At 56.3% G+C, this 139,157-nt stretch overlaps 4 protein-coding genes across 4 annotated transcripts; 2 read left to right on the top strand and 2 right to left on the bottom strand.

Annotated features, from left to right (window-relative positions):
• Positions 1–37,982: 37,982 nt before the first annotated feature.
• RHBDF2 (rhomboid 5 homolog 2) lies at positions 37,983–47,773 on the top strand (the record flags this gene model as incomplete). The annotated part of the gene is made up of 17 exons (XM_080712342.1): positions 37,983–38,126; positions 39,375–39,499; positions 40,079–40,274; positions 40,348–40,551; positions 41,336–41,464; positions 42,003–42,121; positions 42,201–42,395; positions 43,493–43,604; positions 44,388–44,462; positions 44,580–44,741; positions 44,923–45,032; positions 45,159–45,222; positions 45,310–45,404; positions 45,658–45,733; positions 45,847–45,947; positions 46,118–46,271; positions 47,354–47,773. The coding sequence occupies 17 exons, from the start codon at positions 37,983–37,985 to the stop codon at positions 47,771–47,773; spliced, it is 2,481 nt and encodes an 826-aa protein (XP_080568468.1).
• A 1,790-nt stretch (positions 47,774–49,563) lies between these two features.
• On the bottom strand, positions 49,564–50,970 carry AANAT (aralkylamine N-acetyltransferase; the record flags this gene model as incomplete). The annotated part of the gene is made up of 3 exons (XM_080712172.1): positions 49,564–49,869; positions 50,410–50,564; positions 50,808–50,970. The coding sequence occupies 3 exons, from the start codon at positions 50,968–50,970 to the stop codon at positions 49,564–49,566; spliced, it is 624 nt and encodes a 207-aa protein (XP_080568298.1).
• Positions 50,971–65,942: 14,972 nt separating this feature from the next.
• Positions 65,943–117,547, top strand: UBE2O (ubiquitin conjugating enzyme E2 O; the record flags this gene model as incomplete). Its single annotated transcript, XM_080714141.1, has 18 exons — positions 65,943–66,347; positions 105,495–105,554; positions 105,708–105,818; positions 108,761–108,858; positions 109,184–109,247; positions 109,754–109,897; positions 110,124–110,233; positions 110,357–110,507; positions 110,735–111,210; positions 111,324–111,478; positions 111,597–111,709; positions 111,795–111,923; positions 113,283–113,372; positions 114,053–114,728; positions 114,925–115,061; positions 116,434–116,637; positions 116,720–116,777; positions 116,874–117,547. The coding sequence occupies 18 exons, from the start codon at positions 65,943–65,945 to the stop codon at positions 117,545–117,547; spliced, it is 3,855 nt and encodes a 1,284-aa protein (XP_080570267.1).
• A 2,119-nt stretch (positions 117,548–119,666) lies between these two features.
• Positions 119,667–121,965, bottom strand: SPHK1 (sphingosine kinase 1; the record flags this gene model as incomplete). The annotated part of the gene is made up of 6 exons (XM_080714140.1): positions 119,667–120,447; positions 120,652–120,767; positions 120,838–120,932; positions 121,006–121,158; positions 121,466–121,651; positions 121,902–121,965. The coding sequence occupies 6 exons, from the start codon at positions 121,963–121,965 to the stop codon at positions 119,667–119,669; spliced, it is 1,395 nt and encodes a 464-aa protein (XP_080570266.1).
• Between the last annotated feature and the right edge of the window lie 17,192 nt (positions 121,966–139,157).

Genomic DNA, 139,157 nt, shown 5'->3' with positions numbered 1-139,157 from the left:
GTGCAGGCGACGTGGGCCCGGCTCTATGCCAACTGCGAAGACGTGGGGGTGGCCATCCTGGTGAGGTAGGTGGCCCCGGCCCCCGGGCTCCGCCGTCCGAGCCCCGCGCCTCCCCGGCCGCGATGCGGGGCCCTGGCCGGGGCGCCCTGGGGCGGTCGGCACCGCGGCTCCCGGGAACTAGAAACCAACCCCGACGCGGGCCCCCTCCCCTCTCAGTGGCCTCCGAAGTCCTCGACCACTGACCACTGCAGCACCGTGAACCTGACCCCTGCCAGAGACCCCAGCCGCCCGCCAAGCTCCTGCGGGCATCTAGCAGCCCCTCCAGGCGGCCCGGGGGCGCCTCGTTTGGAAAAGGGGTGCGCTGGGGATCAGCTAGGAAGGGGCTCTAAGAGCTCAGCCCCTTGGAAGGGCAGAACCAAGAGTAGAGGTCCGAAGGTGCAGAGGGTCCGAGGGCCAGCCCTGAGCTCCAGGAGCCTCTAGGGAGCCGGAAGCCAGGAGTCCCTACCACCCAGGGCTGGCTGAGTTTGGTGAGGTGAAAGGGGAGCCCCCGTCCCCCCAGCGGGAGAGGAAACCCTGTCCCTGGGCTCAGGATTCTCAGGTCCCAGTGCCCCCCCCCAGGGAGCGCCGTCCCAGAGTGCCGCCCCAGCACATGGGCGCGCAGTCACCAGTGTTTCCGAGCCGATGTCCCAAACCCCACGAGCTGAAAACTATGGCCACAAATCAAATCTGGGCTCGCTTCCTACATGCGCGGGTCCCCCGGGCGCAGGAGGAGAGACCGGATCACGCTGACCCCCGGCCCCTGCCCTTCCCAGCTGGAAGCCAGCCGGCAGACGTTGGACCAAGCAGGGCAGCCTTGCTGAGCCTCAGAGGGAGGGCCGGCTCTGGTGCACGCCGTCTGTCTCCCAGGCCAGGCTCCTTTCCCGTCTCTCCCTCCAGTCTAGGACCTACCCACATCCATACTGATTCCAACTTAGAAACCCATTTGGGAGGAGAAGCCGGAGAAGCACTTGGGAGGAGGAAGAGTTCGAAGGGGGCTTCCTGAGCAAGGGGTGGCCGTCCCTCGGTTCCCCGGGGAACCCTCCTGGGGTGGCGAGACGCTTCGAGGGGGCCCGGGATCCCGAGCCTCAGACAAGTCAGATTGGCGTGTGCCGGCACCCACACAAGCACGCGGTGGGGAGCGGAGTCGCAGGGTGCCAGACTGCCTCCGAGGGCCGCTCTCAGCATGTGTTGGCACACGCCGGCCTCCGACCCACCAGGGTGCGGGCACGGGTCACCAGAGGAAACACGGCAGGGCCCACAACACCTGGGAGGTTCTCTCTCCTGCCCCTGCCCTTTGCCAGCGAGGGACCTTCCCAGGAAGGGGGGAGCACAGGGTACGGACCGAGCCCCAAGAGAGGGCAGGCTGTTTCTGGTCCTGGGAGCTCTTGGGATGGCTTTTCTCGTCTATTTCCCTTCCAGTCAGTTGTTCCTGCCCCAAGCACAGGGTACCAGGCCTGGCTGAGGGAGGTACTTACCAGTACTCTCCAGGGTCCCAAAGGGGTCCCCGATTAACCCCAGAAGGCCACCCTTCACCTGACCCCGCCCCGTGTTGGCTGGAGCCAGGCAGGGCAACCTGGGTCAGCACTGTCTCAGCCACTCGCAGCCAACCCCGAGTCCCAGGGCCTCCTTCTTCTGCTGACTGTCCAGGGTCCTGGCCAGTGGGGAAAAGGGGAGCATCAGGAGAGGACGAGACCCACCCGCTCCCCAAGGCTGCCAGGGCCCTCCCCATCCAGGCCCACAGGCCTCGTCAGGACTACGGGCCCTCTGCCCCTCTGCCCCTCCGCAGCACGGGCCCAGACCCCAACAGACCTGAGAGGAGGCTGGGCTGCTCCCCACTGGCCTTACTTAGCTGCAGGGCCAGGAAGAGGCAGGGTGCCCCACACCCCCTTCTTGCCCGAGGCAGACCCCACACTTGCACTCCTGGCAGGAGAGGGAACACCCACCCTCCCCCCTGGTTGTAACGCCCCGCCGCCTTCTCTCACACTCGGGGGAGCCTATTTCAGGCTCTTGGAAGGCCAGATGCTTCTGGAGCTGAGAAACCCCCAAGGCTGGCTGCGAGGCTTCTCCCTGGCAGCGCAGGCCAGTCAGGAGGAAACGTGGGGCTGGGAGAGGAGCCAGCAGGAAAGGAGCAGAGCAGCGCCCCCGACTCCCCAGCCCTGAGGTGGGACCCTGTGCCGGGGACTGTCATTCCCAGGGCCGCGCTGGGTGTTGAGGCCGGAGGCTCACTCGGGTCCCAGGCCTGAGCCCCTGTTCACTGGTCTCTCCAGGCACTGTGGGGGACCCACCAAGCCTGGCTCCTTCCTGATGCTGCCGCCCACCCTATTGGACATCAATTCCGAGTCCATTAGGTGGGGATAGAAACAGTGCCAACCTCAGCAGGGTACAGAGAGGACCCGGGGACTCATACAGTTAGTGCTTAATAAACGTTCCCTGTTATTTTTCTGGCAGTAAAGTGGATAGAACACCTGCTTAGTGGTTGCCTTGCAAACCCTGACACTCTAGAAAAATAAAAACATCAGGATTTTTACTGCACTTGTAAAACCCCCACAGCCCGAGACACTCAATGAAGACCAGGTTTTTCACATCTATCCCTTGTTACGATGCTTCTCCGGAAAAATCCATGTATTTTCCGGCCTCACCCATGTTTGTCCTCACCGTGTATCTGAAGGAGCAGGCGGGAGGATCCTCTCCAATTCCTGCAGACACCGAGGTGGTGACATGGCTTGCCCAAGGTCACGCTCAGCCTGGAGAGGGCTCTCCGGGGCTGCCCCGGGACCGTGCCCCGGTCACCATCAGACACTTGGCTCTGTGTGGGTCCCAGCTCTCGTATCTGAGACTCGACCCCCAGCTGGAGGGCTGACTTGACAGATGATTAGCTCTCCCCGACACACGAAGAGGGTGACCACCTGAAAAAACAGATCCGAGACACTCCAAGGCTCGGCTAGGTCCTGTAAGTTCTGAGGGCGTCCCTGCGTGTGTGTCCCACCATGACCGACCTCGGTTGGGAGAAGAGGTCATCGTCATTCAGCACCCCCCCCCCGGTGAGGGGTCAGAGCAGGAGGGAGACCCTGCTTCTGCCTGTGGCTTGGACAGACAGCGGGCGACAGGGCAGGCCACCTGAGGGGCCCTGAGGCCTGCAGGGAAGGCGGTGGCCGCTTCCCACTGTGTGGAAGGAAAGCTGGCCCTCCCGAGGGGTGCCCGACCAGCTGCCAATGCGGCTCTCGGGTGGGAGCAGATGGCCGCAGGCTGGAGAGCTGTGTGGCGAGGGCAGTGGGTGTGGGAAAGTTCGTAAGGAGCCTGGAGCGTCCGGATAAGGAGTTGGGACTTTGGGAGACAAAAGGGAGCCATTGATGGTTTTTTGAGCATGAGAACTGCTTAATAAAAGCAACATGTTGGGGGAATTAGAGACTTTCAGATCAGCCAGAGAGAAGGGCTAGAGCCAGGAAGGCCTGGGGTCTGTTCCCTTCCAAGAAACTTAGAAGCATAGAATAAGATAGAATCATACCGGGCATGTAATAATCAATTGCCTTTTTTTTTTTTTTTTTTGGTGGTACTGGGCATGGAACCCAGGGGCATTCTACCTCCGAGCTACACCCCCAGCCCTATTTTTTATTCTTTATTTTGAAACAGGGTCTCCCACTGAGTTGTAAAGGGCCTCACTAAGTAGCTGAGGCTGTCCGCAAACCGCGATCCTCCTGGCTCAGCCTCCTGAATGCTGGGATTACAAGCATGTGCCATCATGCCCGGTTTTCTTTCTTTCTTTCTTTCTTTCTTTCTTTCTTTCTTTCTTTCTTTCTTTTTTTTTTTTGAAGGAAAGTAAATGTTTTATTAGAAGCAGCAGGGAATAAGGAAAGGTGGCTGAACACCCCCAAAGGGGCTGTCAGAACTCTGAGGTCCAGCAGTTGTCTTCAGGACAATAATACTTTGGGAGTAGCCCAAGCCGAATGCCTTCAATTACAGGCTGCTTTCTTCCAGAGTCTATGAGATCAGCCAGAAAGGAGGTGCAGGTCACCCCTAGGAGCCCTGGTCGGCCTTGATGTCCAGCAGAGGCCTTCAGGTCACTACCCGAGAGCAGCCCGGGCCACGTGCCCTCAATTGCACTCCTCCTTCTCTCAAGGCTAACACGACCTGCGAGAGAGAGAGAGAAGCTCCCCAAAGGGGAGGGGGTCCCCGAGAGGGAAAAACCCTCACGCCCGGTTTTCAATTGCCATTTTAATTAAATCATCCAATCAATAGTTACTGCAGGCTGGAGAGGGCTGCAGGTGGCAAGGAGGGACGGGGCTGAGCTGGAGTTCCCTTACTCCCCTCTTTCCTGGTTGAGTGGCCCGTTCTTAAAGAGCTCTAACTGGGAGGCTGAGACAGGAGGACCGCAGGTTCGTGGCTAGCTTCAGCAACTTAGTGAGACTGCTTCCAAATAAAAATAAAATAGAGCCGAACGTGTCAGTGCATACCCATAATCCTAGCACTTGGGAGTCCGAGGCAGTAGAATAGTAGGTTCGAAGCCAACCTCTGCAACTTAGTGAAGCTGTCAGCAATTTAGCAAGACCTTATTTCAAAATAAGAAATAAAATAGGACTGGGAGTGTAGCTTTGAAGTAGAATGCCCCTGGGTTTCATCCTCAGCACAAAAAAAAAAAAAAAGAAAGAAAGAAAGAAAAGAAAAGAAAAAAAGAGCTCCAGCCTGGCGTGGTGGCGCACGCTTGTCATCCCCGCGCTTGGGAGGCGGAAACAGGAGGATCGTGCAGGTTCGAAGCCAGCCACGCGTGCTGGCTTAGGAGACCCTGTTTCCAAATATAAATAAATAAATATATAAAATAGGTCTGGGAGTGTAGCCCAGAGGTAGAAGGGCTTCCAGGAACCCCCCCCCCAAAAAAAAAAAAGAAAGAAAGAAAGAAAGAGAAAGAAAGAAAGAGCTCCAACTTGTCAGGCATAGTGGTACATACCTGTACCTGGGAGGGTGAGACAGGAGGGTCGTAGGTTACAGGCCAGCCTCAGCAGCTTAGCAAGACCCTGTTTCAAAAAAAAAAAAAAAATGAACTGGGCATGGTGGCTCACACTTGAAATCCCAGTACTTGAGAGGCTGAGACAGAAGGACCGCAGGTTCTCAGCCAACCTTGGCTGCCTAGTGAGGTCCGCCACAACTTAGAGGACTCTGTTTTTTAATATAGAGAATAAAATTTAGGGCTGAGGCTGGGGCTTGGAGGTAGGATGCCCCTGGGCTCTATCCTCAGCACCAAAAAAAAAAAAAAAAAGAGCAAGAGAGGGCTCCAACTTGCCCACAGTTGTGTTCCCGATAAGGTGGCAGGACATACATTTCTCATTTCATCCTCCGGACAAGCCATGAGACAGGAGCAATGATGCCTATTTTGTAGATGCAGAATCTGGGGCTCAGAAGAGTTGAAAACCAAGCCAGGTAGGCTGCCCATGCCCACAGTCCCCGGAAGTCAGGAGGCTGAGGCAGAAAGACCTCTTAGGCCCAGGAGTTCAAAGCCAGCCTAGGTCACACAGAAGGTCTCTCCTCTCCTCCCCTCCTCCTCCTCCTCCTCCTCCTCCTCCTCCTCCTCCTCCTCCTCCTTCTTCTTCTTCTTCTTCTTCTTCTTTTCTCTCTCTCTCTCTCTCTCTCTCTCTCTCTCTCTTTCTCTGATTGAACCCAGGACATTCTACCTCTGAACTACACCCCCAGCCCCTCTTTTTTTTTTTTTTTTTTTTGTGGGTCTGGGGATTGAATTCAAGGGCATTCTACCTCCAAGTTACACTCCCTGCCCTAGTTTATATTCTGTGTGTGTGTGTGTGTGTGTGGTACTGGGGGTGGAACCCAGAGGCTTTCTACCTCCGGGCTATACTCCCAGACCTATTTTATATTTTATTTGGGAACAGGGTCTCACTAAGTTGCTGAGAGCCTCACCAAGTAGCTGAGGCTGGCTTCGAACCTGCGCGATCCTCCTGTCTCAGCCTCCCAAGTGCGGGGATTACAAGCGTGCGCCACCACTCCCGGCTCCTAGTTTATATTCTTGAAACAGGGTCTCACTGAGTTGCAAATGGGCCTCACTAAGTAGCTGAGGCTGTCCTCGAACTGTGATCTTCTTGTCTCAGCCTCCGGAATGCTGGGATTGCCAGCGTGCATCAACACGCCCGGCTTACTTTGGTATTTTGAAAGAGGAACTTGCTGAATTGCTGAGGGTTTTGCTAAGTTAATATTGGCCTCTGAACCTACTACTCCCATGTCTCTGCCTCTCAAGTACTGGAACTACAGGCCTGTGCCACCACGTGTGGCCAGGAACTTCTCTCTTAAAAATATGAAAAACAGCAGGGTGTGGTGGCACAGGCCTTAAGCCCAGTGACTCAGGAGGCTGAGGCGGAAGGATTGAAAGTTCAGGCCAGCCGGGTAATTTAGCAAGACCTTGCCTCAAAATAAAATATGGAGAGGGTTGGGATGTAGCTCAGTGCTAGAGAGCCCCTAGGTTCAATTTCCAGAATGAGGGAGGGAGGGAGGGAGGGAGAGAGAGGAAGAGAAGGAGAGAAACAAGCAAGAAGGGGTGAAGGGTGTGTGAGCCTGGCGTGGTAGCACACACCTATAATCCCAGTACTTGGGAGGCTGAGGCAGGAGGATTACAGGTTTGAGGCCAGCCCCAGCCACGTAGCAAGGCCCTCAGCAACCTAGCAAGACCCTGTTTCACCATAAAAAAAAATAAAAATAAAAAGGGCTGGGGGTGTAGCTCGGAGATGGAATGCCCCTGGGTTTTATCCTCAGCACCAAAAACAGAAAAAGAAAAGTTAAATAACCGACCCGTGATTCCAGAACACGAGCTTTTACTGCTCGGCTGTGAGGAGAGGGAGCCCCGAAGGGTTTGTGGGGTTGAGAAGGGGGAGCAGAGAAGTCAGAGGCCCGGGAAGGAAGGCTGCTGGCCGAGCACAGCCAGCACGGTAGACCCTGCCGACGACGGCAGGGCTGGCCAGAGGGAGGGTCTGCGCTCAGGGACAAGTACTGGGAACAACGACTGGGCTAGGTGTCTCCCCGTGGGGGCCCCTGCTGCAGCCCCCCGCCCGTCCCGCCTCCCCTGGCAGGTTCTTCGTGAATTTCCCCTCCGCCAAGCAGTACTTCAGCCAGTTCAAACACATGGAGGACCCCCTGGAGATGGAGCGGAGCCCCCAGCTGCGGAAGCACGCGTGTCGGGTCATGGGGGCCCTCAACACCGTCGTGGAGAACCTGCACGACCCGGACAAGGTATCCTCCGTGCTGGCCCTCGTGGGCAAAGCCCACGCCCTCAAGCACAAGGTGGAGCCCATGTACTTCAAGGTAGGCCCTGCGCAGGCACCGGCCTGGGAGAAGAGGGGTCCTGGGCGGCAGGAGGCAGGGCTCCTGGCCTTCACTCCCTCTCCCCTTTGCCCCCTAGATCCTCTCTGGGGTCATTCTGGAAGTGGTCGCAGAGGAGTTTGCCAGTGACTTCCCACCCGAGACGCAGAGAGCCTGGGCCAAGCTGCGTGGCCTCATCTACAGCCATGTGACCGCTGCCTACAAAGAAGTGGGCTGGGTACAGCAGGTCCCCAACGCCACCACGTGAGGAGCGGCTGAGGGTGGGCTGGGAGCCTCCCTGCCACGTCCTCTCCTGGCCCCGTCCCTCCTGGGGCCCGGGGCTGGCTGACCACCGGGGCAGGAATGCATTTCGAGTCAGCCTTTCGGGAATGTTGACTCGAGGGTCAGCCATGTTTAAGACCGGGCGCAGCAGTAGCCGGTGCAGTGGTAGCCGCCTGTAATCACAATCCAGAGGTTGAGATGGGAGGATGGCAGGTCTGAGCCCACCCTTGGCAACTTAGTGAGGCCCCCAGCAACTTAGTAAGACCTTGTTTCAAAATAAAAAATAAAAAGGGCTGGGGGCATAGTTTGGAGGATTCAATCCCCAGTACCAAAAAGAAGAGAAAAAGAAATGGGTCCAATAGAAAAAAGCCTACAAGATAGTTCCCCCTGGCTTCGGGCCTCTGCTCTTGGCTGCGCAGAGCTGTGAGCCCCCCAAATTCTCCTTGGGCAGAGCCTCTCTTCCTTAGAGCAAGAGTGGGCTTCTTAGAGCACCTGGGGCCATGGCTTGAGAGCAGAGAGATGCACAAGGCTCCTGCACTCCCAGGCTTGGAGGTAGCCCAGCCCTGGCCACTCCCTCTGGGTACCAGTCACATGGGCCTGTCTCTCCTCTAGCACTGACCACCATTCCCTTCCGCCCTCTGCCTCAAAAGGGCCAGAGCCAGGAACATCACAGGTCACGGGGATGTACACACACACACACACACACACACACACACACACACACACAGCCGGGCTCAGGCAGAACTGACACGGGTCACTCCTTGCCCTGGGAGATGTTTACCTCCAGGCTGACCGGGAGCCTGGCTTGTAACTCGGGCTCGAGGAGGGTGGCCCAGGAGCAAGCAAGATGGGGTGGGGGGGAGCTGGCCCCAGAAGTGGCGGCTGGGAACACTCTGGCCTCCCTGGGCCCCTGAGGGGCGGCCAGCTCTGGGAGCTGAATGGAAGGGCGGAGGCGGGCGGGAATGGGAACCGGGGTCAGCCAGCCCGCTCAGGACACGCGTTGTCGAGAAACATTCCCAGCAGTTTCCCAGGGAAAAGGCAGCATCCCCTCCCAAGCCCTGTGCGGGGGCCCCAAGCCAGCGGACCTTCTGCTCACAGGCCTTGGGCGGCCCCAGGAGGACGTCCCCGGGGGCAGCGGGGGAGGCCAGCCCACTGCCCTTCCTGCCTCTGACCAACAGGCCCAGCTTGTGCGGCTCCCGCCCCCGAAACACTGCAGCCCAGGAGAGGGGAGCTCCCGGAACTGTGGGCTGTGGCCAGGCCAACTCCAGATGTGCGCAGCTGCTTCCTGGCCTGCCCCAGACCCCGACGTGGCTGGCCAGGAAGCAAGTAGCTTTTTATCTGCCATAGGAGGGCGCTAGCAGAGCTGCCGAACTGGGCTGCCTACCACCCCTTGAACAGTCACCCGGAGGGAGAAGAGGGGAGCCCAGAGAGGGGCGCGCCCTCCCTCTGCTTCCCCCAAGTCCTCTCCCCCGGCAGGCTCTGCCCCCACCCCCAGACGAGAGTTTGTTTACAGCCAGAAGACTTCCTGCTTTTGGAGAAAAGGGCTTTTTTGCAGGGGCCTAGAGGGACCACAGAGAGAGCTGGCAGTTGAGCCCCAGTGAATCAGAAACACATGGCCTGCGCCCTCCTTCTCCCGGCCCAGCTAGACCCCAGGGACTTAGATCTCGCCAAACCCCAAACATTAGGAAACCGCCGCCAGCCGGCATCACCTCCTCTGCCCCCGCCCCTCTGGACGAGGGCCCAGTCGCTCCCAACCTGGGCCGGAGCAGCCCGCACTGGGCCTCCCTGCTCTGTCCTGTGACGTGGGATTGTCCCCTCAGCCCGACACCTCGCCCTCCACCCTGCTCTCCCGGGGCGCATGGGTACGGGTCCCAAGAAGGCCTGTCTCTGGTCCCCACCCGCAGACCCAGCCTACTGTCCAGGGTCCAGCTGGGCCCAGAGGATGGGAGGGAGCCCCAGGCTGACTTCTAGAAGGCCCTGTCCAACTTCTCTTATCAGGGAGCAGCGGTGGGGCCAGTCCACTGTTTACTGAACTGTCTCTGCTCTGGGGGGTGCGCGCCTCTGTGTGGGTGGAGGAGCGGGAGTGAGGATGTGGTAGTTGTTGGGGGGGGGGCACAAGGAATCTATGTGCAGATTAGGGGAGGCTGGCGGGGGGTCCGGGATGGACCCCACAGACTGCGTGGCGTTTCAAAGTGAATGTTTCACAGTGTGTGAAGCACGGATTTACACACTCGCTGTCACTGACAGTGTGTGAAACACGGATTTACACACTCGCTGTCACTGGGTTTTGCAGCCGGCCGGCCAGGCAGACAGCCACATTTTAGAGAAAACGATCTGGGGTTTCCAGGAGCCCCGGTCCTGCCTGAGGTCACACGACAGGTTCCTGGCAGAAGGGGGACTAGACTTTGGTCTAATGATTGATTTGAGCAGCACTGTGCGGGATCTCGGAAGAAAGTGCGGGATCTCGGTGGTGCAGGCCTGAGATCCCAGTACTTGGGAGGCTGAGATTGGAGGACCGCAGGCTCGAGGACAGCCTCAGCAAGTAGTGAGACTCTCTCATCAACCTAGCCAGACCCTGTTTCCAAAATAAGATAGGGATGAGGGTGTATCTCGAAGGTAGAATACCTCTGGGCTCAATCCCCCGTACCACACACACACACACACACACACAAACACACACACACAGTATCTTCCCTTGGCCTCCCAGACTCCCCCCAGGTGCCCCTGTCCCCCTCTCTGACCTCCGTAACCTGTTCCTCCATCTTGTATCTTCTCCACAGTCAACCCACCACGCTGCCCTCTTCGGGGCCATAGGACCCCCTCCCAGCACCCCTCCCTGGCAGCACCTCGAGCGGAAGCCTGAGTTCTGAAGATCCTCCTTGCGCCTCCATTTCTGGGTGCCAAGGAAGCTGGAGGGATTCCCGGCTCGTCTTCCTGGAAGGAGGTCTCCGCTTCGGCGGCAGTCCCGAGCTGCTGGGAGGCGGCAGCTGGCTGCCCGGGTGCTGACCCTGTGTGCGGGGCGGGCGGGGACCCTTCCGCCTGGCAGAGGAGGGGCCACTCCTCTTCGCTTTCCACTCACTGTTAGAGAGGGACCTAGCCGCGCGGCTGGTGGGAAGGGGGACAGGTCACGAGTCACCCCGAGAAGGAAGCAGCCCCGTTCGTTCTGCCGGCCAGCATGCAGGTCTCTGCTTCAACATCTAGAGTATCGCGTACACTTGTCTACCGTATATACAGATATATTCTCTATACAACCTCTCTATAAATATATATTCACATATACACACACGTACATATCTATCGTGTATCTGCGGCCCAGAAGCCTTGGTCCTGCCTACCTGTGTGTGTGTGGGTCCGGGAGGGGTCCTGGTTCCACTTCTGGGCAGACAGCAGAAGCTTTTGGCACAGGTGGCGCCCGCAGCTCAGAGGGCGCGGAGGATCGGCCTGGATGGGTGGGCTGGGGTGACCCAGCTTGCTGGCGAAGCCCAGCCTGCTGCCTCTAATCGGCTCCCCACACTCCTGCTCTCCACGTAGAAATGATTTTTCCAGGCAAAAAGGATTGGGCTCCCTGACTTGCTCAGGGGTGAGCTTGGACCAGGGCAGATCGAGGGGCCCCAAAGTCCCTCCCAGCAGGATGCTGGCTGGCGCTGGGGGAGAGACCTGGCATGCCTGGGCCGCGGGCTGAGGGCTGAGGCCCGAGCGCCTGGGTCTCCTCCCAGCTCTGAGGGTCCAGGTTCTTCCCGTCCTGCCCCCTCCTGGGTGCCAGTCGGTCCTGTCCCCCTGTGCCAGCCTCGCCGGGCATCCCCCGTGTGTGCCCCCTGGGTCTCATACATTGTCCCAAAGGATGTCTCGCTGCTGTGGCTTCTGTGCCTGGTCCCCCCATCCCCTCCTGATGCAGTCATCTGGGACTGCCTGTTCTCCTGTTGTAGTTCCTGATGTTTGTAGCCAGACTGGCTGTGTCATTAAACAGATCTGTTCTTCCCGTGTCCGTGCTCTCCTCCGTCCGTCCGTTCCGCCACTTGCCTCCGCCTCTGTCTCCTGCTTTAAGTTTTAGGTTCGGGCCTTTTTCTTGAAAGCCGCCCTCTCGCCCCACATGTGTTTCAGCATTAGCTGTTCCAGGCTCCTCGTCTGGTAAGCAGAAACACTGCACTGGAAACTACAGGCTGGGCCTTGTGGGAGCCGGGAGGGCATCTGTCTTTACTAAAAAGTCAGGGATGAAGCGGGGCGTGATGGCGCGCGCTTGTCATCCCAGCATTGGGGAGGTTGAGACAGGAGGATCGCAGTTCGCGGCCAGGCTTAGCTACTTAGTGAGGCCCTTTGTAACTTGGTGAGACCCTTTTTCAAAATAAAGAATAAAAAACAGGGCTGGGAGCCGGTCGTGGTGGCATATGCTTGTCATTCTAGCATTCAGAAGGCTGAGACTTGAGGGTTGCAATTCACGAACAGCCTCACTGAGACCCTATTTCAAAATAAAGAATAAAATGTAGGGCAGGGAGTGTAGCTCGGAGGTCAAATGCCCCTGGGTTCCATCCCCAGACCTGCAAAAAAAAAAAAAAAAAAAAAAAAGCTGGGCATGGTGGCGCGTGCTTGTAACCCCAGCATTTGGGAGGCTGAGACAGGAGGATTGCGCGGGTTCGAAGCCAGCCTCAGCTACTTAGTGAGGCCCTTTGCAACTCAGTAAGACCCTGTTTCAAAATAAAGAATAAAAATAGGGCTGGGGGTGTCGCTCAGAGGTAGAATGCCCCTGGGTTCCATCCCTGGTACTGCAAAAAAAGGGGGGCTCTGGGGGGTGTAGCTCGGAGGTAGAATGCCCCTGGGTTCTACCTCCAGTAATAAATAAATAAATAAATAAATAAATAAATAAATAAATAAATAAATATCAGTGAATAAAAAGTCAGGGATGCCCTGTGTGATGGCATATATCTATGATCCCAGTTCTTGGGAGGCCAGCCTTAGCAATTTAGCAAAACTGTTTCAAAATAAAAAATAAAAAAGGGCTGGAAGTGTGGTTTGGAGGCAGAGTACCTCCAGATTCAATCTTTAGTACCAAATAAAGAAAAAGGAAGCTTTTAAGATATTGTTCTAAGCCGGGCGTGGTGGCGCACGCTTGTAATCCCAGTACTTGGGAGGCTGAGACAGGAGGATCGCAGGTTCACGGCCAGCCGCAGCTACTTAGTGAGGCCCCCTGCAACTCAGTGAGACCCTGTTTCAAAATAAAGAATAAAGAATAGGCCGGGCGTGGTGGCACACACTTGTAATCCCCGCGCTTAGGAGGTGGAGACAGGAGGATTGCCCAGGTTCGAAGCCAGCCCCGCTAGCTTAAGAGACCCTGTTTCCAAAAATAAAAAAAATATAAAATAGGTCTGGGAGTGTAGCCCGGAGGTAGAAGGGCTTCCAAGAACCCCAGTAGCACCAAAAAGAAGAAGAAGAAGAAGAAGAAGAAGAAGAAGAAGAAGAAGAAGAAGAAGAAGAAGAAGAAGAAGAAGGAGAAGAAGAAGAAAAAATAGGGCTGAGGGTGTAGCTCAGAGATATAATGTCCCTGGGTTCCATCTCCAGTAACAACCACCACCACAACAACAACAAAAGAAAGATATTGTTCTGGAAATCTCCCCGTTGAAGGACAGGATAAACGGAGACGAATCAAGAGAGAGGTCCAACGCCGGGCGTGGTGGTGCGCGCTTGTAATCCCGGCGCTTGGGAGGCTGAGACAGGAGGATCACACAGGTTCAAAGCCAGCCTCAGCTACTTAGTGAGGCTCTCAGCAACTTAGTGAGACCCTGTTTCCAAATAAAATAGAAAATAGGCCTGGGAGTATAGCCCAGAGGTATAAAGCCCCTGGGTTCCACTCCAGTACCACCAAAAAAAAAAAAAAAAAAAAAGAAATCACGGTACTTGAGAAGCTGAGACAAGGAGGATGTGAGTTCACAAACAGCCTCAGCTATTTAGAGAGGTCCTTTGCAACTCATGAGACCCTGTTTCAAAATAAAAAATAAAAAATAGGCCTGGGGGTATAGTTTGGAGGTAGAATGCCCCTGGGTTCCATCCCCAGTACCAAAAAAAAAAAAAAAAAAAAAGGGAGGTCCAGACAGAGGCGCCCTGTTCTACCAAGGATCCAGCCTGGAGCCTCGACGCCTGAGCCCTGGGCTCCACCCAGAGAGAGCTGAGTGCAGACCCCGCGGCTTCCTTGACATGCAGTGGGCTCACCCTTGGGTGTTTGAGAATGGAATCCTGCTGGAACCAGCTCTAAACCCCTTCTCTGCTCGCAGACCCCCTTCCCAAGCCCTGCTGGGCGGGGCCTGCCTGGCTCCAGTGAGCAGCCTCAGGTCCCCCGAGGAAGGGCCAGGGGAAGGGCCAGGAAGCCACCCCCTGGGGGAGCAGGAGAAGCAGGAAGCAGCGGCTGCCCCTTGGGAAGGCTGGGCTGACACACAGGAAGTGTCCTCTCCCAGACTGAACTGACATGCAGGCCGCGCCTTTGTCTCCCCAGCCTGGCACAGAGGAAGGACGGACGGAAATCCAGAGAATAAATAAATATCACTCTTAGAAAGCAAGACAAGTTCATGGCCCGGGAGTGATCCGTGTGAACTGAGGGAGGGCGGCACAGGCCGCGTTTCCGTCGAGGCAGCGTGCGGGACGGGCGGGCAGGGCTCCAGGGTCACACTGGCCTCTCTGGGCTGTGTGATGGGCGGCAGGGCACTCAACCTTTCTGAACCACAGCCGCCTCCGATTTAAAACAGGGGTGAGTGTGAAGTTGGCCTCGCAGGGCAGGGCCAGGAGGAGTGACGCACACAATACAGTGCTGCTCATAGGCTGCGGACAAGGGAGAGGCTCTGGACAGCGGCAGCAGGCCTTCGGGAAGCCAGTGTGGGAGGAGAAAGAAAGAAAGAGAAGGGCAGAAGCCCGGCGTGGTGGGCACTCTTGTGATCCCAGCATTGGGGAGACTGAGGCAGGAGGATGGCGGTTCGCGGCCAGCCTCAGCTACTACTTGGTGAGGCCCTTTGCAACTCAGTGAGACCCTGCTTCAAAAATAAAGGGTAAAAGCCAGGCGTGGTGGTGTACGCTTGTGATCTCAGCGTGTGGGAGGCTGAGACAGGAGGCCCCTAGTTCGTGGACAGCCTCAGCTACTACTTATGAGGCCCTTTGCAACTCAGTGAGATCCTGCTTCAAAATAAAGAATAAAAATAGGGCTGGAGGTGTAGGTTGGAGGTAGAATGCCCCTGGGTTCCATTCCCAGTACAAAAAAAAAAAAAAAAAAAGAGAGAGAGAGAGAGAGAGAGAGAGAGAGAAAAGAAAGAAAGAAAGAAAAAATAAGAAAAGAGAAAGGTAGAGATTCGTTAGAGAAAGGAGGCAGGATGGGTTGTAGCAGACCTATTTTGGTACTAAAGGTTGAGGCCAGGGGCATTTTACCTCTGAGCTACACTGCCAGCCCTTTCTCTTATTTATTTATTTATTTATTTATTTATTTATTTATTTATTTATTTATTGGTGGTACTGGGGTGGAACCCAGACACTTTCTACCTCCGGGCTATACTCCCAGACCTTTTTAAAAATATTTTATTTGGAAACAGGGTCTCACTGAGTTGCTGAAAGCCTCACTCAGTAGCTGAGGCTGGCTTCGAACCTGTGCAATCCTCCTGTCTCAGCCTCCCAAATACTGGGATTACAAGCGTGCGCCACCACGCCCGGCTTTCTCTTTTTTATTTTATTTCATTTTTTTATTTATTTATTTTTTTGGCGGTACTGAGGTTCCTGGAAACCCTTTTCCCTCTGGGCTACACTCTCAGACATCTATTTTTTATATTTTTATTTGGAAACAGGGTCTCTTAAAGCCAGCGAGGCTGGCTTCCAACCTGGGCAATACTCCTGTCTCCGCCTCCCAAGAGCGGGGATTACAAGCGTTCGCCCCCACGCCCGGCTCTCTTTTTTATTTTGAAATGCCATCTTCCTAAGTTGTTCGGGGGGGGGGGGTCTCACTAAGTTGCTGAGGTTGGTCTTGAACCTGCGATCCTCCTGTCTCAGCCTCTCTAGTACTGGAATTACAAGCATGAGGCACCTCGCCCAGGTCACCTGGAAGACTTTTTTTTTTTTTTTTTTTTTTTTGCGGGTCTGAGGATGGAACCAAGGGCATTTAACCTCCGAGCTACACCCCCTGCCCTATTTTTTATTCTTTATTTTGAAACCGGGTCTCACTGAGTTGCAGAGAGGGCTTCACTAAGTAGCTGAGGCTGTCCGCGAACCGCGCTCCTACGGTCTCAGCCCCCCCCAAATGCTGGGATTACTAACGCGCGCCATCAGGCCGGGCTCCAGGGAGACTTTTGAAGTCCTGGACCAGATCAGGGTCGGTGGCCTGCCCCAACTGTCTTCCCTGGGGAGAAAGACCCCTCCCCATTTTACTGGGGTTGGCTTCTAACCGGTGGGAAGGGAACCCTCCTGGAATGCGCCCTCCTCCCCGCCCCCTCGAGGGAGGACAGGGAATCGCCACTGTTCGCATCCCCCAGACCTGGGGGTGCTGGCCAGCCTGGTGGGCTGCAGGCGGGGTGCAGGGGCGATGGCTGGGGTTTTGACCTGTGCTTCCTTGCCGGAGAGCTGAGCAACTGGGTCAGCTCCGGGTGGTGAGCTTGGGCTGTGGGATGGGTCCGCAGGACTCCGGGAGCACGGGGACTCCGGGGGCACCGGGACTCAGGATGCCCAGGGACCGCGGCGCCCCGGCGGCGCCACAGTGCCCCCTGCCGGCCGCGCAGGGAACCTCCCCGAGGAACCGAGTAGCCGACTGGCTCTCCTTGAGGGAGGTACAGCCTACGGCCCCCAGGGCGAGGGGGAAATGTGCAGCTCCCTACACACCTATGAAAATAGCCTCATATGAAACAGGCAGGGGCGTTAGTAGATCTTCTATCTCTCTATCTCTCTCTATATTTTTTATTTTTATTTTTTGTGATACTGGGGATGGAACCCAGGAGCATTGTACCTCCGAGCTACACTCCCAACCCAATTTTTTTATTCTTTGTTTTGAAATAGGGTCTCACTGAGTTGCAGAGGGCCTCACTAAGTAGCTGAGGCTGTCCTCAAACCGCGATCCTATCTCAGCCTCCCGAATGCTGGGATTATAAGCGTGCGCCACCACGGCCGGCTTATATCTGTAGTTATATAGAGAGCAAGCCTCAGCTACTTATGTACTTATATGTGTACATACTTATGTGTGTGTATATACACATATATAATATACATATATAAATATATATTAAATAAATATATTTTTGGTAGTGGGGATCGGATTGAACCCAGGAATATTATACTTCCAAGGTATACATCCCCCTTACCTTTTTTTTTTTTTTTTTTGCAGTACTGGGGATTGAACCCAGGGGCATTCTACCTCTGAAACAGGGTCTCACTGAGTTGCAGAGGACCTCACTAAGTAGCTGAGGCTGTCCGCAAACCGCTATCCTCCTGTCTCCGCCTTCCAAATGCTGGGATTACAAGCATGCGCCGCAAGCCTGGCTTCCCAACCTTCAATTATATGAAACAGGGTCTCACTAAATTGCTGAGGCTGCCCTCCAACGTGTAATCCACCTGTCTCAGCCTCCCAAGTAATGGGATTACAGGTGTGCACCACCACACCCAATGTATGTATGTATGTATGTATGTATGTATGTATGTATTTTGCGGGTCTGGGGATGGAACCCAGGGGCATTTTGACCTCTGAGCCACATCCCCTGCCCCATTTTTATTCTTTATTTTGAAACAGGGTCTCACTGAGTTGCGGAGGGCCTCACTAAGTAGCTGAGGCTGTCCGCAAACCGCGATCCTCCAGTTTCAGCCTCCCGAACGCTGGGAGTTCAAGCGAGGGCCACCACGCCTGGCTCACCACGCCCAATTTAAATGTTCTTTTTTTTTTTTTTAAACATCACCTGAGTGGTTAGCCCCCCTTGTCAACTCTTATAAAGCCAGGCTGGGCAGGGGACACCTGTCTGAAGTCTCAGATATTCAGGAAGCTGAGGAGGGAGGACTGAGTTCAGGAAATCCAGGAGGAGAAGGAGGAGGTGTTCCGGGAGGCTGTGGCCAGCTGTGTTGGCACGGCTGCGGGTCCAGATCGACAAGGACCGATGGCAAGCAGCGCCCGGGGACCTGACCCTGTCTGTTCAGAGTGGCTGGAGGGGAGGGAAGGCGGGGGAGGGCGGGCAGAGACAGGAGAAGGGCAGAGGGCATGGGGTCAGGAGAGAGGGGCAGCAGTCACGCATGGCCGGACCCCTGGCAGAGACAGATGCACTGGCAGGGTGGGGATTACGGAGGGGCTCCTCAAGAAGGGACAGAGGGGGCGTCTTCACCCATCTGGGCAGCTGGCACAATTTACCAAATACTGGGTGGCTTATGCATGATAGAAATTTATTCCGGTCAGGCGTGGTGGCACACACCTGGAATCCCAATACTTGGGAGGCTGAGACAGGAGGATTTCAGGTCCGAGGACGGCCTCAGCAAGTAGTGAGACTCTCATCAAACTGGCAGGATCCTGTTTCCAAATGGAAATAAAATAGGGTTGGGGGTGTAGCTCAGGGGTAGAATGCCGCTGGGTTCAATCTCCAGCACCACACACACACACACAAAATAAGTAATTTATCAGTGGATTCGTCCTCTGATGAGGTAAAAGCACCATTATTTTATTTATTTGTTTATTTGTTTGTTTTGCAGATCTGGGGTGGAATCCAGGGGCATTCTACCTCCGAGCTACACCCCTAGCCCTATTTTTCATTCTTGATTTTGAAACAGGGTCTCACTAAGCTGCAGAGAGCCTCACTAAGTAGCTGAGGCTGGCCCACACCTGTGATCCTCCTGTCTCAGCCTCCCGAGTACTGGGATTCAAGTAGTGCGCCACCAGGCCCAGCTCTAAGCAGCAGTTTAATTATTTCAACTTTGAACATTTCTGCATTGCTAACACACGAGCTTTTCGGGGGGACACTCTGCGTCCAAACCCAAAGAGATTAAACATAATATGCAGACCCCATCAGGGCGTGCTGTGCATGGGCACGTGGGCCTGCAGATACCTCTTAGTGACGTGTGTGTGTGTGTGTGTGTGTGTGTGTGTCGGGCTCATCCTGAGCAGCTAGGTGTGGGCTGCCTAGGGAGGGTCCAGAAAACCTCTGAGCCTGGAAAATGTATACACTAAGTGAAGTGTCGGATCATGTAGGGCATGTGACCACTGAGAGGTGTGTCATGACCTGAGGCTGGAGCAGCCATGCCGAGAGCTTTCTTCCAAGTGGCAGCACGTTTCTCAGGACCAGGGGCATCCTGGCTAACTGCAAATCATCTCTCTGCCCAGAGCGCTGTCCGTCCACAGTGAGCACCCCCTTGTTTAACCACAACACCCATGTTATATTATTCTACAGGGAAATAGACCCAAATCCTGGCCAGGCGTGGTGGCGCACGCTTGGAATCCCAGCATTCGGGAGGCTGAGACCCGGGAGGCTGAGACCCGAGGATCACGGTTTGGGAATATAGCCCGGAGGTAGAAAGCCTCTGGGTTCCACCCCAGTACCACCAAAAAAACAAAAGGAAAAAAAAAAAAAAAAAAAAACCAGCGAGCATGTCCCATTTCACCAAGTTGCCAAGGCTGGCCTTGAACCGGCAATCTTTCTGTCTCGGCCTTCTTAGTACCGGGATTACAGACGGGGCCACTGTGCCCGGCTCAGATGATGACTTTCTACTTTGATTACTCTTCCACCTACTAGGTGGGGCAGGCTTGTAAAGGGCTCCCAGGGACCCGCTCCTCCTAGAATACCCACATCAGCTTCCTTCCTCCCTCCCTCTCTCTCTTTCTTTTTTTTTTTTTTTTATTTTGTGGTCCTAGTTACAGGAGACTGAGACCGGAGGATGGCAAGGTTTGCTGCCAACCTCAGTTACTTAGTGAGGCCCTCTGCAACTTAGTGAGACCCTGTTTCAGAATAAAGAATGAAAAATAGGGCTGGGGGTATAGCTCAGAGGTAGAATGCCCCTGGGTTCCGCCCCCAATTTAGCAAAATAAAGAAAATAAGAAGTTAAATTATCGGGCTGGGTATTTAGTAGTTCAGTGGTAGAGTGTTTAGCATGAAGGAAGGAGTCAGGCGTGGCGGTTCTTTCCTGTAATCAATCCCAGGGCTTGGGAGGCTGAGACAGGAGGATCGCAGGTTTGAGGACAGCCTCAGCAAGTAATGGGACTCTCATTAACCAGTGAGACCTTATTTCAAAATAAAAATTAAATGCTGGGCGTGGTGGCGCACGCTTGTAATCCCCGCGCTTGGGAGGCTGAGACAGGAGGATCGCACGGGTTCGAAGCCAGCCTCAGCTACTTAGTGAGGCTCTCAGCAACTTAGTGAGACCCTGTTTCCAAATAAAATATAAAATAGGTCTGGGGGTATAGCCCGGAGGTAGAAAGCCTCTGGGTTCCACCCCAGTACCACCAAAAAATAAATTAATTAATTAAAATTAAAATTAAAATTAAAAAATTTGGCTGGGGGTGTAGCTTAGAGGTAGAATGCCCCTAGGTTCAATCCCCAGTAACACACCACAAATACACACACACACACACACACACACACACACACACACACACACACACACACAATGCACAAGGCCTCCATAACACACACAGTGAAAATATTAGCATGAATTTTGCAATTTTACTGTTGTTTTTATGTTGTGCAATGCCAGTTTTTTTCCCATGCAAATGTAAGAGCTCATAACAGGCATGATGGCACACGCCTGTCATCCCAGTACTTAGGAGGCTGAAACTGGAGGATCACAGATCACAGGTTTGAGGCTAGGGTGTGGTAACTTGGGGAGATCTTTTTTTGGGGGGGGCACCAGGCATGGAACCCAGGGGGCATTGTGCCTCTGAGCTACAACCCCACCCCTATTTTTTAGTCTTTTTTATTTTTGAAACAGGGTCTCACTGGGTTGCAAAGGACCTCACTAAGTAGCAGAGGCTGGCCGTGAACCTGCGATCCTCCTGCCTCAGCCTCCCAAATACTGAGATTACAAGCGTGTACTAGCATGCCTGGCTTTTTTTTTTTTTAACCAAGGATTGAACCACGGGGTGCTCTGTCACTGAGATATACCTCAAGACTTTTCTTTTCTTCTTCTTTTATTTTTTGTTTTTGATATAGAGTACTGCTAAGTGGCCCAGGCTAGCCTCGAACTTGGCGATCCTCCTACCTCAGCCTCTAGAGCATTAGGATTACAGGTGTGTGCAGGTTTCTTTTTGGGGGCACAGAAGTGTTTTGTCATATCTGTTGATCTTTTTGGCCTATGACTTCTGGGTGGCAGGCCTTTCCTAGGGAGGCCTTGATACCCCAAGGCTGGATAACTTGCTAACAACATCACAAGCCAGTCAGTGGTGAGCTGGTTATCTCTGAGTCTGTGTGCCCCGACTTAGAGCCCTTTCCCCTTGGCCAGCCCCCCTCCCAGGGTCACGGCAGCCTGGATAGGGGAGGGAGGACGAAGATAAACCAGGGACATGGCCGTTGACATTCAAAGTCCCCAAGGCATAACTGGGGGTAATGGCGCACACTTATAATCCCAGCATTTAGGAGGCTGAGACAGGAGGATCGTGGTTCACGGACAGCCCCAGCCACTTAGGGAAAAAAGAAAATAAAAAAGAATAGGTCTGGGAGTGTAGCTCAGAGGTAGAATGCCACTGGGTTCCATCCCCAGCACCACAAATTCCCCAAGACAGCTGGAAGGACCAGGCGTGCCTTCGCTGATGCCAGGATGACCTTGGAGGGCTGAGACAGGGTGAGTCTGTGTGTTTGGGGAGCAGCCTGCTGAGAAGGAGGTAAAGATGGGTTTCAAGGTTGCTTTAGCGGAGGGGACGACGCCACGCCCCAGAGCCCCAGGAATCTGACCCCCGCCTCCTCCCTGTCCTGGACTCTTCCAGGCACTCCAGCCTTTCCCTGGTGGGAGGCAGCAATCAGGTTCCCAGGGCTTGCAGTGCGCCTGAGCAGAGGGCCACCGCGCCCTCCCTGGCACAGTGCTCAGAAAGGCAGGCGGGTGGCACAGGGAGGGGCTGTGTGGCCTTTGGCATCTGACTAACCCCTGGCAAGCTTTCTTAAGAGAAAGCCTAAGCCGGGCGTGGTGGCGCGTGCTTGTAATCCCAGTACCTGGGAGGCTGAGGCAGGAGGATCGCAGGTTCACGGCCAGCCTCAGCTACTTAGTGAGGCCCTCCGCAACTCAGGAAGATCCATAGGGCTGGGGGTGGAGCTCGGAGGTAGACTGCCCCCGGGCTCCATCCCCAGACCCTCAAAGAGAGAAAGAGAAAGAGAAAGAGAGATAGTCTAAACCGGGCACAGTGGCGTGTGTTTGTAATCCAAGAATGTGGGGGGCTGAGACAGGAGGAACACAGGTTCTTAGCCAGCCTCAGCTACTTAGAGAGGGTGTAGCTCCATGGGAGAGCACCCCTGGGTTCAATCCTCAGCATCACACACACACACACACACACACACACACACACACACACACACACACACACGAGCACACCTCTGCCTTCGCATCCTTAGCCTTGAGTCCTTACGCCATATCAAGGAGACAGGCTTTTCCGCAGGTTCGCGTGACCACGTGGGGGTCCTCGGTGCGATGCCTGTTATAGCCACTAGATGGAGACTCTGCACCATCGATGCTGCTGCTGAGGCCCTTCCCTGAGCGTCCCGGGAACTCCATCCCACCTGGAGGCCCCGGGTGAGAGGTCAACCCAGCACACCTGGAAGGAGGTCTGTGGGCCTCCCATGATAATTACACAAATAATGGCAAATGGCAGCTGTGCCCCACGCCCTTCAAGGGGCTCTTCCAAGCGGATCCGGCAGGGCCTGTGATCATTCTGGCTTACAGAGGGGAGCCGAGGCCCAGCAAGGCGAGGGATTGCTCAATGGCCCGCGCCTGGCAATTGGCAGGGAGGGATTCAAACTCACAACTTTTTTTTTTTTTGGGGGGGTCCTGGATGGAAGCCAGGGGCCTCTACCTTTAGGTTACACCCCCAGACCGCTTTTATTTTTTATTTGGAAACAGGGCCTCACTAAGTTGCAGAGGCTGGCTTAGAATCCGCCAGCCTCCTGTCTCAGCCTCCCAAGTACTGGGAGCGTGCGCCGCCATGCTCAGGTCTTTCTTTTTCTTCCTTTCTATTTTATTTTATTTTTTGTGGATCCTGGGGGGTGGAGCCCAGGGGTTTTCTACCTCCGGGCCATATCCCAGCCCTATTTTATACATTATTTGGAAACAGGGTCTCACTAAGCTGCTGAGAGCCTCACTAAGTAGCTGAGGCTGGCTTCGAACCTGTGTGATCCTCCTGTCTCAGCCTCCCGAGTAGGGGATTACAAGCGTGCGCCACCACGCCCGGCTCTTTCGATTTTATATTGGGGATTGAACACTGAGGCATTCTAACTCCAACCTTCACCCCAACCCTTTTATTTATTGACTTATGTTGTGGTACTGGGGATCGAATGTAGAGCATTCTACGTCTGAGCTACACCCCTAACCTCAAATTTTTTCTTAATTTTGAAACGGGGGTCTCGCTCCGTCGTCAAAGCTGGTCCCAACCTGCCATCTCCCTGCGTCAGCCTCCCAAGAACTGGGATGACAGGTGTGTGTCAGCACGCCCGCCAGTCTTTGTTTTTTATTTTGAAACAGGGGCCTTGCTAAATTGCTGAGGTTGGCCTCCTGTCTCAGTCTCCCAAGTCCTGGCGATTACAGGTGTGCGCCAAGGCGCCGGGCTAGGGCTAGGTTAGGCGCTTTGTCCAGGGAGGAGGCAAAACTTTTCTTAATTTGCCAAGTAGCAAAGCACCTGCCGGGCTTCCTCTCGCGGTTGACGCGGTGATGCAAGGAAAGGCGCTGGGCGAGACCTTGGAGGCCTCCGCCCGTGCCCTGGGGGCCGGCGAGGCCCCGCCCCGCACCAGGCCCCGCCCACTGATCGACCACGCCCACAGAGGCCCCGCCTCAGCCGGGGCTCCGCCGAGGTGCTGCCCGGGGGGGCCGGCGAGGCCCCGCCCCGCCCCAGGCCACGCCCTAGACCACGCCCTCTGTGACCACGCCCACCGAGGCCCCGCCTCAGCCGGGGCTCCGCCGAGGTACTGCCCGGGGGGCCGGCGAGGCCACGCCCAGACCCCGCCCACTGCGCGACCACGCCCACAGAGGTCCCGCCTCCGCCGGGGCTAGAGCCTAGGTACCGCCCTGGGGCTGGCGAGGCCCCGCCCCCGAGGTAACCACGCCCATCGAGGCCCCGCCCCGCGCAGGTATGGAGGAGGCGGAGCGCCGGCGCCCCGCCCCGACTGCCGCCGCCCGCGCCGGCCAGCGCCCGCGGAGCCGCGTCCGGGACCCGGGGCCGCCGGAGGTGAGCGCGGGCCGGGCGGGCCGGGCGGGCGCGGGAGGCCGGGCGGGCCGGGCGGGCGCGGGAGGCCGGGCGGGCCGGGCGGGCGCGGGAGGCCGGGTCCCGCCCCGGCTGCCCGGGCGGCGGTGCGCAGCCGCGGCGCGGGGCGGCCGCCTGCGGGGCCACGCGGGCCCTCCGGGAGGCCGGGGCTGGCTGGGCTCGGACGGCGGCGCCGGGCCGCTGGACCCGCCCGCCGGACTCTGGGCTCGGTTCCGACGAGAGGCCGTAGGGGTCCGGGGCCGCGCGTCCCCAGATCTGGGCGCTTGTCGATTGGGTGAAGTTTAAAAGTTTAAAGCCCAGGGAGGAGGAAGAAAGGCGACCGGCCGGGGCCGGATGGGCAGCCTGGCCGTGGACCCAGAGGGCCTGCAATGGACTCAGCCCCTCCTCCAGCCCCCTTCCCCGCCGGCTGAGCTCCCGGCGGCCCGGGCCCTAAGTTTCTGCATGGAGCCTAGCCCAGGTGGAAACAGGTGGGGGGCGGAGTCCAGACTCCCCACCCCCGGGCACCGGGAAGCCAGGTCACAGGCCCTGCCCACCTCTATGGAAGACGGAGGCGAAAGCCGCTGGGTCGGGGCGGGGGAGGGTGGCGGGGAGGAGTCGCCCCCACCGGTGGGGATATTTGTCTGAAGGCATTCGGCTTGCCGCCCTTTGGAGAGTGAGGGCGGCTGTTGTTGCTACGGGGTGGTAGTGAGAGGATGAGGGCCAGGACTTCTGCTAAGCAGCCTACTATGCGCAGAGCATCCTTACAGCAAAGAATTGCCCAGCCCAAGAGGTCCATAGAAAAACCCAGCTTGGAGCCGGGCGTGGCGGCGCACGCTTGTAATCCCAGCATTTGGGAGGCTGAGACCCGAGGATGGCTGTTGGCTGCCAGCCTTGCTACTTAGGCCCCTTGCAACTCAGTGAGACTCTGTTACGGATAAAGAGAAAAAAATAGGGCTGGCAGGGGATGTAGCTGGGAGGTAAGAATGCCCCTGGGTTCCATCCCCAGTACCGCAAAACAAAACAAAAAAACAGCATGATACCTGGTCCACCCTGGTACTTCTGGTTGATTTCACCCCCAACCTCAGTTTCCCCAGTCTGTAGGGGAGGAACTTGGAAGAAGCTTCATGGAGGTGAGAAGCAGGGAGGTGTGGGGCAGTTATTCCGGCAGTTACTTCTGCCTCCCTGCTCTGGGTGCTGTGGAGGAGTGGCTGGAAACAGGTCCTCCCAGCCAGGGTCTGGAGCGCTTCACCCCAGGGCCACCTCCTGCCAGGACAGCCCCGAGCTCAGTACTACCTCTGGGGGTGGAAGGGGGGCAGGGGTGAGCTCAGATGGATGGCTGGAGCCTATGGGGATGTGATTTCCCCTCCCGAACTCACACCTAACTCATTATGCCAGGAAAGTAACATTCAAGGGATAACAGGGTTCCTACCTTAAGGCTCCCCGGTGGGCCTTCCTACAGTTAAAAAAAAAAAAAAAAAAAAAAAGTTCCCCAGTGTAGCCAGGTGCGGTGGCGTGTGCCTTAATCATAGCTACTCAGAAGGCCAGAGCAGGAGAGTTGGGGGGCATTCTGGTTACCCTGTCCCCAAAACCCAAACACAAGTTCCCCTGCGTTGGGCCCAGGAAGGTCTGGGTGGAGGAAGCCCCCCCCCCATCTTGATGTTGGTCAAACAGAGGCGAGAGATGGAGGACCTTAGAGAGGAGGCCTGGACAGGCCCGGGGGGGAGAGAGCTCAAACCTGTTGTGTCGGGCGTGGGGGATATACCCCAGCCTCCTGGGAATGAGGAGGGGCAGATGGAGAGGGCCCCCCACAGCCCTGCCTTCCCATTGCCAGCACTTCCCCTGCCCCCCTCCCGTCCATGGCTACACTTAGGCCTCCTTGCCTGGGAGCCCTGCTGCAGCAAGACAGCAGGTGGAGGTTTCTGGTGGGTTCATTTGATTAGTTAGTAATCTTATTTACTCTCAAAGATTAGAGTGAGACTTTTTAGTTGAACAGAAAATAGAGTGAGCTGGGTGTGATGGTGGGCGCCTGTAATCCCAGCACTTGGGGTAGGCTGAGGCAGGAAGATCACAGGTTCAAGGACAGTTTCAGCAAGTAGTGAGACTTTTTTTTTTTTTTTTTTTTGTGGTACTGGAGTTCCTGGAAGCCCTTCTACCTCCAGGCTACACTCCCAGACCTATTTTATACTTTTATATTTTTGGAAACAGCCACCACGGCTGGCTTCGAACCTGCGCGATCCTGTCTCCGCCTTCCAAGCGTGGGGATTACAAGTGTGCACCACCACACCTGGCAGTAGTGAGACTCCTCATCCACTGTTTCAAAATAAAAACAGGGCTGGGAGTATCACTCAGCGGTAGAATAGCCCTGGGTTTAATCCCCAGTACCACAAAAGAAAAGGAAAAAAGAAAGCAGTTATAGTAGCCCTGTGCCTCTGGAGGCAGGAGGGACCTGCACACCTTTGCCCACCCCCAGATTGGGGTAAACAGACCACCCAGTGGCTTCCACTTGGTGGGCCCATTCCTGAGTACCAGTGCACCTGCCCCGCCCTCACCCCCCCGGCAGGGGGGGGGGACTTCTATTCCTGCAAGAGGAGAAATAAGTCACAGTACAGATACACACAAGGACCACTAGGGCTGAGCCCTGCTGCAGGCTGGGCAGCGATGCTTTCCTGTGGCCTCTGCCGGGGTTCCTGTCCTATTTGTATAAACTCTGCCCAGACAGATGCCGGATGAGGCTAGGAAGAGGTCGGGGAGTTCAGGCGTGTGCCTGTCCTGTCCAAGTGGCTGGGGTGAGCCACCTGGCGCCTGCCGGGGGTCACGCGGTGTAGCGGGTGTGTGGCCTCATCCCCTGCACGTCCCCTGGGTTCTGGGTGCCACATGCTCTGGAGCAGGCCTAGGTGTTGTCCCGCTGCCCAAGGGGACTTCCAGAATGAGCTCATGGTTGCATGGGGTCAGGAGCGGCTCCCGGTTTCCTGCCCAGCCAGCCGCACTGGGGAGGCGCTGGGGAGGTGTGGAGGACGGCCATGCCTGCCCAGCCCCGCGCCGGCTGACCTTGGGTGGCTTGGGGGCTGGGAAGGAGTGAGGCCAGGCCAGCTTTGGGATGCAGGTGTCCTCACGGGATGAGCTGCCGCCTGCTCCAGCATGGGGAAGAACGAGGGCTTTCCCTGAAGTCACCCTTGCCTCCCTCAGAGGGAGACAGGTATATGGAGGCTCCTCTCCTCTTCAGGGAGGGACGGAGGGCCATCGCCGGCACCGTGTCTCTCCTTAGTAAATTACCCAGGGACCCGGGTACAAGTTGTCTTGGGTTCACAAGCCACCAGTGCCAGTTTCAGCCCCAGTGCCACCCCGGGGCCCTCTAGGTTAGTGGTTAAACCATGTGGGCAGTGCAGAGGGTACTGGTCAGGGCCGCTGGCCTGGGGCAGGTGTGGTGATAAGTGGGGGTGTGGTCGATTATAAGGAGGGTCCAAGGGGCTGCCAGACACAGTGGTCTTTTTTGTGTGGGGGGGTCTGGGGATGGAGCCCAGGGGCATTTGACCTCCGAGCTATACCCCCTGCCCCATTTTTTATTCTTTAATTTGAAACCGGGTCTCACTGAGTTGCAGAGGGCCTCACTAAGTAGCTGAGGCTGTCCGCGAACCGCGATCCTCTGGGTCTCAGCCTCCTGAATGCTGGGATTATAAGCGTGTGCCACCACGCCCAGCTTTTTTTTTTTTTTTTTTTTTTTTTGGTGGTACTGAGGGTGGAACCCAGAGGGTTTCTACCTCCGGGCTATACTCCCAGACCTTTTTTTACATTTTATTTGGAAACAGGGTCTCACTAAGTTGCTGAAAGCCTCACTAAGTAGCTGAGGCTGGCTTCGAACCCGGGTGATCCTCCTGTCTCAGCCTCCCAAGTGCGGGGATTACAAGTGTGCGCCACCACGCCCGGCCACACCCAGCTTATTTTTATCCTTTATTTTGAAACAGGTTCTCAGTAAGTTGCGGAGGGCCTCTCTAAGTAGCTGAGGCTGTCCACGATCCATGATCCTCCGGTCTCAGCCTCCCGAGGGCTGGGATTACAAGCGTGCGCCACCGCGCCCGGCTGCCACGGTGGTCTTTGAGAATGTGCTCAGTCGGATAGGAGTCGTGTAATTAAATAGCCCGTGCCTTGGTTTTCCAGCTGTCAGTGGCAGGGCTGCGAGGTGAGAATTTCAGTGATCCGTGGAAGCCTTAGCTGGTGCGTGGCGGCGGCAGCCAGCCAGCAAGGGAGTCATGGTGCTAAGGAGCTTGGGATGCCTCTCCTGGGAGCGTGGCCCAGATGTGGGCATGGCAGAGGCCCTGCCTGCGGCTGTGTGGGGCCGCTGAGAGCAGTCATCTGGAGTGGTCACACTGTTATTATTTTGTAGACGTGGCTGTGGCCCCTCAGTGCCTCCGGTGGCCAAGGGAGGAGAGGATATGTTTCCGTCTGGGCCTGAACTGCCCCCCTGTCTGCCAGCGCGTGTGCTGCTTACGGTGTGGGGGTCACAGCGGTGAGGCGGCTCAGCTGGGCTACCCCTGGCCAAGGTTCATGGGGTAAGCTGCCAAACCTGTGCCTTTTCTCTGTCTCCCAAAGGTGGCCTGCGCCCACAGCATCGCAGGCGGGGCAGGGACAGCTTCCTGCCTCTGGCCTCTGGCAAAAGGAGCCTTTTCGCTCCCCCTCACCTGGGGCAGCCACCTGGAGACCTAGAAGAAAAGGGTGGGGGACCCAGCCTGAGACCTTTGGGACCTTATCAGCCAGGAAGCAGAATGACAGCTGCCTTCCCAGCCGTGGCCTGATTAGGCCAGCCCTTTGATAAGCTAAGTGCTGCCCCAGCCTGACTGTCGTTGTTTCTGTTGGAGGGGCTGGGCTGCAGGGTTCCTGAGCCAAAGGCCTTTGCACCCAGGCAAGTCCTTTCGCCTCTCGGCTGCCATTCCAGAGTCTGCAGGGCACGGGGATTCCTGCAGGACCCGGCTGGGGCTGCAGCCCGCCACTCACTGACTTTGGGACCTTGGACCGATGACATAACCATACCACCTTGGGGAGCCTCTGTTTCCCCACCTGTCAAATAGAGCCCTGTCACCTCTGGGGCTCTTGGCCCAGGCGCAGAGGCCCTGTGGGTGACAGTGGCAGATCTCAGCCAGTGGTCGCTCGTGTGGGCCAGCCGCTGTCCAGGCAGGATCTGCACCACCTCAGCCGGCTCCCTCGAGGCGGGGCAGCACCCCGTTCAGGCTCAGTGGTGGCAGAGTACCCAAAGTTTCCCCCGCAGCTAGGTGGCCAAGCCGTCTCCAGCCCTCCTCATTCCTCAACAAGAGAACCCCACACACTGCCCCAAAGCGAGGCGACTTTGCCAGCCGGCCTAGTGTGGGCATAGCACATCGGGGCTGGGGCCAGCCTCTTCCCAGGGATGTGGGGAGCCCCAGGGCAGGGTTCTGGGAAATCAGGTTTATTAGCTCCTTAATGACTGTTTACAAGCTGAAAAGTGTTAGGCTGGCATCTTCCCTCCCTGCCGAGGGGCTCCAGGCAGACAGGAACAGGGCTGGGTGTCCAGGAGTAAGGACGCCCAGCCTCCTTCCTGCCCCGAGTGTGTGGAGGGAGGCGCCGAGGGTGGCCGGGGGCTCACACCCAGCGGGCTTGCAGCGGGCCTGCATCTGATCGGGTGACCCTGAACGGGGAGCTTCTTTGCAAGATGGGGTGAGACGTTTCCTTCAGCTGAGCATGGGTTGCGGTGACTGACAGGCCACCCAGATCTCAGACCACCGGGAGGCCACTTGGCGTCTTGTGTGTAAACAAAACTATGCTCACAGAGGTTCAGCAGGTTGCCCATGATCACACAGCAGTTGGGGCTGGGCCTGTGGCCCTCTGTCCACATGCTGGGCAGCGTCCTCACTGTCCAGCATCACACCACGAGAAGCAGCTGGTGGCTCTAGACCCATGAGCATCATAAGATGGACCGGGCCTCTGTGGGGATGGTCACGCCTTGGTGTCAAGGAGCCGCTAGCAGGAATAGGCGTCCCCGGCTCCCCGCCCTGAACTTTACCCCTTCCTGCCTCAGCCAGCATGTGCCGGACCTCTGCTGCTTCTGTGGACCCCTCAGTGGCCCATGTCCCCGACAGAAACGAGTCTTCAGGACTGGGGCCCGGGTTGGAGCGGCACCCAGTATGCGCTCTCCCTCCCTGGGTGCCCTCCTCTGGCCTCGGTCCCCCAGGAGAGGCAGTACAACACAGCTGCTTGCCGGAGGTGTGGCCCGGGCCTGCGTTCTGTCCAGGGCACCTGCATCCCTACTCAGCTGCTGTCTGCTTGGCCCGTGCCCACCAGCAGCTTCTAGAACCCCAGGATTTCCTAGGGGGCCTCCAGGAGGAGGCCCAGTGGGGAGGCCCCAGCTGCTGTGGCGCCTGCCCAGTTACCTGGAACTGCTGTACCTTGGACTTGGGATGCTCAGCCTGCTTCCTGGGGACCAGAGACCCTGAGGAGGAGGAAGGCATTCACGCTGCACCTGCCCTGCTGGGCAAGTGGTCCTGAGAGGGCTGCGAGGGACAGAGGGGCCCAGAGCTGCACAGCCCTTAGAGCAGGTGGGCCGCGCCCCTCGCAGGCCCACACGCTCACACCCCCTCCCTGTGGCTCCGCTTCCCCTGAGTGTGGTGGCTGGCACCCCAGCCAGTCTAACTGGGGCAAGGGAGCCCAGAGCCAGCCCTGAGGCCTGGTGTGGAAGATCCCAAAGAAGTTAGCCAGGCCTTGAACCGGCCCCTCCAGTTCTTTATCTACTCAGCTATTTAAGACAAGCCCTGGGAGGGGGCAGGGGAGAGAAGAAGGAGGCATGGGGCTCCCTAGGGAGGGCCTGCTCTCTGGGGGACCTCTGTGGGGTGCAAACCCACAGGCCTTTTATGTTCTCTCTGTGTGGGCGGCCCCTGGGCGAAGCTCGCATGCCCGGTGGCGCGTGCTGTTTGTGTCTGCGCCACCAGCCCCGGGTCAGCAGCTCCCTCGCCCTCCTTCCCCTTCCACCAGTGCCTCCTGCACCTCGAGGCCCTTCCCAGGCTCTGTCCTGTCCTTTGCTCTGTCGGAGGTGTGCAGGGCTGAGACGCGGCCGCTGGGGAGGTGGAGTGGGTGCCCGCGCTCACGTGAGCCATCCCTCGGCTGCTGGGCGGAGGGGAGGGAGGGAGAACTGGAGGTCAGCAGATGCCGGGGTTTCTGGGGATTGCACAGCAGCTAAAGGCCCAGCTTCCTCTTTGCAGCTTTCTAAAAACACCCGCGGTTCCCGGCGGGGCCACGGGAAGGAAGATGAGTTTCAGTTTTTGTGGCTGGGAAGCCGGGGAGCCGAGCAGCTCCCTGGCCTCCAGCTTGCCGCGTCATCCCGTGATTCACCTTTTGCCGGGGACTGAAAGGACAGGGTCGCTGTCCACCACCCCCTCCCTCCTGGCTGCCAGCTCCCCGGGACTCACCCACGCTCCGGAGCTTCAAGTGACTTCTGGGCCAGGCCTGGTTTCTTCATTCCGATTCAGGTGGTGCGCCCCGGCCCGCACGATGGCCTCTGTGCTGCCTGGTTGTATCCAGCGGCTTACCACGGTCTCCCCCTTTCTTCCCTAGAGGAGAGATGCTGACTCCTGGTCCAAGGCCTCCTCCCAATTATTTCTCTGTGTGTGGTGCTAGGGGTTAAACCCAAGGGCATTCCCCTGAACTATACCCTCCAGCCGTATTTTATTTTTTATTTTGAAACGGGGCCTCATTAAGTTGCTGAGGCTGGTTTCGAACCTGCGACCCTCCTGCCTTAGCCTCCCAAGCACTGGGATTACAGGCGTGCAACCACCACATGTGGCTCCTGTTTGTTGTTCCTGGGGATTCATCCCAGGAGCATTCTACCTCCAACCTCCACCCCCAGCCCTGTTTTTTATTCTTTATTTTGAAACCGGGTCTCACCGAGTTGCAAAGGGCCTCACTAAGTAGCTGAGGCTGGCCGCGAACCGCGATCCTCCTGCCTCAGCCTCCCGAGTGCTGGGATGACGGGCGTGTGTCACTGTGCCCGGCAGCCCTTTTCATTTGGAAACAGGATCTTTCTAAGTGCTCACTAAGTAGCTGAGGCTGGCCTCGAACCTGCGATCCTCCTGTCTCAAGTTCCCAAGTTTAGGCATGTGCCACCAAACTGGCAGGGCCTCTCCCTCTGTCCCTGTTTCTAGCCACACATGGGCTGGGTGCTTGGTGTCCTGCCTGCCTGTCAGGGGCCACAGCTGCCAACCCTGGCTCTTCAAGTCTGCAGAGGGCAGGGCGTGGGGAAATTCGTCCACTCTCAGCAAGATGGGAGCGTCCAGAAACCTGCCGGTGTGGGGTGCAGGGGGTGGGAGAGAGGGGACTGGAGCCACTCTCCTGGGTAGTGTGGCACTGTCCCTGGGCGAGAGCTGGGAGGGGCGGTGGGCCTCTGCCCTGTGCTGGAGCCTGGGCTCGGGCCCTTGTGCAGTGGGGAGGGCACCCCAGCGCCTGCCCGGGCTGGCTGCTAGTTGCGCTCTAGGGGGCCTTTCCGGGGGGCCGTGCCTACCCTAGCGGCGGCGCTGGACAAGGTGTGGTTGGGAGTGCCCAGCCCCACCCTTGGGGAAACCGGATTCCCTGGGCCACAGCCGCCGTGGTTTCTGAATCTGCCTTTCTCTGCGCCCCAGCCTGGCTGCTGCTGACTGGGCAGTGCTGTCTAGAAGGTTCTCTGGAGAGGGTGCTGACCTCCACCACAGAGAAGCTCCAGTCCCCGGGTCTGCCCAGCCCACCCCCGTGCTGGCCACAAACAACGTGAAGGAAGAGGAAATGGCGTGTAAGCCACCTCAACCTGGGTCCTTCTACCCAGGCCCCTTGCAGCCTCCCAGCCCTCTGGGGTTCAGGCAGAGTCCCTTTTGGGAAGGAGCCCTTCCTGATCTGGGCCAGGCCCCAACTTCGGCAGGTGGCTGCGGCTGCGGTCCTGCCTCCCAGCTCCCTGCCCACCGCGGGCCAGCTGTGAGGTGGCCTGGGGGCCGGCGAGAGCAGCGGATGTGACTGTGGGCTGCAGGAAGCCTGGTCCCAGGATGTCGCAATCTCCTCCGCCTGATCAAGCTGGGGTGGGGGAGGCGCGGGCAGGGAGGCTCTGTTGCCAGGATGTGGGTCACGCAAGAGCCCAGAGTGAGTCTTAACAGTGCCCACCCCTGCCAGCCCCGCGAGCCTTCTGCACAAGTTGGGGGCAGGTGGTCTCGCGGCCCACTGCTCCGGGTAGAGCGGGGCTGGGCCAGGCGGTCCAGAGAGAGCTTAACGGGTGGATTTCCAGACATGGTCAGAGCTGGCCCTCAGCTTGTCCACCCCCACCCCAGGTAACAGAGCAGGAGACTGAGGCACGGGGCAAAGCTGCTTACAGGCTCCCATCCAGGGCCCTGGAGCTGTCCCGTGAAGGTGGTGGGCTCAGATTGCTCCTCTTTGGGGCCCCCAGGATTGTCCTGACACTGGTCCTGTCTCCCCTACCCTGCGGCCATAGGTCATGCCTGCCCTTCCCACCAGGATATCGGCACACATGCCAGCATCACAGGCAGGGGCATGGGTGGGGGTCCCAGCAGGGGTGGTATGGCCTCAGGTTAGGGGTGCCTTTTAGGTACCCCTCCAAAACCAAAAGGAGGGCTTGTGGTGGGTTAGGGAGCTAGGTAGGGGGTCCACTGTGAATCACCGTGGGCCAGCATCCTCTGTCCCGGCCCTCAGTAGATGGGGAGTAGGGGGCATTACTTCAAGAGCCCCCCAGAGGGGGCTGCTGCCTGGACCAGCTGCAAGGTTGGGGAAGATGGCTTCTGTGCAGGGTCCGTGTGGACTGACCACTCCCGGCCGTGCACACTCTCACCCTCGCTCCAGACTCCCATCTAAGCTGGCCATTAGCAAGGCCAGTGGGGTGCAGGGCCCTCTGCTGCCCAGCTAGGTAGGGGGCCCCCACCTGAGAGCAGGTGAAAGTGGCTGACTGTCTGGTGGCGACTGTCAGGCTTCCTGGAGGAGGTGACAGTCCTTGAAGGAGCACAGGAATTGCCTGGCAGGCGCCATGGAGCCTGGTGTGCCAGGTGCAGGGCCTCGGGGGAGCCACAGAGGGGCGGGGCCGCCCTGTGGGGTGGGGAGGGCCTGGCATGCCGGCTCTGGGGAGGTGCAGTCAGCAAGTTCCAGAAGGGTCCTCCCTCGCTGCCTCTTGGTGCCAGCTTCCCAGGGCAGACTCCGCCCCATGCCCGCTCACCACACCCTGCTCCCAGAAGAGTGTTCCCTGTGGAGGCCCCAGAGGAGGCTCTTGGGCTCTCCCCATGCAGGGGCCTGTGAGCACCAGGGCTTCTCAGAGCCCTTGACCTCAGGGGCACGGGGTCAGGACTCCCCCAGAAGCGTCCTGGGCCACTGGCTCTGCCTCGGGAGCTCCCAGTCCTCGCCTGTGAGACGTACCCACACACCTGCGATCCCAGCACGTGGGAAGCTGAGATAGGAGGATCACAAGTTTGAGGCCAGCCTGGGAGAGCCTGTCTCAGAAAATAAAATGGGGCTGGGCGTGTAGCTCCGTAGTAGAGCGCCCAGTACTGCAAATAATAACAGTCACACCGAAAACAGAAAAAAGAACGGGCACCGTGTTGTGTTTGGTATCTGGCCGCTGTCATATCGGGGCCAGCGGTGTGTCTGGTGGTGGTGGGGAGCCCGGGCTCCGCGGCCGGCGCTTGGAGTGCCACACTTAGTGCGGCGAGGGCCCTTGCTCCTGAGTGAGGCGGGGGATTATCGTTCCGTGGGTGGGAGACAGGTCAGGAAGATGGAGTCTGGGTGGTTGCACGCCCCTGAGCACGCCCTTTCTTTTTTACAGCGAGAGAGAGCGTGCGCTGAAGAGGCCGGCCTGCTTGACCTGGGCCTTCTCTCCCTCCACCCGCGGGCAGGGCTGGGGCTTGACCAGGACCTGTCAGTGAGCAGAGGACTGGGACATGCCCCTGCCGCCCCCGTGAGCCAGGAAGCCACAGACCCGCAGGTAAGACGCCGGGGCCTGACCTGCTGGCCACCTCCCGCGTTTGCTGGCTGGGTTTTTGTTCTGTTTTGATTTGCGGTGCTGGGAATCAAACCCAGAGGCATTCTACCTCCAAGCTACAGCCCCCAAGCCTATTCTATTTCTGTTTGGAAATGGGGCCTTGCTAAGTTACTGGGGCCTCGATAAGTTGCTGAGGCTGGCCTTGAACTTGCCGTTCTCCCGCCTCAGCCTCCCAGGTACTGGTGTGGGCTGCGGCGCCGGGCTTGGCTGGCTGTTTTTTGATGAATGGCACCTCTGGGGCTAGAGCGCTTCTGGCAGCACAGGGTGGATCAGGCAGAGATGAACAGGTCACGAAGGGGGTTGATTTGGAGAGCTCCGGGGACTGACAAGGGCACTCAGGCCCGGAGATGACAAGGAGCGGTCTGTGTGCGTGGGGGCGGGGGGCGTGAGCAGCTAGTAGAGCCCCAGCAGCTCGGGAGTCCCTGTCCCTGTCTGAGGCGTTTTGTTGTTTGACAGCTTTGTTGAGATATAAACATATGTCACACTGGATATGGTCTCATTAAGTTGCTGAGGCTGGCCTCAAAACCGGTGATCCTCTTCTCTCAGCCTCCCAAATACTGAGATTACAGTGTGTGCCACTATCCCCAGCTGTCTTCTTTTTCTTCTTTTCTTTTTTTTTCCAGTACTAGGGATGGAACCCAGGGGCATTCTACCTCCGAGCTACACCCCCAGCCCTATTTTTAGTCTTTTTTTTTTTTTTTTTAAACAGGGTCTCACTGAGTTGCGAAGGGCCTCGCTAAATTGCTGAAGCTGCCCGCAGACTGCAATCTTCCGGTCTGCGCCTCCTGAATGCCGGTAGCTGTCTTCTAATAAATACTTAAACAAGCACGCCAGGCAGGCAAGGGTGTTTGCTGCAACACTGGACACAAAACATCCTCAGTAGCCATCCATTGGGACTCAGATAAATCTTGGGGCGCTCCCCTCAGTGAAGTCCTTGCTGCTATTAAAGCAGCCGAGGGGCCTGACTGTTGGTGTTGACGGGGAGGGATGGCCGGGCTGCAGGCCAGAGGTGCGCTCATGTGTGAAGTTTTGAAAATACACCTGTTGTTTCCAGCAGCAGCAAGAAGCCCTGGAGGATGGGCCCTGCCTTCAGTTTCTGCCTTTGACATCTGAGCCTTATATCTCAAGAGCGTGTGTTACTTCTCTTGCTAAAATAAAAGCCAGGTGCAGTGGTGCACTCCTGTAATCGTAGCACTTGGGAGGCTGAGACAGGAGGATCGCAGGTTTGGGGGTATAGCTCAGAGGTAGAATGCCCCTGCATTCAATTCTCAGTACCAGAATATAAGTAAATAAATAGGTAAGTAAATAAACAAAACACTTTGCCACTGTGGACAGAAAAAAGTTCCAGACAGGTGGCAGTTTCAGTTATCTTTTTCTTTCTTTCCTTTTTCTTTGTGGTGCTGGGGATTGAACCCAGGGACATTCTACCTCCAAGCTACACCCTAGCTCTATTTTTATTTTATTTTATTTTTATTTTCGTGGTGCTGAGGATGGAACCCAGGGGCATTCTATCTCTGACCTACACTTCCAGCCCAATTTTTTATTCTTTATTTTGAAACAGGGTCTCACTGAGTTGCTGAGAGCCTCAGTAAGTAGCTGAGGCTGGATGCAAACTGTGATCCTCCGGTCTCAACCTCCCGCATGCTGGGATTACAAGCGTGCGCCACCACGCCTGGTTTAGTCTCTTTAATTTTGAAACAGGGTCTCACCGAGTTGCAAAGGTCCTCGCTAAGTAGCTGAGACTGTCCTGCAAACCACGATCCTCCCATCTCAGCCTCCCGAATGCTGGGATGAAAATCGTGTGCCACCACGCCCGGCTACTTCTATTTATTAGCAGACAGGATTTCCATATGTTGTCCTGGCTGCCCTCAAGCTCCTGGGCTCAAGCCACCCTCCCAAGCAGCTGAGATGACCGGGATGGGTCGCAGTACCCAGATTTTAGTTACCTTTGAAAAAGGAGCTGGACAGCCTGGGGGCGGGGACAGGGACCAGCAGCAGCATGGTGGGTCTCTCTTCTCTCTGGGAATGAGTCTGAGCTGCCACCTCCCGCCGCGTGGCTCAGGGCCACCCTCCTCTGAGCAGTACCGCGCTCTGTCTGCACAGGGGCTCCTGGCTGCCTCAGCAGGTGCTTACCCGGCATGGGCCTGGACACCTTATTGGTGGCTCAGTGCACCAGGTGGTCCTAGCCTTTCCTTGTTCTCCCCTGAGCCCTGCCCCAGGGACAAAGGCCAGTCCTTGGTCCTCAGGAAGCTGCGCTGTGCCACCGCCCCCACACCGCTGCCAGCCCTAAGATCACTCCAGCTGCAAATCCTCAAGGGCCGACTGACCTCTACTGGTGTGAAATGCAAATGTAGGTCAGAAATAGACCTGCCAGCCGGGTGTGGTGGTGCACGCTTGTAATCCCAGCATTCGGGAGGCTGGGACAGGAGAATCGGGGGAGAATCGCGGTTCACGGACAGCCTCAGCTACTTAGTGAGGCCCTTTGCAACTCAGTGAGACCCTGTTTCAAAATAAAGAATAAAAAATAGGGCTGGGAGCCGGACGTGGTGGCGTACGCTTATAACCCCAGCATTCAGGAGGCTGAGACAGGAGGATCACTGTTTGAGAACAGCCTCAGCTATTTAGTGAGGCTCTCTGCAACTCAATGAGACCCTGTTTCAAAATAAAAGAATAAAAAGTAGGGCTGAGGGTGTAGCTCGGAGGTAGATTGCCCCTGGGTTCCAATGCAAGTACTGAAAAAAAAAGAAAGAAAGAAAGAAAGAAAGAAAGAAAGAAAGAAAGAAAGAAAGAAAGAAAGAAGAGAGAAAGAAAGAAAAGAAAGAAAGAAAGAGACCTGCCGCCCTTGGCTTAGCCCAGTGCAGCCTGGCTTTGCTCTTCAGAACCGCCGTGAGCCAGTGCGGGCCGACTGATTCTGAATGGGCAGCCACCACCTGGGGTCCTGAGCCCTCCTCACGCTCTGCCTCCTTCCCTGTCTCTCCCAGCTGCCTTCCCGCCATGGCCTCGGCCGACAAGAATGGCGGGAGCCTTTCCTCCGCGCCCAGTAGCCGCCTGCAGAGCCGAAAGCCGCCCAACCTGTCCATCACCATCCCGCCGCCCGAGACCCAGGCCCCCAGCGAGCAGGACAGCATGCTGCCTGAGGTGAGGGTCCCGGGGCCACTGCCCGCCGCAGCCACAGACCTGCCACCTAATGCGTGGCTTCACTCCCCTGAGGGGCTCTTTCCTGAGCCTCCGCTGCCGGTGCAGCCTCCACTCAGACCTGGCCTCCCTCCCGGCCTCCCCTTCTTCCTGGGCCCTATCACTTGAGCTCAAGAGCTCTGTCTCCTGGGGTTCTCGGGGAACAGTGAGGTGCGTCCTCAGGAAAGGGGGCTCTGGCTGTGACATTCAGCCTCCCGGCCCCAGGCTCTCGGGGCTGTCTGTGATGGATCGAGGGTGCTCAGGGTCCTGCAGCACCAGCAGTGGCCTGTGCAGCGCTGGCTCCCTGGGCAGGGGTTGGAAATGAATCAACATCTCCATACAGACATAAAGAGCTCATTGAGAGTAGGCCCAAGCACGGGGACTCCCACGCAGCCCGGGACATAAAGCGGAGCTATGTTAACGCTGCCGCTCGCCCCAAGACCTCTGCCAAACAGAGGAAAGCGGCAAGGCGGTCGTGGGTACTGGGAGGGCTCTGGGGAGGAAGCGTGTGCTGCTGTTCTCTGGAAAACATGAGAAGATGAGGGCTGGGGGCGTGGCTCCGTGTATTGCACTTGCCTGCCCAGAGCCCCAAAGTAAATCCCCAACACTGAGAAGAGTAAGTAAACAGAGCCAGGCACCGCGGCGCATGCCGGTAATCCCAGTACTGGGGAGGCCGAGACGGGAGAGCCGAGCCTCCAGACCAGCTTCAGCAACTTGCAGGGACTGGGGGACTGTTAGCAACCTAGCAAGACTCCGTTTCAAAACAAACACTGAAGCCGGGCGTGGCGGCACACTCTTGTAATCCCAGTACTTAGGAGCTGAGACAAGAGGATCACACAGGTTTGAGGCCAGCCTCTGCTACATAGTGAGGCTCTCAGCAACTTAGTGAGACCCTGTTTCCAAATAAAATATAAAATAGGTCTTGGGAATGTACCCCAGAGGTCGAAAGTCCCTGGGTTCCAGCCTCAGTACCACACACACACACACACACACACACACAAATAGATATATTATATGATGAGGGTGTATGTAGCTCGGAGCAGAATGCCCTAGGGGTCAATTCCCAGTACCAAAACCAAATAAATAAATTTAGCACAAAAGCAGCCCAGGGGGTGGAGTGGGGCCGACTTGTCCTCAGGACTTTCCCGTCAGGAGCCTTGTCCAGTAGGCAACCTGAGATGGACACCCCCTGCCCTCCCTCTCTCCCCACAGAGGCCCAAGAACCCAGCCTACTTGAAGAGCGTGAGCCTCCAGGAGCCCCATGGACGATGGCAGGACAGCACAGAGAAGCGCCCCGGCTTCCGCCGCCAGGCTTCCCTGTCCCAGAGCATCCGCAAGTGAGTCCCCGCCCCGCCCGGCCATCCGCACACCCTGCGCACCTGGACGTTTGCGGGGCCTGGCCCCCACGTCTCCTTCCCTGTAGGTGGATTGTAAGAATCTAATATCCTGGTACAGATGGGGAAACTAAAGCCTACTCTTTGAAAAAAGTGGAGGCTGAAGCTGCGCATGGTGGCCTCTCCTGTAATCCTAGTTCTTGAGAGGCTGGGACAAGGATCACGGGTTCCAGCCGAGACCCTTAGCAACTTAGTGAGACTCAGTTTCAAAAAATAAAAATAAAAAGGGCTAGGGGTATAGCTCAGAGGTAGAATGCCTCTGGGTTCAATCCCCAGTACCAAAAAAAAAAAAAAAGAAAAAGTGAAGGGAGGGACCGCAGCCTTGCACCCTCCTCTGATGACTGGGTTCCAGGGCTCAGAGAAGGCTGATCCCCCACCTGCCCGGAAGGTCACCAGTAGTCCAAGCACACGGTCACCCCTCACCTCGCGCAGGTGCAGGCTTTGCTGCCGTCCCCCGCCCCTGCTCCCGCCCACCCGGGGGTGCACTGTGCATGTACCGCCCGCCGCTCTGTCTCCCTGTAGGGGCACGGCCCAGTGGTTCGGCGTCAGCGGCGACTGGGAGGGCAAGAGACAGAACTGGCAGCGCCGCAGCCTGCACCACTGCAGCGTGCGCTACGGCCGGCTCAAAGCCTCGTGCCAGCGTGACCTGGAGCTCCCCAGCCAGGAGGTGCCGTCCTTCCAGGGCATTGAGTCGCCGAAACCCTGCAAGATGCCCAAGGTGGGCGCCGAGGGCTGGCCGGGTGGCTTCCCCCGGGGCCCCGCCAGCTCCGCTCACCCTCCCTCCCTTCCAGATCGTGGATCCACTGGCCCGGGGCCGGGCCTTCCGCCACCCAGACGAAGTGGACCGGCCTCATGCCCCACACCCGCCGCTGACCCCAGGAGTCCTGTCCCTCACCTCCTTCACCAGCGTCCGCTCCGGCTACTCACACCCGCCCCGTCGCAAGAGGATATCCGTGGCCCACATGAGCTTCCAGGCCGCCACCGCCCTCCTCAAGGTGAGAGCCGCCGCCCAGAGCTCCCCTAAAGCTCACCCAGGTGTCGGCCCTCTGCGCAGGGGCCGCGAGTGTGCCGGGGACCCAGAGGCCCAGAGCCCAGCAGGGTCCTCCAGGCCCCAGTTCCCATGGGAGTTGCCCCCCCCCCCCGCTGCCTCTCGAGTTCCTGAAGCCATATGCACCAACTTAGACGCCCAGGACGTGGAATGTTAGACGCGCATGCACCACTCACCTGCCTGGGTTTACTGAGCCCCGCGCCGTGCTGGGGATGGGGGAGGCCAGCAAGGGTGATAGCGGCACCCTCAAGAGAGGGGCTGGTGTCAAGGAACGTTGAGCTGAGCCCAGAAAAACAGAGAAACAATCAGGGAGAAGAAGGGAAGGAGAGGCTTCTCAGCCTATAGAAAGGCCTGCCGTCGGAGGGAGGGAGCACGGTTTTGGGGAAACAGCACTTTGACTCGGCTTTAGTGAGGGGGGAGGAGATGGGGGATCAGACAGGTGGGCAGGGCCTGGCATGCCTGAGCCTTGGGGACATGGGCATGAACGTGGGTTGCCCTGAGTATTAGGGTGACGGAGTCAGAGGGTAGGAGGTCCCCAGGGAGGAGCCAGGGCAGCGTGTTGAGGGCCCCTGGCAGCTGGCCTTCTGCTCTCAGGAGCGCCTACTCCTCCCTGCTGCCCCATCGCACCTCCGAGGTGCTACGCCCAGGAGGATGGGCCTGGAAGTCCCTTGGGGCTGGGGACCAGGGTTGCCGGGCCCTGTCCTGACACCTGTGCCCGTGCCCATGCACAGGGGCGCCCGGTGCTGGACGCCACGGCCCAGCGGTGCCGGGTGATCAAGCGCAGCTTCGCCTACCCCAGCTTCCTGGAGGAGGACGCGGTGGACGGGGCCGACACCTTCGACACCTCCTTTTTTAGTAAGGCAAGCGTGGGGCGTGGGACCTCCGGGATGGGAACGGGTGGCCTGGGTGCTGGGAGATGTGACCCTGGCTTCAAGTGTGTCCTGCCAGGAGCCCCTGGAAGACGCAAGGGCCCGCAGCCCATTGGGCCGGGTCTCCACTTCTGTTGGGCCAGGCAGGGACCTGGGATGGGGGCAGCATCCCCTGGGAAAGCTGCCCTGAGGACTGGCAGGCAGGGTCTTCCCCCGGCCTCCCATCCCGTCTTAAAGTGTGGAGTCCTGGGGGACTGCATTTCGGACAGTGACTTTTTTTTGTGGGTCTGGGGGTAGAACCCAGTGGCATTCGACCCCCAAGCTATACGCCCTGCCCTATTTTGTATTCTTTATTTTGAAACCGGGTCTCACTGAATTGTAGAGGGCCTCACTATGAGGAGCTTTGGCTGTCCAGGAACCGCGATCCTCCTGCCTCAGCCGCCCTGTGCTGGGATGACAGGCGTGCGCCACCGCGCCGGGCTTTGGGCCAGTGACTCCCTACACTGCCTGTCTGTGTCCTCCACTGCAGGAGGAAACGAGTTCCATGCCCGACGACGTGTTCGAGTCCCCCCCACTCTCAGCCAGCTGCTTCCGAGGGATCCCGCACTCGGCCTCCCCGGTCTCCCCGGATGGGGTGCAGATCCCGCTGTGAGTGTGGGGGCGGCGCCCGGCAGGGAGGCCCTCCCTCCCGAGCCCGGCTGGGTCTGAGAGCCGCCGTCCTCACCAGGAAGGAGTACGGGCGAGCCCCGGCCCCGGCGCCCCGGCGCGGCAAGCGCATCGCCTCCACCGTGAAGCACCTCGCCTTTGGCCGGAAGAAGCGGCACTACGGCCTGGGCGTGGTGGGCACCTGGCTGAACCGCAGCTACCGCCGCAGCATCAGCAGCACCGTGCAGCGGCAGCTGGAGAGCTTCGACAGCCACCGGTGGGCCCCGTGCAGGCGGCGGCAGCTCCGCACCCCAGCCCTTTCCCAGAGCAAGCCCCTCCCTTCCTCATTCCCCAAGTGGCATCCCCTGTGGGTTGGCAGCGCGGCGGGCGACACGCTCAGCTGGGCTGTGTCAGGGTGCCCTCGCGTGGCCTGGGCGGAGCCCTCGGGCGCTTGCTGACTCCTCCACTGCCAGTTTCCGGCCTGCATCCTCAGCTCAGCCCCAGACGGCAGCCTGTAGATAAGCACTCGGTGATGGCCCCGGGTCAGGGAAGGGCGGGCAGGGTGTCCGAGGGGCACCAAGAAGTCGGGGCCATGGGCAAGGTGACCCGGAGAGGCCACACGTAGAAACTCGGAGGAAGCCGGGGACGGGAAGGTGGTTCTCCCAGAGTGTGTGATTGACAGTGTGACCTGATAGACACTGGACCCAAGTTATTTAAAAAAATAAAATAAAAAGCAAGCGGGGCGTGGTGGCGCACGCTTGTAATCCCAGCATTTGGGAGGCTGAGACAGGAGGATCTGGGTTCACGGACAGCCTCAGCTACTTAGTGAGGCAGACCCTGTTTTAAATATGAAAAGATTGAAAAATGGAGCTGGGGGTGTAGCTCAGAGGTAGAATGGCCCTGGGTTCCATCCCCAGTACTGCAAAAAAAAAAAAAAAAAAAAAACCAGATCGGGTGTGTTGTGTGTCCAGGAAAAGGATCTGGGAGTATAGCCCGGAGGTAGAAGGGTTTCCAGGAACCCCAATACTGCCAAAAAAAGAAAGAAAGAAAGAAAGAAAGAAAGAGTAAAGAGAAATGGGAAGAGCCTTCTGGGTGGCAGAAATGTCATGTGCAAAGGCCCTGGGGCTGCAGAGACCATGGTGTATTCTAGGAATTGTGTAAGGAGGGGAGGAGGCCAGAGTCATGGGCCGGCACTGCAAGGCTGTGGCCAGCGACGGGGGAAGTGGTGTTGGACTTTATTCCAGGGGCAGTGGGAAGTCACAGAAGGTTTTAAGGCAGAAGGGACCCTTCTGGGGTATAGATGGCCGGGGTTGAACAGAAGCCACAAGCAGCGCGCCTGTGAGCCTCTGAGGCTAAGTTGGAGCCCCTCCGCAGGCCCTACTTCACCTACTGGCTGACCTTTGTCCACGTCATCATCACGCTGCTGGCCATCTGCACGTACGGCGTCGCTCCCGTGGGCTTTGCCCAGCATGTCACCACCCAGCTGGTGAGTGGGCCCCAGCCTTCCCCCGGGGCCTCGGCCTGTGAGCATGCAGCCGTTGCCACCGCAAGAGCCGGCCCCAGCCGGGCAGGGCGCACGCTTGTCATCCCAGCACTTGGAAGGCTGAGACGGGAGGACCCAGGTCCGCAGCCAGCCTCGGATACTCAGTGAGGCCCTCCACAACTTAGACCTGGTTTCCAAATAAAGAATAAAATATAGGGCTGGGGGTGTAGATCGGAGATAGAATGCCCCTGGGTTCCACCCCCAGACCCGCAAGAAAAAGAACGGCCGGGCGTGGTGGCGCTCACTTGTAATCTCAGCCTTTGGGAGGCTGAGATGGGAGGATCGCGGTTTGCGGACAGCCTCACCTACCACTTAGTGAGGCCCTCTGCAACTCAGTGAGACCCTGTTTCAAAATAAAGAATAAAAGCTGGGCGTGGTGGCGCACGCTTGTAATCCCCGCGCTTGGGAGGCAGAGACAGGAGGATCGCGCAGGTTCAAAGCCAGCCGCGCGCGCTGGCTTAGGAGACCCTGTTTCCAAATAAAAATGTTAAAATAGGTCTGGGAGTGTAGCCCGGAGGTAGAAGGGCTTCCAGGAACCCCAGAACCACCAAAAATAAATAAAGGAAGAAAGAAAGAAAAAGAATAAAAAAAAATAAGGCTGGGGGTGTCGCTCAGAGGTAGAAGCCCCTGGGCTCCATCCCCGGTACAAAAAAACCAAAGCAGAAGGTACTGGACCTGCCCCAGGACTCACGTCCTCCTGACATCCTCCTTGTCCTTCGGCGACAGGTGCTGAGGAACAAAGGCGTATACGAGAGCGTCAAGTATATCCAGCAGGAGAATTTCTGGGTCGGCCCCAGCTCGGTGAGGGCCCCGGGGGGTGGGCGCCTGAGCGGGGAGCCCCGCGTCCTGGCTTACCCACACGGGAGACTGGGGTGCAGTGGCAGCCCCCAGGTCACCAGCTCCCCTCCCCATCCGCAGATCGACCTGATCCACCTGGGAGCCAAGTTCTCACCCTGCATCCGGAAGGACCGGCAGATCGAGCAGCTGGTGCAGCGGGAGCGGAGCCTGGAGCGGGACTCGGGCTGCTGCATCCAGAACGACCACTCGGGCTGCATCCAGACCCAGAGGACCGACTGCTCGGTGGGCCCCGCCCCGCCCACCCTGAGCCTGGGGCGGGCCCTGCAAGGGCAGCAGCCATGTTCCCTCCTGCCCTGTCCTCTCCAGCCCGCACGCCTTCAGGCGCCGGCCCAGCCCTGTCCTGGAGGGTCCTATATACGCACCGGCATGCTCCCCGCGTGACCAGACACTCTCCACCCTCCAGGAGACTTTGGCCACTTTTGTCAAGTGGCAGAATGACATTGGGCCCCCCATGGACAAGTCCAATCCGAGCCAGAATCGGACATCAGGGGCCGTGTGCCACCAGGACCCCAGGTACCGCTTAGAGCCCTCCATGGCTGCTGGCAGGCCATCCGAGCTACCAGCTTGGGCGCTGGGGAGTGGCCGTGGCGAGCTGGGGGCCCCGGCCCCCGCTTTGCTCAGCCTGACCTCTGCCTCCAGGACCTGCGAGGAGCCGGCCTCCAGTGGTGCCCACATCTGGCCCGATGACATCACCAAGTGGCCGGTGAGCGGTGCCCCTGGGCAGAGCGGTCTGGGGTAGCCTGGTGCGTGGCCTCCGTAGCTCAGGCCGCGCTGTCGGCCCCTCTTGTAGATCTGCACGGAGCAGGCCAAGAGCAACGGCACGGGCATCCCGCACATAGACTGCGAGATCAAGGGCCGGCCCTGCTGCATCGGCACCAAGGGCAGGTAGCTGCGGGTGCCTGCCACCCGGAGACCCAGCTGCCTGCAACCCAGCCCTGCGGCGCCCAGCCAATGGCCTCCACTAACCAAACCCCCTGCGGCCCCCAGCTGATGGCCTCCACTAACCAAACCCCCTGCCCTGGGCCACCTGGGAGAGCAGGAAGAGGAGCAGCTTGCTGCACCCTGCCCATATGGCCGGTCTGGGTGAGCGGGGTTCCTCAGGGCCCTGATGTCCCCTCTTGTCTCCCCGTCCCCCCAGCTGTGAGATCACCACGCGGGAGTACTGCGAGTTCATGCACGGCTATTTCCATGAAGAGGCCACGCTCTGTTCCCAGGTGGGGGAGGCCCTGGGCGGAGGAGGCTGGGCTCGCTGGGCTCGGGCATTCCCGCCACAGCCTCAGACTGGGCCTGCGTCCGGGGTGCTGACCGTGCGTCCCGCCCCGCCCAGGTGCACTGCTTGGACAAAGTGTGTGGGCTGCTACCCTTCCTCAACCCTGAGGTCCCCGACCAGTTCTACCGCCTCTGGCTGTCTCTGTTCCTCCACGCCGGGTAAGAGGCTGCCCGCGGCCCCCAGCCCTAGACCTCTGCGATGCCCACTCGCCTGGACCCCGGAGAAAGGGCTCCTGGGCCCGGGCACGGCGCCCCCTCGTCTCTGGCCCTGGCTCCTGCCATGCCCGGCCGGCAGCCGAGGAAGGCTGATGCCGGCGTGTCCCTCCCAGCGTGGTGCACTGCCTCGTGTCTGTGATCTTCCAAATGACCATCCTGCGGGACCTGGAGAAGCTGGCCGGCTGGCACCGCATTGGTATCATCTTCATCCTGAGCGGCATCACGGGCAACCTCGCCAGCGCCATCTTCCTCCCGTACCGGGCGGAGGTAGGGACCGGAGGGCGCGTGGAGGGCAAGACGAGCCCGCCTCCGGAGGCCGAAGCGTGGGGAGGCCAGCCCTGCTGCTCCCCTGCCCCAGCCATCTGGGGTCTGCTGGAGGGACCCGCCCCCCCATGCCAGGCTCAGCAGCGTATGGACGGCTAAGCTAGGGGCTTACTGGCGGGCCCCTTAATCCCAGAGGCGGCAGCGATGCTCACAAGTCACCAGAGACCTGCCCCCTTCCCACTCAGATGGCACGTCTTCCTGGCCCGCGTCCTCGGCCTGTCCTTTTTGACTGCTTTCTTCCTCTTTTTTTGCTTTTTGCGGTACTGGGGATTGAACCCAGGGGTATTCTTTCTCCAAGCTATCTAAGCTATACCCTCAGCCCCTTTTTTTTATTATTTCTTTTTTCTTTCTCTCTTTTTTTTTTTTTTTTTTTCAGTACTAGGAATGGAACCCAGGGGCATTCTGTCTCCAAGCTACACCCTCCAGCCCTATTTTTTTTTTTTTACATTATGGTTGATAGAGATTTTATTAAATCTTAGTAATAATTCTAGTTCTGATAGCTCCAACCAGGAAAATTTGGTTCTTCCAAAATTATTATTTCTTTAAATACTCCATTGATTTCATATCTCACGGATGCATGCTGTTCTTAGCTTATTTTTTTATTTTGAAACAGGGTCTCAGTAAGTTGCAGAGGGCCTCACTAAGTAGCTGAGGGAGGCTGTCCTTGAACCTGCGATCCCCTTGTCTCAGCCTCCCAAGTGCTGGGATGACAGGCGTGCACCACCATGCCTGGCTTTTATTTCTTTATGACCCCCACCCTGCCTGACAGCAGATACTCTACTTCAGTCTATGCCCTGGTCTGTCTGCAGTTCCCACGTGTGGCCGCTCTTGACCTACAGACGCATCCGTCTCGAACCCGTTTGACCCGTTGGCTTTTCTCTGTGGGCCCGCCCTACAGTGTGCTTGCCCTACTGTGTGTCTGCCGGGAGCCGGCCTATCTGTCGGGCTGACCGCACGGGTCCCGCGCCTGACAGCCCGGCCCTGGTGCGGCGGCCCCCCAGGTGACCCTTGTCGCCCCCGTGCAGGTGGGCCCGGCCGGGTCGCAGTTTGGCCTCCTGGCCTGCCTCTTCGTGGAACTCTTCCAGAGCTGGCAGCTGCTGGAGCGGCCCTGGAAGGCCTTCTTCAACCTGTCGGCCGTCGTGCTCTTCCTGTTCGTCTGCGGCCTGCTGCCCTGGATCGACAACATCGCGCACATCTTCGGCTTCCTCAGCGGGCTGCTGCTGGCCTTCGCCTTCCTGCCCTACATCACCTTCGGCACGAGCGACAGGTACCGCAAGCGCGCGCTCATCCTGGTGTCGCTGCTGGCCTTCGCCGGCCTCTTCGCCTCCCTGGTCCTCTGGCTCTACATCTACCCCATCAACTGGACCTGGGTCGAGCACCTCACCTGCTTCCCCTTCACCAGCCGCTTCTGCGAGAAGTACGAGCTGGACCAGGTGCTGCACTGACCACGGGGGCCAGAGACGTGGGGAGCCACCCGGGCTGGGGCGAGGCTGGCTCTGTGGGGCGGCGGCAGAGGCCAGCTCCTCGGGGGAGGGAGGCCCCGGGCCTGCTCTTCCTGACCCGGGCTCGGTGACACTCAGGGCACCTGCTTCTCCTGAGGCTCAGGTCCTGGGCCCGCCTTCCTCCCCTGCTGTGTAGGGACCTCTCCCCCCAGCCCAGCCCTCCCCCATCACCGAGCCCTCGCCCAGAGCTGGGCGCCCCACCGCGGCCCCCTTCCTGGTTCCCCTCCCCTCCTGCCCTCTGTACCCACCTACAGTCACCCGTGGCCTTGTCACCTGCCCAGATGGCTCCAGACAAGGCCCTGGAGCGGCTCAGGAGAAGACACAGTGGAGGGTCGCCAGGAGCCTGTGCTTGTGGTCAGCAGACAGAGGCCGGGTCCCCAGCCCACCCCCCTACCATCGGCATAGGCCTCTCGGGCTGGCCCTAGTGACAGGGCCTCACTCCTGCCCCAGTGGGGACAGGGACCGAGCCAGCACAGAGGGTATCCCTTTTCCTGGGGGTACCTGGGCCCGTTTGGGCCTTTTTTTTTTTTAAGCAGTTTATATTATGGCTCTAATTTTTAAAAAAAAAACGCTAACTTTGTATGGACAATGTCTCAAGTGTATTAAATGATGTTCTTTATGGAATTATTACTCAGCCTGAGACCTTGGGGGAGTGAGAGCTGGGGCTCTTAGGGGTGAGGACATCGGCCAGCCCTAGCTCGAGGGTCAGGGAAGACTGGCAGGACTTCTCAGGGGTTTGGTTGGGTCAAGAACCAGTTTGGAGCCGGGCGTGGTGGCGCACGCTTGTAATCCCCGCACTTAGGAGGCTGAGACAGGAGGATCGCGCAGGTTTGAAACCAGCCTCAGCTACTTGGTGAGGCTCTCAGCAACTTAGTGAGACCCTGTTTCCAAATGAAATATAAAATAGGTCTAGGAGTACAGCCCCTGGGTTCCATCCCCACCACCACACACACACACAAACCCAGCTTGGGGTTATGTGGAAGACCTCGGGGGTCCCCTGCAAGAACCAGATTGCATCCTGAGACCACTAGGCCCCACTCCATCTTCTCTGCCTGGGCTCTGGGGAAGTGGGGGCTTTCTGTGCTGAGGGTGGCCTGCCCTAGTGGAGAGGCCCAGGGGGGAGAAAGCGAGAGACGCTTGTCCCTCACTCCAGCCTGGGGGGCGGCCCATTCACCACATCTCTACCTCAGCGCAAGCTTTGCACCCCACCAAGAACCAGCAGGGAGCCTCCGGGAACACAGCTGCTTTATTACTGTGGGCAGAGGAGCCGGTGCGGGGGCTGGTGGGGTGGCCAGGAGAGAAGGGTCCTGGGGAGGCACACGGGGTACCCAAGGGTTGGGGGAAGTGGCTTCCTGCCACCGCTGCTTAGGCCCCGGGCTCCGCCATCCTGTTCCTCGTTACCCCCATTGCAGGGGCAGAGGGCAAGAAGGGGTGTCCCCAGACATCAAGATGCTGCATGGGGCAGGAAGCTTGGTGGGGACCCAGGGGCACCTCCGCTGACCCCACTTCCCGACCCACCCTGATCTGGAGCCAGGGGGACAGAGTTGGGAACACAGAAGGTCCAGAGGGTCTTGTGAGGACAGACAGAGGACATGACACTCTGCTCTGAGCAGCCCAGGTCGAGACAAGGCCACCTCTCCGTGCTGACCTCTCCCTCCCTGGCTGGGACTCCCGCTTCGTGCTCGGCCAAGCTGGGGTGGGCACCAGGCAGAGAAGGCGACCCGGGGGCCGGCTCAGCAGCCACTGTTCCTACGCAGGCAGGCGCGGCCCCGCAGCGGGCACTGGAGCTCCGTGAAGGTCAGGGAGCCCGCGGTGGCGGCGCAGGGGCCCACAGCCTGGAAGCCCAGCTTCTCATAGAAGGGGACCAGCGCGTCTTCACACATGAGCACAGCCCGGCGCACCGTTGGCTGGCTGCCCAGGTGGTATAGGTAGCGCCACAGCAAGATAGAGCCCTTGCCCTGCTGCCGGAAGGTGCGGTGCACGGCCAGCACGTGCAGGTGGGCTGTGCGTCCCCCCGGCCTGTGCAGCGTCAGTGACTCCTGGGGGGCGTGAAGGCCAGGAGTCCAGGTCACCGTCCAAACTGCCCAACCCAGGCCAAGGCCAGGTGTCCCAGAGCACGTCTAGTCAGGGCTCCATCCCACCCAACAAGGACTCTAAATTGGGAGCTACACCTCCAGCCCCACGGAGGAAACCTCAGCAGCCCTTTTTTTGTGTGTGGTACTGGGGGGCAGGGAACCCAAGGACATTCTTCCTCCGAGCCGTACCCCTAGCCCTATTTTTTATGCTTTATTTTGAAACAGGGTCTCACTGAGTTGCAAGGGGCCTCACTAAGTAGCTGGGGCTGTCTGTGAACCCGGATCCTCCTGTCTCAGCCTCCCGAATGCTGGCATTACAAGCGCGCACCACCGCGCCCGGCTCTCAGAAGCCCTTCGAGACCTCCAAGGCCGGCCTGGGCACTCCTGACTGAGAGGACCCTGTGGCTATACCCATCGCTCCAGTCTGGAAGAAACCCTAGTCCCAGGGTTCTCTTCCAGAGCCCCCCAGGAGCGGGACGTCAGTCCCTGTCCTGCCCGTCTCACCTGAGAGAGCCTCTCCTCGTCCCAAAGGGAGCCGATGATGAAGGCAACCAGACGGCCCTCCTCAAACCAGCCCAGGGACAGCTCTGGACACAGGGTCAGGAAGTGCCGGATCTCCTCCAGGTAGAGGGGGCAGGTGCCCGACACCGAGATGAATGCTGCGGGGAGGCCGGTGGCTCAGGGTCCGCCGTGCTGCTCGCCCACCGTCCAGGGCACGCTGAGTGCCCAGCTGGAGACTCGGGGCTGCTGCTTCCCCCACTTTCTGGAATGTACGCACGTGCACGCGCACACACGGACGCACACCCAAGGTCTGATCCTCTGGGATGAATCCCCCAAGGGAATGAGACAGGGCGGGGGGGGCAGCTCAGAGCACCCTCCACGCCTCGGCACGCGGCTCTCACCTTCACGCTCAATCTCAAACACGCTGACAGCATCCTCCGGAGTGAGGCAACGAAACTCGCTGGCCGGGAGCGTGTGGCGCCGCTGGTAGCTCGGGGACTCTGAGGTCCCCGGGGGCAGGCGCAGGACCTCGGGCTTCAGGTAGTGGGCGCTCTGCACTGGCATCCTGGCTGCAGGGACCTCCCCAAAGTTCCCCAGCTTCAGAGGTGCCCAGCACAGGGGAAGGCAAGGGTCAGGGGTCTGGTCCTCATCTCCAAAGGGGCAGGTCGGGGGGCGGCACACCTGGCTCTTTGGTAACTGGTACTGAGGCGGGGCCAGCCCCCATCCCAGGTGCCCGGCCCTGGAGCACCATAAACATCTGCTTCTCCACCCAACTTAGCAACTACAGGATGCTCCGAGCAGCCCCTCCACCCCTCCAAACTCTGCCTGTACATCTGAGCCTCGGGAGATGTGGGAGGGATGGACAGGGCTCAAGGAGCCTTAGGGCCCCAACCCTGCGGAGGGGAGGCACATGGGCCTCCACCGACCACGCTACTACAGTAACTATGGGAAGGTGGGCGCCCAGGTCTCCCACACAGCCACAAATGACTCATCTTACCCAGACAGAGACTTCTGGTCCTTCTGGTGGCAGATGGTGTGGCTAAGAGCTTTTGGGGGCAGCTTCTCAGCCCTCAGTCCTGGAGGAAAAGCCTGTTAATGAAAGTGGGCTCTAGAGCCAAGCGTGGTGGTGCACCCTTGTAATCCCAGTATTTGGGAGGCGGAGACAGGAGGATTGCAGGTTCAAGGCTAGCCTCAGCAATTTAGTGAGGCCATCCACAACTTAATGAGAGCCTGTTTCAAATAAAAAATAAAATAAGGTTGGAGGTATAGCTCAGAGGTAGAATGCCTCTGGGTTCAATCCCCAGTACTATAAAAAAAAAAAGAAAGAAAAAAAAATAAAAAAATCCGGGCATGATAGCACACGCTTGTAATCCCAGCATTTGGGAGGCTGAGACGGGAGGATTGCGGTTCGTGGCCAGCCTCAGCTACTTAGGTCCTTTGCAACTCAGTGAGACCCTGTTTCAAAATAAAAAATAAAAAATCAGGCTTGGGTTGTTGCTCAGAGGTAGAATGCCCCTGGGTTCAATCCCCAGAACCACACACACACACACACACACACACACACACACACACACACAAAAGAATAAAAATAGGGCTGGGAGTGTAGCTCAGAGGTAGAATGCCCTGGGTTTCATCCCCAGTACCACAAAAATAAACAAACAAAGTGGACTCTAGGAGCTGGGTGTAGTGAAGCAGGCCTGGAATCCCAGTAATTGGGAGGCTGAGATAGGAGGATTGCAGGTTGAAAGCCAGCCCCCAGCCCCAGTAACTTAGTGAAGCCCTCAGCCACTTAGTGAGATCCTGTTTCAAAATAAAAAACTTAAAAGGGGTGGGGGTGCAGCTCAGAGGTAGAAGCCTCTGTGTTCAATCTCCAGTACCACCAGAAGAAAAAAAAAGGCTCATGGCTGGATGCCAGGGGTGGGGTCCCACTTACCAGAACTGTGTGGAGGGGTACCAGCATCACCTCCACAGAACCAGCCACCCAGGGGGCCCATCCACGGGCCGGGACCCACAGTCAGGAAAACCTAAGTCTCCTGCCTGCGAGGCCGTGGTAGCAGGTGTCCCTTGACAGCATGTGATGTGCTCAGAGGTTTCTAATCCCCCGGCCCCGCCACTCGCGTTACACCAGGGAGGAGGCTGCCAGCAGGGCTTGGCAGGCCCTGCCCCTGCCCTGCTGAGGGGAAACGTCAGCGCTGGCGCAAGGACACAGAAGGGATTACCAGCGGCCGACTGAGGCCCAGGCTTTGGGAAGAGCATTGGGGGTAAGCCCCAGGGAGCTGGCTCTCATCTCTGCTCTGTCCGCAACAGACCGGGCACTGGCAGTTCACCTGCCCCCAGAGGCCAGCTTGCCCACAGCTCCGAGGGCCCTCGTGTTCTGGCAGCCTGCGAGCTGTGTTACTGTTTATAGCGCCCTGAGCAGGCAGCTTCTGTCAAACACGCAGCCCTGCCAGGTGGATATTAACCCCATCGTGTAGCGAAGGAAACTGAGTCCAGACCTGCTCTGTGTGCAAAACAGAATGCTCTAGGAATAGGAAGTTTCCCAGGAGCACTTCACATAAAGTTTCCAAACTGGAGAAAAACAACTAGATACCCAGTAACTGAACACAGCACCAGGGGGTACACATGCCAGGGCACACCATCCCACACGGATAACCAGGCCACGGTGAGACGCAGCACCACAATGTCAACAGTGGAAGAAGCCTTAAAATGAGAGCAGAGCCGGGCGCGGTGGGCACGCTGGTCATCCCAGCACTCAGGAGGCTGAGACGGGAGGATCGCGGTTCGCGGACAGCCCCAGCTACTTAGTGAGGCCATTTGCAACTCAGTGAGACCCTGTTTCAAAATCAAGAATAAAAAATAGGTCTGGGGGTGGAGCTCAGAGGTAGAATGCCCCTGGGTTCCTTCCCCAGTACCATGAGAGAGAGAGAGAGAGAGAGAGAGAGAGAGAGAGAAGGGGAGGGGAGAGAGGAGAGGAGAGGGAGAGTGAGAGAGAGAGAGAGAGGAGAGGAGAGGAGAGGAGAGGAGAGGAGAGAGAGGAGAGAGAGGGAGGGAGAACCTACCATCCTGTACTTGGGAGGCTGAGACAGGTGGATTGTAGATTTGAGACCAGCCCCTGCAACTTAATGAGACCCTGTTTCAGAATTAAAAATAAAATACAGGGCTGTGGCTGTAGCTGTAGCTCAGAGATAGGGTGCTCCTGGGTTCAATCCTCAGTGCCACACACATGCAAACTAAAAAAAGAAGAGCAATGCCCTGCAGCGCCATAACGGATTCTAGTCCAAGTGTTTGGACCACGATGGCGGCAGAGCAAGGGCCTCTCGGGACCCTCGTAAGATAATGTGTAGTTGTTCAGCTGATTACGTGGGGTAGGCAAGTGGGAATTCATCAGCTGCCGATCGATGCATTTTTCTGTATGTTTTACTTACGGTGACTTAAATATTCAGATCACTCTAGCCAACATCTCAGCTCCAAAGCTCTCTGACCACCGGACCTCGGCTCCATCCCTTCCCTTCAGAATCCAGGCCCCTCTCTCTGTTCCTCGCACAACTCTGGCTTCCCCACTTCCCCTCACTCACACCTTTTCCTGCCTCCGTTAGCTCCTCTCTGGCCAGCACACGGCCCTGTCTCTCCTACCCTCAGTACCGAGCTGGGGAGGTCCCAGAGCCCTGGTCCACTGATGCGTTCCTACCACCCACCATAGAGGGCGCCTGCTCTGACCCGTGATCCGGGGGAGGGACTTTGGTGCCAGTCCTGTGTGGTTCATACTTAGCCCCTGACCTCGGGGAGACTCAGGACCAGTGCAGACACCCCGATCCACTCACCACACGTACCCTTTTTCTTATCTGTGGGGTCCCTTTCTCCAGGGCTTCTTGGCTGAGTTCCACGGGAACCCCATCGCCGGGGCTCACCGTGCTACTGCCTGGCTGCTTCCCATCTTTCCCATGTCGGGGACCCCAGAAAGACCTCAGACCTGGCCTTTGTGTCTAGTATCTGGGCACTTTGAGGACCTCGGCTGGTCGTCCCAACCCAGCCTGCCCCCAAATTCTCTTTCTCTTCTGGATCTCTGGCTCCATTGCACCCCCTGGTGGCCAATCAAAGATACTTGGAGTTACGTGCTCCCGGGCTGTTGATTCAGTCCCTTTTCATTGACCATCCACAGGTTGCCGCTCTTTTCTGGAAAACACCTCTAGACGCATCCAGCCTCAGAGAACAAGATACGGCAGTGCGTTGAACACGGTTAAACTGGGGACTTCTGCGGGGTGTGGTGGTGCGCGCCTGTAATCCCAGTACTTGGGAGGCTGAGACAGGAGGATCGCGGGTTCCAGGACAGTCTCAGCAAGCAGTGAGACTCATCAACCTCGCGAGACCCTGTTTCCAATGAGAAATAAAATAGGACTGGGGGTATATCTCAGAGGTAGAAGGTTCCTGGGTTCAATCCCCAGTGTCCCCCTGAGGACTCCAACCCCACACGTGGCAGATCAGGAAGCGGAGGAAGGGGGAGGTACAGTGATTGCCGAGGGTCCAGGGTCAACAGGAAGAAAAAACACCACCAACAATAAGAAGCCAGCAGGGAGAGGCACCCACCAGGTGGTACCCTGAAATTAAATTATATTAAAACCTCCATCTCAAAAGAAGTGATGGCATTTATTTATTTATTTTTCAGTACTGAGGATGGAACCCAGGGGCATTCTACCTCCAAGTAACACCCCCCAGCCCTACTTTTTATTCTTTATTTTGAAACAGGGTCTCACTGAGTTGCAAAGGGCCTCACTAAGTCACTGAGGCTGTCCAAGAACCGTGATCCTCCTGCCTCCCGAATGCTGGGATGACAGGCTTGTGCCACCACACTGGGCTAAATTTTGGATTCTGAAACAGGGTCTCATTAAGTTAATGAGGCTGTCCTTGAACCTGCAATCCTCCCATCTCAGCCTCCCAAGTACTGGGATTACAGACATGTACCCGCCATACCCGGCTTATGCTTTAGTTTGAAATGGGGTCTTTAGTTGTTCAGGCTGACCTCGAACCTGCCATCCTCCTGTCTCAGCCTCCTAAGTCCTGGAGTCACAGCCATACCCAGCTTGCTCTGGTTAGCCCGCGGGCGGTCCAGCTCCAAACCCCCAGCTAGAATGTGTGCTAGGCCCACCTGGCACCCGCTGGTATGTAGGTCAGCTTCCCCAGGAAGCCGGCTCTCAGGCTGAGATTTGCCTGGAACAGCCGAGTGGAGAGCGCTCTCCAATCAACACCTGAGAGGGAGCGAAGTGGTGGCGACGGGCACAGGGAGAGGCTGGACCCGGCTGAGGGGCTCAGCTGCAGCAGCTGCCTGGAGACCTCAGGAGTGTGAGGAAGAAAGGTCCTTCACGGATGTCCTGAATGGCGGCCGGAGGGCCAGCCTTTGTTATTTTTATTTGGAAACAGCGTCTCACGAGGTTAATGAGAGTCTCACTACTTGCTGAGGCTGTCCTCAAACCTGTGATCCTCCTGTCCCAGACTCCCAAGTACTGGGATTACACACGTGGGCCACCACATCTGGATTTTTTTTTTTTTTTAATAAAGTGTCACTAAGGCCGGGCGTGGTGGCGCACGCTTGTAATCCCCGCGCTTGGGAGGCAGAGACAGGAGGATCGCGCAGGTTCGAAGCCAGCCCCGCGCGCTGGTTTAGGAGACCCTGTTTCAAAATTTTAAAAAAATGTAAAAATAGGTCTGGGAGTGTAGCCCGGAGGTAGAAGGGCTTCCAGGAACCCCAGTACCACCAAAAACAAACAAACAAAAAAATAAATAAATAAAGTGTCACTAAGCTGTCGACAGCCTCACTAAGTTGCAGAGCCTGCAATTCTTCTGTCTCAGCCTCCCAAGTACTGGGATTATAGGTATGTACCACCATGCCAGGTTATTATTTCACTGTATTTTATTTTCTTTTTTGCGGGTCTGGGGATGGAATCCAGGGGCACTGGACCTCCGAGCTACACCCCCCTGCCTTACTTTTTATTCTTTATTTTGAAACAGGGTCTCATTAAGTTGTGGAGGGCCTCACTAAGTAGCTGAGGCTGTCCACAAACCGTGATCCTCCTGCCTCAGCCTCCCGAATGCTGGGATTACGAGCGTGTGCCACCACGCCTGGCCTATATTTTATTTGAAACAGGGCCTCTCTTATGGTCCTGAGGGTCCTGAATTGCTGAGGCTGGGCTCAAACCTGCACTCCTCCTGTCTCCGCCTCCCAAGTACAGCCACTACAGGTGTTCACCACACCAGTAAGTCTTGAGTAACCTTGGGAAGGCATTTTCCCGACGAGCCACAAGAGGGTTCAGGAAGCTCTCTGACTCTGACGCCATGCTCCTCCCACCCACCTTCTCAGCCGGAAGGCCCAGGTACATTCTAGGGGGGAGAGGAGCTCTTTGGGCCAACCTGGGCGTCTTGACACAGAGAGGCCAAGCAGCCACAGCTCCACTAGGGGGCAGTGTGGAGCCCGTAGAAGAAGCGTCTCCTGGCGGGTTGGATGGAAATGTGCCAGGGCCTCCTTCCCCCAGATCTGCTTGCCTAGCCCCTTGCCCTACTGCCTCCTGCTCATGGCCACCTGCCACCCCACCTCCCACAGCAAGAGGAATGGCCCTGTGCCTGGCAGGCACATTTGTAAATAAGTGAAATTCTCCCCTCCATGGGCTGGGTGTTGGGGCCGCAAGAGCACGCGGGGTTTGTTTGTTCGGGAATTAAGTATTTTTTTTTTTTTTGGTGCATTTAAGTGTGTGTGTGTGTGTGTGTGTGTGTGTGTGTGTGTGTGTGTGTTACTGAGAATTGAACCCAGAGGCATTCTACCTCCGAGTTAGCATACCTCTAGATCAATTTTATTTCTTATTGGGAAACAGAGTCTTAGCTGGACGTGGTGGCGCACGCTTGTAATCCCAGCATTCGGGAGGCTGAGACCGGAGGATCGCAGTTCACAGACAGCCTCAGCTACTTAGTGAGGTCCTTTGCAACTCAGTGAGACCCTGTTTCAAAATAAAGAATAAAAAATAGGGCTGGGGGTGTAGCTCAGAGATAGAATGCCCCTGGGTTCCATCCCCAGTACTGCAAAAAAAAAAAGAGAGAGAGAGAGAGAGAGACAGAGACAGAGAGAGAGAGAGAGAGAGAGAGAGAGAGAACAGGGTCTTGCTAGGTTGATGAGAGGGTCACTACTTGCTGGGGATGTCCTCGAACCTGTGATCCTCCCCTCTCAGTCTCTCAAATGTTGGGATTACAAGCCCAGCTGGTGGATTTAATTTTACATCATCCTGGGATTGAAATTTTTTCTCCTTCCTCCACCTCAACAATGATGAATATTAAAAACTAAGCAGCTTGAAAGCTGGGTGTGTTGGCACACTTGTCATCCCAGCATTTGGGAGGCTGAGACAGGAGGATCCGGGTTCACGGACAGCCTCAGCTACTTAGTGAGGCCCCTGGCAACTCAGTGAGACCCTGTTTCAAAATAAAGAATAAACAATAGGGCTGGGGTGTGGCTCGGAGGTACAATGCCCCTGGGTTCCATCCACAATACTGCAAAACTAACTTGAAAGCCGGGCGCGGTGGCTCACGCTTGTAATCCCAGCATTCGGGAGGCTGAGACAGGAGGATTGTGGTTAAAGGATACCCTCAGCTACTTAGTGAGGCCTTTTGCAACTCAGTGTGATCCTGTTTCAAAATAAAGAATCAAAAATAGGGCTGGGGGTGCAGCTCGGAGGTCGAATGCCCCGGGGTTCCATCCCCAGTACTGCAAAAATAAAAATAAAATAAGCATCTGCCCCAAGGCACGTCTACCCCACTCTCCCGCCCAGGTGTACAGGGACTGTGACCAGGGCTCAGTGTCTGGGGAGGAGTTTGTTCCAAACCTTGTCCAGAGCATCTCAGGTCTGAGTGGGAGCCCCAGCAGAGAAAGACACCAAGGAGAGGCTGGACCCCTAAAGTGGTTCCGGTGCAGCTCAAACAGGGGGCAACTTTGAGATCTCCTGAGCAGGAGGGGCGAGGAGAGGACCACCGAGTGCACTCCCCACCCCACCCGGTTCCACTTGCTGGGTGGGGGCTGGGAAGTGGGCCCAAGGGAGGTACAAGACATGCACCGATGCCGCTCATTCTCGACCTCCAGTGGAACGCCAGGCACTGTCCTAGGTGGGCACCAGGGTCACACGTACAAATAAATGCACCATCCGCCGCCCAGCCCGGTTTCATCTCGCGAGAGAGCGCTGGGCTTTTGGAATGGAGGACTCTCACCTCCCACCTGGCTGGTTCCTGCTCTTCTGTGTAAAGCACCTAGTAGAGTTCTTAGTAGAAGTTACAGCTCAATAAGTGGCAGCTATTATTAGCCATTATTACAAGAAGCCGCGGAATAAACATGGCAAGTCTCCCTGGAGTGCCAATTGTACTTGACAATTAGGGAGAAAAAGACATTTTTTTTTTTTTTTCAGTACTGGGGATTGAATCCAGGGGCATTTTACCTCTGAGCTACCCCTTCAGCCCCATTTTATTCTTTATTTTGAAACAGGATCTCATTGAGTTGCAAAGGGCCTCACTAAGTAGCTGAGGCTGTCCGCAAACCGCGATCCTCCTGTATCAGCCTCCCGAATGCTGGGATTACAAGCGTGCACCACCACGGCTGGCTATTTTTTATTCTTGTGGGGTTTTTTTTGTTTTTTTTTTTTTGTTTTTTTGGTGGTTCTGGGGTTCCTGAAAGCCCTTCTACCTCTGGGCTACACTCACAGACACCTATTTTTTATATTTATTATTTGGAAACAGGGTCTCTTAAGCCAGCGAGGCTGGCTTCGAACCTGCGCGATCCTCCTGTCTCTGCCTCCCAAGCACGGGGATTACAAGCGTGTGCCACCACGCCCGGCTACTCTTGATTTTTATATATTTATTAATTTTTGTGGCACTGGGGACTGAACCCAGGGCATTCTACCTTCGAGCTACATCCCCAGTTCTATTTTTTTTTTTTTTTTTCGGTACTGGAGATGGAACCCAGGGGCATTCTACCTCCCAGCTACACGCCCAGCCCTCTTATTTTTTTATTTTGAAACAGGGTCTCATGGAGTTGCAAAGGGCCTAAGGCTAAGGCTGTCTTGAACTGTGATCCTCCTGTCTTAGCCTCTCAAATGCTGGGATAACAAGCGTGCCCCACCACGCTCAGCTTATTTTTTATTCTTTATTTTATTCTTTATTTTGAAACAGAGTCTCACTAATTAGCAGAGGCTGGCTGTAAACCTATGATCCTCCTGTCTCAGCCTCCCATGTACTGGGATTACAAGCATGTGCCACCATGCCCAGCTTTAGCAATGGTTTCTTTCTTTCTTTCTTTCTTTTTTTTTTTTTTTTTTTTTTTTTTGCGGGTCTGGAGATGGAACCCAGGGGCATTTTACTTCCGAGCTACACCCCCTGCCCTATTTTTTATTCTTTATTGAAACCGGGTCTCACTGAGTTGCAGAGGGCCTCACTAAGTAGCCGAGGCTGTCCGCGAACCGCGATTCTCCTGTCTCAGCCTCCTGAATGCTGGGATTATGAGCGTGGGCCACCATACCCAGCTTTTAGCAATGGTTTCTGATGGCCATTTTGCACTAGGGTCTTGTTACCAGGAATAAAGTTTCTATTAAGATTCAAAGGAAGAGCCAGGTGTGGTAGTGCAGGTGTGTAATCCCAGTACTTGAGAGGCTAAGAGAGGAAGATCCAGGTTCGTAGCCAGCCTCAGTTATTTAGTGAGGCCCTCTGCAATTTAGTGAGATCCTATTTCAAAATAAAGAATAGAGCCGGGCGTGATAGTGCACGTTTGTAATCCCAGCATTCGGGAGGCTGAGACAGGAAGATCGTGGTTCACGGACAGCCTTAATCACTTAGTGAGGCCCTTTGCACTCAGTGAGACCCTGTTTCAAAATAAAGAATTAAATCCAGGTGTGAGCCGGACGTGGTGGCGCATGCTTGTAATTCCTGCGCTTGGGAGTCTGAGACAGGAGGATCGCACAGGTTCGAAGCCAGCCAACTCAGTGAGACCCCTGTTTCAAAATAAAGAATAAAAAAATAAGAAGTAGGCAGGGCGTGGTGGCGCACGCTTGTAATCCCCGTGCTTGGGAGGCTGAGACAGGAGGATGGCACAGGTTCGAAGCCAGCCTCAGCTACTTAGTGAGGCGCTCAGCAACTTAGTGAGACCCTGTTTCCAAATAAAATATAAAATAGGTCTGGGAGTATAGCCTGGAAGTAGAAAGCCTCTGGGTTCCACCCCCAGTACCACCAAAAATAAATAAATAAATAAAACCAGGCGTGGTGGCGCACACTTGTAATCCCAGCGCTTGGGAGGCTGAGACAGGAGGATCGCACAGGTTCGAAGCCAGCCTCAGCTTAGTGAGGCTCTCAGCAACTTAGTGAGACCCTGTTTCCTAATAAAATATAAAATAGGTCTGAGAGTATAGCCCGGAGGTAGAAAAGTCCTTGGGTTCCACCCCCAGGACCACCAAAATAAATAAATAAATAAATAAAAATAAAGAATAAAAGCCAGGAAAAACAGGGTTGGAGGTACTCAGAGGTAGAATGGCCCTGGGTTTCATTTCGTACTGAAAAAAAAAAAAAAAAAAGCCGCAGTTTGAAAACTTAGCTGTCCTCCAAATTGGATCCATTCCCCTTCGGCTTTTAGCCTCCGTTTCTTCTATCCTTAGTACATGAGTTTTTAAAGATTTGGGTTCGTTGACAACCTGCTTGAGCCCAATATTGCATCAAGGATCTGTAAGTGCCTGGTCTAGGACTCCTTAGTGTCCAGCTGCTCTCTGTGCTTTGTGGGGTCTTTAAATTTTCCCATGAGTCTAGTTCTGTACCCCCAGAAGCCTGCGAATTGCCCAAAGAGCAAAATTCTGCCTTTTTTTGTTTGTTTGTTTGTGGTACTGGGGGTGGAACCCAGGGTCTTTTCCACCTCCGGGCTACACTCCCAGACCTATTTTTTATACTTTATTTGGAAACAGGGTCTCACTAAGTTGCTGAGAGCCTCACTCAGTAGCTAAGGCTGGCCTTGAACCTGTGCGATCCTCCTGTCTCAGCCTCCCAAGTGATGGGATTACAGGCGTGCGCCACCACACCCGGCATATATATATTTTGTACTAGATACTGAACCCAGAAAAATTCTACTTCCAAGTCACACCCCACCACACACACCCAGGCCCTTTTTTAAAAAATTTGAAGTAGGGTCTTCCTAAGTTACTAGACTGGCTCCAAATCTGAGATCTTCCTTCTTCAATTCCCCAAGTACTGGGATTTCAGGTGTGCTCCACCACAGCCAGCTGGGTTCTGCTCTTTTTAAAGGGCCTAAATACTGGAATATCAACCACTTTACAAACCTGTCATTTGTGGTCTTGTAGAAACATGTGGAAAAAATTAGTATTATATTTTGTGGTACCAGGAATTGAACCCAGGGACATTCTACCTCTGAGCTCCACCCCCAGCCCTATTTTTATTCTTTATTTTGAGACAGGGTTTCACTAAGTTGCAGAGGGCCTCACTAAGTAGCCGAGGCTGTCCACAAACTCAGGATCCTCCTGTCTCAGCCTCCCAAGTACTGGGATTACAAGCGTGCGCCATCATGCTTGGCTGGAAAAAATTATCTTGACTGAGAAAGATTAGGGCTGGTTCTTGAGTATTCTCCCCCCCCCCCAGGTACTGGGGAGATGGAACCAGGGGCATTCTACCTCTGAGCTACACCCCCAGCCCTACTTTTTAATTCTATGTTTTGAAACAGGGTTTCACTGAGTTGCTAAGGCCTCACTAAGTAGCTGAGGCTGTCCACAAACCGCAATCCTCCTGTCTCAGCCTCCCAAATGCTGGGATTGCAAGTGTGTGCCACCACGCCTGGCTATTCTTGAGTATTTTTAATTTCTTTTTAGTAACCCTTTATGAATCCTTTATCAGAGAATCTATCTAAATCTTCTGGAACTTATTTAAGTGGCATGTGGAATTAGCAGAATCACTAATTGTATTTTAAAATAGAGTAGACCACAAGTGTAACTGAATAAACACTTCTGCTGGTGTAGAATTTAGGTAGAAGGTTTTTTTTTTTTTTTTTTTTTTTTTTTTGGTGGTACTGGGGATGGGACCCAGGGGCCTTCTACCTCCGGCCAACACTCCCAGACCTATTCTTTTTTTTTTTTTTTTTTTTGGAAACAGGGTCTCTTAAGGCTTCGAACCTGCTCGATCCTCCTGTCTCACCCTCCCAAGCGTGGGGATTACAAGCATGCGCCACCACGCCCGGCAGGCAGAAGGTTTTGAAGTATTGCAATCATGGTTAACTTTGATCCAGGGTGCTGTAGGTCAGGCGTTGCTCTTCATTTACCCCTCCCAGCTACCCAATGATGTGGTGCTACCATTATCAACCTGTTTTTGTTTTGTTTTGTTTTTTCCGGTACTGGGGATGGAATCCAGGGGCATTCTACCTCCGAGCTGCACCCGCAGCCCTATTTTATATATATATATATATGATACTGGGGTTCCTGGAAGCCCTTCTACCTCCGGGCTACACTCCCAGACCTATTTTTACATTTTTATTTAGAAACAGGGTCTCCTAAGCCAGCACACGCGGCTGGCTTCAAACCTGCGCGATCCTCCTGTCTCTGCCTCCCAAGCGCGGGGATTACAAGCCTGCACCACCACGCCCGGCAGTCTTTATATTTTTTGAGACAGGGTCTCATTAAGTTGCGGAGGGACTCACAAAGTAGCTGAGGCTGTCATCTAACCATGATCCCCTCCGGTCTCCGCCTCCCAAATGCTGAGATTACAAGCATGTATCACCACGCCCGGCTTTTATTTTATTTATTTATTTATTTATTTACTTAGTACTGGGGATGGAACCCAGGGGCCCTCTACCTCTGGGCTACACTCCCAGACCTATTTTATATTTTATTTGGAGACAGGGTCTCACTAAGTTGCCGAGAGCCTCACTAAGTAGCTGAGGCTGGCTTCGAACCTGCACAATCTCCTGTCTCAGCCTCCCAAGCGCAGGGATTACAAGCGTGTGTCACCATGCCCGGCTCTTTTTTTTTTTTTTTTTTTAAGTACTAAGAATTGAACCCAGGATTGTTCTACCTCTGTACTATACCCCTAGCCCAGTTTTATTTTTTATCTGGAAACAAGGTCTTGCTAAATTTCCAGTGCTGGCACAGAACCTGCAATCCTCCTGTCTCAGCCTCCTGAGTACTGGGATTACAGGTTTGTGCCACCATACCCAGCTCAACCTTTTTTAAAATTTTTTATTTTTTGTAGTACTGAGATGGAACCCAGGGGCTTTCTTTTACCTCCCGGTTACATCCCCAGCCCCATTTTATTTTTTATTTGGAAACAGGGTCTCAGTAAATTGCTGACAGCCTCACTAAGTCTCTGAGGCTGGCTCTGAACCTGCGATCTTCTGGTTTCAGCCTCCCAAGTATGGGGATTATACGATTATAAGCATGCGCCATGACACCTGGCTTCAACCTTTTTTTTTTTTTTACAGATGAGACAATTGAGATAAAAAGAAGTTAAGCGAGCCAGGCGTGGTGGCGCAGGCTTGTAATCCCAGCATTTGGGAGGGTAAGATAAAAGGCTCGCAGTTCGAGGACAGCCCCAGCTACTTAGTGAGGCCCTTTGCAACTCAGTGAGACCGTGTTTCAAAATAAAGAATAACCATCTTGTATTCCAATAAGATGTATGACTACAATGCACCAATAAAAAATATAAACCGGGTGTGGTGGCGCACGCTTGTAATCTCCGCGCTTGGGAGGCTGAGACAGGAGGATTGCACAGGTTGGAAGCCAGCCTCAGCTGCTTAGTGAGGCTTTCAGCAACTTAGCGAGACCCTGTTTCCAAATAAAATATAAAAAAGGTCTGGGAGTATAGCCCGAAAGTAGAAAGCCTCTGGGTGGTTCCACACCTAGTACCACACACACACACAAAAATATATATATATATATGGAGAGAGAGAGAGAGCTTGGGTGTCGCTCGAAGGTAGAATGCCTGTGGGTTCCATCCCTAAGTACTGCAAAAAAGAAAAAAAGAAGAATTTAAGCTGTTTATAAACTAGTAAATGTCAGTGCCAAAAAGTAGAATTCATGGCTCCAATTCTTTCTTTTTTAACTTTTTTTTTTTTTTTTTTTTGCCGTACTGGGGTTGGAACCCAGGGGCATTCTACCTCTGGGCTATACCTCAGCCCTATTTTTTATTCTTTATTTTGAAACAGAGTCTCACTGAGTTGCAAAGGGCCTCATTAAGTAGCTAAAATGGTTCGCAAAGCGTGATCCTCCTGTCTCAGCCTCCCCAATGCTGGGATTACATTCATACACCACCACGCCCAGCAGTGGCTCCAACTCTTAACCACCTCATATTCTGTCTCTTGGCATTCAGGTAAGACCTCTCAAAGCTGCGAACTCATTTAGCTGGGGTTAAAGCCAAATCACTGGGGTACTGACATGTGCTTTTCTCTTATTTTCTTTTTTTCAGACAGGTCGGATTATCTTGCCTAGGATGAGATTAAACTGGAAGTCAGGATCCTCCAGCCTAAGCCTCCTAAATAGCTTGGATTACTGACATGTACCACCACACCTGACTCTTTTTTTTTTTTTTTTTTTTGAGTACTGGGGATTGAACCCAAGGGCATTCTACCTTCAAGCTACAAGCTACATCCCCAGTGTTATTTATTTATTTATTTATTTATTTATTTATTTGCGGTACTGAGGATGGAACCCAGGGGCATTCTACCGCCGAGCTACACCCCTAGCCTTATTATTTTGAAACCGGGTCTCACTGAGTTGCAAGGGGCCTCACTAAGGAGCTGAGGCCGGCTTTGAACTTGCGTGATCCTCCTGTCTCAGTCTCCCAAGTACCGGGAGTCAAGCGTGCGCCACCACGCCCGGGTTCTTTCTTACCTTTGTCTAGGCCTGCTTCACCAGCCCCTGGACCAACTCCTAAGGGGTCATGACCTTTGAGCTTTGCCTGCAGACTCTATTACTCTACATACGCACACACGCTATACCTATTATATTACTTATTATATCCTTGCTTACAAGCGGCCTTGGAGTTGCTTTTCTGGCTGTTTAATGTGTATTTGTTTGGTTTCCCCAACTAGACTGTAAACACCACGAGGACAGGAACAGCATCCTGCTCCTTCCTTAACCCTTGTGGTGCCCAGGACTCGGCTGCGACGCCGAAGCTGTTCATTAAAAGTTGTTGACAGCCTCCGGACCCCGCCCCGCCCACTTTGGCCACGCCCCTCCCGCGGGGTGGGGGCACCCCGCCCTTCCTCCGCGGGACCCCGCTGCTCCCCGCGCGCCCCTTACTTCCATCCCCGGCGGCCTCGCCCCTCCCTCCCGGCGTCCATCTTCCCCCCGCTCCCGCCCCTCAGCATCCTCAGCGGCCCCTAGCGACGGGGCGGCGGCTCCTAGCAACCGCATCCCGGCTCCCTGACGACGGCGGCACGTACGGCCACGTCAGCGCGCCGAGGCCCCGCCCCCGCGCCGTTGGCCCCGCCTCCCCGCGCCTCGTCCGCCGCCGCCCGAGACTCGCGCAGAGCAGTTATGGCGGATCCCGCAGCGCCCGCGCCCGCCGCTCCCGCCGCTCCCGCCGCTCCCGCGCCCGCCCCGGCCGCGGCCCCGGCCCCGGCGCCGGCCGAAGCCCCCGCCCCGGACTCGGCCCCCGCGCCGGCGCCGGCCCCCGGCCCCGAAGCCGGCTCGCAGCGCCTGCTGTTCTCGCACGACCTGGTGTCGGGCCGTTACCGCGGCTCGGTGCACTTCGGGCTGGTGCGCCTCATCCACGGCGAGGACTCGGACTCGGAGGGCGAGGAGGAGGGCCGCGGCAGCTCGGGCTGCTCGGAGGCCGGCGGCGCGGGCCACGAGGACGGCCGGGCGAGCCCGCTGCGCCGCGGCTACGTGCGCGTCCAGTGGTACCCGGAGGGCGTCAAGCAGCACGTGAAGGAGACCAAGGTGCGGCGGGCGGCGGCGGGCGGCGGGCGCGGGTCCGGGGGGGCGCCCGCGGCGCGCCTCTGCGGTGGGAGGGCAGCCTCGGCGGAGAGGGTGCGCCCCGTGCACAGTCACTGCGCCAGCCCGGGCGCGCACGCCGGCCGGGCGCCGGGGGCTGCGCGGCCCGGGGGGGGGGCGCGAGCCCTGCGGGGCCGCGATGCGGGCCTCGGGCTGGCGCACGCGGACCCAGGCCCGGGGGGGGCCCCCCGAGGCTGGGAGACGCGTTGGGCGTGACACCAGTGCGGCGTTTTGCCGACCCCCAAGGAAGCTTCATGCGGCATTGTGCGTCCAGACCCGGAGGGCCGCGCCGCGCCGGGTCGGTGCCGGGAGGGGTCGTGCGCCTTCCAAAACGTAAAGCCAGGACCGGCAGATCCCGGCCCGAGGCGAAACCCGAGAAGTTCGCTGGCTTGCCGAAGGCGTGATGGTGAAGCAGCCCGGCCTCTTTGTTTTATACCTCTTGCTACCTCGTTCTGATTGCTGCGGGGAACTTTGTGAGTACAATCATTAACAATCAGAGCCGTGGTATTAGGAGTGGGGGAGCTTGTGACAGCTGCGACGGGGTTGACGATTCCCTAAGTCATCGGTGGGCTCCTTGGGGGGGGGGAGCTGGGTAGAGGAGGGCGACCAGTTTAGAAACCTGCAGGGTTTTTCTTGACCTGAGGCTGTTAAGCACATAGCAGAGTCCTCTAAGGTTTGGGGACCGATAAATATAGCAGTTTTACAAAACAGAGGGGCTCAGCCTCGTGAACCCGAAACCTTGCGCCAAGGTTGTTTTGGCGGCTTGTTCTCTTGAGTGTGAATTTACTGACACACTTGCACCTCCGCTGTGTAGCTTACACTGCTTTCCTGCCTCCCCCGGCTGAGGATGGGACTCGGGGCCTGGTGCTTGACGTCCTCAGTCACAAGAAAACATTTGACAGCCGCAATCAAGCCTGCGCCCTGCCGGGTCCCAGGGAGCTTGAGAGGTCTGATTTCAGGGGAGGCACTTAGGACGTTAATCTGGGGTTCTCACACCCAGAGACAAAGACCACACTGGAGAAAAGGTCTCAGAGGACAGCTTGGGCAGGAGAAAGGCCCCACTCCTGAGAAGAGCCCGGGATCCATTTGCTAGCGGCAGAAGTGACTGCCGATACCAGCAGGGTCTCGCAGTAATGCGCATGCATCCACAGCCACAGATCCAGGCGGCAGACCTGGCTTCCCTGGAGAGAAATGCAAATCAAGGGGCGGCTCCTCCTCTCTCTCACTCGGAAATAATAAGTTCATCTGCAAAAGTATTTGGAAAATATTGCACTCTGCAGCAGAAACGTTAAAAGATTACCACCAGTATTGTAGCTCGCTAAAAATCACCTCCAGCTGGGTGTGGCGGCTCAGACAGGTCAGCTCGGGAGGCTGAGACAGGAGGAGCACAGGCTTGAGGATGGCCTTAGCAATGTAGCTAGACTCAGCAACCTAGGGAGGCCGTACTTCAAAATAAAAAGGGCTGGGGGCAGAATACCCCTGGAATCAATCCCCACTGCCCAAAAAATAAAAATAAAAAATCACCCCCAGTGTCGTTAATGTTGGGAAGAGAGGGTTATTGTCCTCATACTGCCTCTTACTAGCAGGAAGATTGCCGTTGGCTTCTGTGAGGTTTTAACGTGCGTTTCGGCACCCATCTTTAGAGTTTGTGACTTTTGGGCTCTAACTCCTTTGACTCCACGGTCCGGCGCTGTGTCCTGCTTTATGCTGGGAGCTGCCCTTTTCACCAGCGCTGTCCCTGTTCATTTGACTTTAGTGTTTAACTTTGTTTACAGTTACATTTCATCCACCTTCCCAACGTGTGTAATTACACAAAGTTTGACTTAAAATGCCTATTTGGAGCCAGGTGTGGTGGGCACGCTTGTAATCCCAGCATTCAGGAGGCTGAGATCGGAGGATCGCGGTTCGCGGACAGCCTCAGCTACTTAGGCCCTCCGCAACTCAGTGAAACCCTGTTTCAAAATGAAGAAAAAATAGGGCAGGGGGTGTAGCTTGCAGGTGGAATGCTCCTGGGTTCCCTCCCCAGACCCCCCTCCCCACACACACACACAAAGCCTATTTGGGGGCTAAATAGAAAAGGGCTTTAGGGCCTCTGCTTAGATGTTTCAGAGCTGCCCTCTTGTGACTTGCTTTGTTCGTTGGACCCATTCTGTGGCTCTGTGCTGGTGTTTTCTTTGCATTAGAGTCTCTGTAGCTTCTGGATGTGACACAAGCCAAGGGTACAGGGATTCTGAGGAAGTGGTGGACTGTCGTGCCATGCCGTGGGTGGCAGGACCCAGTTCTCTTTTTTTTTTTTTAGTGCTGGGATTAAACCCCGGCGAGTTCGACCTCCAAGCCCTATTTTGTTTTGAAACACGGTCTCTCCAAATTGCTAGGACTGACCTTGAACCCGTGAGCCTCCTTTCCCTGCCTTCCAAGTACTGGGATTATAAAAGTGTGTGCTACCATTCCTAGCTCCACTTCTTTCTTTAAGGGCTTGGGAATATTTTGTTGTTTGTGTAACTTTTCTTGGAAGGCTGTGACGGTATACCTGATAGGTAGCTGTCTGTCACTAGGAGCTCCAGGTACCATGACCTGGTCAGCTGAATGGCCCTGTTTTGCTCCTGCCCATCAATCAGGATGGCAGGTGGGGCCCTGAGACCTTGCAGCACTGTGGTTTAGGAAGACTTTTCTTCCCCCCTCCCATTTCTTACACATTCCATCAGGGTATGCCATAAAGAAAGGGCATTTTACCCAGACTGAGCATGTAGGTTCTGATTCCTTCTCCTTGCTAATCTAGTTACAAGATCTGAGAACTAGTAATCAATAGGATAATGTAGTGATAGTTTCTAGAGTTTTTCTTAAAGCTCTCTCTCGTTGGTTTGGGGGGAGGGTAGTGGAGACTGAATCCAAGGGTATTCTATGTCTGAGCTACACTCCCAGCCCTCTTTATTTTTTATTTTTGCAACAGAGCCTTTTAAATTGTTGAGGCTGGCCTTGAACTTGTAAATCTCCTGTCTCGGCCTCCCAAAGTCCTGGGGTTCTAGGCATGCACCGTCATGCCCAGCTCCTATTGGACTCTTTAATAGTGTCCATTTAATGTGAAATGTTTCTTAGGCTTTGGTATATTTTTCTGGTTTTCATGTTAAATTGCAGAGTAATGAGTAAAGGCTTAATATTAGTCACCTAATTTTTTTTTTTTTTTAGTACTGGGGATTGAACCCAAGGGCATTCTACCTCTGATCTATACCCCCAGTCCTATTTTATTTTTATTTTTGAAACAAGGTCTTGCTAGGTTAATTACAGCCTCACTCCTTGCTAAGGCTGTCCTCAAACCTATGATCCTCCTGTCTGAGCCTCCCAAGTACTGGAATTACAGGACTGTGCCACCACACCTGACTACTAGTCACCTAATTTGAGAGGGTGTGGAGCCGGGCGTGGTGGCGCACGCTTGTAAACCCCCCGCGCTTGGGAGGCAGAGACAGGAAGATGGTGCAGGTTTGAAGCCAGCCTCGCTGGCTTAAGAGACCCTGTTTCCAAATAAAAATACAAAATAGGTCTGGGAGTGTAGCCCGGAGGTAGAAGAGTTCCATTCCCAGTACCACCCCAAAAATAATAATAATAATAATAATAATAATAAAGTGTGTGTGTGTGTGTGTGTGTGTGTGTGTGTGTGTATGTGTGTGGTACGGGGATGGAACCTAGGGCCATGTGCATGCTATAGGCAAGCACTCTACCATTGAGTTCCATCCCCAGCCCAGCTTAATTTTAAATTTTTGTGAATGTATTTACAAAGAGGTGAGGGGATGGGGCCGTGCGTCTTGCTTTTCCCCCGTAACCTCTATGAGAATGAGCTGCAGAAATAAAGTCAGTTCTTTGCTGCAGCTCTGGAATTCACGCTTGTGGTTCCTGAGGCTCTCAGCAGCCAGCACTAAGCTTCTTTAGGACTTCAGAAACAAGTGGCCAGTACCTCTTTGAGGCACCTCCCAGTCTTCTGACCCCTTCAGCCCGTTGACCCACCGCAGGGCTCCTCTGCAGAGCCCGCCCCTTCCCCCTGTGCAGGTCCTCTGAGTAAGATGTGGGATGAAGCCAGCCTGGACAGCCCCTGAACCTTCCTGAGCCCCCTGCTGCCTTGCACGGGGCTTCCTGGCTGCACCTGTTGTGAGGAGCGGCAGGGCAGGGCTGCAGCGCAGGCAGCTCCCCCTGGAGGCGGCTGCCTCTTCCTCTGCTTTCCCACCGCTGTGCGTTGGCTTTTATCCTAAGTTGCTGCAATAGTCAAGGTCTCTGCAGGTTTGAGATAGACAGTCTAAATGAAAGCCGACGGTGGTAGTTACCCTGCTTTTGTGAGGCTGCGCGTGGCGGGCGCGCGCGTGCGTAGCATCCTTGATGACAGGTCCCTTGGGAATTGGCTTTTCAGTTTATTTTTGGCTCTGCTCAGGCCAGCATTGCCATGGGGAAAGCTGTTTAGGCGCAGCATCATAGCACGAGAAGTCTGTCTCACTCGTCCAGGTGCCGGCCCATTAAAAGCAATTGTTTATAGTGATATAGTGGGGAGAAGTTATGTAAGGGTAACCAAGATGCAGGTCTAAGTGCGTCTGAATTGCATTTTGTCCAGATAGGATCACAGCGTGGAGACGAGCAGCTGCTCTGTGATTTTCTTCTTTGTCCCTTGGCTTCCCCTCGAGTCCTCGTGCCTCTGTCTGGCGACTGCCGGCTCAAGGGCACTTTCACCCGAGGAGGGCCGCGTGTTCCTCTCTGCAAGCGCGGGTCCACGCCTTGGTCCTCTCCTAGCAGGCGCCCGCTCTGAACGAGCTTGGCCCGGTCACTGACCTCTGCAGAGGAATCTGGGGCCTGTTTTTCTAGCAGAGAGGCTCCTGGCCCTTCAGGGCTGGCGTTGTGTACTGGCACTGCGCCAAGAGGCGCCCACTGAAGCCAAAGGCGCCTGGGGCTGTTTCAGAAGAGCAGGAATTCTTCATTGACCGTGGTGTTCCGAGTGGCCCGGTGGAGTATAGGTTTGCCCTTTAAACATTTTTTTGGTACTAGTGCTGGGGATTGAACCTAGGGACATTCAACCTCTGAACTACACCCCCAGTCCAGCCCTGTTCTTTTTTTTTTTTTTAACCCCCCTTCGGTACTAGGGATGGAACCCAGGGGTATTCTACCTCCAAGCTATACCCACAGCCCAGCCTTATTTTTTATTTATTTATTTTTTGGTGGTACTGGGGTTCCTGGAAACCCTTCTACCTCCGGGCTACACTCCCAGACCTATTTTATATTTTTATTTGGAAACAGGGTCTCTTAAGCCAGCAAGGTTGGCTTCTAACCTGCGTAATCCTCCTGTCTCCGCCTTCCAAGCACGGGGATTGTACCAGCCCGGCTCCTATTTTTTATTCTTTATTTTGAAACAGGGTCTCACCGAGTTGCAAAGGGCCTCACTAAGTAGCTGAGGCTGTCTGCGAACCATGATCTTTCTGTTTCAGCCTCCCAAATGCTAGGATTACAAGCATACGCCACCAAGCCCACCTGGCCCTGTTCTATTTATTTAGTACTGGGGATTGAACGCAGGAACATTCTACCTCTGAGATACACTCTCAGCCCGATTTTGTTTGTTTTTATTTTGAAACAAGGTCTCCCTAGGTTGATGAGAGTCTCACTACTTGTTGAGGCTATCCTCAAACCTGAGGTCCTCGGTCCTCCGGGCTCAGCCTCCTAAGCACTGGGTTTACAAGCATGTGACACCACGCCTGGCTTTATTTTTTAATTTTTTTTTTTTTTTTTTTTTTTGGTGGTACTGGGGTTCCTGGAAGCCCTTCTACCTCGGGGCTATACTCCCAGACCTATTTTTACATTTTCATTTTGGAAACAGGGTCTCTTACACCAGCGCAGCTGGCTTTGAACCTGCGCGATCCTCCTGTCTCCGCCTCCCAAGCGTGGGGATTACAAGCGTGCGCCACCACGCCCGGCTATTTTTTAATTTTGAACCAAGGTTTCACTAAATTGTTGAGGACCTGGTTAAGTTGCAGGCCTCAAGCCTGCAATCCTCCTGTCTCAGCCTCCCACATACTGCTATTCCAGATGTGCGCCACCACGCCTGGCTAGGTCGGACTTCATGAAGCCTCTCTGTTAGTTCCCATGAGCTCTGTGTGTGTGTTACTTTATCAGAAATCCAGTGGTGCTCACGTAATGCGGCACCTGCCACCTCCATCCAGGAGGCGGAATGGATGTAGAAGACCTCTCTTGAAATTCCCAAGGACAGGCAATAAGATGATGGGGAGTATTGCTTTTAAGATGACGAGGCAAACACTGCATACTACTTACTGTGTGCCAGACACTCTTTAAGTGCCATCTATGCTTTACCTAGTGCTCATAACAACCCTACCAATTAGGTGCTATTATTAGCCCTGTAAGCCAGAGAAGGCACCGAGGAACAGAGAAGGCAAGGAACTTGCCCAGCGTCGCATGCCAGTGAGCGGAGGGACCCGAAGACAGGCTGCCGTAAACGTCCCTTGCTCTCACCTGAGAGCGCGTAGGGAAAGGATTCACAGATCCTTGCTGTACCTGCCTGTACCTTGCCAGACAGGAATTGGAAACCGCGGCTGACATAGCAGTGTCTTTTTGGCAGCTGCGGGTGAGGATGGGAGAGGAGGTGTGCGGGGCAGGGCGGGAGGGCTGCAGGGCGCCCGACCCTCAGTCACTCTCCGAGTCACTGTCAGAAGCGCTGGGTTCCGGGGAGCCTTTGAGTGCACAGAGTGTTGAATGGAAGCAGCTCCCGCGTGATTCACCCCAGCGCTGGGCTCCACCCCCCTGCGCGCTCCCCAGGAGTGCTCCCAGTGACTGGGGACTCCAGCCTGACCCTGCGCCCTGGTCACCCTGCGGGAGTGCTGAGTCACCAGGAGACAGGCGCAGGGTTCCTGGAGCCCAGTCGCCCTCCTCGCTCGGCCTGCACACCGCGTGCTTGTGTTTTAGGACTTCACTCTTTGCTATTCCTGTTTTTTCTTTTTCGTTTTCTTGTTTTATCAGGAGGAACTTTCTTTCTCTGTTTTGAACTCTTTCACCCGCTGCTGGGCCTCATGGAATCCACTGGAACATGGTCAGGACCAGGACTCTCAGCGAGGGGTGCAGCTGGCGTGTCCACGGCAGTGCTGAGCCCGGGTGTCAGCTGCCCCTGTGGGGCCTGGAGGTGGAGCCAGGGCGGTCTCCGTGGGCTCCCGAGGGCATCAGCTGAGCCTGTTGTGTGATGGAAGCCTTTGGAGTTTCCTAGCCTCGCCTGGTCTGCTTCTGGATGGGGTGGGGCTGCTAATTTATTCATTTTTTAAAATTTATTGGCACTGGAGATTGAGCATAGGGACACTCTACCTCGGAGCCACATCCTCAGCCTGCCTCAGCCTGCCTGCCCGCCTTCTTTCACTGAAAGTCCCAGGGACTTTCTACCTCTGGGCTACACCCTCAGCCCTATTTTTTTACTTTGAAACAGGGTCTCACTAAGTTGAGGAGGGCCTTACTAAGTAGCTGAGGCTGTCCTCAAATCACAATCCTCCAGTCTCAACCTCCTGAATGCTGAGATTACAAGCATGCGCAACCATGCCCGGCTCCAGTCCTATTTTTTATTCTTTCTTTTGAAACAGGGTCTCACTGAGTTGCAAAGGGCCTCACTAAGTAGCTGAGGCTGTCCGCGAACCGCGATCCTCCCGTCTCAGCCTCCCAAATGCTGGGATTACAAGTGTGTGCCACCACGCCCGGCTCTTTTTTTCTCTTTGAAACAGGGTCTAAGTTGTTGAGGGCCTTGCTGAGTAGCTGAGGCTGGCTGCAAACCTGCCATCTTCCTGTCTCAGCCCTGTCTGCCTGGGTGATGGCTGCCGGGCCCTCAGGAAGGCTCCAGCTGTGTGGCCCAGCGGTCACATCGCGGCCCTTGCTGAGCCGGAGCACCTGTTGAGAGTTGCTTCTGTTGCTGGCATCTCAGCCACCCGCAGAGGTCTGTCCGGAGCCACTGGACATACGTGCAGATACGGACAGGGAAGAGCGAAGTGCTTGCTGGGATTTTCTTGTAGTTGAGAGTAAAATTGAATCACGTTAACGGATCACTGTCTGCGTGTCTCTACTCCACGGATGCAGACAGGCTGTTGAGTGGAGCCTGGTCACTGTGTCCAGGCCCCCAGGCACACAGGAATGTAGTCTTCTAAGGCAGGATCGGAATGAGGGCGGCAGACGCTGCGCCACTCAGAAGTGCTCAGCTGGCAACGGCTATTGGGATGGATGCCGTTTATTGTTAAATCTGATTGGTTATTTGGTTGGGGGATTTTCAGTTTGTTTGCCTGGTTTTTTATTATTGCTTTGGTACTAGGGTTTGAGCCCAGGGGCATTCTACCTCCAGGCTTCACCCCAGCTATGCTTTTTTTTTTTTTTTGCGGTACTAGGGATGGAACCCAGGGCCCTTCTACCTCCAAGTTACATCCCCAGCCCTGTATTTTATTCTTTATTTTGAAACAGGGTCTCACTGAGCTGCAGAGGGCTAAGTAGTAGCTGAGGCTGTCCTTCAACCAGGATCCTCCCGTCTCAGCCTCTCAAATTTTTTTTTTTTTTTTTAACTTTGGAACAGGGTTTAAGAACCTGTGGCTAGCCTCTAACCTGTGATTCCTCCTATCTCAGCCTCCCAAGTGCTGGGATTACAGGCGTGAGCCACCACACCCGGCTTGTTTGCTTGTTTTGAGACCAGTATTTAGCATCCTGCAGCGGACCGGAGGGAGGGAGCCGCTCCCTAGGTCACTCATGGTTTAAGTTGATAGCACAGCTGTATCTGTGAAACAATCTGACTATGGCAGTTTCAAGTGAAAAAATTAAGATACTGAGTCATGCTTGGGAAGGAAAAAAAAGCCAGTCAATTCTATCCAACAAAAAGATGCTCCCAGCCAGCTCCGCCAGAGTGATCTCCTGCAGGCCGCCTCCATAGAGTGCCCCTCATTTGCATCCTGCAGTGAGAGCTGGTCTGCCGCCCTTGGTTTGGTCCTGATCTTTGGGGAGCCGGGCCCTGTGCGCAGTGCTGTTCCTAGACACTCCAGCCGGATCCACAGCTTCAGGGAACATGAGCCTGGCAGATGTGCTGGGAGCATGGTCTCTCTGCCCTGTTAATGACCTCAGGGGACCTGAGGGCCCGAGGCTGGTGACGTCACCTTCTAGGTGGAGATGGGCTTCTCCTCCCTTTCCTTCCCACCCGCCCTCTTCTCGCACACAAGTGTGAGGGCCTCCCGGGGTCACAGTGGCCAGCATCCCGGCCACTTTTTTGCCACGCTTTTTCAGCCCTTCCCTCCTTTGGACCTGGCAGCCTTGCTCCTAACCATGTTTTCTTTTCTACTGGTGGGATTGACCCAGGGCCACCTCGGAGCCACACCCCCAGCCTACTCCAGCATTCTGCCTCCAAGCTACACCTCCAGCCCTTTTTATTATTTATTTATTTATTTATTTATTTATTTATTTATTTATTTATGTGGTACTGGGGGTGGAACCCAGGGGCTTTCTACCTCTGGGCTACACTCCTAGACCTATTTTGTACTTTATTTGGAAACAGGGTCTCACTAAGTTGCTGAGAGCCTCACTAAGTACCTGAGGCTGGCTCTGAAACTGTGCCATCCTCCTATCTCCGCCTCCCAAGCGCGGGGATTACAAGCGTGTGCCACCATGCCCGGCTTTTATTTTTTATTTTGAAATGGTCTCACTGAGCTGCTGAGGCCTGCTCACAAACCTGCATCTTCTGGTGGCAGCCACCCAAGTACTGGATTCCAGATGTGCACCACTACAACCAGCCATACCCCCTCCCCCTTTTGGAACAGGGTCTTACTAAGTTGCTGAGGGTCTCAATAAATTGCTGAGGTTAGCCTCAAACTTGTGATCCTCCTGTTTCAGCCTCCCACGTACTGGGATTATAGGTTTACACCACTAGGTCTAGCTAACTATATATATGCTTTAGTGTGTGTGTGTGTTGCTGCGGATTGAACCCAGGGGTGTCCTACCTCTGAGCTACACCCCACCCAGCCCTGTTTTTTATTCTTTATTTTGAAACAGGGTCTCACTGAGTTGCGGAGGGTCTCAGTAAGTAACTGAGGCTGGCCGCGAACTGGGATCCTCCCAAGTCCTGGGATTCTAGTGTGCGCCGCCAGGCGGGACTTGTGTATATGCTCCTAATGAGGGAACCAGAGTTGTTTCTTGTTTCCTTTTATCTTTTTCCTGTTACTCCAGATGTGAGACTTGCCTCACCTCCCCCTCTCGTGTTTTTCCCTTTTGGAGTGCAGCCGGTGCTGCATTGAGATAACTTCCACATCTGCCCAGCTGCCTACTTGATAGCTCCTGACGTCATCTAGAACCGCAGACCTTGTAGGTGGAAAGCATGTGATTGTAGCGTCCTCCCAAGCCCAAGCTTTGGAATTTAAAAAGTTCACCTATTCTTTTATTTAGTGGTACTGGGGATTGAACCCAGGGACATTCTACCGCTGACCTACACCCTCAGCCCTATTTTTTGTTACTTTGAAACTGTTCACTTAGTTGCTGAGGCTGGCCTTGAACCTGCAATCCACCTGTCTGAGCCTCCCAGTACTGGGATTACAGGTGTGCGCCACCACCCCCTGGATCCCCAGTTTGTTTGTTTTGTGACACTGGGGATTGAACCCAGAGGTGTTCTACCTCTGAGCTGCACCCCAGCCCTATTTTTAATTCTTTATTTTGAAAGAGTCTCATGAAATTGCAGAGGGTCTCACTAAGTAGCTGAGGCTCGAGGCTGGCCACAAACCTGCGATCCTCCTGTCTCAGCCTCCCAAGTACTGGGATTACAAACTTGTGCCACCACGCCTGGCTCCCCAGTATTTATTTTTTATTTTTTTCTTTTTTTGCGGGTCTGGAGATGGAACCCAGGGGCATTTGACTTTTGAGCTACACCCCCTGCCCTGTTTTTTATTCTTTATTTTGAAACCGGGTCTCACTAAATTACAGAGGGCCTCACTAAGTAGCTGAGGCTGTCCGCGAACTGCGATCCTCCGGTCTCAGCCTCCCAGATGGTGGGATGACAAGCGTGCCCACCACGCCAGGCTTCCCAGTTTTTTTAATACGGAATAACTTTGAACATACAGAGAAGTTGAAGGCTGGGCCGCCGATTACTGATTGCCAGCCGACGTGAGTCAGCAGCTGTTGACGGGTGAACTGCTTTGCGTGTGTGTAAATATGTTTCCTCCTGAGCCATTTCTCAGCGAGGAGCAGCGGGCGGCACAAGGCTGCGCCTTCTAGAAACGGAGCCTTTGCCGCTACTACCACCGTCACCGCCCGGCCGTCCTGCCCTTGCGTCCGGGGCCTTTGTTTTCTTCCTGCAGCGCTGGTTTCTGTCTGCCTGCACTGAGCCGGCTCCAGAGTCCAGGCGCTCCTCCAGCCCGGGAGAGCACGGAGGCTGGCTCTGGCCTCTGGCCTCCCAGGTGGCTGCTGGTCCCGTCGGGCCCAGCCTCCTGCCCGCCGCGTCCTGCCGCCTCGGTGGAGCCCAGCCAGGCCGGCTGCTTTCCCCGCCCCCTGTGCTGTGTCTCATCCGGCCTCCTTGCTCCCGGATGGGAGACTTGAGAAGCAAAGACAGCAAGCCCCAGAGCTGCGAGCATGCAGCCTTGGGAAGCGCCGAGCCGCCGTTGCTGCCCCTCAGGGCTGTCCCCTCACCAGCTGACCTCACCCCGCGTCCCGTCCCCGCCCGGGCACTGGCAGGTGGACGCTGGCTCATTGCTCAGGCCGGGCCCTTTGCTCCAGGACTGGCGCATGTGGGCATCCTAATACTAGATATCACAGCACACCATATTGCAGCTTACTCTTTTAGCAGCTTCCATCAGGAGCCTCCCCGGGCATAGTATTGCAGAGGGCTAGGACAGGGCTGGGTGTGGCCAGAAGGCACCTGTGCCTGGGGTAGGCCCGGGGGTGTCGACCTACCCTCCTGGCCACAGGCTCCCAGAGCTCGCTCGGCTGGATGGCTCTGGGCGCCTTCAAGCCTTGGGAGGGAGTGGGCTCTGAGCACTTGGGAAGCCCTGCCTTGACTTCGGGAGCTGCGCCCTGGTGACTGTCCACCCTGGCGGGGGCTCCGCCCTCTCAGGCTGTCAGCTAGCCAGCGGGATAGTGCTGTGAGAACCCCGAAGCACTCGGCAGGTCACGCATGTGCTTTCTGAGCGGTGCTCAGCTCCCGTCCCAGCCGCAGGAGCATGGCTCCTCTGTAGGGAAGGGAATGCAGCCCACTGCCTGAACCCGAGGGCAGCAGGAGGAGGCTGGGGCGCCCCAGGAGGTGCAGCTTATGAAAGGCCTCGAAGAAACCTGGAGCTGTGGACTGAAATGGACCCAGCCACCCATTTACCAGTGTACCTGTGGTGGGAAGTGAGGAGGGAATAAACGCGGGCCAGACCCCTCTCCAGGCCAGTGTGCCCGTCGCGCGGCTCCCCCTGGCTGGCGCAGAGCGTCCTGATTCAGCTGACGGCGGCCCAGCGGAGCCCAGCTCCTGTGTGACGAGCCCGGCGCGGCCGCAGCAGGTTGGGATGCCCTCTGCATCACCTCGTGACCTACGGGGCCTTCAGAACCGTGGGTGGGAGTTCAGGCCCCGCTAAACGAGCATGTGATTGGTTTGAGGCTTTTGTCTCCCCTGCTTGCTTTTCTAGTGCCAGCGTTAACGAAGCAGACATCGTCGAAAGGTGGGCCCTGGAGGGCTAGGCTGGGAGTTGTTGCGGTGTGCCCGGTAATCAGGAAGCTCTTTCTGGTTCCTCCTCTCTTCCCCCTTGCTTGCTGACAGTTGTTATTAATATACCACGGTTGCTAAGAAGTTTTATTGGATTTCATTTCATTTTAGAATGAAAATATAGTTGTTATGAGTGTAATTCAAGCAATCCAAGAAGAGCGATTACTCACTGTTTCAGTGAAATTGCTGTCTTATGCAGCCGACTCAGTGACTCCTGCTGGGCAGGCGGTGTTGACCCAGGCTTGGCGTGGAGAGGGAGAGACTTCATAAAACCCAGAGAGCGTGCCATCACCGCCCAGGCCTCACAGCAGGAGGCAGGCCCGATTCCAGCTTTGGCCCTTGTGCTGCCAGAGCCAGGTCCTTTCACTGGCTAAGGCCCCGCAGCCGGCCAGCGCTGTGCGGGTGGAGTCGCCCTCTTGCCCCCTGGCGGGGGACCCCAGAGCTTCTGAGAAGTCAGGGGCGAGCGTCAGGCGGGGCTCCATGCTCTCCTGCACGTCTACTCAGCTTTGCCATCGTAGCACCCAAGCACCCAGAGATCAGCAAGCAGACCGGCAGGCTGTGTTCTAACAGAGCTGTATTTAAAAATAAAAGCCATAATCAAAGTTTTAAACTTTATTTAAAAATAATATTGATGGCCAGGCGTGGTGGCGCACGCTTGTAATCCCCGCGCTTGGGAGGTGGAGATAGGAGGATCACAGGTGTGAAGCCAGCCCCGGTGGCTTAAGAGACACTGTTTCCAAATAAAAATAGTATAAAATAGGTCTGGGAGTGTAGCCCGGAGGTAGAAGGGCTTCCAGTAACCCCAGTACCACACACACAAATATAATAATAATAATAATAACAATAATAATAATAATAATAATACTGAGGACTCTAATGAGCTTTTGTGTGTGTGTGTGTGTGTGTGGTACTGGGAATTGAACCCAGAGGCATTTTACCTCCAAGCTATACCATCAGCCCTAATTTTTTTTTTTTTTTTTTTTTTTTTTTTTTTTTTGCGGGCCTGGGGTTGGAACCCAGGGGCATTTGACCTCCAAGCTACACCCCCTGCCCTATTTTTTATTCTTTGTTTTGAAACCTGGTCTCACTGAGTTGCAGAGGGCCTCACTAAGTAGCTGAGGCTGTCTGCGAACCGCGATCCTCCGGTCTCAGCCTCCCGAATGCTGGGATTACAAGCGTGCGCCACCACGCCCGGCTAGCCCTAATTTTATTCTTTATTTTGAAATAGGGTCTCACTAAATTGTGGAGATCCTCACTAAGTTGCTGAGGCTGGCCTCAAACCTGCAATCCTCCTGTCTGTGGCCTAATGAGCTTTTATTTATATGGGTTATCTCTATGGGTGTTATAAAATAAATTAAAGCAATTTTTTTTGTGTGTGTGTATGTGGTACTGGGGATGGAACCCAGGGGCTCTATCTCCAGGCTACACTCCCAGACCTATTGTATATTTTATTTGGAAACAGGGTCTAAGTTGCTGAGAGCCTCACTAAGTTAGTAGCTGAGGCTGGCTTCGAACTTGTGCGATCCTCCTGTCTCAGCCTCCCAAGTACTGGGATTACAAGTGTGCGCCACCACGCCTGGTTTAAAGCAAATCGAAACCCAAGATTACCAGGCATACATGTGTCCGCACCAGAGCAGAAGCATCATCACACGTGAAGCCGCTGAGCGATTCCACTGAGGCCCGCGGGAGCCTGGGGCAGGGAAAGCGAGGTAACATCTTATCGTTGTTAGGAAGAAGTCTGACTTCGGGCCTCCTGGCAGGGTCTCGGAGCCCAGGACCGTATCTTGAGAACTGCTGAGCTGGAGGTGGGGTGGGAGGAGGAGAGAGGCAGGCAGGTGAGGCGGGCGCTGCTGCAGTTACGCAGCACGAGCCCTTGGCACGCTTGCCGGGCCCTGTGGAGCGGTGGCGCTCTGTCACAGGTGAGGCGAGGGCTGCGGCTCTGCCCAAGTCACCAGGTGAGCGGAAGCTCTGGGGCAGCCACCAGTCAGCGGCCTTGGGAGGCTGCGGCACGCTGGCCGTGTGGCCTGCAGGTCTTCAGGAGTGGTGTTGCAGAAGCGAGGGGCCCTCCCAAGTGTGCAGTGCGTGGCCTGGCGGCGGCTCCGCGTGGATGAGCCGCACACCGGCTAGGAAGCGTTTGCCGAACACGCGAGCTGCTCTTCTGCCTTTTAATTTGCACGGCCTCCCACATGTATGTGGCACGGAGGGGTGAAAGTACTCATTTCACACAGTAGCCCTAGGTCTGAACGTCCAGTTTCATCCAGTCCCCAGGGGAGAAATGCCCGTTCCAGTACGAGAGGAGCCGACCACGTTGGGCTCGCTTGTGGACTTCCGGGCCTTTCAAGGATAATTCGGGTGATGCCCAATTTCGCCCGAGGCCCTCACTCCCCAGTAAAACTGGGATTCTGTGGGATCTAAGGTAGGAACAGAGCAGTGGGCAGGACGGCTGTTTGGGAAGGCTTCTGAGACGGCGCAGCAGGGCATGAAGGGCACCCGGGACTCCACCGCTCCGCCACCTCGCGCGTGGCGGGGAGCAGAGCCTTCGTACGCTCAGGAGGGGAGGGGAGCATGTAAGATTGGTGTGTCTTGTGCGTCTTGGGGGTGCACTGGGGCTGGGTATAGCATTCCACTTCCAAGCTGTATCCCAGCCCTTTAAGTTTTGTTTTGGAACATTCTCGCTGTTTCTGAGGGTCTTGCTTAAGTTGCCGAGGCTGGCCTTGGACCTGCAGTCCTCCTGCCTCGGCCTCCTAAGTACGGGATTACAGTCGTACACCACCACCCAGCTCATGGGGTTGTTTGAACTAAGAGATAGGAAAATTTTTGTCAAAAGCTTAAGTGAAAAGCAATCCCAAGTGCCTGTCAGCCCCGCCCTGGCATCGTGCCCAGTGGGAGTCGTTCACTCGGGTGAGGGGCGGGCTGGGACCACCCCGAGCTCAGCACGCCCGTGAAGTGCTTGTACTTGCTTCCCCAGGTGAGGAGTGACCCTGATGGACGCCTGTGAGGCGCTTCTCAGCCAACAGCTCGTAGGAGGGGGGTTGACTGCCCTTCAGCTTCTAGGGAGCCCAAGAGAGGGGTGTGTTCCCACATGTCGGGGTCTCGCACGTGTGCTGCGAGGAGGGCCTCCCTGACCGAGCCCCACGAGGAGGGCAGCCGCTGCGGGACTGGCAGGCGTCGGGCTGGCTCGCGTGGACCCCTTTGTAGTACAGAGGAGCTGGGCACCTGGGCCTGAGCGGTTTAGTGAAGGTAGCAGACAGGCGCCGCAAGCAGACGAAGACCAAGGCCTGAGAAGGAAGCGTCGCCGGAGGGTCCTGTCGGGTCTCAGAGAGGAGGCCCTGGCTGTGCCGGGTCTCACTTCCTGGTGCTGTAGTTGGCGTTGAGGCAGGTTCTGGGATTTGACGTGCAAAGCGGGATCTGTCCATCGGTGGACTGGCAGGGCACACTAGGACGTCAGGAGCGAGTCCTGCCTGTGACCCTAGCACTCGGGAGGCTATGGCAGCGGGACTGCAGGTCCAAGGCCGATGCACGGTAACTTTGTAAGACCCTGTCTCCAAGTAAAAAAAGGGCTGGAGGTGTAGCTCAAGGGCAGAGCACCCCTGGGTTCAATCCCTAGTACCAGAAAAAGGAAGAGGGGAGGGGGCAAGAGGGGGAAACATCCTACCGTAGACATGGAACCAGACACAGTCACTAAATAGCAGCTCAACCTGGTTTGTTTTTTAAGAACGTTTATTGAGATAATTCACATACTATAAAATTCACCTTTAGCCAGGCATGGTGGCGCACGCTTGTAATCCCAGCATTCGGGAGGCTGAGACAGGAGGATCGCGGTTTGCGGACAGCCTCAGCTACTTAGTGAGGCCCTCCACAATTCAGTGAGACCCTGTTTCAAAATAAAAATGAAAAATAGGGCAGGGGGTGTAGCTCGGAGGTGGAATGCTCCTGGGTTCCATCCCAAGACCTGCCCAAGAATCTCACCTTTGTGAGGTCTGGAGTGTTTTTAGTGCACTCACAGGCTTGTACAAGTATGAGCACTGGTCAGTTTTAGTGCACTCACAGGCTTGTACAAGTATGAGCACTGGTCAGTTTTAGGCCATGAATCACCCTAGACAGCGACTCTACCCATTTGCAGTCACACCCTATCTCCCACTCCTCCCTGCTCTTGGTAGCCATGTTCTGGCTATGGGTTTGCGGCTGGTGGACATTTTGTATAATAGAGGTATCTAAGACAGAGCCTTTGGGGCTGATTTCTTTCACTTAGCCTAACATTTGTAAGGCTTGTTGTGTTGGTGCGGGTATCAGACCTTCATTCCCTTACACGGCCAGGTAGTCTGCCATTGCTGTGGCTGCCACATCTTGGCCGTGCAGAATAGTGCCGCCGTGAGCATTTATGTACCTGTTTTGCATAGACGTATTTTCAGTTCTTTGACATTATGCTCGGGAGGGGACTCGCTGGGTCATAGGTGAATGTGTGTAGCGTTTGAGCAGTGCCACGCTGCTTTCCAGAGCACGTGGGCCCCGCTTTGTCCCTGCCCCCGCCAGCTTTGTTCGAAGCCATCCTGGTAGGTCTCCGTGAAGCCGCGTCTGTTCAGCTAAGGCCTCTGCCCGTTTCTGAATGGGCTACTTGAAGGCTTGCTCGCCGGGCCCTGTGTTTGTGCTGCTCTTGACCGTAGGTCCGGCACCACCACCTCTTGTGGTGGGTGCCCTGTTCATGCTCTCGGGATCTGTGCCCGGCATCCTGCGTCGTGTTGGCATTTAGCCCCTTTCCTGTTTAAATACATCGTAGAGAAGGCCCATAAAACAGAAAGCGCCTTAAGTCGAAGTCTGTACCAGTAGCAGAGTCCCAGTGTTTGAAATCTGGGCTCCGTGTCTGGGATGAGAAAGGAGTTGCTAAGTAGGCCTCCCGGGAGGGGGCGAGCGGTCGACACTTCCCGTGAGCTGCTCAGAGTTGGAGACCGCAGTCCTGTCTTGACGGGCTCTTGCTGTTCCGACACTTGTATGCAGGACGGCGAAAGGGTGTGAAAGGGTGTCGATGGAAGGAGTGGGAGCGTGTCTGTGCTATAGCGGTGGGCGGGCCGAAGACCTGCGCCTGCGACAGGCCTGGGTTTCCCTGGATCTTGGTACTCGACCCCCCGCCCCTCCTCCAGGGCGCAGCGCGGCGCCCACGAGGGCACAGGCACCATTTGTGTTTGCTGGCTTTCCCACGATTGTTTTTAGTCTGGCATTTAAGACTGATGCGATTTGAAGTGTGTAATGTGTCGATTACCCACGCCCGCTTCAGGGTGCGGACAGCACATCCCTCCCACCCAGAGCCCGACGTCGCCAGTCACGGCAGTCTGGAGTCTAAAATCCCCTCCACATGTGAAGCGAGCCATTTGTAGGCGCAGATGGAGCCCCCCCGGGGGTCTAGGGAGTGTGTAGGGCCCGCGCGCCCTGCCTGCCCATGGACCCACGTCCAGGGTAGCGCCCTACAAGAGCCCACCACGTGGCCCTCCACTGAGCAGGTGCTATTGAGAATGAAGTGCCTGGTTCTTGAGTTTGAGATGCTCTAGTTTTCTTTGCTTATTTCTCTTCTTCATCTCCCAGTATGTCCTGAGGTTGTGCATGTTAAGTACTTTGTAGAATTAAGGTTGAAAGTCTCTGCTAGGAGCTGGGCGTGGTGGGCTGCTGTGATCCCACCCACTCTGAAGGCTGAGCCGGGAAGTTGGAGTCCAGACTGGGCAACACGGGGGGAGCCCCATCTCAAAAGAAACAAAGCAAAACCCCCTCAAGCGTGCTTTAGGTGAGCAGCACCACAGCCATCTCTACCTCCTTCCTCCAGGAACCTCACCAGAGTAACAGCAAAAGAATTTTTATGTGTCAGATGTGGTGACACACACCTGTAATTCCAGAACTTGGGCTGGGACAGGAGGGTCTCAGGTTTGTGGCCAGCCTCAGCTACTTAAATAAATAAAATAGGGATGCTGGGCTGGGCGTGGTGGCACATGCTTGTAATCCCTGCACTTGGGAGGCAGAGACAGGAGGATCGTGCAGGTTCGAAGCCAGCATTGCTGGCTTAAGAGACCCTGTTTCCAAATAAAATATAAAATAGGTCTGGGAGTGTAGCTTGGAGGTAGAAGGGCTCCATCCCCAGTGCTCCCCAAAGAAAATATTGGGGACGCTGGGCGTGGTGGCACACATTTGTAATCCCAGCATTTGGGAGGCTGAGACAGGACTGCGGTTTGCAGACAGCCTCAGCTATTTAGGCCCTTTGCAACTCAGTGAGATCCTGTTTCAAAATAAAGGATAAAAAATAGGGGTGAGGGTATCGCTCAGAAGTAGAATGCTAGCCGGGCTGGTGGCGCACGCTTGCAATCCCAGCATTTGGGAGGCTGAGACCGGAGGATCACAGTTCACGGACAGCCTCAGCTACTTAGTGAGGCCCTTTGCAACTCAGTGAGACCCGATTTCAAAATCAAGAATAAAAAATAGGGCAGGGGATATAGCTTGGAGGTCAAATGCCCCTGGGTTCCGTCCCCAAACTCACAAAAAAAAATAAATAAATAAAGAGCAAGTTTACAAAGGTATCCAGGGAACAGAATAAAAACATCCAACCTCTAGATCTATAGAGAAATGGCAAATGGAGGGCAGAAACATACCCGAGAACCAGCCCGCCCGACGCGGTGGCCCGGCTCTGCTGTGCTGGGCTTCCAGACAGAAGGCGGACAGGGCAGGGTGGAGAGGGAGCCAGGGCGCCCCTTGAGCCGCTAGGCAGGTGGAGATGGAGAGGCCCCTCCTGCCACCAGGACGGAGACGTGCCAAAGAACGCAACAAAGACCCGAGACGCGGAGGGGGACAGCAGAGACCCCGAGGCCGGGGAGCTGGGGCCAGAGCAGAGGCACCCCGTGCTCACTGCGCTGAGCCCCAGGGAGGCCCCGGCCCCAGCCTCGTCCCAGCGCCCGGTGCTGCGTGGCCCGGGCTCCAGAGTCCTCCGGAGCCGCCTTTCCCTTCCCCGCTGAGGGCCACGATCAGACGCCGCTCCTTCCAGAAGTTTCCAGCGTGTAGAAATGGCGTGCGTGAGTCAGCCTTTGCATCAGACAGGAAGACTCCGGGGTAGGGCTTCAGCTGGAGGTACAGATGAAGACCCACGGCGACAGATGAAGACCCACGGCGGCCGTGACCGAAGAGCCAACCAGTGGAAACCAAGGAAGGGGTGGGACAGCACCTTCAAGAGGGGAGCTGTCTCTTTGAGTAGTACTGGGGATTGAAACTAGGGGCATTCTACGCCAAGTTAAGCCAGCCTGCCTGGCTTCCTGCCCCCCCCCCTTCATGGCTAGGGATTGAGTCCAGTGGAGTTCTACCTCTGAACTCTGCCTCCAGGCAGTTTTATTTTTTAGTTTGAAACAGGGTCTTACTCAGTTGCCGAGGTTTGTTTTGAGCTTGCAGTCCTTCTGTTTTAGCCTCCCAAGTACATGCCCCACTTCTTCTTTTAACAAGGTCACACTTGGTTGTCTGTAAGTTGCTGAGGTTGTCTTCAAACCTGCCGTCCTCCGTCTCAGCTCCTAAGTACTAGGATTACAGGTGTGCACCACCATGCCCAGCAAAAGTGGATATTTTTGAGAGAACCAAATTAAATCTCTAAAATGAAAACTAATTAAAAGCCCACTGGAACCGGGCGTGGTGGCGCACGCTTATAATCCCCGCACTTGGGAGGCTGAGACAGGAGAATCGCACAGGTTCAAAGCCAGCCTCAGCTACTTAGGCTCTCAGCAACTTAGTGAGACCCTGTTTCCAAATAAAGTATAAAATAGGTCTGGGAGTATAGCCCGGAGGTAGAAAAGCCCCTGGGTTCCACCCCCAGTACCTAAATAAAAAAATGAATAAATAAATAAATAATTCCAGTGGAAACCAGGCATGGTGACACATGCTTGTAATCTCTGTACTCAGGAGGCTGACACAGGAGGATTGCAGGTTCATGGCCTGCCTCAAGTACTTAATGAGGCCCTCTACAATGTAGTGAGACCCTGTTTCAGAATAATTAAAAGAAAAATATGGCTGGGAGTGTAGCTTGAAGGTGGAATGCCCCTGGGTTCAGTCCCTATTGCCCCCCACCTCACCCCCAAACACAAAGCCTGGTGGAAATGTTAAATGGCAAATAGGGTCGGTTCTCAAGAGAGGATTGTGAACCCGGAAGCAGACCTGAGGAGGTCACCAAATGTCCACAGAGAGGGAATGTCGGGAAGAGAGGTGGGAGGTGCCAGCGGGTGTCTCATGGGATCTCCCACGGGGGAAATCGCACCTTAAAGCACCTTGAGAAGGAAGGACGGGCTGCTGAGGCTCGAGACGCAGCAGAGTGCACGCAGTAATGCCAGAGCAAAGTCCCAGGAAAAGAAGCTGTTAGCCGGGCCTCGTAACCGGCCTAAGTTATCACTCAGTCCTGAGGACAGATAGAAACACCACACAAGAAAAAACTTGCCCACCAGAAGACCCCCTGTAGTTGAGGAAGGAAACTAAACACGGCGGGGGTGCAGACAGGAGCGGACCAGGCTCTGGGAGGTGGGAGTCCACCAGTAAAGATCGGAGCGGAGGTGATTGGGATTAACCCACTCCAAGATCTTTCAACCACTGCCTTCGGCTTTGTGAGTCAGGTAGGCGTCTTCACAGTTTAGGGTAACCCATAAAAGAACAGAAATGGGGTTTAAAGCTTTCAGACCTCCAGAAGGGGAAAGTATGGAGTTAAAAAACTAGGCCATTCGTATCAAAGACAGAAAGTTAGAAAGCCCTCGAGGTAATAGAAATAAGTCTACGTGGATCACAAAGACCATAAACAGATTAAGTGTGCCCGTTATGTTACGGCTGGAAGGCAACAGAGCCAGCCCCTCCGCGTTCTGCGGAATTCCATACCCAGCCCAAATGCCCGGGAGTGCGAGCAGAGCAGAAGCAAGTCCTCGGGCCTGCAGAGACTTCTGAGGGTTTGGGAGGACAGGCTCTTCACCGAAATCCAGGCGTGTCTCTGGGATCTGACACGGGTAGGTGCCAAGAGAAGGTCCAGGTGAAGGTCCAGGTTAGGCAGGATAGGGTTTTGTGGGAGAGGGATTCCAAGAAAAAGCCGAAACTAGAAAAAGTATCCTGGATCCATTGGCTGTCTAGAGGAGTTTGGGGTGGGTATTTGGCAAAATTATCAGCGTGTCACCGAGGTGGTGTGAAGAGAGACGCAGCGTCCCAGAGCACCGTGCTCGGCTGTGAGCTGCGGTCCTCCATCGCGGCGCGTATGCCGTTTCAGTTAACACACCAGAACCTTCTGGAGGATGGAGGAAAGGCCAGGGCTGGTGGAGGAAGGCAGGAGTTGGGTTGTCAGCTACCCAAACCGGAATTCAATGGGCAGTGTCGTTTATATCCATATGGAGGTAAAATACAGGTTGAGCATCTTTTACCTGAAGTGCTCCAAATTCCAAAACTTCAAGAGTGCCAGCCCATGTGAGAGCGGGTCTCACGGACTTGCAGAGGCCTCACTAAGTAGCTGAGGCTGGCCACGAACTGTGACCCTCCTGTCTCAGCCTCCCGATGCTGAGATTACAAGCGTGCGCCATCACGCCCGGCTACTTTTAAGTTTTTTGGTGGTCACATTTTTTTTGAAAAAGTTAAAAGAAATAATGGCATTAATTTTAAGATGTTTTATTTAACCCAGTGTGTAGCCATGGTATCACGTGACCCTGTGGTGAATATTCAAAATAGTAATGAGGTAGTTGGCTTTTTTCACCTAGAGCATCGATCCTGTTTCCCTAAGTGCCGGACTTCCATCCATCTTCTATCACCAGCCCCCCACGGCACGGCCAGCCTGGGCGAGCCGCCCGGCCTCTGCACAGCACGGCCGCCTGAGGAGAGGCGGTCGCCCGCAGCACCCTCGGGCTCCGGCCCTGTTGATGCGCTCTGGGCTTTTTGAGCGGGAAGTGGAGCCTGCAATCTTAGGAGTCATGGTTGAGCATTAATGTTTAAGAGTCTGTTTCTGAAGCTAGAAACCTGCCTAGGTTCCTGGAACTCAGCTCTGATTTAAATCAGCTGTGAAGTTGAAAGCCATGATGTTTGGGTTGTTTTAAGGGTGCCAGCATTGCTCTGTTTTAAAGCTCTCGGCGAGCTTGGCACGGGGGCGCGGCCTGTCATCTCAGCTACTCAGGAGGTGGGAGGTCGCTTGAGCCCCAGAGGTCAGGACCAGCCTGGGCAGCAGCGAAACGCGATTGGTCTGAAAAAGAAGCCAGGCGTGGTGGCGCAGAGAGGCTGAGACAGGAGGATCACAGGTTCGCAGCCAGCCTCAGCTACTTAGTGAGGACCTCAAAAATAAAGAATAAAATATAAAGAATAAAAAAGAGGACTGGGGGTGTAGCTCAGGGGTAGAATGCCCCTGGGTTTAATCTCCAGTACCAATAAATAAATAAATAAATAAATAAATAAATAAGGCTGAGGTATAGTTCAGAGGAAGAGTGCCCCTGAATTAAAAAAAAAAGTAAAGCACCCAAAAAAAAGTAAAGCTTTTGGCAGTTCCTACCCCCTCTGTGTGTGTGTGTGTGTGTGTGTGTGTGTGTGTGTGTGTGTAGCTTTTCAGAGGACCAGGAAATCATGGTTCACATCATCTCACACACACACACACACACACACACACACACACACACACACACACACACACACCTTCTCACGTGGCTCCGTGTTTCTCTTCCCACTTCCCACCTGTTTCTGGAAAGCTGCCGCTGAGCAGGTGTGGTCCTAGAGCTAGGGATGGAGGCGGCCAGCCGCGCAGGACAAGCTCGGGCCAGGACGGTGCCTCCTCCCCGGCCTGCCGTTGGCCTCAGCTGCACCCGCCACACGAGCGCCTGCGTGTGAGCCCTGGTGGGGATATCAGCCCGTCTGTGTGCACGTGCGGTGTACCTACTGTGTGCAAGCGCAGGGCGCTGCTGCTCTAGTGGAGTGCGTGACGGAAGGCCGCTGCGGCGAGGCGTTTTGCAGGGAACTGGGCTCGTGGAGCCCAGGGAGGCTGCGGTGAGGGCTGGCCAGCGGCCGGAGCTGCCGGAGGCTCCTGGCCTTGCTTTACCCCGTCAAGGGTTCCCAGCTGCTCCCTGCGAAACCTAACCTGCCGGGGTAGGGGTTCCAAGCCGAGGCCTCCCAGCGTGGAGACGGCAGGCCCTCTCTCCCGGGCTGCTTTTGTAGATGGCAGCCTGTGGGCTCCCATCGTGGTCACCTCTTGGCCTGTGTCTAAACTCTGCAGCTTTCTGCCTGACCCTATTTCTAATGTCTTACAGAGACCTTTGCTCAGCCTGCGTCCCCTGACCCACCTCCTGCCCTTCCCTCCCCTTTAGCCGTAGTCCTGAAGGAGCGTATCCCTGCCCCTGCGTCCTGGATTGCTGGCGCCACCCTGCCCACACCGCCCACTGGACACTGCTGGGTGCTGCTGCCCACTCCTCTACACTCAGCCCTCCCCCAGGGCTTTCCTCTGGCGACTCTCTTGGTGTGTCCTTCAGTGTCTTGTGGTGAGACAGTGAGGTGCAGGCAGAGGCCGAGGCTCCAGGGCGGGTGTCAGGCTTGATGAGGGTTGAGCCCAGGGCTGCTTGACCTCTGAGCCGCTCCAGCCCTTTTTATTTTATTTATTTATTTATTTATTTATTTATTTATTTTTGCAAGTCTGGGAATGGATCCCAGGGGCATTCGACCTCTGAGCTACACCTCTGCCCTATTTTTTTTTTTTTTTTTTTTTTTTTTTGGTGGTACTGGGGTTCCTGGAAACCCTTCTAACTCCGGGCTATACTCCCAGACCTATTTTTATGTGGAAACAGGGTCTCTTAAGCCAGCAAGGCTGGCTTTGAACCTGTGCGATCCTCCTGTCTCCGCCTCCCAAGTGTGGGGATTACAAGCGTGTGCCTCCACACCCAGCTTCCCTGCTCTATTTTTTATTCTTTATTTTTTGAAATAGCGTGTCACTAAGTTATGGAGGGCCGAAGTAGCTCAGGCTGTCCGCAAACCGTGATCCTCGGATCTCAGCCTCTCAAGTGCTGGGATTACAAGCATGCGCCACCACGCCTGGCTTTTTATATTTTATTTTGAGAAAGGGTCTTGCTAAGTTGCACAGCTGGCCTCAAACTTGCAGTCCTCCTGCCATAGCCTCCTGAGTATCTGAGGCCACAGCCACACACCACTGTGCGTGGCCTGTGAGGAGGCACCGAGCAAGGCTTGGGCCCAGCTGTCTGGGGCGCTGGAGACACCGTGCCTGCTCCCAGGCAGCCTGACCTGGGCTGCCCAGTGTTCTAATGTTGCATTAGCATCTGGCACGGGCATCTGCCAACCAACTAGCTGCTTAATTTGTTGAGTGACTGAATACATGGTCTACCATAGAGCAAGGAGCGGCAGAGCATGGACAGGAAGCCAGCCGCTTAGGCCAGGGCGCCCGCAGGGCAGGCGACTGCAGCTTCCAAGCCCTGGGGACGGCGGAGCTCGGCCCTCCTGCTCCCAGCCTCCCTGGGGCCTTCCCACGAGCCCCTCTGGGCACATTACATTGTCTGCTTTCAAGACACTCTCACCACTACTCGGAATGGCTGGGAGGGCCCAGGAAGGGTGGCCGTGCTGGAGGGAAGAGGGGCCTAGCGCAGCCTGGGCCTGCTTGTCCCTTAAAGGGGGACACAGCCTCCTGAGCTCGGGGCATGCTCCTCGGGGGCATCTGAGTGTGGGTCCACTGGAGGGGGACGGTCTCCGATATCCTCTGGTCTTCAGACCCCAACCCGCTGCCTGTCAACACCTCTAGGGCCCAGGTGCAGGGAGGGAGGACGGCCCAGATGGTGCTGGCCCAGCCTCGGGAGGATCATGTGCCCGCGCGCCGTGGCGGCAGCAAGGGTGGCTCCGGGTTCTGCCTCTGGAGGGTGGTGGCGGCCACACAGCTCTGTCCTGGGTTTCGCAGTATCCCACAGTTTGGCTCCGCTCCAGGGAATTTGTAGTTCTGGCCATTTCCCATTTCCTGCCAGAGAAGGCAAAGGGCCTGCTGCAAAGAAGCCTGCAGTGCCCAGGGCCTCACCGGCCGGTCACTGCGCATTGCCGGAAAGCATGGCTAGGAGGCAAGTCTGCCCTGTCCTGACCTGATTCCAGGGATGTGGGGGCTGAAGGCCAGGAAGACGGGCTCTCAGGGCAGCGCTGGGAGTCCAGGAGGCCAGCTCAGCAGGGCCGCCTGTCCTTGAGCACCGTGGCGCCGTCAGCGGTGTGGGCTGGCCGTCTGCAGAGGCTCCGGGACGAGCTGAGTGGTGCAGGCCATAGCTTGCCGTTGCTCCCAGGCCTCGTGCCGTGGCCTTCCATAGTTAAGGAAAGGTCATAGTACCCCACTGCGGGTTGTCTTGGAAAGACGCAGGGAGTGGACGGCCACCTCGCTTTGACCCAGCCATACTGGTGGGTCGTGAAGCCCATCTTCTCCGGGGTGGATTCTCCTCGCCTGCCTGTGGGTTTGCTCTGGGGAGTGGTCGGTGAGATCTTGTCTGCTGGGAGTGAAATCACAGTGCTTAAGAAAACAAAACCGGACACCACCATGCTTGTAACCTCAGTGCTTGAGGCTGAGATAGGAGGATCGCAGGAGGGTTGCTGAGGCCAGCTTCTAGGATTTAGCAAGACTCCTTGCAAAATAAAGAAAAGGCTGGGGCGTGGCTCAGAAATAGAACACCCCTGTGTTCAATCCCCAGTACAAAAAAAAAAAAAAAAAAAGAAAGGAAAAAGAGAAAGCACCTGCTGCAGGGAGGCCCGGGGAAGGCCAGCCCCCCACCCCTCTGCAGGAACCTGGACCCCGGAGAGGACCCGCCTGGATCAATGCTTGCAAGTATTATTTTAACTGCCTTTTCTAACCATATTTGCATTTTTAAAAATAGCAGTGCTGAGCGACTCCTTTCCCGGTTGAGTCTGCCTAGGAAGGCAGGGCGGTGCGTCCTGCAGTGTGGCTATCGACCGGTGGCCGCGGGGGCGTCTGGGAGCCTTGGAAGGGAGCCGCAGCTGTGCTCACGGGCGCTGCGCTGCTCCCTGCCTAGGTCACATCTGTCTTTGTGGCCTGTGGAGGGCGGTGGCTGGGAATGGGCGGCTCAGGAGCTCACACGTGTGGGCAGCACCGCGTTTCACGCACAGCTTGCTCCTGTCCAGTAACCAGCTCTGGACAGGAAATTGTGTTCACATGGCCACAGCTGAGCCCCGGAAGCTGCCGTCCCACCTAGTGTCTAAGATGGCAACACCATGTCCTGTGGGTTCCCAGAATTCATGCTGGTCCCGGAAATTCATGCCCTGCTCTCTGCCGCCTTGGCAGCAGCCGGTCTGGCTCAGGCGCTGCGCTCCCGGAGCCAGCAGGGTCACGTGCCTGGAGGTGTCCCGGAGCCCCGGGCTTCGTGCTTGGCGTCTGCTTGGTTTCTGGCCCACCTGAGCAGAGGTTACTCGAAGCTGAGGCCACATGCATTTGAGAGCTCTGTACTGTATGCCTGTCCCAAGGCTGGACCCCAGGAAGGGCCTGTCAGGGAACACTCAGCGTTGGATATTACTGTGTTATTTTAGGCCACTCTGCTTTTATACCTTGATCCACAGATTCCTGTCTCAGCTTTTTAAAATTAAAAATAGCCGGGCACGCCAGGCATGGTGGTGCACACTTGTAATCCCCACACTTGGGAGGCGGAAACAGGAGGATTGTACAGGTTTGAAGCCAGCCACGCTGGGTTGAGACCCCGGGCGTAGTGGCGCACGCTTGTAATCCCCGCGCTTGGGAGGCAGAGACAGGAGGATCGCGCAGGTTCGAAGCCAGCCGCGGGCACTGGCTTAGGAGACCCTGTTTCCAAATAAAAATGTTAAAATAGGTCTGGGAGTGTAGCCCGGAGGTAGAAGGGCTTCCAGGAACCCCAGTACCACATATATATATGGGTCTGGGAAGGGCTTCCAGGAACCCCAGTACCACCAAAAAAAAAAAAATAAATAAAGCCAGGCACAGATGTGTAATCTCAGCTACTTGGGATGCTGAGGCAAGAGGATCACAAGTTTAAGGCTAGCCCAGGCAACTTATTTAGAACCTGGGGGTATGGCGTGCCCATGCTCAGGGCCCTGATTCCATCTCAGTACCACAAAGGAAAGGAAAAAAAGAACTCCCCTGTGGGCTTTTTTTTTTTTGGTCAGTCCTGGGGATGGAACCCAGGACATTCTACCTCCGAGCTACACCCCCAGCTCTATTTTTTATTCTTTATTTTGAAACATGGTCTCACTGAGTTGCAAAGGGCCTCACTAAGTAGCTGAGGCTGTCCACAAACCAGGATCTTCCTATCTCAGCCTCTCACATGCTGGGATTACAAGCGTGCACCACCATGCCCATGCCTGGCTTGTTTTTTGTTTTTTGTTTTTTTTATAGTACTGGCAATTGAACCCAGAGACATTCTACCTCTGAGCTACACTCCAGCCCTATTTGGTTTTCTTGTTTGTTTGTTTGTGGTTTTGTGTTTTTTTTTTTTTTTTTTTTTTTTGGAAACAGGGTCTCACTAAGTTGCAGAGGGCCTCACACGGTTGCTGAGGTTGGCCACAAACCCACTGATCCTCCTGTCTCAGCCTCCCAAGGACTGAGAAAACAGGCGTGTGCCACCACGCCCAGCTTCCCCTGTGGATTCTGATAAACAGCTGCCCGGAGACCTTCTTCCAGGGCCCTGTGGGAGCTGCTGCCAGTTTTCACTTCTTCACGGTCTTGCTTTACCAACACTAGACCAGCTGTGTAGACCCCCATATTCTTAGGGGCCGCCTGTGGTTCCCACCAGTTGCCCCCCCTCCCCCAGAAACTGATGGCCACGTATGGCCATCCAGTCACACCTGGGTCACCGGTCACAAGGCACGGCATCCAGAAGCGGTGTCCCGTGGTTGAAGTCAGCGCACCGGTACTCTGGGGCAAGCGCCCTCCTCCAGGCCTGTGGAGGTGAATTCCTGGTGAGAGCGGAGGGCCTTCTGGAGGCCGCACGGGCTCCCAGGGAAGGCGATGTGCCTTAGCAGCCGGGCCTGGACCTGGCGTTGCTGTCTGCGCTTGGGCTGCTCCTTCCCCAGGGCACTGCTGGCCATCTTTGGGCTGGGACTGCGTGCACAGCGCGCTCCAGTGCTGCCCAGCTCTGCTTCCCACGTGATCGCCTGTCTGGGGTGGGCCTTCCTTCCTTTGAGACCTTCCTCCTGTGGGATCCACAGAGCCCAGCGGCTGCTCCTCCCCCCTCGCCACTCACCTGGCCCTGAGAGAACCGGCTCCCGCTCGTGGCCCGCGCGGTACTACCTCTTCTGTGGCCAGAGCCCTCGGTAGTGCTCCGTGCAAGTCGTGATAGCCCCAGGACCTGCTGGTCACCTCTTCACATGCTCTGAAAGGGCAGGGCGGTATAGAACATTTGACCATTTAAGCAAGAGTCAGGTAACACTCCACGATTCCCTCTGGGTTTTCTTCAGATCGCTTTCTCGCATACCTAAAATCCCTTCAGTTATTAAATGCATCTGAATCATGGTACAGCTGTCAGTTTCTCCATCTTGGTCCCTTCTCTACAAATGTTGTTTCATGTGCATTTGACTTCTGGCTGAGCTGTTACCTCTTTGGGAGAGGAACCGTCTGGGGCCATGCTGACCAGGCATCTTTTCCTTGTAGCTGGTCTCCTTTGGGAATGGAGGGGATGCACACTCCAGATGGACAGACACATGCAAAGAGCGGGGTCTGCCCAGGCAAGGAGAGGGCTGATCAGGCAGGAGCGGGACCCCTGGAGGCCTTGCGGGGCGCAGACTCTGGAGCTGCAGCGGGACCGCTCATCCCGCCGGTGCTGCGGCCTCCAGAGGGTGCTGGTGCTGGGGACGCGCCCCGGTGGGTGCGTCTGCTGAGCAGCGGCAGCCCTGGCTCTGCCTGCCACCCTGCCCTGAACCTCTGGCCCTGCAGCGTGTGGCCGGCTGTCGCCTCAGCTCAGTGCCCCGCAGAACAGGGTGGATGCTCCTCCGGCCTCGCCGATCGCACGTTCTGTTAGCATCTTCTTGGCCCGCCGCCCTGGGGAGCTTTGCGTGTTGCTGGCGTGCCCTGGGGGAGGTGGGGCAGTGAGGTGGCAGTCGGGGTTCTTGCCTCGATGGTTCAAGAGGAGGCAGCAGCCCAGGAGCACTCTTGTCAGCGCGTCTTGGAGTCTCAGCCACTTGGTGCCCAGAGATGCCGGCGCCCTGGTGGCTTTCATTTCGTCTGCCTGGAAATTGCAGCAGGTGCTGCGGGTGCATGTGGAGGCTGTGGGTCCCGGGCGGGGGCTTCTCTCATGGAGGCCCTCCTGGCCGAGACAGGCCCTGTCTGCTGAGCTCTCCTGGGCTCATGGCTGCCAGGGATTGCCGCTGCCCCTAGAAGCAGCCCAGAGGGAGATAGCCCCTCCAGCTATTTCCTTTCTCCTCCCTTGTCTTTAAGGCGCCACCCGGAATAGCCAGGGTTGGGTATGTGCGTCAGACTCACGTTGGGAACTTTCCCCTGTACAGCTCTTCAGAACATGGTGCTGGGGATGGAGACTGGGCAGTGAGCCTGGGGGGTCCCTAACAGCCCCGCGGATACCCGCCCTGTGAGGAGCCGCTGCGGGCCGCGCCGTGTGAGTGTGCACGGACACTGGGAAACTTTGCCCACCTGCGGGTTCCTGGGCCGTGAGCATCTGCGTCTCGGTGAAGTCAGGGGAGCAGTTGGGCTGCTAGGTCCGGGGCACATCCAGAGTGGCAGCATGGCTCATCACTCCAGGGACATCAGGGGCTGTGCTGGACAGCCGCACACTAGGTGAAAAGGCCGAGTTAGCAGAACCAGGGCCCAGAGTCCCGGCCTAGGTGACCTTGGACAAGCCCCTCGGTGAGAACAAGGGGCCAGGCCTCTCCGTCCCTCCCCCTCAGGATTCGAGGAGGCAGGAGGGGCTGGTCCTGCTTGCGGCACAGTGCACGGTCACTATGTAAGGTTAGTTCTGTGGTGACCACCCTCACGTGGAGCCTGGCAGCTGGGCAGCGTGGGGCGTGGAGGGCAGTGCCCCTCTGCGCCTGGACTCTGGTCAGCCCCTGTGCACTCCCGGGGCAGCAGCCTGTCATGTGTAAAATGGTCCAGCCAGGCCCCCGGGTCAGGTGGTCGTAGCCCCGTCAGGCTGGAGAGACACAGCCTGAAGACGTGCGGTTCTTTTCTGCCCTCTATTGGAGCCCTCGAGGAGGGTCACCTCTGAAACGCCCATTCTTAGCTGCACATCATGGCTCATGCCTGTAACCCCCAGGACTTGGGAGGCTCAAACAGGAGGATCCCAGGTACAGGGCCAGCCTCAGCAACTTAATAGGACCCTGTTTCAAAAATAAAGGAGTGGCCGGGCGTGGTGGCGCACATTTGTAATCCCAGCTCTTTGGAGGCTGAGACAGGAGGATCGCACAGGTTGGAAGCCAGCCTCAGCTACTTAGTGTGTCTCTCAGCAACTTAGTGAGACCCTGTTTCTAAATAAAATAGGTCTGGAATATAGCCCAGAGGTAGAAAAGCCCCTGGGTCCACCCCCAGTACCATAAGAAAAAAAAAAAAAGGAATGAAGTGGTAGTTCACACCTGTAATCCCAGTATTTGGGAGGCTGAGACAGGAAGATTGCAAGTTTGTAGCCAGCCTCAGCAATTTAGTGAAGCCCTCTGCAATTTAGAGACCCTGTTTTAAAATAAAACATTAGAGCCGGGAGTGCTTGTAATCCCAGCATTTGGGAGGCTGAGACCAGGGTTCGTGGACAGCCTCAGCTACTTAGTGAGGCCCTCTGCAACTCAGTGAGACCCTGTTTCAAACTAAAGGATGAAAAATAGGGCTGGGGTGTACTTCAAAGGTAGAATCCCCTTGGGTTCCATCCGCAGTACTGTAAAAAAAAATTTTTTTTAGCCTGACGTGGTGGCACACGCTTGTATTCTCTGCGCTTGGGAGGCTGAAACAGGAGGTTCCCACAGGTTTGAAGCCAGCCTTAGTGAGCCAGCTACTTAGTGAGGCTCTTGGCAACTTATGACACTGTTTCCAAATAAAGTATTGGGAGTAGAGCCCAGAGGTAGAGAAGCCCCCGGGTTCCACTGCCAGGACCACCAAAAAGAATTTTTTTGGCGGGTCTGGGGATGGAACCTAGAGGCATTTGACCTCCAAAGTACACCCCCTGCCCTATTTTTTATTCTTTATTTTGAAACAGGGTCTCACTAAGTTGCGGAGGGCCTCACTAAGTAGCCAAGACTGTCCATGAACTGCGATCCTCTGGTCTCAGCCTCCCAAATGCTGGGATTACAAGCGTGCGCCACCACACCCAGCTCGAAAAAAATACTTTAAATTAAAAAAAATCAAAAAGCCAGGCTTGGTGGCACACGCTTGTAATCCCAGCACTTGGGAGACTGAGACGGGAGGATCGCACAGGTTTGAAGACAGCCTCAGTTACTTAGTGAGGCTGTCAGCAACTTACCCTGTTTCAAAATAAAGAATAAAAAATAGCGCTGAGGGTGTCACTCGGAGATAAAATGCCCCTGGGTTTCATCTCCAGTACCACAAGAAAAAAAAATTAAAAAATTAAAAAAGGGCTGGGGGGTATAGCTTAGAGGTTAAATGCTCTGGATTTCAATCCCCAGTACCAAAAAAAAAAAAAAAAAATCCCATCCTCTGCTCCTGGCCCCTGCCACTCAACACCCGTGCTGAATACCAAACACCACAGCATCTGCAGAGACCAGCCTGCTGCCCAGGCCTCCTGCCAGGTGCAGCTCCGTCCTCCCCGCTCTCAGCAGCAACTGGACGCGGGCCCTTCTCTCTCCTGGGCAGGCCAGGCCTGCGGCCCTTCCAGCAAGCTGGCACTGCAGCTGCAGCTCACACACCACCGCCTGGCTCCAGGAAGGACCCGGGAAGGAGGGGGTTCCTGATGCCACTGTGGTCATGTTTAGGCCTGGCTTCATTTTGTCTCCCCATCTACACACAAGTTCTTGAAAGCTAGAGCACATTCCTAAGTATGTATTTATCTGAATCCTGAATCTATAAGAAACACTAAAAACCATGGCGCCGCGGACCTTGGTCTGTAGTGTTAGCAGAGCTGCTGGGGGTGGCCGGCCTCTGGAGACATGGTGGGCAGGTGGCCCAGCTCCTTTACCGCTTCCCAGCCTCCGCACACATGATGGCCCGGCCACGTGTGTTTTTCTGGAAAATCCTTCTGTCCTCGGGGACGGGTGCTGATTGCTGGGTTGTCAGGGGCTCAGCCACATGGTGGTCAGCTGTTCTGAGAAAGTCCTTACACGGGCATATGTTGGGACCCCTGACCAACCACATGCCCCTCCCAGTCTGAACCAGAGTTAGGAAGAAGCTGGAAGAGGGGCCCGCTCCAGCAGGAAGCCCCATTTTCTGTCCCTCCTAGCTTTACTGTCCAGCTGACAGTGGCATTTTATTTGTTTATTTTGCAGAACTGAGGATTGAACCCAGGGCCATTCTACCTCTGAGCTACACCCCCTGCCCTATTTTTTTTTTTAATTCTCTACTTTGAAACAGGGTCTCACTAAGTTGTGGAGGGCCTCACTAAGTAGCTGAGGCTGGTTGCAAACCTGCAATCCTTCTGTCTCAGCCTCCCAAGTACCGGGATTGCAAGCGTGCGCCACCACGCCGGGCTTCAGAGTGATATGTGTGTATGGGGGTACTAGGGCTGGAACCCAGAGTTCCTCTACCTCCAGGCTATACTCCTAGACCTATTTTATATTTTATTTGGAAACAGGATCTCATAAGTTTCCGAGAGCCTCACTAAGTAGCTGAAGCTGGCTTCAAACCTGCACACTCCTCCCGTCTCAGCCTCCCAAGCGCTGAGATTACAAGTGTGCCACCTTGCCCAGCTCTTCAGAGTGACATTTTAACTAAGGCCACCGTCACAAGTTTGCACCCAAAGTGACTGAGTGTGAATGTGTCGCTGCAGGTCCCTGTGTTTGCTTGCAGGTGTTTGAGCTGATGAGAGGGGATGTCTCTTTCTCTGATGGAACTGGCCAAAATCCTGGCCAGAGAGGACCAGCGAGGCTGGGCAGGGACCTGGGTGCGGTGGGGGTTCTCACGCTTCCACGTGCCCCAGACCCACAGTAAGATAAACATTTTACATGGTGACCCAGGGCACACACACCTAACATACACAACTGAAAAGTTTTCTTAACACTTATCCTGCCGGGCCTGGTGGCGCACGCTTGTAATCCTACTGCTTGGGAGGCTGAGACAGGAGGGTCACGGGTTCGTGGCCAGCCTCAGCTACTTAGTGAGGCCCTCCGCAATTTAGACCCAGTTTCAAAATAAAAAGAATAAAAAGGCCAGGCGTGGTGGCGCACACTTATAATCCCAGCATTCAGGAGGCAGAGAGTGGGGAATCGCAGTTCGCAGACAGCCTCAGCTACTTAGACCCTTTGCAACTCAGTGAGACCCCGTTTCAAAAAATAAAAAGACTAAAATATAGGCCTGGGGGTGTAGCTCGGAGGTGCAATGTCCCTGTATTCCATTCCCGGTACCACAGAATACACACAACACACACACACACACACACACACACACACACACACACACACACACATCTTTACTACTTGTATATAATGCACCCTGATGCTTTTTTTCAGTGTTGACCATGACACACTAAATTGACCATAACCCACCCATGGGACATAACCATGGTTTGGAAAATGCTGCTCTAGGGATTGTTGGGTCCTGGGGTAGATATCCCGGGATAGCCGAACGTCCTCAGAAGTCCGCGCTGGGATGAACTGCCCGGTGTGGCGTGATTGGTCTCTGTGCAGGTTCTCATAGTCTTTGAACGCAGCGCACACTCCGTTTTACGTTGGTACGTCTGCTGAGCCTGGAGTCTGAGAAGCACTGAAAAGCATGTGATCCCGTTTTCAGCAAAACTTGTGTTAAATGGTTTCCTCTATTTCCCCAAACTGAGCTGTCTCCCACGCACCCACGTGACCGCCGCCGTCTTTCACTGTTTTTCCACGCGGGTCTGGGTGGGCAAAAGGGGTGGTGTTTCTCTGTTGGTGTTAACCCTTTGGGAAGAAGCAGGGTGGTATTTAGAACTCCAGCGCTGGCCCAGCCCCTTCCTTTCTGGAATCCGCGTTCGCATCCTGCCTGGGTTAGCAGCTTCCTGTATGCGGTGTCTGTTGGGCTTTCAGAGTCCTCAGGCCTGGCCAGTCCAGCGAGGTGAGGCCTCACTCTGAGCACAAACCCAAACCACAGGGGCCGTGAAACCCAAACTCGCCAGGACCTGGTGAAGCCGCTTGTCCCCAAGGTCCGGGACTGCTTGGGCCTCGGTGGGTGCTTGGCCTGACGCCAGGCCTTTGGGTTTGCAGTTTCCAGCAGCAGGTAACGCCACCGACCCCCAAGAAAGACGGAGTGATTTTCTTCCTCTGCGCTTGAAGCGCACCACATCACAGTTTTGGCCACACCTGGTCTTCATGCCGGGTGGCGGTGGTGTGGCTGGTCACCCCTGTGAGGTACCCGTGCTGAGGTGCCATGGGCCCCTCCTTGGGACCTCCTGCCGCTCCCTTCCAGCCCCTCCTGTCCCGGGCAGGGCCCCACTCCTGCGGGCACCTGGTGTTCACGGGCAGGTGAAGCACCCTTTGGGTTTAGCTCCCTTCCATTTTCACCTGTCCATGAGCCGTACTTGGCCTTTTCTATTCCTGGAACGTGCCCCACAGTGGGCTTCGCTTCCTCCCTGGCCAGCCAAGGGCAGCGCTGAGGCTGTGCGCGGAGCAGGAGCTGCAGAAGCGGCCAGTCCCTCCTGTGAGCCCCATGCGGGCAGGGCGGCGCCTTCCCTTTGCCATTGCCAGCTTCCCCACTTAGCTCTTCTTAGCGCTGCCTTCAGGACATAGCCAGCACCCCACACATGCAGGCGGGCTTTGTCAGCGACCAAGAGGGGAGGGCAAGGGAATGTACCCAAGAGGCGTCCTCCAGCCCCGCGTGTCAGGGCTTCTCGGCCTGGGTGCCAGTGTCCTGGGCAGGTCACTGTCGCAGCGACTGCCCACCCTGGGCGTCCGTCAGCAGCAGCCTGCCTCCTCCCTTCCCCGGCCCTCACAGCCCAGAAGGTCTCCAGCCTTCTCCAGATGTCCTTGGGGCACATTAGCTCATTTGAAAACCACGAAGGGACCAGCCCTGCCTTCTGCCCTGTTTTCTCCTTGGCTCAGAACAGAATCCGAGGTCTGCGTGACCCGCTCCCCTCCTGCCGTGCTTTTTTGGTGTGTGTGTGGTCCTAGGGATGGAACCCAGGGGCATTGTACTTCTGAGCTACATTTTGAAACAGGGTCTCACTGAGTTTCGAAGCACCTCACTGAATAACTGAGGCTGTCTGCGAACCGCAGTCCTCCTGTCTCAGCCTCCCGAATGCTGGGATGGCAAGCGTGCGCCACTGCGCCCGGCTCCTTCGCTCCCGTGAACCCTGGTCCACCTGCCAGCTCTGCCTGGAAAGCCCGCTTCTCGCTTCACGCAGCTCCCCAGCCAGACCTCACCTTCCCCGACTTTTCCTCCTGGGCACGCTCCCACCCGTGTGGCTCAGGTAGCCTCCTGTGCGGGGCCGCTCCCCCAGCACCCGCCGCACGAAGACGTGCTCCCACAACACGGCCAGACCTGGAGCTCCGGGACGCCCGGCCCGGCTCGCCGGCCTTCTGCTTGAGACTGAGGCAGCAAAGGCGGCCGCTCCCGGGGTCCCACCAGGCGGCCCAGCCCTGTTGTGTGTTAGAGCAATCCGTGTTCGTTTCAGAACACCCATGACCAGGTAGGGATGCTCTTAGCATCTAGCGTCTCGGCTTGCTGCCCTCTTTCTCTTCAGAAACCTCAGGTTGCTGCAGCGTTCTGGGAACTGCTAGACAGTCGCCGCTCACTGAGGATCTTCAGAACTTTGGAGATGCGGTGACGTTACTCTGTCCCCTGCGCCGCCTCCGCTCCTCCCTCCCTGAGGCCTCTAGAATTCCCTGCCTTCCTGGAGCAGGCACTGCGCCCCCTAGTGCTCACCTGCCGGCATGGCCTGGCACCTGCGATTTGGGTCCTTGACCTCTTAAGGTAGAAGGGGCAGTGGAGGGCAGCGCCGGCCCCAGAGGCAGACACGCCGTCTCCCTGGTATCCACAGCCACACAGCTGCCTTCCAGAAGGCCAGCAACATCTTAATGTCTCCATGACCAGAAACTGGGGGCTTTGTACATGCCAGGCCAATGCTCTCCTGCTCAGCCACATCCCAGCCCTAAGGGGTAAGCTATTTATTTAGTGGGAATAAAACCCAGGGGCACTCTACCTCCAAGCCACACCCGCACTCAGCCCTATTTGTATTTTATTTTGAAATAGGGTCTCACTAGGTTGATGAGAGCCTCACTACTTGCTGAGGCTGTCCTCGAACCTGTGATCCTCCTGTCTCAGCCTCCCAAGTACTGTGATCACAGGCCTGCGCCACCACAGCCGGCCGGGGTGAGCTTTTCAATGTGAGAAAAGACACTTGAGCCGGGTTGCTGCGTTCAAGTCCAGGGTCCCCCTTGGAGCCTTTTTTTTTTTTTTTTTTTTTTTTGGTGGTACTGGGGGTGGAACCCAGAGGCTTTCTACCTCCGGGCTATACTCCCAGACCTTTTTTTATATTTTATTTGGAAACAGGGTCTCGCTAAGTTGCTGAGAGCCTCACTAAGTAGCTGAGGCTGGCTTCGAACCCGTGCGATCCTCCTGTCTCAGCCTCCCAAGCGCGGGGATCACAAGCGTGCGCCACCACCCGGCTCTTGGAGCCGTATTATATCATTCTCTATGAAGTGCTGTTTCCGTAATGGGAATAACGGGTGATGATGATGATACTTCATAGGTCCAAGGAGCGCCATGGGCGGGACACGACGTGTTTAGAAAACTGCCTGGCATGCACAGGAGAGGCTTTGTGCAGCGGCCAGGGGAAGGGGGACAGGGAGGGAGAGTGGGCATAGCTGCGGCAGCCGTGCCAGGCTGGCGGGGCGCACGGGAGTTCTGGTGAAGGGTGGTGAGGAGCCTGCCAGTCCAGTTGTCCTTCCACTCGTCCATTTCCTGGGCTTCCCAAGTAAAGAGCCAGTGGGCAGCTTGGAGGTGCCCACCCCTCCTCCCGGTCGCCAGCTTCTAGGCAGAGTGGAGCAGCGCCCTGCCGCCCGCTCTGCCCCTCCCCTAGCCTCAGCCTCCTCCACGCCCTGCTCTCCCTCCCTTCCAGGGCAGGCAGCTTGGACCCCAGGTGTGGCTTCGTGAGGTCGGAGCTGGGGCGGCACAGGCTCTGGGCCGAGACCCGGCTGCATAGTACGGCACGGAGCGGCCTTCGGGTTAGCAGAGGGGCAGCGGCCGCCTGCGAGGCTCTGGGCTCTTTCCTTGCTTGGTCACGCAGCCATGCTGAGGGGCCGCGAGGGTCCTGCTCCGTGTAGACAGGCGCGGGGCCCAACGCCGGGCGTGGCTGGAGAACTCCTGCCGTCCTCTAGTCCTCTAGTCCCGCCGTCACCCGGAGTGGGCTCGCCGTGCAGATTTCTGCCCGGCTGGTGGGTGGTGGCATTCATCACTTCTCTGGCTCGTTCTAAGTCGATTCTAATGGCGTTTGTTTTAGTTGTCATTGAGCCAGTGACCTGGAGCCAGTATCCTTCCTCAGCACTGTGGTTCTTCTGTGTGTATGGGGAGGGGAGGTAATTGCGATGGAACCCAGGAGCATTCTGCCTCTGAGCTTCACCTCCAGCTCTTGTTTATTGGAATCAGGGTCTCGCTAGGTTAATGAGGCTCAGAACTTGCCGCGGCTGTCCTTGAACCTGTGATTCCCCGATCTCAGCCTCCCAAATACTGAGATCACAGGCGTGTGCCCCCTCATCCAGCTCTCGGTTCCGCTTCCGTGATGACCACCTTTCTGACTCCAGGGGTTGAGAGCTGAGAGGCGCCTGCTGGGGTGTCTAACTGGGTGGTGTTTGAGGAACAGCTTTCCAGCCATGGTTCAGGGTCTCAGAGGTGGGCAGAGGCTGCCCGTTCCTGTGTGCCAGTGAGCGGCTCCAAAGGAGTGGCACAGAGAGGACAGGCCGGTGGGGCTGGGTGCTGGGCCAGGCCCCATGCTGCATGCGGACGGTTACTCAGCAGTCCGCAGGGCTCTGCAGCGCCATAGATAGGGAGCAGGCTGCATCTGGACGGGAGGGATAACCCAGACCCGAGCGACAGCTCCAGGTGACCCACCACAGCCCTCTCACTGAGGCTGAGGCCAGAGGCGGGCCCTTGCGCACGGTGAAAGTGCTGGGTGCCTGCGTGGGAGGCCTCGGTGGTGAGGGAGGCCTGCCTAGCGCCGCTCTGGTGAGGTGGTGGCTGCTGGCCGTGTGGCCTGTGATGTGCTACCAGCCGGCACTCGGGGTCTGTGCCCTAGCACTGTGGGTGGTGGCTTCAGAGCCCTCCTCTCAAACCCCTCCTTCTCTTACAGCTGAAGCTGGAGGACCGCTCCGTGGTGCCCCGCGATGTGGTCCGGCACATGCGCTCCACAGTGAGTCCTACAACCCGCCCTGGCCTGGGCCTCAGGGGGCACCTTGGGGCGCGAACTTTGGACAGGACCTGCAGCGCACGCTGTGGTCGGCGCCTTGGGGTGGTCTGGCAGGGTCTCCCGTGGTGGCCTCAGGCTGGACGTCTCCCCTCCCAGGACAGTCAGTGCGGCACGGTGATCGACGTCAACATCGACTGCGCCGTCAAGCTCATCGGCACCAACTGTATCATCTACCCCGTGAACAGCAAGGACCTCCAGCACATCTGGGTGAGTGGCTGGCAGTGGTGCAGGTCTGCGCCCTGCCAAGCACAGCCGCGCGCCGGTGGCCAGCAGGTGGCCAGCTGCCCCACATGCCACTTAGATGATGCGGACGCCCTCCTCCAGCCCGCATACCAGCTGCCAGTGGCCGTCTGAACCATTTGAGAGCCAGCCCCAGAGACAGTGCCCCATCACCCCTGAACAGTACAGCGTGTCCTCCGGAAGCAGAAGCACTCCATGGGGCCACTGAGGGGCCCCAGACCAGGGAGTCCGCGTTGACACACCGCTCTCCCACCTTCGGTCCCCAGGCACGAGCCCCAGCAGTATCCTCTCTCCTGAGCCAGGGCCCCATTCAGAAACACGCCTGGCTCTAAGTCGTCGAGCCTTTGGTCGCTCGTCTCCGCCTGGGCAGTGACTCGGTTGGCAGTGTGACCCTCCTTGGACCCGTGGCTGGTGTCTCGTGGGCAGCCGCAGTCCAGGCACGCCCAGCAAGACTCCCTGCCAGCCGTCGGCTGCGGGCCCTGTGCAGCGGCCATGCCACCGGGACGGTCACTCCCTCCCTGGCCGTGCTGGTGTCGGCCGCTGCTCTTCACTCTGTATAAGTGATGATATCTCATGGAGAAACATGCCCGGGTTTTGTCAGTAGCTTGGTACTTGTTAACTCCCAGCGTTCATCTCCGTAACAGTCCCAAGTCACCAGCTGTCTGGTCTCTGATGGCGGTAAATGGTGGAGGACCTTTCCCTCCCGCCCGTCCGGCTTCCCTTCCCGCCCTCAGTCCCCTGGGTTGAGCCCAGGGCCTTGCACATGCTAAGCAAATGATGAACACTGACTGCATTCCCTCACTGTGCTTATTCAATTTTTTGATTGTTTGATTGTTTTGTACAGAGATAGAACCCAGGAGCATTCTGCCTCTGAGCTACACCCCAGCCCTATTTTATTTTTTATTTTTGAAACAGGGCCTCACTAGGTTGCTGAGGCTGGCTGTGAACTTGAGATCCTCCGTTCTTAGTCTCCCAAGTACCGGGATTATAGATGTGCGCCACCATGCCCAGCATCCCAGCCAGTTTTAAAAATTTACTAGCTGGGCCTGGTGGCACACGCTTGTAATCCCAGCATTCGGGAGGCTGAGACTTGAGGATTGCGGTTCGCAGACAGCCTCAGCTACTTAGTGAGGCCCTCTGCAACTCAGTGAGACCCGGTTTCAAAATAATGAATAAAAAATAGGGCAGGAGGTGTAGCTCAGAGGTCGAATGTCCCTGGGTTCCAACCCCAGATCCGCAAAAAATAAAATAAAATAAAAATAAAAATTTACTTATGTATTTTGTGGTACTAGGGATTGAACTCAGGGGCATTCTATCTCTGAACTACACTCCAGCCCTCTTTTATTCTTTTTTTTTTTGTACTGGGGTTCCTGGAAACCCTTCTACCTCTGGGCTACACTACCAGACCTATTTTTATACTTTTTTATTTGGAAACAGGGTCACTTAAGTCAGGGGAGCTGGCTTTGAACCTGCGTGATCCTCCTGTCTCCACCTCCCAAGCACGGGGATTACAAGCGTTCACCACCATGCCTGGCTTTTATTCTTTATTTTGAAACAGGGTCTCTCACTAAATTGCAGAGGACCCCACTAAGTAGCTGAGGCTGACTTCCTGTCTCAGCCTCCTGTCTCAGCCTCCCAAATACTGGGATTACAAGCATGTGCCTGCCACCACGCCTATTTCCAAATAAAGAATAAATAGCTGGGTGTGGTGGCTCACACTTGTAATCCCCGTGCTTGGGAGGAGGAGACAAGAGGATCACGCAGGTTCGAAGCCAGCTGCGCTGGCTTAAGAGACCCTGTTTCCAAATAAAAAATATAAAACAGGTCTGGGAGTGTAGCCCAGAGGTAGAAGGGTTTCCAGGAACCCCAGTACTACCAAAAATAAAATAAGGAATAAAAAATAGGCTAGGGGTGTAGCTCAGAGGAAGAATGTCCCTTGGTTCCATCCCCCATCCCCCTCTCCCTCCCTCCCTCCCTCTCTCTCTCTCTCTCTCTCTCTCTCTCTCTCTCTCTCTCTCTCTCTCTCTCACACACACACACACACACACACACACACACACACATACACACACACACACACACAAAAGACCCAAGGGCATGGCTCTCAGTGGTAGAACACTAGAGCAAGCCGGGCGTGGTGGCACATGCTTGTAATCCCAGCATTCAGGAGGCTAAGACCAGAGGATCACAGTTCGCGGACAGCCTCAGCTACTTAGGCCCTCTGCAACTCAGTGAGACCCTGTTTCAAAATAAAGAATAAAAACTAGGGCTCGGGGTGTAGCTTGGTAGCTTGGAGGTCGAATGCCCCTGAGTTCCATCCCCAGACCTGCAAAAAAAAAAAAAAAAAAAAAAAAACACTAGTGCACTCCTAGCGTGTGTGAGGCCCTGTATTAGAACTCCAGAAGAGAAAGGGAAAAAGCCAGACCTGGATGGCAGGTGTGCTGGTTGCCGCTGGGCCCTCTTGGCACAGCACTAGGAAGCACACACGTGCACACACACATGCATGACACATGACGCCTAGGCTGCATGTCTTTTAAAATACACATGTTCGTCTCGAAGTGGCCACATCCAGGGGGCACCTCCGCCTTCCTGCGTTGGTGCGCCTTCCTTAGCAGCGAGGGCCAGGGCTCTCCATGTGTCGACCTGCGTACTTAATCCCTTCCTACTTGGCGTAGCTGACCTCCCCGTGTTGGAGCTCTTTCCCCTGGCTCCCAGGATGCGCTGTCCCCCAGGCAGCCCCACACCGCCGCCTCCTGCTGGGAAGGGGTCGGGATGCAGCCTGGAGCCCTGGGGATGGCCTGTTGCGGCCCCCTGTGACTCAGTAGCCTATGGGTGGGAACAGGAGGCTGTGCGGCTCCCCACATGGGGCGCGTGTGGTGCCCCCCTCACCCCGCGCTTGTGCTCTGCAGCCCTTCATGTACGGGGACTACATTGCCTACGAGTGCTGGCTGGGGAAGGTCTACGACTTGAAGAACCAGATCATCTTGAAGCTGTCCAATGGCGCCAGGTGGGTGTCGCCTCAGGAGCCCAGGCGGGGAGGTGGCTGGCTCACATGGAGCCTGTGCCGACAGGTTGGCCAGGGCCGAGGCCGGTGTTGCAGGGTGTAGCTCTGCTGCTCTCCGTATCTACGGCGGCCTGCTTTTCCCGCTCGGTTTCTGCTCTCTTGGCCTGGTGAAGTGCCTCTGGAGGGTGTCGCCAGGGACCGTGCTTTGCTTAGATACTGATGGGGGGCGCCGAGCGCTTGGCGGAAGGCGAACGGCGCCACGCTGGTGCCGCAGTGCCTCTTGAGCGCCAGGTCCCTGCTGGAGACCCTTGCCTCTGCTCCGTTTCAGGTGCTCCATGAACACAGAGGACGGCGCCAAGCTCTATGACGTCTGCCCGCACGTCAGCGACTCGGTACGCCGCGCCACCAGCCTGGCCTCTCGGGAGGTGCCCTTGCTCCTCAGCCCGCTGGTGCCCGGGAAGGACTTCTCAGCCCAGAGCTGGTCCAGACTAGAAGTGGGCTCATAGGAGAGGGGTGTGCACAGGGCACACAAAAGCCTAGCGTGGGCAGAAGCCGCGGTGTGCGCCCCACGTTCACCGGCTGGCTCGTCCTTCAGGCTCTACGTGTGCATAAGTGATGTTGTGCCGTGGGCTTCTTAGCATGGTGGCCGTGAACCTGGTTTGTACACGGCTTGAGGACCACTAGGTCTTTGGTCCTGAGAGGGGCCCCTTGCTGGATGGCTGCCATTGTGCGAGAGCTAGCTCGCCAAGAGCGGGGAGCGCGCCCACAGCCCCAGGGTGCTGCTCTGGCACTTGCGTCTGCCCTGCGCAGGGAGTGCGGGGCTGGCGGCAGGCACAGGGCATGCTGCCCCCAGCAGACCCTGCTCACAGCGGATTTCCTCTGGGTCTGAATCCTGCAGGGTCTCTTCTTCGATGACTCCTATGGCTTCTACCCGGGCCAGGTGCTCATCGGCCCCGCCAAGATCTTCTCCAGTGCGCAGTGGCTCTCGGGCGTCAAGCCTGTGCTCAGCACCAAGAGCAAGTTCCGAGTGGTGGTGGAGGAGGTAGGGAGGGCCGGGAGGGGCACAGGAGTTGGGCTCTGCCCCCTCCTGCCTGCTCCTAGGGCTCTGAGGATGAAGGGACCCGGGGTCTGGTCATGGAGGCTGATAGCACATGTCCTGCCTGCCCTGCACAGCGGGGCGAGCGAGCGGGTGGCTCCTGATGGCGGGTGCCATGGTGTGTCACACATGTGCTGCCTGCCTGACTGGCGCCGTGCCCCGCCATCCCCAGGTACAGGTCGTGGAGCTGAGAGTCACTTGGATCACCAAGAGCTTCTGTCCAGGGGGCACGGACAGCGTTAGCCCCCCACCCTCGGTCATCACTCAGGAAAACCTAGGCAGGTGAGTGTCCCCCCGCCAGCAGCCCCGTGGCACACCTGCAGCTCTCTGGGCCCAGCCCCAGGTGAGAGGGCCGAGAACACTGCTGGCCCTGCAGACACCCAGCCTGGCCCTGCTTCCCCCCAGGGTGAAGCGTCTCGGATGCTTTGACCATGCTCAGCGGCAGCTTGGGGAGCGCTGTCTGTATGTCTTCCCAGCCAAGGTAGAGCCGGCCAAGATTGCCTGGGAATGTCCAGAAAAAAACTGCGCCCAGGGGGAGGGCTCCATGGCCAAGAAGGTATGTCCTTGGGCTGGGTCGGCGGGCATCTGAGGAACTGGCACTGAGCCATTTCCATAGTCAGGAAGGAAGGCCTGAGCTGTAGGCCTGGGGGGGCCCTGAGGACCCCTGCACTGCCGGCCATTGCAGTGTGGAAGGCTGTGACCCCAGACTGAGCAGCCTGGGGTGCGGCCAGCCAGGCCCCTGCGGCTCTCCACAGCACTGTGTTCCCTGCTCTGCCCGTGCAGGTGAAGCGTCTGCTGAAGAAGCAGGTTGTGAGGATCATGTCGTGCTCCCCGGACACCCAGTGCTCCAGGGACCATTCCATGGAGGACGCGGACAAGAAAGGGGAAGCCAGACCCAAGAGCGAGGCAGGGTCCGCCAGCCCCGAGGAGCCGCCAGGCGGGTCTGCCAGCCCGATGGAGATGCAGGAGCAGGGCCCGGAGGAGTCCTGCGGCGAGGCCGGCGCACCCCTGCCGCCCTTCCTGCTGAAGGAGGGCGGGGACAACGGGCTGCACTCTGCGGAGCAGGACGCAGATGACGAGGCCGCCGACGACACGGACGACACCAGCTCGGTGACCTCCTCCGCCAGCTCCACCACCTCCTCGCAGAGCGGCAGCGGCACGGGCCGCAAGAAGAGCATCCCCTTGTCCATCAAGAACCTGAAGCGGAAGCACAAGAGGAAGAAGAACAAGATAACGCGGGACTTCAAGCCGGGGGACAGGCGAGTGGCCTCGGAGGGGAGCGGGCCCGCGGCGGGGCGTGAGTGCGCGTGTGCGTCGGCGCCCGCCCGCTGGGGTGCAGGCTCGGCTACCTGGCTCACGGCTGCTCCTGCAGGGTGGCGGTGGAGGTGGTGACCACGATGACCTCCGCCGACGTGATGTGGCAGGACGGCTCGGTGGAATGCAACATCCGCTCCAACGACCTCTTCCCCGTGCACCACCTGGACAACAACGAGTTCTGCCCCGGGGACTTCGTGGTGGACAAGCGAGGTAGCCGGCAGGAGGGGCCGGGCCCTGGGGCCAGCAGGGAGGCCACGCAGCCCGAGGCGCGGTGGGTGGCAGGCGCAGCGCCAGGCTCCTGACCGGCCGTGCCCCCTCTGGCCCCTAGCCCAGAGCTGCCCAGACCCCGCCGTCTACGGCGTGGTGCAGTCCGGGGACCACCTCGGGCGCACCTGCATCGTGAAGTGGTTCAAGCTCCGGCCGAGTGGGGACGATGTGGAGGTGAGTGTGCGCGGCCCCGGGCCCCCGCAGGCGGAGCTGGGGTCGATGGAGGCCCTGGCTCACGACAGCCGGCGCTGTGCCACAGCTCATTGGAGAAGAGGAGGACGTGAGCGTCTACGACATCGCCGACCACCCCGACTTCCGTTTCCGCACAACCGACATCGTCATCCGCATCGGCAACACCGAGGACGGGGCGCCGCCCAAGGAGGACGAGGTGCGATTCAGTGCAGCTGCAGTCCCTGCCAGCACCAGTGGGCGGCTCCGGAGACCAGGCCCGACTGGCCCCGGCTCCGCACTCAGCCCTGCAGCTTGGTTTCTTAGAGGAGCTAGTTTAGTGCCTGGCCCTGTGAGCACAGAGTGCCCTGTGCAGAGCTCAGGCTGGGGAGGAGGTGGGGCTGGAGCTGGGCCTCAAAGAAGAGGAGTCAGGGTGATTCCAGCCGAGAGAACAGACAAAAGTCAGGAGGCAGCCTGGCCCGGGTAGCACAGGTCCATAATCCCAGTACTTGGGAGGCTGAGAGGAGGAGGATGGCAGGTTTGAGGCTAGCCTCAACAACTTAGCAAGATCTTTTTTCAAAATTTAAAAAATAAAGCCGGGCGTGGTGGCGCACGCTTGTAATCCCCGCGCTTGGGAGGCAGAGACAGGAGGATCGCGCAGGTTCGAAGCCAGCCGCGCGCGCTGGTTTAGGAGACCCTGTTTCCAAAATGAAAATGTAAAAAATAGGTCTGGGAGTGTAGCCCGGAGGTAGAAGGGCTTCCAGGAACCCCAGTACCACCAATAAATAAATAAATAAATAAAATAAAAAGCTGGGCATGGTGGCACATACCTGTAATCCCTATACTTGGAAGGCTGAGACAGGAAGATCACAGGTTCAGCGTAGCAAGACTCTCAGCAACATAGCAAGACCCTGTTTCAAAATAAATTATAAAATACAAAGCCGGGCCCAGCGTTGCTTATAATCCCAGAACTTGGGAGGCTGAGACAGGAGGATAATGGGTTGCAGCCAGCCTCAACTACTTAGTGAGGCCTTCCACAACTTAGTGAGGCCCTGTTTCAAAATAGAGAACAAAAAATAGGGTTGGGGATGTTGCTCAGAGGTAGAGTGCCCCTGGATTCAATCCCCAGTACTGCAAAATAGAGTTGGGGTATAACTCAGAGGTAGAATGCTCCGGGGTTTCAATTTCTAGAACCACAAAACAAAACAAACAAGCTAAAAATAAATCCAGACATGATAGCACACTCCTGTAATCCCAGCACATAGGAGGCAGAGCCAGGACCAGCCTCAGCGAGTTAAGGAGACTGAGCAGCCTAGTAAGACTGTTTCAGAATGAAATTTAAAAAAAAAAAGGCCTGGGGTGTGGCCTGGAGGTAGAATGCCTTGAGTTCCATCCTTGGTACCAAAGAGAAGTCTAGAGAGGAAGGGGCTAGGAGCTGGAGAAGGCCAGGCAGAGACAGCAGCTCGGGGCGCGAGCCCTGAGGGTGCTGGAGTGGGGTCCCTCGGCCTCGCCCTCTTCCCTGCGGCCCGCACCCCTCCAGAGGTGCCCGGCCCCTGGACTCTGTTCCTTGTGCCAGCAGCCGTCGGTGGGCCAGGTGGCACGTGTGGATGTCAGCAGCAAGGTGGAGGTGGTGTGGGCTGACAACTCCAAGACCATCATCCTGCCCCAGGTAAGACTGGAAGGTCCCACCACTGGGGTCGTGAGTGTGGGTGTCTGGCGGGCGCTCAGCCAGTTCCCTGTCCCTGGGGATGGGCTCCCATGTTTACCCACCTGGCCCTGCAGCACACGGGTGTTCACAAGCCCCCAGGGCCTGCCCGGGTCCTCAGCCATGACTCTTAAAAGGAGGCGGGTGTTTTCCTAGCAGCGTTTCTAGGAAAACTGTAATAACCAGGAAGAGAAAGGTGAACTGGCCCGGTTTCAGCCCCTGCTGCTGCCGGTCACTGGGCAGGGGCCGTTCCTCTTCCCTCTGCCCCCCTGAGCAGCGGCATACCCCTCTCCTGGGGTTCGTGAGGAAGTGGCCGCAGGAGGCAGGGAAGGGCGCAGGACATGACATGGCCAGCGGTCCCCCCGCCTGGCACCCGGTGCAGCCCCGCATGGCAGCTGCCTGCGTCCTCGGGGCTGGGTTTGCAGGCCCCCCCGGGCCCACAGCTGCGAGGCAGATGCTGACCGAATGCACGGAGGCCGTGGAGGCCGGCGTGGCTCTCGCTTTGTGGGACAGGACATGGCCCCTCCCAGCGGCCCAGGGACCCCCTGGCACAGAGAGGTCAAGCTGCACAGGGAAGCGGGTGGGAGGGGCCCCAGGGCCTCCCGGGCGCTCTCTGTCTGACTCCCACGCGCTCCCGTGTCCAGCACTTGTACAACATCGAGTCGGAGATCGAGGAGTCCGACTACGACTCCGTGGAAGGCAGCTCCAGCGGCGCGTCCTCGGACGAGTGGGAGGACGACAGTGACAGCTGGGAGACGGACAACGGGCTGATGGAGGACGAGCACCCCCGGATCGAGGAGCCGCCCGCCGCGCCCGAGGAGGACAAGGGCGTGGTGATCAGCGAGGAGGCGGCCACGGCGGCCATCCAGGGCGCGGTGGCCATGGCCGCCCCCGTGGCGGGGCTGACGGAGAAGGCCGGCAAGGACGGCCCCCCCAAGAGCTTCCGGGAGCTGAAGGAGGCCATCAAGATCCTGGAGAGCCTCAAGAACATGACGGTGGAGCAGCTGCTGACGGGCTCCCCCACCTCCCCCACCGTGGAGCCGGAGAAGCCCACCCGGGAGAAGAAGTTTCTGGACGACATCAAGAAGCTGCAGGAGAACCTCAAGAAGACGCTGGACAACGTGGCCATTGCCGAGGAGGAGAAGATGGAGGCGGCGCCCGACGCGGAGCGCAAGGAGGACAAGCCCGAGGGGCAGTCCCCTGTGAGGGCCGAGTGGCCCAGCGAGACCCCCGTGCTGTGCCAGCAGTGCGGCGGCAAGCCCGGCGTCACCTTCACCAGCGCCAAGGGCGAAGTCTTCTCGGTGCTCGAGTTTGCGCCCTGTGAGTCTCCCGGCCCCGCCCGTGGCTCCCCGGGGGCTGTGTCCCTGGACACCTGGAGGCCTGTGCTTTGTCCCCTCCCAGCCCTCCGTTTAGGTCACTCCCGACGCCAGTGTTGGTGGGTGGGAGGCGCCCGCACACCCCCCGGATGCGCAGCAGGGCCGCTCCGTAGGGCTTACTCTTCTCTTTCCCCCTCTAGCAAATCACTCTTTTAAGAAAATTGAGTTCCAGCCTCCAGAAGCCAAGAAGTTCTTCAGCACAGTACGGAAGGAAATGGCGCTGCTGGCTACCTCACTGCCCGACGGCATCATGGTCAAGACATTCGAGGACAGAATGGCAAGTGGCCGACGTGGGCGCGGTCTGGGCAGGCGCAGAGGTGCTTCTGGCGACCTGAGTGGCCTCAGAAGGAGCTAACGTTGCCTGGGACCAAATCTCACTTTCTTTCCCCCAAATCCCAGGCTTTTCTCACTCGCAGAGGAGGTGATAGTCAGTGGGTCTTTTTCTAAACGACTTTTTTTTCCCAGAACTGGGATTGAACCCAGGGACATTCTACCTCCAATCTACAATTTCAGCGCTTATTTTTATTCTTTATTTTGAAACAGAGTCTCACAAAGTTGTTAAGAGCCTCGCTAAGTAGCTGAGGCCGTCTGCAAACCTGCGATTCTCCTGTCTCAGCCTCCAAGTCCTGGGATGAGAAGCGTGCGCCACCACGCCCAACCCAGATGACCTGGTGTTCTACTTCCTGGGCTATAGCCCTCGCCCTGTTTTTTTTTTTTTTTTTATTTTGAAGCAGAGTCTCACCAAGTTGCTGGGGGTGGCCTTGAACCTGCAATCCTCTCTGAAGTATGGGCTTACAGGCCTGTACCCCAGGCCTGGCTCGACCTGGCTCTTGCTGGTGCATAGTACCCAGTGTGTTCCTACACCGTCTGCACATTGCTTTCCCCACTCTTGCCGGTGGGCAGGACCCAGAGTCCTGTGTATAGAAGGCAGCGTGGGGGGTGGGCAGGCACAGCCTCCTGAGGCCCCAGCAAAGGAGCGGGGGTCCCAAGAGCTAGGAAGAGGCCACCATGCGGACGCCGCAGCCCAGAGCAGGGCTCGGTGCTACCTGAGGTTCTTAGCAACACTTTAGTTTCTCTTGGGTTTTTTGGTAAAAATTCTTTAGGAAATTCCAGCCTAGCCAGGCATGGGGGTGCACACTTGTAATCCCAGTATTTGGGAGGCTGAGACAGGAGGGTAACAGATTCAAAGCCAGCCTCGGCAATAGCGAGGCTCTCAGTAACCTCATGAGATCCTATTTCCAAATAAAGAAATAAAATTGGGCTGGGGGTGTAGCTTGGAGTTAGAATGCCTCTAGCTTCAATCCCCAGCACTCCTCCCCTCAAAAAACCCCTAGTACCCAAAAGAAAGAAGGAAGACCCCAGCCTGTGTCCGCTCTGCTGAGGGAAAGGGGAAGCCATATATCTTGTTTTGTTGTTGATTCCAAGCCTCAGAGGCTGGCAGGACACCAGGGAGGACCCTGTTCTCACCTCAGGGCCCCAGTTTCTCTGGCGGCCTCACAGTGCTTACACTGGAGTTCTCAGCGCCACCCTTCTGGTTGTGACGCAGAGAAATGTGTGCAGGGTGGGGCCTGGCGCACCGGGGTGCTCTCCCAGCTGGGCCTGCACGGTGCCCACAGGCCAACCTCGCCCTCCCTCCTCCCTCCCTCCAGGACCTCTTCTCAGCCCTGATCAAGGGCCCCACTCGAACCCCCTACGAGGACGGCCTCTACCTGTTTGACATCCAGCTCCCCAACATCTACCCAGCCGTGCCCCCCCACTTTTGCTACCTCTCCCAGTGCAGTGGCCGCCTGAACCCCAACCTGTATGACAACGGGAAGGTGTGCGTGAGCCTCCTAGGCACCTGGATCGGAAAGGTGAGGGCAACGCTGGCCCGTTGGGCCGGGAGAGCAGGGAGGTCTGCCCGGGACAGGCCTGACTGGCGGTGCTGTGTTTCAGGGGACAGAGAGGTGGACGAGCAAGTCCAGTCTCCTCCAGGTGCTCATCTCCATTCAAGGTGCGGCTGGCCGGGCCGGGCCGGGGCGGGAGGGCGGAGGGCGGAGGGCCGGCCTGGAACGAGGCGCCTTCACTGAGGGAGGCGTGCGCCCTGCAGGTCTCATCCTGGTCAACGAGCCGTACTACAACGAGGCCGGCTTCGACAGCGACCGAGGCCTGCAGGAGGGCTACGAGAACAGTCGCTGCTACAACGAGATGGCGCTGATCCGCGTGGTGCAGTCCATGACGCAGCTGGTGCGGAGGCCCCCCGAGGTCTTCGAGCAGGAGATCCGGCAGCACTTCAGCACGGGCGGCTGGCGGCTGGTGAACCGCATGGAATCCTGGCTGGAGACCCACGCCCTGCTGGAGAGGGCCCAGGCGCTGCCCAACGGGGCCCCCCAGGACAGCAGCTCGCCCGAGCCCCCTGCCGCGGCCGAGCTCTCCGACTCCGGCCGCGAGGAACCCGAGGATGGTGTGCTGGCCCCTGGCGAGGCCTCCCAGGGCTCAGACTCCGAGGGGGGCGCCCAGGGCCCGGCCCCAGCCAGCAGGGACCCCACAGACCAGACTGCAGAGATGGCGCCCGACACATCAGTGCCACCCAGCGTCAAGCCAAAGAAGCGGAGGAAGAGCTACCGCAGCTTCTTGCCGGAGAAGAGCGGCTACCCCGACATCGGCTTCCCCCTCTTCCCGCTCTCCAAGGGATTCATCAAGAGCATCCGGGGCGTCCTGACGCAGTTCCGGGCCGCCCTGCTGGAGGCGGGCATGCCCGAGAACGTGGAGGACAAGCCCTGAGCCGAGCGCCCAGTGGGAGAGGCCAGCTGCGCCTGCTCACTCCCCCCCCCCCGCCCCCCAGTGCCAGCCCTTCTCCCCAAGGCGAGTGTGATGCTGAAGTGCAAGGGTGTCCGAGACGCTGCGTTTCCATTCCGAAGCGAGCTTTGAGCAGGCAGGACCCCGGTGGCAAGGCGGATCAGAACTGCTGCGGTTTTCCACTCGTCGCCCCTGGCAGACTGTCCTGGCGCCTGCCCCTGCTGTCCCCGCAGGTCAGAGGGGGTGTCGGCCCTGCGCCAGCCCTGGGCCGGGGCCGCAGATGGGCAGGAGAGTGATGTGCCTTGCATGAAGTGTGGCCTGCTCCTGCAAAGCCCCCGGCCCCTTAGCCTCCCCACGTCCCAGACCCTCCTGCTGCCACCGACACTCACTCCCTATGGAGCCGCTGCCCCCGACCCCTGGCCCGGGCCTGCCGAGCTTGCTCTCAGAGGTTGGGCCGGCGAGGTCCAGGGTGTCCTGGAGGCGAAGGCCATCACGCTGCCGTGGAGTTGAGGGCAGGGCGCTGCCGAGAGGTGGCAGTAGGTGCCTTGCTCTTCCTGTCCACTGCTGGCGGCCGCAGTTGGACCCAGGCCTGGCCTATGGGGACTCTGCCCACTCCCCTTCCTGCCTGGCCTCGGGCGTGGGCAGCACAGGCAGGGCCGGCGCGGGCCCCTGTCCACCCGGGGCCCAGCTCTCCAGATCAGGGCCTCCATCAGCTCGGTGTAGAGGGAGCGGCGCAGCGGGAGTCACCCCACCCACAGGCCCAGAGGTTTACAAGTTTTCTAAGCTTTGATAATGTGAAGCGCCAGGTTAAGGGGATGCTGTTGAGCACATTACAGCTATGTAATTTCTGGTGTATGTATGTAATATTTAAGGTTGGAAAAATAAATCTCAAAAGCAAAGATTATTATTAGAAAAAAAGACAAAAAAAAAAAGCCAAAGCATGATGCGTCTTGTCAGCCTTAAGTGGGCTCCACACCTGTGCTGCGCAGGGACCGCCGGGCAGCAGGGCCGGCTGCGCTTGTGCGGCGTGGAGATGTGAATGCCTGCTGCTTATAATATCTGTATAAAGTGCTGTGTGATTAAACTTTTTTTTACTTGCATTTTTTCTTTTGGGGTTTGGCTCATTAGCAAGACAAGGTGACACCATTAAACCTGCCTCTGCCACTGGTCTGCAACCCGTTGCCTTTCTGCCTCGTGCCAGCCCCTCGCCCACCTCTGGCTTCCCTCCGCTGGATGGCTGTGTCCCCAGTTTGCAGGGGTCACGGGGCTGGGACCCGAGGCCCTGGACATTTGGATTCAGTCCTCGCTGGCCAGTTCCTGGGTTTTGTGGTATTCCTCAAGAGCTGGCTGACAGCGGCGGGGCAGCTGACATCACCACGCTGGCCGTGGCATGGATCATTCTCCTGGGCTCTAAGCCAGAATGTTGCCCGGCTGGAGAGATTGGCAACTGCTCCTCCTCCTCCCTCTGAACTCCCGCCAGCACTCCTGCACGAGGACCAGTGGGGAGGGCCCAGCCCTGGGTCCAGACTCCTCAGCAAAAGGAAAATGCTGTGCACCATTTAGGCTACAGAAATGTCTCTTGTACCATTAACTCAGACCTTTTCCTTCTTGTTGAGCCCACGTGACTCTAGGTCCTTTTGCCAGCTGGCTGGCTGTGTCCTGAGGTCAGGCAGGAGCAGGGAGCTCCGCTCAGTGTCCTGTGTGTGTGGTGAGGGATGGCAAACTGATGCCTCCGGCGGAAGGAGGCAGGGCCATGCTCTGCCTCGCACGAGGCGTTAAGTCGCCATAGCCCTGGCTGAAGACCTCATTCCCTCCCTAGTCCAGAAGACAGGACCAGCAGGCCTTTTATGTCACTTTATTTGGATGGGGGGGGGGGGTCCCAGAACTAAATAAACAGTGCTGTCCACAGGTAACTGCTAGCCAACAGGGTCCTGCCCAAAGCTCCATTCTGGACCCACAGAGCTTGCCTCCGACCACCTTTGTACCCTCCAGAGAATTCCCCGCCACCCCCACGTGAGCTGTGGGCAGGCTCTCCTGTGCTGGGCCAAGGACTGAGGAGTCCTGAGCTCGGCCTACATTCAGCTGAGACACAGCAGGCCCAGGGCTAAAGCTCTTGTGCAGGTGGCACCTGCGGGGGCTCCCAGCTGGGCGGGGGCTCCCTACATTCCCCACTGACCACCCAAAAGTAGTCAGGGTGCACCTGGCCCTGCACAGCCTCGCCCACCATCAGCTCCCCATCCACAGTGAACACGCCCCTGCCACCCCGAGGCTCGAGGCGGAAAGCCACCACGGGCACGTGGACCAGGTAGGGACAGTCGTACTCCATGTGCCTGCCCTTCTCCATGGCCAGGAAGAGGCGCAGCAGCGTGGTCCTCGACACGCCCGCCCGCACGTAGAACAGATGCATGACTCCCGCCTCGCAGCGGCCCATGGGCGCCGCGAACATCTCGCTGCCCAGGTGGGTGTGCAGCAGCACCAACACCAGCACAAAGTCCTGGTGGGGCACCACCGTCCAGTGAGCGGGCACCGGCTCCTCCAGGGGAACCAGGTGCGTGTCCGCGGGGCCCCGGTGCGCCTGCGCAGGGGAGGTGGGCCTCTGAGACGCGGCGCCGCCCGCGGGGAGGTAGGCCAGTTGCCCGTGGTAGATGCGCAGGGCTGCCAGGCGCAAGAAGGTGCCCAGCGTGAAGCGCATCTCCCCCAGGCGCCGGTACTTCTCGCTTTCCAGGTCCACATCGGCGATGAAGCCCCAGGCCAGGCTGAGCACGGAGAAGAGCCGAGGTCCCGAGGCCGTGTGCAGGGACAGCAGGTTCATGGGCGACAGGAGCCGGCCGCACAGCAGCAGCGTGCAGTTGGTCAGGAGGTCCTCGTTAGTCACCTGCTCGTAGCTGCAGGGGAAGGGTCAGACGGGCAGCGTGGGGGCCCACCCCGTCCCCCGCCTCCTTTCCTGGTCCCTAGGGGGTGGGTGGGATAGAGACAGAAGAGATGGAAGCAGCCTGCCGGATGCAGGAGGAGAGGGCCCCAGGACTAACTGCCAGGCTCCAGACAGATAAGAACGGAAACAGAGGCCCACCCTGACCCTAGGCTCTCACCCTGCATAGTAGTTCAAGGAAGCGGCCAGCGCGTTGCCAGAGCCTGCTGGGAGGCTACACAGGGGCTTCCGGATGGCCGTCTCCCAGTCCGGCCGCTCCATGAGCCCGTTCACCACCTGTTGGGCACAGTGGCTCAGCCCAGGAGCCCCCGCCCGGCCCCGGGCCAGCCTCTGGTGTGGCCCTCACCTCGTGCATCAGCCCGTCCCCAGACATGACCACCAGCGCGTCCCAGCGGCCCAGATCCTCCGCGCGCACCAGCTCCCGCGCGTGGTTCCGCCGCTCTGGCAGGAGATAAGCGGTCCTCAGGGCCGGTTCCGGAGGAGAGGCCCCTGCGTCCCGAGGAGGGGTACTCACCCGTGAGCACCAGCGCGAAGGAGACCTCGGCCTCGGCCAGCAGGGGCTGCACGAGGCTCTGGAAGAGCTGCAGGGCCTTGCCCTTGCCGCTGCGCGGGTTCAGCAGCACCAGCACGCGGCAGGGCCGCGGGAGCAGGCCCCGGGGGCGGCCGGCTAGGAAAACAGACCCGAGAAGGCGCGTCCCCAACCGGCCACGAGGGGGCCCCGGGAGCCACGGGGGCCGGGGTGGGACCGGCGCCCGCAACTCAACTCGCGGGGAGTAAACAGCCTGGCCGCGACGCGGCTGTCGAGGGGAGGCCCCGGGTGGACTGGACGCTGCGCCCCCAGACCACTGCCCTCGGCTCGGACCCCGACGGCTCCCGCCTCGTCGTCCGGGGAAAGCTCTCCAGTGTCCCCAGTCCCTCTCCCGGTGAGCGGGAGGGGATCCCCGATGCCCCCTCCCGGCCGAGACCCCGCAAACCTGCATCCATGGCCTCGCTCCGCGGCTCGGCCTGCCGGGCGCCGCTCCGGGTGTCGGCGGCCCCGGCGCCCAGCGCCTTATCAGTGCCGCCCAGGAGGGCGTCGCGGGGCCGGCCGCGGGGCTCGCCCTCCCCGCCCGCAGCGGGGGCCGCGGGGACACTCGCGTCATCCTCTGCGGAGGCCAGGTCTGCGGACAGAGGAGCCAGCGCTGGCGGGGGAGGGCCAGCGGGGGTCGCGCGCCCCTCCTCGCCGGCCAGGGGATCTAGCTTTGTGGAGGGTCCAGGGAGCCACGTCCAGTGCCCCCGAGGACCGAGCCCTCGTCCCCCGAGGCGAAGGATCTCTTCCCCCGGACTTTCCTCCCTGGGCCTTCGGGTTCCGGCCCGACGGATGAGTCAGAGTCAGAGCCCGTGGCGTGGCTGCTCCGGCCAGCTCCTCACCCTGTGGGGCGGCCCTGGGGAGGGGAGTCCAGATGCGCAGGAATCCCAGAACTTGAGCTGACATGGCAAGGCGCGAGGCTCAAGTCCCTGCCAGTCCCGTCGCGGCGTCCCCTGCCCCGGGTCCACAGCGCGCGTCTGCACGGTGCCCGCCCGGGTGCGAGCTGGAGCCGGGGCCGGAGCTGGGCACGGCTGCCGCCCGCCCTGCCCGAGCGAGGGTGGGCCCCGAGGTCGCGCGGTGCGTGGCCCAGTTTCCGCCGGCCCCGCGAGGGCGGACCGACCGGGCTGCGCCGGCCACGCGAGGGCAGGGCAGGGAGGGCAGGCGGCCCTGCCCCGCAGGTCTGGTTTGCTGGGGTGGCCGGTGGTGGGAACCGAGCTCAGCCGGCCCGGGGCTCGGCCCCGCCCCTGGGAGACGACTCCAGCGCGGGGAGGGCTCAGGCGCGCGTGCAAACTTTTTGCCCAACTTTGCCGCACCGCGCGGGGAGGGCGCAGAGCCTCGGCCCCGCCCCGCGTGCCCGGGCTGGCGGGGAGGAACCCAGGCCCGGCCTCGCCCCGCCAGGGCCACCGCGGGGTCCGCGCCCGCGGCCCGGCCACTTGCGGCTTCCCGCCCAAGTTGCGGGGCGGTGCTGCCCGTGGCAGGTGGCGCCCCGGCCGCCCCGGAGGAGCGGCGAGGTGGCGCGGCGCGGCTCAGGGCTGCTGCGCGCGGGGCACGCAGAGTGCCCGGTGCGCAAAGGTGAGCGCGCAGCACCGGGCCCAGCGCCAGCCGATCTGGGTGCCCGCGGGTGTGAGCCGGGGCCGGGCACGCCGGGTCCGCGCTCCGCCAGGACCCTGGGCTGCAGCCATGCTTGCCCACCGCGGGGAGGTGGCGCCCCCTTCGTGCCCAGCCCACCCCCAATCTGAGGTCCCAACTCTGCCGGGCTCCGGGCTCGGCCGCCTCACCCACCACCCGCGGACTTCTTTCTGCCTCCCCCGCTCTTCCGCGGAGGGCTATTTTTAGTTTTCTGGCTGCAGCTGGGCCACGCAGCCCAAAAGCATCCTGGCACGCCACACCCCGGACAGGACGAAACGGGCCTGGGTCCTCCGAGCCGGAGCACGCGGCGGCCATCTCAAAAGTTGGGGCCTTTCCCCCGGGCACCTCGTCGAGGCTCACCTGGACCAGAGAGGCAGCGGGGGTCCAGGTCCACGCTCCTCGCCCGCTTAGAGGAACCCGGCAGGGTGGACTGGCCGGGGGTCGGGATCTGGATTGGAGAGGCGAGCATGGGGGGCGTGGCCGCGCCGCCCCTTCGCGCGGGCCCGGCGGGGAGATGCTGAGCGCGCCCCGGTTCCTGTTTCAATGGAGGCGAGCCCCCGGCGCGCGTGTCGGCACTGGCTAAATTTCATCTCAAGTGATCTAAACGTGTCGGTCACCGACTCGGGTTAAATCCCTGGAAGGTTATCTGCGGAGACCGGGAGGAAGAAGTGGCCAAGGCCGGTTTGGTGACCTGAGCAGGTAGGTAGGGCCAGACCTAGGGGAACCCAAGGCCCTGCGGGAGGCGGAGGAGCCCCGGGCCCTGGCTGCGGGGGGCTCCCGCGCCGACCCCACCCCGTCCTCTGCGCGGCCTGCAGTCCCGGAGTGGCCAGCAGCCTGCAGTCCAGGAGAGTGGCCGGCGGCCCTGCGCCTGGGCACGCCTCCGCCGTGCCTTCTCTTCCAGGGGACCCGGCGCCCCCACCCTCTCTCCACCGCTTCAGTGGGACGAGGGGTCCCTGGACCCCCGCGCCTCTGCTCTGCGCGGCTCCCGAGCAGCTGCGGGGTCCTGAGAGCCCGGAGCGCGTTCCGAGAAGGTGACTCAGCGGAGAAGCTCCCGGAGGCCAGGACCGGGGGGAGGGGGCGCCCGGGACCCCACGCGGCCCCGGGGCGGGCGCGCTGCAGCCCAGGGCCGCGGTCACGCGCTGCGGGGGCCCGAGCGCCGGCGGGGGAGGGTCTCGGCGCCCGTGCCCGGGCCGGATCCGCCCGCTGCTTCCCTCTCCTTTTCCCTCCGCTCTCCTCCCGCGAAAGCTGGGATCCAGCCCGGGCTGGAGGCTGTGCCCACCCCCAGATCTCAGCGGCGGAGGGGGGGGGGGCTGCGGAGGCCGGCCGGGGTGCCCCTTCCTTCTGCTCTGCCGCTGGAGAGGGTATCCCCTCAGTCCCGACAAGCCGCCGTCGTGAGCGGTTGAAGAGGGGAAACTGAGGCACCGGGAAGGGAAGATCTGGCTGCGCGCGCGTTGGTGGTCGTAAAGCCCGCCTGCAGCCCGGAGCCCCCGTTTCCTCTCTGGACCCCAGGCTGGAGCCGAGAGGGGAGTCAGTGGGAACTGTGTAAGTTGCTGCGGGGAGGCAGGGCAGCCTGCTGGGCTCTTTATCCCTGGGCTTTGAGGACGCAGCCCTGCTGGGGAAGGCGCAGTGGGAGGGGGGCGAAGGGCAGAGCCCTCTGGACCCGGTTCCAGTCCCCACAAAGGCTCCTCTGTCCTCCCTGGGGCTCCCCCTCACCTTTCTGGCCTCCGCCCTGCCCCTTCATTCCGGTCTTTCACCTCCCCCACCCTGGCTGCCCTCTCCCTTTCTCCCAGTCTAAAGAACTTTATCCTCCAGCTCCAGAAATGCACCCATCCCTGGCCCCAGAGGCAGGAGTGGACCAGAGCTCCGGGCTGTTGTGCCTTGGGCACCTGGGGCGCGGAACCTGGCGAGCTTGAAGGGCCCTGCCCAGACAGCCAAACCGCTCCCCAGCAGGCCAAATCCTGCCAAGCCCCCTTCCGCTGGCCCTGCCCAGCCTCTCCCTGATGTTGGGGTGTCTGGATTCTGGCCACAGAGCCACTCCAGAACCCAGCTGCACAGTCTCTGTGAGGAGGAGGCAGCTCGAGCCCCGTGCAGGCGCCACCCGCAGGTCCTCATCAAGCCCCCAGCAGGGCCCACCATGCACCTTGCGTGGGGCCTGGGCTAGCAGGGAGCTGGCTCTGACTTGATTGCCAGCCTACAGCTGGACTGCAGGTAATACCTGTCTCACAGGTGAAAGCAATTGTTTTCCACTCTCTCTCCTGCCTCCCCATCTAGCCCGTGGGCAGCCGCCCCAGGGAAAACACCCTCCCTCCCTTTCCCCCTCCCAGAGGAAATAAAGCAGGCATTCCCTGGGCCGGGCCAGGTGGTAAATTACTTGTTTCTCTTGAGCGAGGATTCCTGCCACCTTGCCCTTCCCTGAGGCTACCTTCCCTGGGTGGTTTCAGCTCCCCAATTGCAGGGCCCCAGGACTCCGTGACCCCAACTTCTGTCACTTCACAGAGTGGTTGCAAGGGAAGACAGGTGTCCAGATCTGCCATGTATTTTTCTTTTTTGCGGTACTGGGGATGGAACCCAGGGGCATGCTACCTCTGAGCTACACCCCCAGCCCTATTTTTTATTCTTAATTTAGAAACAGGGTCTCTTGCCGGGCGTGGTGGCGCACGCTTGTAATCCCCGCGCTTGGGAGGCTGAGACAGGAGGATCGCGCAGGTTCGAAGCCAGCCTCGGCTACTGAGTGAGGCTCTCAGCAACTTAGTGAGACCCTGTTTCCAAATAAAGTATAAATAGGTCTGGGAGTATAGCCCGGAGGTAGAAAGCCTCTGGGTTCCACCCCAGTACCACCAAAAAAAAAAAAAAAAGAAAAAGAAAAAGAAACAGGGTCTCACTGAGTTGAAACAGGGTCTCACTGAGTTGCAGAGGGCCTCACTAAGTAGCTGAGGCCGGTGGTGAACCTGCGATCCTCCTGCCTCAGCCTTTTAAGGACGGGGATCACCAGTGTGCGCCGCCACGCCCGGGTTGCAGATTCTTTTTTTGTCTTGTGTTCTAAGACCACCGCCCCAGATGTGGCTTTCCATTCTGAGAGGTTCCTGGATACTTTTACCAGGTTGATCAGGCCTGGCATCCGTGGTGGCATGTGCCCGGCATGGAGACCCAGAGCAGGATCCTAGCCACACAGGATTCCTGGCTGCTTACTAGAGCGGGAGCTTTGCCTGGGTTTCGGTGTCTCTGTGGCAGCTTGACTACTCCTGGGCATGTGTAGGCTGACCCTGGTCTCTCCCCTCCTGGGCTTCCTCCGGAGGCTGGAGGCCAGGTCTCTGCTGGACTTGTGGGCTCTGCCTCCCTCCTACTCCCCTGCTGATGGGTTGGCCCTGGCTACAGTTCAGGGTCATTAGCTTCCAGAATAGTCTCGTGTAAACACCCACAGGCAGGCAGAACCCATTCTACTAGTTTTCGCTGCCCGCCAGCATCTGGTTTCCACCAACACAGATTATTGTCTGTCGTCTGAGCATGTCAGCAGGTCGCTTGCGAGGCTTTGAGGGAGAATCTGGCCCACATCTCCCTCCTGGTTTCTGGTGGCTGGCATCCTTTGGTGTGCCTTGATTTCTTCATGTCTCACCCTGACCTTGGCCTTCATCTTCCCAGGGCAGCATCTTAGCATCTTCCGTGTGTGTGTGTGTGTGTGTGTGTGTGTGTGTGTGTGTGTGTGACAGACAGACAGACAGGCAGACAGGCAGTGCTGGGGCTTGAACCCATGGCCTTGAGAATGTTAAACAGGTGCTCTGCAACTGAGCTCTATACCCCAAGTCCAATATCAGTTGTTTAGAATTAGATATAAGCTGGGCATGTTGCCACACACCTGTAATCCCAGTATTTGGGAGGCTGAGACAAGAAGGATCCGACCGCAGGTTTGAAGCCAATCTCAGCAACATAGCAAGGACCTTCAGCAATTTAGCGAGGCCCTGTTTCAAAATATAAAATAAAAGCTGGGTGTGGTGGTATCCACCTGTAATCCCAGTACTTGGGAGGCTGATACCAGAGGATTGAAGGTTCAAGGCCAGCCTCAGCAACTTAATGAGACCCTGTTTAAAAATAAAAAAAATCAAAGTACAGCTCAGAAGTAAAATGACCCTGGGTTCAATCCCCAGTACTACTTTTTATTTTACTAAAAAATAAGAAGGGCTAGGGGTATAGCTCAGAGGTAGAACACCCCTGGGTTCAATCTTCAGTATACCACTCCACAAAAAAAAAAAAAAAGATTTAGACTTTATGGGTATATTCTTTTTTGAATGTAAATGAGAGGGGAAAACAATGTTATTAGGATCCTAGTGTGAATCAGTTTATTCATTCTTTTTTTCTTGGATTGAACCCAGGATGTTCTACCACTGAGCTACATAGCCAACATTTTTTTTTTTTTTTTTTTTTTTTTTTTGCGGGTCTAGGGATAGAACCCAGGGGCATTCGACCTCCGAGCTACACCCCCTGCCCTAGTTTTTATTCTTTATTTTGAAACTGGGTCTCACTGAGTTGCAGAGGGCCTCACTGAGTAGCTGAGGCTGTCCGCGAACCGCGATCCTCCAGGTTTCAGCCTCCCGAATGCTGGGATTACAAGCGTGCGCCACCACGCCCGGCTAAATTAACTTTTTTTTTTTTTTTTTTTTTTTTTTGGTGGTACTGGGGTTCCTGGAAGCCCTTCTATCTCCGGGCTACACACCCAGACCTATTTTTACATTTTTATTTGGAAACAGGGTCTCCTAAGCCAGCGCGCGCGCGGCTGGCTTCGAACCTGCGCGATCCTCCTGTCTCTGCCTCCCAAGCGCGGGGATTACAAGCGTGCGCCACCACGCCCGGCTCATAGCCAACATTTTAAAACTTTTTTTTTCTTTTTTGGTGGTACTGGAGATTGAATCCAGGGACATTCTACCTCCAAGCCACACTCCTCCCCAGACTTATTTTTATTTTGAACCAGGATCTCACTAGGTTGATAAGTCTCACTACTGGCTGAGGCTGTCCTCGAACCTATGGTCCTCCAGTCTCAGCCTCCCACTTACTAGAATTACAGGTCTGCACCACCATCCCTGGGCACGCTGACCTCAAACTGATGATCTTCCTGCCTTAGCCTCCCAGATGGCTGGGATTATAGTTGGGTACCCAGCTTCATGTTTTCGATGGAAAGCTGTTAGATACTAGGAATCTTAGGAAAACAGGGCTGGGTGTGGTAATCCTAGTACTTGGGAGACTGAGACAGGAGGATTACAGGTTCAAAGACAGCCTCGGCAACTTAGCAAGGCTCTCAGCAACCTAGAGAGACACTGTTTCTAAATAAGATATAAGCCGGGCGTGGTGGCGCACGCTTGTAATCCCCGCGCTTGGGAGGCTGAGACAGGAGGATCGCACAGGTTCGAAGCCAGCCTCAGCTACTTAGTGAGGCTCTCAGCAACTTAGTGAGACCCTGTTTCCAAATAAAATATAAAATAGGTATGGGAGTATAGCCCGAAGATAGAAAGCCCCTGGGTCCTACCCCCAGTACCACCAAAAAAAAAAAAAAAAAAGATATAAAATCAGAGCCGGGTGTGATGGTGCACGCTTGTAATCCCCGCTCTTGAGAGGCTGAGACAGGAGGATCGCATGGGTTCGAAGCCAGCCTCAGCTACTTAGTGAGGCTCTCAGCAATTTAGTGAGACCCTGTTTCCAAATAAAATATAAAAAAGGTCTGGGAGTATAGCCTGGAGGTAGAAAGCCTCTGGGTTCTAACCCCAGTACCACCAGAAAATACATACATACATACATATATACATACATACATACAATCAGGCTGGAGGTATATCTTGGAAGTAAAAGGACTGAGTTCAAACCTCAGTACCAAAAAACAAAAAAACAACAACAACAAAACAAAACGGGAATGGTATGTGTTCCTATGGCTGTAGGCGGAAGGGGGTGTCCGGAAGCCAGGCCTGCCCTCCTCCCAGTCTCGCCAGGGCACCGCTGTTGGGAGTTTTGCCTGCTGGCAGCCAGGCTCCTGCGCTGTCCCAGCCACCTTGACCTTCAGATCCTGGCTTCTTTGCTGTACAGCATCTTCGGCTTCCTGAGCAGATGGGTTCGTCCTCCAGCCCTTGGAAGAACAAAGCGGAGTTTTGTGTTGGATGGTTTATTAGGTACCCATCGCTGCACACATTTAAAGCCACACAGATCATATATTTCTGGAGGTCAGACTTCTCCAGGGAAACTGCGGGGCCGTGAGACCGTGTCCTTCCTAGCTTCTAGGAACCGACTGCATTCCTGGGCCCGGGGCCCCTTCTTTCATCCCCAAAGCCTGAAACACCGCAGCATCTCCAGATCGTATCTCTGTCTGGCTTCTGCTTCAGTTTCACTTGTCTCCTCGTCTTTGGTCCTCCTTCCTCCCCCTTCTGGGGACCCTGGGGTCACAGTGTCCTCATGCAGACGACCCAGGGTAATCTCCCACCTCAAGGCCTTAATCACACCTCCAGGGTAACATACTCATTCACAAGTTCCCAGGACTGTGGCATGGACATCTTTCGGGGCTACTATTTTACCGACAGTGGATGAGTAGGGAATCCTTCTGGGAAGCGTGTCCTTATTTGATCCAGAACCTCCTTTGCTAGCTCCTCTCCCCTCTCCCAGCTCTACCCCAGTGAACTCAAACCAGGGGCTTGCTGGGACTGAGACAGGATTCTGTAGACGTTGTGGTCTTTGGCTCATTTAACATAAGGAAAATTGGTTTCCATTTTTTAAAATTACACAAGAGGTAGGAATTGGCATCTTTGCTAAACATAGTAATTACAGGATACCCAAACCCCAACTTTTCACTTGGAGAGGCGTTGGAAGGTGACCAACCCGTCCATTTTCAGCCTGGCAGAATTCCCCATCCTACTTTGCAGGAAGGGCTTGGTCCCGGGCACAGGCCCCCACACACACACCACGGAAGGCGTGTGATCCTGCCTGCGCCCATCACGTGACCTGGCCGTCACATGCTTCTCCTCTGTGGCAAGGGGACCCGGCCAGCCGCGCGGAGCGGGGTGGCCAGCGGGGAAAGTCACTCGCTGGGGACATTCTCTGGACTCTTGCTGCAATCCATTTTTATTGAGGCTCAAAGTGGCTCTGGCCTGGCCTTTAGTGTCCTGGCCCCTCATTCCCGACACCGGGCCCCACCCCAGCGCCCACTTGTGCTGGGCCAGAGACCCCACTCACCGCCTGGGGACGAGAGGCCCAAAGGGTGTGTGTGTGTGTGTGTGTCACTGCCTCAGGCCGCTCCTAAGCCAGGAACCAGGAGGAAACAGGACCTGGCATCTCTGCCGCTGCAGAGCAGGAAAGCCGAGTTGCTTTATTTTCCCAGCACTGAGCCCTGAGCCCCGGATCGTGGGGGATGGGGGAGGGATGGGCGTGTGCACACTTTTCCGGGGGCTTTTTGTTTTGGAATGTTTTCCACTTTCACATCTCTCCGAAACTAAATTGTGTCCTTGGGTGGTTCCCAAAGCAAACAGACAGTGGGTTGGATACTGGCCCGGGCCAGGCAACGCCTTTGTGCTAAATAGTCTGGGACCATTTCCACCCACCTGAGGGTGGATCCCTGCCTGCATGCCTGCCTGCGCGCTGAGGGGCAGTGAAGCCCCTGGGCCCCCTGGTTCCAGATGTGTCCAGAGGCTTTAGGGGCTGCTGTCCCAGAGGCCAGGTCACTCAGGCTTTCCGCATTGGAGCCGTGTAGTGGGGGGCTGTGGCTGCCCTATTTCAGCAATCTGGAAGAGGAGATGGAGCCTGGAGCGTGGCTCGCCTGCTCCTCACGCTCATTATCCACGTTCCCAAAATAGAAATTCCCCTTCCCTGGAGGCTCATCTCCTGAAGGTCAAAGCCTTCATTTAAGTAATGATCGTACAGCATGGGCTGGCCAGCTGGGTCTGGGAGGTGTGCTCCGGCCGGTGAGGCCTTTGCCCAATTCTGCACGCGGGTGATGTGGGCCGAGACGACAGCAGCGCCTTTTCCAAAAGCAGACCTCCTTTGCCCCTTGCCCTCCAGTCCTGATCACGTGGACGTGACTGGCCTGCAGAGGGGCTGTCGTTTCTCCTTCTAAACACCGTCACATGGCCCCAGAAGCCTTCTCTGACAGTTCCCCCACTTTTTTTATGGTACTCAAAATGGAATCCAGGGACATTCTACCTCCGAGCTACACCCCCAGCCCTATTTTTTTTTTTTTTATTTTGAAACGGGGTCTCGCTGAGTTGCAAAGGGCCTCACTAAGTAGCTGAGGCTGTTTGTGAACTGTGATCCTCCTGTCTCAGCCTCCCAGATGCTGAGATTACGAGCGTGCGCCACCATGCTCAGCCTGGCGGTCCCCATTTCACACCTCAACAGGTAACTAGTGTTCACTTGTCTAGGCGCTGGGGCTTTTCTGTTTCTTTTTCTTTTTAGTACTGGGGATCGAACCCAGGGGCATTCTACCTCTAGGCTACACCCCCAGCCCTATTTATTTTTTGTTTTGAAGCAGGACCTTGCTAGGTTGCTGAGAGCCTCACTACGTTGCTGAAGCTGTCCCCAAACCTGCAACCCTCCTGTCTCAGCCTCCTAAATACTGAGATTGAAGGTCCGGCCCCTATGCCCAGCATATTGGGTTTTTTTTTTTTTTTTTTTTTTTTGAAACAGGGTGTTTTCAAGTTGCTGAATCTCCCTACATTGCTGAGGCCGTTCTCGAACTTGTGATCCTCTTGTCTCAACCTCCCAAGTACTGGGATTACAGTTGTGCACCACCACACCTAGCTTATTTTTATTTCGAAACCGGGTCTAAGTTGCTGAGTCTCACTACATCACTGAGGCTGTCCTCAAACCTGGGTCCTCTTGTCTCAGCCTCCCAAGTACTGGGATTACACCACATCTGGCTTTTTTTCTCCTCCTCCTCCTCTTCCTCCTCTTCCTCCTCCTCCTCCTCCTCTTCTTCTTTTTTTTTTTTTTTTTTGCGTGTGTGTGTGTGTGGTACTAGGGATGGAACCCAGGGGCATTCTACCTCCAAGCTACACCCCCAGTCTAATTTGTTTATTCTTTATTTGGAAACAGGGTCTCACTGGGTTGCAAAGGGCCTCACTAAGTAGCTGAGACTGTCCGAGAATTGCGATCCTCCTGCCTCAGCCTCCCAAATGCTGGGATCACAAGTGTACGCCACCACGCCCAGCTTTCTTCTTCTTTTTAAAAAATGTCTGATATTTCGAGGTTTGTAGATTTGTTAGTAAAATATACTTGTGCGTACGTATACATGCTTATGTTTATGCTTGTGCTTATATATACTTATGTAAGCATATGTATCTGTAAATCAAGACAGAAAGGGCCGGGAGAGTGTGTCAGAGCGATGCGGGGCTTATAGGCAGCTGGAGAGCACACTTTTCATTTTCTTTTTCTGTCTTCTCTCTAAAACTTGCTGCTGTGAGCAAGGTCCTGCACACAAAAGTCCTCAGACAATGCTGGAGGCCTGACCTCTCCCATCTGCCTCCCTCTGGCAGATGCAGAAGGGGAAGCGGCCCAGAGGAAGGGGCTGCATCTGGATGCAAAGTACTTCCAGGGATGTCGTGGGCCCAGGAAGGGCTCCTTCCCACCCCTCCCTCCTCTGGCCCAGGCTAAGCACACAGGCTGAGGGGCCCAGGAGAGGCGTTCAAGATACCACCTTAAAGACAAGGGCTAGAAAAATCCATAGCCTCAGAAACCGGGCCTTTGCAAACAAACACAAACTATTTTAGGCTGAATTTCAGGTGCCATGTGACAAGTATCTGTAACTGCATGCGTCTCAGAATAAAAACTTTGGGGTCTTAAGAAGGGAAAATTCTCAGTAGCTGCAAAAGATGATACCCGTGGGATGGGATGGGCCTCCTTCCAGCTCTTGGCGCCCATGGATATTACTGCTGAGGGGAGGGCACATCGAGTCCTTGCCAGCGGATCTGTCGCCCCAGCTTGTAGCCTTCGCTGGTAGAGAATCCGCACGGGCAGGGGAAGCCTGAGCTGGAGCCCGAGCCCCAGGACACTGGAGGACCTGCTGCTGTCTGAGGTGTCAGACCTGTTCTGGCCCCTTCGTTCCAGTTCTGCACCAGGTCCCTACATATTATGACTGTTCAACAAAGGCTAGCATATCAACAGGAAGATGAAGCCAGGATGACTAGCCAGTCCTTGGAAAAAAGATCTTTTAAATTGAAGGACTTAAGCCAGGCGTGGTAGTGCACGCTTGTAATCCCCGCGCTTGGGAGACTGAGACAGGAGCATCGCACAGGTTTGAAGCCAGCCTCAGCTACTTAGTGAGGCGTTCAGCAACTTAGTGAGACCCTGTTTCCAAATAAAATATAAAAAAGGTCTGGGAGTATAGCCTGGAGGTAGAAAGCCTCTGGGTTCCACTCCCAGTACCACCAAAAAAAAAAAAAAAAAAAAAAAAAAAAAAAAAAAAAAAAAAGAAGGACTTAAGACTTTTGAAAAGTAAGCATATGAAAGCCGGGTGTGGTGGCACACGATTGTAATCCCAGCATTCATTGTAATCCCAGCATTTGGGAGGCTGAGAAAGGAGGATCGCGGTTTGAGGACAGCCTCACCTACTTAGTGAGGCCCTTTACAACTCAGTGAGACCCTGTTTCAAAATAAAGAATAAAAAATAGGGCTGGGAGTGTTGCTTGGGAGTAGAATGCCCCTGGGTTTTATCCCCAGTACCGCAAAAAAAAAAAAAAAAAAAAAAAAAAAAAAAAATATGAGCTAAGCAAGGTGTTGTTTTGGGAAAGAAACCCAGGGGCATTCAACCTCTGAACTACACCCCCTGCCCTATTTTTTATTCTTTATTTTGAAACCGGGTCTCACTGAGTTGCAGAGGGCCTCACTAAGTAGCTGAGGCTGTCCGCGAACCGCGATCCTCCAGTCTCAGCCTCCCGCATGCTGGGATTACAAGCGTGCGCCACCACGCCCGGCATTGAGCTGGGCAAAGTGAGGCATGCTTGTAATCTCCGTACTTGGGAGGATAGCAGATTTGAGAACAACTTCAACAAATAGGGTCTCTGTAGGTTGATGAGACTATCTCAAAATAAAATTAAAAAAAAAATATTAAGGCTGTTTGGGTGTAGCTTGGAGGTAGAACCCCTAGGTTTAATCCCCAGTACCAAAAACAAAACAAAACAAAAAACCATATGAACTGGGTAAATGGTATACACCTGTAATTCCAATACTTGGGAGGCTGAGACAGAAAGATCACAGGTTCAAGGCCAGCTTCAGCAACTTAGACCCTCAGCAACCTAAGGAGACCCTGTTTCCAAATAAGAAATAAAAGCTGGGCGTAGTGGCCCATGATTGTAATCCTACTACTTGGGAGGCTGAGACAGGAGGATCGCAGGTTTAAAGCCAGCCTCAGTTAGAAGACCCTGTTTCAAAATAAAGATTAAAAGCTGGGCGTGGTGGCGCACGCTTGTAATCCCAGAATTTGAGAGGCTGAAACAGGAAGCTTGTGGTTCACGGACAGCCTCAGCTACTTAGGCCCTTTGCAACTCACTGAGACCCTGTTTCCTCCCATGGAGGGTCTCAGTAAGTAGCTGAAGCTGGCCCTGAACTTGAGATCTTCCTGTCTCTGCTTCCCAAGTACAGGGATTACAAGTGTGAGCCACCACGCCCGGTTCAAGAGCTCACTTATTAAAGTTAAGCCGGACATGGTGGCGCACGCTTGTCATCCCCGCGCTTGGGAGGCTGAGACAGGAGGATCGTACAGGTTCGAAGCCAGCCTCAGCTACTAAGGCTCTCAGCAACTTAGTGAGACCCTGTTAACAAGTAAAATATAAAATAGGTTTGGGAGTGCAAAGGTAGAAAGCCTCTAGAATCCATCCCTAGTACCACACACACACACACACACACACACACACACACACACATAAAAGTGGTGTAATGAGTCCTGAGTGTTGTAATCCCAGCAGTGGATGTAGTGGGTTTACCTGGTAGGGTGTGGCCAGCGGAGGTGGTCCCTGGGACCCAGCCTGGGGGATTATGTGAGGTTCCACCTCCCCCTGCCCTCTCTATTGCTTCTGACCTCCATGATGTGAGGAGCGCCGCCCATGTGCTCTCCCTGTCTCCCACCACCATGCTGAGATCCTCGGTCCCCGGCCTCACATGGACTGAACCCCAAACTGTAAGCAAATAAGTCTTTCCTCTAAGCTTCGTGGTCAGGTCTTTAGATCAGGGCTGGGGATGCTGACTGGAACGCTTACCCAAACCATAGCAGCCAGAAAAAGAACCCAAGTCCTGATACACGCTGGACCCGTTAGGCCAAGTGAAAGAATCCAGATGAAATGGCTACATATCCATATCCATCTGCGATCCTCCTGCCTCAGCTTCCTGAATGCTGGGATGACAAGTGTGTGTTCGGACACCGTCAGTACTAAGAGTGCTCCAGGTGTGTTCAAGTTGGGCTCTCCCTTAGGGAAGCCGCTCCCCGGAGGAGGCAGCTGGCAAAAAAGCCCCGACGTCTCTTTACCACTTCCAGGTCTCTTCGCACTGTGACTCTCAAACGAGGCAGCCTACTGGAACCCCGCACTGGCTCCCCGCCAGAGATTGTGGCCTAACCGGTCTGAAGTTTTCAAAGATCCCCATGATACGAGAAAAAGTAAGAGATGTGCTCAGCTTAATTATGGAGGATCAAGGGAAGAAAGATGGGATTGGCCATCAGTTAACAGTACAAGCAGGTGGAAAGCAAGAGACTGGGATTGAACCAGGGGCCTTCTATGTCTGAACTACACCCCCAGCCCTATTTCTTATTCATTATTTCAAAACAAGGTCTCACTAAGTTGCGGAGGGCCTCACTAAGTAGCTGAGGCTGGCCGTGAACCTCCGATCCTCCTGTCTCAGCCTCCCAAGAACTGGGATTACAAGCGTGCACCCCTATGCCTAGCAGTAATCTGGTTCTTGATCCAGAATGTACATTTAATATTTTTTCTTATCTTTTTTTTTTGTGGTACTGGGGTTCCTGGAAGCCCTCCTACCTCCGGGCTACACTCCTAGATCTATTTTTACATTTTTTATTTGGAAACAGGGTCTCTTAAGCCAGCCAGCGCGTGCGGCTGGCTTCGAACCTGCGTGATCCTCCTGTCTCTGCCTCCCAAGCGCGGGGATTACAAGCGTGCGCCACCACACCCGGCTACATTTAATATTTTTTTGTCTGGCAGAGTGGTGCACATCTGTAAACCCAGTATTTAGGAGGCTGAGACAGGAGAATCAAAGGTTCAAGGGCAACCTCAATAAGTAGTGAGACTCTTAGCAACCTAGGGAGACCCTGTTTAAAAATAAAAATTAAGCCGGGCGTGGTGGCGCACGCTTGTAATCACCGCACTTGGGAGGCGGAGACAGGAGGATTGCACAGGTCCAAAGCCAGCCTCAGCTACTTAGTGAGGCTCTCAGCAACTTAGTGAGACCCTGTTTCCAAATAAAATATAAAAAAGGTCTGGAAGTATAGCCCAGAGGTAGAAAGTCCCTGGGTTCCACTCCCAGTTACCACATTAAAAAATAAAATAAAATTTAATTAAAAAATTGGGTTAGGGGTATAGCTTGGAGATAGAATGCTCCGAGTGTTTCTCTCCCCAAACATACATACAAGATGTTCTTAGGTCCAATGGACAATTTCCTTTTTTTTTTTTTTTTCCAATGGACAATTTTCTTTTTCTTTTTTTTTTTTTTTTTACAGGTCTGGGAATGGAACCCAGGGGCATTTGACCTCTGAGCTATACCCCCTGCCCTATTTTTTATTCTTTATTTTGAAACCGGGTCTCACTGAGTTGCAGAGGGCCTCACTAAGTAGCTGAGGCTGTCTGTGAACCAGGATCCTCCAGGTCTCAAGTCTCCCAAATGCCAGGATTACAAGCGTGCCCACCACGCCCGGCTCAATGGACAATTTTCTAACTGCTATCTTGCCTTACTGTTGAAAGTTGTGGGAAATTGTCCCAGGACCAGGTTCGTTTTCTGGCTAGCATCTGCAATGCCTCAAAAAACCTTTTTAAGCTGGGTATGTTGGCGCACGCCTATAATCACAGTACTTGGGAGGCTGAGACAGGAAGATCAGGGACTTGAATCCAGCCTCAGCAACTTAATAAGGCTCTCAGCAACCTAGTGAGACCCTGTTTCCAAATAAAAAAGTAAAATAGAAGCCGGACGTGATGGCACATGCTTGTATCTTGGTACTTGAGAGGCTGAGACAGGAGGATCACAGGTTTGAAGCCAGCCTCAGATACTTAGGCCCTCTGAAACTTAGTGAGACCCTGTTTCAAAATAAAGAATAAAGCTGGGTGTGGTGGCGCACGCTTGTAATCCCTGCGCTTGGGAGGCGGAGACAGGAGGATCGCGCAGGTTCGAAGCCAGCCGCGCTGGCTTAAGAGACCCTGTTTCCAAATAAAAGTATAAAATAGGTCTGGGAGTGTAGCCTTAAGGTAGAAGGGCTTCCAGGAACCCCAGTACCACCAAAAATAAAAATAAATAAATAAATAAAAATAAAGAATAAAAAAATAGGGCTGGAGGTAGAGCTCAGAAGTAAAATGCCCCTGGGTTTCATCCCCAGTACCAAAAATAAATAAATAAATAAATAATAAATAAAATAAAATAAAATAGTGTAGCTTGGAAGAAGGCTGCCCCTGGATTCAATATTCAATTCTCAGACACACACAAAATAAGCATTTCAAATTAACATCTGTGACTCTAATGTGTAGAGAGAATCACAGATTTCACCCCAAAGGAGAATCTGAAGCCAGTTTTTCCAAGTAGATGGGCAAACTAAGGAAAGCCTTGTAGAGATTCCTATAATTGCCACAGAAAACTTTGAAAAGGGCATCGTGACCGTAACGGCCCCCTGACCATGCGATGTTTGGGAATGAATCAGGCAGGCCGAGCGCAGAGATGACACATGGATTGCAGTCTCCCGCTTCCTCCCCTTGCGGCTGGGAAGGAACGGGTGGTGACGAGGCCACCGGCTCAGGCAGCGGCCGTCCCGCCCTGCGGTCCTCCCACTGGATGGTGTCCACGCCAAGTGAGCCCGCGAGTTAAAAAGCTAAATTGCATCGCATTTCCCTGTTGAGTGCTAATACGATTTTGAAAAGGCTTTTTATTCATATCTAATTGGTATTTAATTACTAGGGGATTCTATTTGCCCTTGTGTGTAAAATGAAGACACGCTTACCTTCCCTCCCCAGGTACCAGGCTCTCACCTCTAATTTTCCCATTTCCATCCACCCACCAATCTGTCTTCCTTCCTTCTTTCCTTCCTCCTTCCCTCCTTCTTTCTTTCTTTCTTTCTTTCTTTCTTTCTTTCTTTCTTTCTTTCCTTCCTTCCTTCCTTCTTTCCTTTCTTCGTGTGTGTGTGTGTGTGTGTGTGTGTGTGTGTGTGTTACTGAGAATTGAACCCAGGGGCATTCTACCTCTTAGCTACACCTCCCACCTCTTCCTTCCTTCCTTTCTTTCTTTCTTTCTTTCTTTCTTTCTTTCTTCTTCCTTCCTTCCTTCCTTCCTTCCTTCTTTCTTTTCTTTCTTCCATTGTGTGTGTGTGTGTGTGTGTGTTACTGAGAATTGAACCCAGGGGCATTCTACCTCTTAGCTACACCTCCCACCTCTTTCTTTCTTTCTTTCTTTCTTTCTTTCTTTCTTTCTTTCTTTCTTTTTCTTTCTTTCTTTTTTGTACTAGGAATGGAACCCAGGAGCTTTCTACCTCTGAGCTACACCCTCAGCCCTATTTTCTTTCTTGTTTTGTTTTTGGTTTTTTTTGTGGTATTGAGGATGAACTCCAGGGGCCTTCTTCCTACCTCCAGGTTACACCCCAGTTCTATTGTATTTTTTATTTGGAAACAGGGTCTCACTAAGTTGCTGAGAGGCTCTATAAATTGCTGAGGCTGGCTGCAAATCTGCGATCCTCCTGTCTCAGCTTCCCAAGTATTGGGTTTACAAGTGTGGGCCACCACACTTGGCACCCTTTTTATTTTTTATTATTTTTATTTCTTATTATATTTATTTATTTATTTATTTATTTATTTATTTATTTATTTATTTTTGGTGGTACTGGGGTTCCTGGAAACCCTTCTACCTCCGGGCTACACTCCCAGACCTATTTTTAAACTTTTTTATTTGGAAACAGGGTCTCTTAAACCAGCACGGCTGGCTTCGAACCTGCGTGATCCTCCTGTCTCCACCTCCCAAGCACGGGGATTACAAGCGTGCGCCACCACGCCCGGCTATTTTATTTATTTATTTATTTATTTATTTATTTATTTATTTATTTATTTATTTATTTATTTTGTGGGACTGGGGATGGAACCCAGAGGCAATTAACCTCTGAGCTACACCCCCTGCCCAATTTTTTAATTTTTTTTGGTGGTAGTGGGGGCAGAACCCAGGGGCCTTCTACCTCTGGGCTACACTCCCAGACCTATTTTATATTTTATTTGGAAACAGGGGCTCTTAAACCAGCTGAGGCTGGCTTTGAACCTGCA

Source organism: Muscardinus avellanarius (genome assembly GCF_963383645.1).
Source record: "Muscardinus avellanarius genome assembly, chromosome: 16".
Lineage (NCBI taxonomy): Eukaryota > Metazoa > Chordata > Mammalia > Rodentia > Gliridae > Muscardinus > Muscardinus avellanarius.
Note: the sequence above shows the minus strand (reverse complement) of the source record. Positions and strands in the feature narration are given on the sequence as shown.